The sequence below is a fragment of the Hordeum vulgare genome, chromosome 7H (assembly GCF_904849725.1).
Source record: "Hordeum vulgare subsp. vulgare chromosome 7H, MorexV3_pseudomolecules_assembly, whole genome shotgun sequence".
Lineage (NCBI taxonomy): Eukaryota > Viridiplantae > Streptophyta > Magnoliopsida > Poales > Poaceae > Hordeum > Hordeum vulgare.
Genome location: NC_058524.1, coordinates 132,159,616 through 132,303,794, shown reverse-complemented (window position 1 = coordinate 132,303,794; position 144,179 = coordinate 132,159,616). Strand labels below are relative to the sequence as shown.

At 43.9% G+C, this 144,179-nt stretch overlaps 1 protein-coding gene across 1 annotated transcript; it reads right to left on the bottom strand.

The window, feature by feature from the left end:
* Positions 1–34,873: 34,873 nt before the first annotated feature.
* Positions 34,874–129,671, bottom strand: LOC123408480. The gene is made up of 8 exons (XM_045101582.1): positions 128,636–129,671; positions 128,015–128,533; positions 127,117–127,882; positions 126,420–126,990; positions 125,372–125,752; positions 35,417–35,719; positions 35,076–35,255; positions 34,874–34,918 (listed from the first exon to the last, which is right to left on the bottom strand). Exons 1-8 carry the CDS (start codon positions 129,669–129,671, stop codon positions 34,874–34,876), a joined length of 3,801 nt encoding a protein of 1,266 aa, XP_044957517.1.
* Between the last annotated feature and the right edge of the window lie 14,508 nt (positions 129,672–144,179).

Sequence of the window (144,179 nt, the reverse complement as noted above, 5' to 3'; positions counted from 1 at the left end):
TCGAATAAAAAAAGCGCTACTGCTAAGCCAGCGCTACTGCTAATATTCCAGCTTCCAATATTTAATTCCCATCGTATTTATGCCCCCTCTACGTATTTTTTAATGCTATAAACAGTAGTTTCATTCTATCATAATAAACATGCACTATTCTCATCATATCATACACATAAAGTAGTCTTGTCATTTATACCATCATCATCATTATCCAACACAAATATATTGTTATCCAACACAAATATCATTAAATCTCAAAAATAGCAATACACGCAAGTAATGGCACACCCACAACTTTCATCATCCCTATCTAAACTATCATGTAGAATAGAAAAGCGATCTGCGTGAGCAAGAGCGCGACTATTCAATACTTCTTGAGGCACCGGTCTTGCTTCGTCTCATGCCGTAGCATCCATCTCAAGTAACTGATTCCCGCTTAGGCTCTCCTGTCAAACCCTCTATGGCTAGCCTCTGGGTACCTGTCCACATGGGCCTTAGCGTCTAGCCAATGGTCGTACACTCCTGGAACCCTCCCAATGAATACGACGTAGCAGTCCTTCGCCATCTCCGATCTATGTACCTCCATCGTAAGTTGATTAAGAACGATATATAATATGCAACATAATGTACTTGCGAAACACAAAGAGGCATGGTTAGTAGAATACAAGCAGTAAACATAAATAACAAAGCTCCTCATACACAAACTAATTAACTAGAGCGGTGTATACGCTAGTTCATAGAAAGCCGGTAGTACTAATTATAAACTCACATTGTCATTGTCAATCACTCCTCCATGTCGGCGCCCCAATCTTCATAGTCAGGGATGAATGACCCGAGATGGTTGAAAGGCTTTAGGTCCACAAGCTGAGCGCGTAGCAGTTCTCGGACATTCTCTTGCCTCATTGGCCCATGGAAGAACATCCTTCCTTGTTCGACGACCTGCTTCATGATCACTTGGGCAAGTTCACACTATATGTGATAAAACTTAGCTCGTATTCGATGATCCGGTGTTGTTACTATGCTTGTGGCTTGGTTGAGAATCTCGTCATAGTCGGAATTAGCTCACATGTGAAGGCGTTGTGTATCCTTTCTGTACTCAATCATGTCATGCATGGGGTATAATCCATCAGCCTTACTAGTGTTCGGTTGGTGGATGCAGTAGACGTCAGTCTTATGGCCGAAAGCCGGTGCTTGATTCCTGTACTTTTTCAACTTGATATATCCACGAGTAAGGTTGAAGGTTATTAAAGCACTCACTACAAGAAATATGCTCATACATGACATTTTTAAGATGTCGTTGATGAATTCGTCATAAATCTATGACGATTTCATCCGAGATCGTCGTAAACCGTTTGAGGGGATCAAATCTACATATAAATTACGACGATGTGAGTCAAAAACGTCGTAACCGCATAAGATGAGATCGTCATAACTTTTACGACGATTATAAAAATGTCGTAACATGTTCTAACTATGTTGACATGTCATTCGTGGGTCCATTCTATCCCACCTCATCATAGTTTGTGAAGCAACCTACTATTCCATCATTCCAAAAATTCTCGAAATATTCTCATAAATACTTTGGATCATATATTCCTCAAATATGTGAAAACCCTTCCTTCCATAGTTCAAAAAAATTCTGCAATATTCATTTTCCTATTCTGTTCAGAATAGCACTTTGTGAAGGAAGTGTTATTTCTATTTCTTTGATTACCCTCATATTTTTTGGGCACTCTTTCCTATCCAAATCATTGCCTCATGAAAAATTTTTTAACGATTTGCCTATTAAATCTTTCTCAGCAAATTTCAAAAATTTGTGTTCAGCTAACAGCTTTGTGAAGGAAGTACTAGATAGGAATATCCTGATGAGTTGAATTCTTTTCACATTTTCTATGTGCCCAAAACATAGCTCTCTACAAAATTTTAGCCCCATCTAAAAATCCATGTGAGCTCATCATCCAATCTTTGTTTCTGGTAATATTTTAATTTTGTGAAGCAACTACGTTTTATATTGCTTTATAGTTGATGAAAATTTACCGCGGGATGAAATTAACCATATAACCTCACTCCACCAAACCATTTGGTAAATTATACATTTAATAGGAATTAAATTTTAGAAAAATGATTTTGTCCAATTTTGAAATAAATATTTTGTAGGTCCTTCACAAAAAATCCCATTTGTGCCCTTTAAATGGCTTCAATATCATATCGTGTTCTGATTGGTCAATAAGTATGTCACACGGATCATGCATCAAAGACCGTCGGATGATCCCGGATCCAACGGCACGCCTCGCCTCCCCAGCTGAAACCCTAAGTTTGTCGTCTGGACATTTTTCCATCCCCTCTCCCGCAGCCACCCACTCCTCCCTCATCCCCAGTCCGCAGCCACCCCAAACCCACACCCCTTCCTCCCTGCCTCCCTCCCAGATCCGATCCCATGGCGCCGCCCAGCTCGCCACCCTCGGCCGCTGCGCCGTCGTGGGGCTCCTCTACTCTCTTATTCTACCACTCAACGTCGCCGCCGCCACCAATAGAAGAAGCAATGGTCGCCGTCGCGTCGAAGGCCGTGGTCGTCCTCGCCATCCTGTTGGTCACCGCCTTCTCCCTGGTCGTCGTGCAGGAGGCCCCGGCGTCGAGTCCCATGTCCGTCGCCGGCGTCGCGGCGCCGTCCCTCGCCGCCGCGCTCATCGCCTCCGGCACCGCCTTCCTTTTTGCCGTCGCGCGCCACTAAAGCAGCGGCCGCCTCCGTCCATCGATGGCCCGTCTACATCTACCTATATAGCAGTATTATTTTCACTAGCTATTTGTTGGTTGCTCCTGTCCTTTTGCCTAGATCTGCCTGCTACCGTACCGCCTGTCCGTCGCTTGATGACGACGACGATGATGATTGATTATCTCCCACCCTCTAGTAGTAGCAATTGTACCCATTTGCCTGTAGATACTTCTCGCCAGAGCTATTTATCCGGTTCGATCTGCTGATCGCTCCATTTATTCAGCCGTGATTCCTGGATTTTGATGCTCGTGAGTCAGCGTGATGGATGTGTTTCTCTTTCTCGTTTATCCATTACCTGTTGGCATAATTGCTTGATGTAGCAAGGTTCATATGCAGATATGCTTGTTATTCATGTTCGTTGACTTCCGGTACGTGAGCGTTTCTATTTTCTGCAGACAACCTGATCCATGTTTGATGGGACATTCTGTTTGCGAGACCCGCAGCGGACGGCGTGATGCTGAGACCGAAGACGATGGTAAAGACGGACCCGAGGTTGACGGCGCTGCTCAAGGACGGGACGGGCGCCAAGGCCAGCCATGCCAGCGACCTGTTCCTGGCTTTGGCGACCTGCAACACCATCGTGCCCATCGTCGAGGACACGGTGAACCCGGCGGCGAAGCTGGTTGAGTACCAGGGTGAGTCCCGCAACGAGCAGGCACTGGTGTACGCCGCCACGGCCTACGGGCACTAGCTCGTGGAGCGCACCTCCTGCCACATCATCGTCGTCGTGTTCGGCACCAGGCAAAGGTACGAGCACACCACCCCACCCATCAGACATGATGCACCGGCCCTAGCATCATGTCTTTGCGACAAACTGACAATGTGAGAAACTACCATGCACTGGTTGTATTTTGCCGAATAAAAGACAACAAAATTGCAGGTAGATAAACAACCATAGTTTCATACAGAAGCCCACACAGTTTCAGTCAACAATATATATCTCGAGTCACACACACACACACACACACACATTTCAGTCAACTATATATATCTCGAGTCACACACACACACACACATTTCTTATCTCTGTCTAGAATGAACATGCACTTGTACATCAATATGAACTCGGATGTACGTGCATGCATTGGTGCAGTTCATGGAAGACATGTCTACACCGGCTTAAAAGTTAGAAGAATGGATAAAAGGGGTAAAGAATGGTATAGTACAACAAACAAATCTACAACACAGGCAGTGAAATAGGTCTCTATATGTCCTAGAAAGCTACACTCTAGCTTCCAGATACTTCAATGAAAGCATGGCTTCCAGTTAGTAAAGCATATGTCATACGTAGATATTTCTATATATGCCTTTACCGATAAATTTTGTCTGAAAATCCCCTGCAAGTAGTACAGCTCTAGTATTTGAGTACCGAGTTTAATCAGGCAAATATGGAGAAGATGTGGATGTCAACATTGTAATCTAGCTATTCAGAATTTCAGAAATCTGTCTGACATGTTCACTACCAGATATGTAGAAATTTCTAAAGGACAATTTCTTACTATAAACAAACAATAATAATATGAGAAACCATTAAATTTTAGTAAGGACACTCTAACTAATCCATACACTTGCTGCAATGTATTTATTGTTAACTTCTCATTCCCAAACCCAATAAAAGGAAAACTGAAGTTAAAATTTATATATCTATACATACATGATGTTTGGTTGTCGCTGATCAATAAAAGAGGTGCTTTATTACTTAAAAGTTTTAAGTATTACATGGTTTTAGAGATTAATCTCTAGAGGGAGCACATATGGTGGTTGCCTGAACCGAGCCGTCTCTAGTTAGTTGAATGTGAGCGCCTACCAAATCTCCTAGTTGAATTGGAACACACAGAAATAACAGTAGTACTAGTATTTTGCTGTACGGAAAGGGGAAGGATAATAGAAATAAATGAACCTGGTTCTTGACACGAAGAATGGAAAAACTGACCTTATGTCTCGATTTTCCATCAATTATCTCGAACTGAAGACTAGTGGGACTTGAAGTCTCCCCAATAGTGGCTTTGTTGGTTTCTGGTTTGGTGTTTGATTCTATCCATTTTATAGGATGCCTACATAGCATACACTTGATGTCTCAGTAGTACTACCTCTGTACAAAAATATAATACAGATGTACGGTGGGAGTAGTTACTTATTTGTTACTATTATCATATAGTGATATTCAATCAATCGCTTTGTTATCCTCTCGCTGTCTACTTAACACTGTCTCTGTTTCCTTCTCAAGAAGCATAGGAAAACAATGTTTGCATTTTTAAAGGACAGGTAGAAGGCACTCAATACAAGTATTGCCAGTGACACAACGCTGTAATGACCCCATGGAGTATGGTGAGTAACAGATGATATCCTTTCTCCATCTAAAAGTTTTCCTTTTTCTTCTTCTTCTAGTTGAACAGAAGTAAGATATGCATACTCAACTTGTATCCGCCCTTCATTTATACAGGTATCCCATCATACAATGGCCCCTTGAACTCTTGGTGTATATGCCATGTTGTTATAGCTTTCTTTTAGATGAAAGGAAATTCACAAATATCTAGATTTGGCAAAGACATGATAAATGTGAGCCAATACATATGAAATTAGTTGTTCATTACGGTCTAATGTTTTTTGTTTTGTCTCTTTTTCTGTTGCTAGGAAAGTGGTGAGAAGATGTCGATGATGCCTACTTGGGACATTCAAATCAACACAACATAAAAATTTCTGAACCTATGTCTCATAGGAGAGTGGAATGAACTCCATCGTTAGCAGATGTGCCATTGTTCTGTTGTGCAATTATGTCCGTTCTTGCTATATTCCTGTGTAAGGAAATGTATTCACGAGATGAGTTATTGTGTTATGTAAACCTGGGAGATGTATTATGTGATGTTATATGATGGATGATTTTAATTCGACTTGGAGTTTTCTTGATTTGAATATGAAATAGTGTTGGATTTAATATTGGACAAATAATTGGGCTGAAAAGGCCCAACAAATAGAAATGAAACAAAAAATATAAAAAGGCCAAAACTGAACTGGACCAAACATATTTGGGCACTAAAAGGCTAGGGCCCAAATTATAATGACAAATTTTTTTGAAAAAAAATACTAAAGTGACTGTAAATAGGCTAAGGCCCAAAAAGAAGCCCAATAAGAAAAAGCCCAAAAAACTAAAACCAGCCCATGTGATCAATTGAAATGGGTTGGGCTGATTTCAACCATGACGTTTTGATTTCGTTGTAATTTTGCCACGTAGGACTGGATTTGATTCCCAACGACGATTTAGGATCGTCGTAAAGGTTACGACAATCCAGGAATCGTTGTAAAAGTTATGAGATTTTGATCAAAACCTCGCTGCTGTTCATTTGTGACGCTCCATTTTCGCCGCTTGGTTTTTTGTCGTGAGATCGTCGTAAATTAAAAACCATGACGATGTAGCAACGAAAAAATAGCGCCGTGTATTAGCATATTCCTTGTAGTGACTATCGAGAACACTCTTTATGTGTGTGTAATCCTTTTTCTCGATGTTCTTCAACGAGTCCAAGTATAGAGCATGCGAGTATTGTTGGTACAGACAGATGAGGACGCCCCCCACTATGCAAAATAGGTACACCTCAAATTAGCCTAAATGCTTGCAAAGGAACGATCAAAACTTACGAAAGGATATCCGGGATGACTTACGTGGGGTGATAAGGCAGGAGATTTGTTTCCTTGTCCTTATTAGCGATCATGAAATCACTTATGTACTTGCTCGCATCATCACGGTGCTCTTTGCAGACTGCCAAGAAGCTCTCGTGCATATAGTATAGGTCCGCGACGTAGATATTGTAGGGGAACGTTGCATGGGAAACAAAAAATTTCCTACGCACACGAAGACCTATCATGGTGATGTTCATCTATGAGAGGGAGATTGGATCCACATACCCTTGTAGCTCGCTAAGCGGAAGCGTTAATAAAGGCGGTTGATGTAGTGGTACGTCTTCACGTTTCGTCCCACGAACCGTCTCACGATCCGTCCCGATCAAGTGCCGAACGGACGGCACCTCCGCGTTCCACACACGTACAGCTCGATGACGATCTCCGCCTTCTTGATCCAGCAAGAGAGATGAGGATGTAGATGAGTTCCCCGACAGCGTGACGGCGCTCCAGTGGTGGTGGTGATCTATTACTGCAGGGCTCCACCCGAGCTCCGCAGAAAACCGATCTAGAGGAAGAACTACGAAGTAGAGGTTTAGGGTTGGACGTGGCAAAGTTGTGTCTCAAAAGCCCTAAACCTCTAGTATATATAGGAAAAGGGGGAGACAGCCTTGACGCGCCAAGGAAGGCCTCCTTGGGTCAGCCGAAGTGCGGAAGGGAGGAGTCCTCCTCCAATCCCACTTGGATTAGGACTCCTTCCTTATTTTCCCACCACTTTTGGATTTCCACTTTTTCCCCATGGGATTTCCTTGGATGACTTTGTCAGCCCATTACGCCTATTGCATATAATTTGTACCCCTTGGGTGTGGTGGGCCCACCCAATGGGCCCCCGAAACTCTTTCGTCACTTTCGGTACACTGCCAGCAGTGCCTGAAAACCTTCCGGAATCCAAATACCAACTTCCTATATATCAATCTTCGTTTCTGGACCATTCCGGAACTCCTCGTGACGTCCAGGATCTCATCCGGGACTCTGAGCAAAACTTCAGTCACCAACACATATAACTCAACTATACTGAAACGTCACCGAACTTTAAGTGTGCAGACCCTGTGGGTTCAAGAACTATGCAGACATGACCTGAGACACTCTCTAGTCAATAACCAACAGCGGGACCTGGATGTCCATATTGGCTCCTACATATTCCACGAAGATCTCTATGAGTTGAACCTCTATGTCAAGGATTCATATAATCACGTATACTATTCCCTTTGTCCTTCGGTGTGTTACTTGCCCGATACTCGATCGTCGGTATCGCTATACCTAGTTCAATCCCGTTGCCGGCAAGTCTCTTTACTCATTCCGTAATACAAGATCCCGTAACTAACTCCTTAGTCACGTTGCTTGCAAGTCTTGTTGTTATGTCGTATTACCGAGTGGGCCCCGAGATACCTCTCCGTCACACAGAGTGACAAATCCTAGTCTTGATCCATGCCAACCCAACAGACACCTTTGGAGATACCTGTAGAGAACCTTTATAGTCACCCAGTTACGTTGCGACGTTTGATACACACAAGGCATTACTCCAATGTCCAGGAGTTGCATGATCTCATGGTCGTAGGAACAGATACATTGACATGCAAAAAACAGTAGCAATAAAGTCACACGATCATATGCTACGTTTATAGTTTTGGGTCTTGTCCATCACATCATTCTCCTAATGATGTGATCCCGTTATCAAGTGACAACACTTGCCCATGCCCAGGAAACCTTGACCATCTTTGATCAACGAGCTAGTCAACTGGAGGCTCACTATGGATAATGTGTTGTCTATGTATCCACACATGTATTTGAGTGTCCAATCGATACAATTCAAGCATGGATAATGAACGATTGTCATGAATAAAGAAATATAATAATAACCAATTTATTATTGCCTCTTGGGCATATTTCCAATAGTCTCCCACTTGCACTAGAGTCGGTAATCTAGTTCACATCACTATGTGATTGCAATTAATCTAATACCCATACAGTTATGGGGTTTGATCATATCTTGCTTGTGAGAGAGGTTTTTATTCAATGGGTCTAAACCTTCCATATCCGTGTGTGTTTTACAAATCTCTATGTCATCCTATAGATGTTGCTACCACGCACCATTTGGAACTATTCCAAATGACTGCTCCACTATAAGAATCCGGTTTACTACTCATAGTTATTCGGATTAGTGTCAAAGCTTGCATCAACGTAACCCTCTACGACGAACTCTTTAATCACCTCCATAATTGAGAAAAATTCCTTAGTCCACTAGTTCCTAGGGATAACTTTGACCGTTGTCCAGTAATCCATTCTGGATCACTTTTTTATCCCTTGACAGACTCATGGCAAGGCACACATCAGGTGCGGTACACAGCATGGCATACTTTAGAGCCTACGGCTAAGGCATAGGGGACGACCTTCGTCCTTTCTCTTTCTTCTGCCGTAGTCGGGTTTTGAGTTTTACTCAAATTCACACCTGGCAACACAACCAAGAACTCCTTCCTTGCTGATCTATTTTGAACTCCTTCAAAAACTTGTCAAGGCATACATTTTGTTGAAAGTTCTTATTAAGCGTCTTGATCTATCGCCATAGATTTTGATGCACAATGTTCTAGTAGCATAATCCAGGTTTTCCTTTAAAAAACACCTTTCAAACAACCCTTTATGCTTTCCAAAAATTCTACATTATTTCCAATCAACAATATGTCAACCACATATACTTATCCGAAATTCTATAGTGCTCCCACTCACTTCTTTGGAAATACAAGTTTGTCATAAACCTAAAAGCTTTGATCATCTCATCAAAGCATATATTCCAACTCCGAGATGCTTGCACCAGTCCATAGAAGGATCGCTGGAGCTTGCATACTTGTTAGCATCCTTCTGGTTGTATCACATACAACCTTTCCTCAAGGAAACCGTCGAGGAAACAATGTTTTGACATTCTATGTGCAATATTTCATAAATAATGCAACAACTGCTAACATAATTCAAACAAACTTCTAGCATCGCTACGAGTGAGAAAGTCTCATTATATTCAACCGTTTGAACTTGTCGGAAACATGTTTGCGACAAGTCGAGCTTTTCTTAATGATGACTATTCACCATCATCATGTGTCTTCCTTTAAAAGATCCATCTGTACTTAACAGTCTTACGACCATCAAGTAGTTCTTCCAAAGTCTACATTTTTATTTCATACATGGATCCTCTCTCGGATTTCATGGCCTCCAGTCATTTGTCATAATCCGGGCCCACCATCGCTTCTCCATAGCTCGTAGGTTCATTGTTGTTCAACAACATGACCTCCAAGATAGGGTTACCATACCACTCTGTAGAAGTACGCGGCCTTGTCGACCTATGAGGTTTGTAGTAACTTGATCCGAAGCTTAATGATCACTATCATCAGTTTCCAGTTCAACTGGCATAGGCGCCATAGGAACAACTTCCTGCGCCCTGCTACACACTGGTTGAAGTGACGGTTCAACAACCTCATAAAGTTCCGCCACCCTCCCACTCAATTCTTTCGAGAGAAATCTTTCCTCGAGAAAGGACCCGTTTCCAGAAACAAACACTTTGCTTCCGGATCTGAGATAGGAGGTACACCCAACTATTTTGGGTGTCCTATGAAGATGCATTTATCCGCTTTTTGTTCGAGCTTATCATGCTGAAACTTTTCCTCATAAGCAGCGCAGCCCCAAACTTTTAAGAAATGACAACTTAGGTTTCTCCAAACCATAGTTCATACTCTGTCATCTCAACGGAAATACGCGATTCCCTATTCAAAGTGAATGTGGTTTTCTCTAATGCACAACCCATAAACGATAGTGGTCATTCAATAAGAGACATCATAGTATGCACCATATCAAATAGGGTGCGGCTATGACGTTCGGACACACCATCACACTATGGTGTTCTGGGTGGCATAAATTGCGAAACAATTTTCACATTTTCTTAACTGTGTACCAAAACTAGCAACTCAGATATTCATCTCTATGATCATATCGCATACAGTTTATCCTCTTGTCACGACGATCTTCACTGTGAAATAGATTTGAACTTTTCAATATTTCAGACTTGTGATTCATCAAGTAAATACTCCTATATCTACTGAAATCTTCAGGGAAGTAAGAGCATAACAATATCTACTGCATGCCTCGACACTCATTGGACTGCACACATCAAAATGTATTACTTCCAACAAGTTACTTTCCTGTTCCATCTCACTGGAAAATGAGGTCTTCAGTCATCTTGCCCATGTGGTATGATTTGCATGTCTCAAGTGATTCAAAATCAAGTGAGTCGAAACGATCCATCCGCATGGAGTTTCTTCATGTGTTAATAACAATAGGTATGGTTTGCATGTTTCAAACGTTTCAAAAATGAGTGAGTACAAAGATCCCTCACTATGGAGCTTCTTCATGCATCTTATACCGACATGACTCAAGCGGCAGTGCCACAAGTAAGTGGTACTATCATTACTACTTTGTATCTTTTGGCATCAATATTATGAACATGTGTATCACTATGATCGAGATTCAATAAACCATTGAAGGTAATTATTCAAGCAAATAGAATAACCATTATTCTCTTTAAATGAATAATCGTATTGCAACAAACATGATCCAATCATGTTCATGCTCAACGCAAACACCAAATAAAAATTATTTAGGTTTAACACCAATCCCGATGGTAGAGGGACCGTGCGATATTTGATCACATCAACATTAGAATTACTTCCAACACACATCGTCACCTCACCCTGGCCAGTATCCTTTTAGTCCGTAGCTATAACGTCGAGTTACTAACACTTAGCAACTGAACCGGTATCTAATACCCTGGTGCTACTAGGAATACTAGTAAGATTCACTATGAGGTATATCCAATATACTTTAGACGACTTTGCCAACCTTCTCATCTATCAAGTATCTAGGGTAGTTCCGCCTCAACGAACGTTCCCCTCAAAACAGAAGCACTTAGTCTCGGGTTTGGGTTCAACCTTGGGGTTCTTCATTAGAGTAGCAACTCGTTTGCCGTTTCATGACGTATCCCTTCTACCCCTTGCCCTTCTTGAAACTAGTGGTTTTATTAACCATCAACAATTGACGCTCCTACTTGATTTCTACTTTCGCAGTGTCAAACATTGTGAATCGCTCAAGGATCATCATATCTATCCTTGATATGTTATAGTTCATCACGAAGTGGTAGTGACTTTGGAGAACCATCACTATTTCATCTGGAAGATTAACTCCCACTTGATTCAAGCGACTGTTGTACTTAGACAATCTGAGCACATGCTCAACGATTGAGATTTTTTCCTTTTACTTTGTACACAAAGAATATTGTCAGAGGTGTCATAGCTTTCAACAAGGGCATGAGCATGAAATCCCAATTTCATCTCTTAGAACATCTCATATGTTCCATGACGTTAAAAACGTTTTCAGCGCCTCAATTCTAAGCCATTAAGTATTACGCACTAAACTATCACGTAGTCATCAAAAACGTGTATGTGAGATGTTCGCAACATCCACAAATGACGCTCGAGGTGCAGCACACCAAGCGGTGCATTATGGACATAAGACTTCAGTGCAGCAATGAGGACAATCCTCAGTTCCTGGAGTCAATCCACAAAGTTGCTACTATCATCTTTCAACTAAATTTTCTCTAGGAACATATAAAAACAGTAGAGCGCAAGCTACAACATAGTTTGCAAAGACCTTTTGACTATGTTCATGATAATTAGTTCAATTAATCATATTACGTAAGAACTCCCACTCAAATAGACATCCCTCTAGTCATTCGAGTGACGCATGATCCAAATCCACTAACTCAAGTCCTATCATCACGTGAGTTGAGTATAGTTTCAGTGGTACAAATCTCTATGTTAATCATATCAACCATACGATTCATGCTCGACCTTCGGTCTCTTGTGTTCCGAGGCCATGTCTGTACATGCTAGGCTCGTCAAGTTTAACCCGAGTGTTCCACATGTGCAACTGTTTTGCACCCGTTGTATGTGAATGTTGAGTCTATCACACCCGATCATCACATGGTGTCTCAAAACGACGAACTGTTGCAACGGTTCACAATCGGGGAGAACACAATTTTATCTTGAAATTTTAGTAAGGGATCACCTTATAATGCTACCGTCGTTCTAAGCAAGATACTGTGCATAAAAGGATTAGCATCACATGCAATTCATAAGTGACATGATATGGCCATGATCTTGTACTTCTTGATCTCCATCACCAAAGCACCGGCATGATCTTCATCGTCACCGGCGCCACACCATGATCTCCATCATCATGTTATCCATCATTGTGCCACCATCGAGGTTGACGTTCTATCTATGCTATTACTATTAAAGCTACAACCTAGCAACATAGTAAACGCATCTGCAAGCACAAACGTTAGTTAAAAGAGAACCCTATGGCTCCTACCGGTTGCCGTAGCATCGACGTGCAAGTCGATATTTAACTATTACAACATGATCATCTCATACATCCAATATATCACGTCATCTCTTTGGTCATATCACATAACATGCATACCACGCAAAAACAAGTTAGACGTCCTGTAATTTGTTGTTGCATGTTTTACGTGGCTGCTATGGGTATCTAGTATGATCGCATCTTACTTGTGCAAAACCACAACAGCGATGTGCAAATTGCTATTTAACCTCTCTCCAAGGACCGCCTAGGTCAAATCCAATTCAACTAAAGTTGAAGAAACAGACACCCGCCAGTCATCTTTATGCAACAAGTTGCATGTTAGTCGATTAAACCGGTCTCTCATAAGCGTACGAGTAAAGTTGGTCCCGGCCGCTTCAATCCAACAATACCGGCGAATCAAGAAAAGACTAAGGAGGGCAGAAAATTGAAAATCAATGCCCATGAACTCTTTTTTGTTCTACTCGAGATATCATCTATGCATGAACCTAGCTCTGATACCACTGTAGGGGAACGTTGCATGGGAAACAAAAAATTTCCTACGCACACGAAGACCTATCATGGTGATGCTCATCTACGAGAGGGAGATCAGATCCACATACCCTTGTAGATCACTAAGTGGAAGCGTTAATAAACGTGGTTGATGTAGTGGTACGTCTTCACGATCCGTCCCATGAACCGTCTCACCATCCGTCCCATGATCTGCCCCGATCAAGTGCCGAACAGACGACACCTCCGCGTTCCGCACACGTACAGCTTGATGACGATCTCCACCTTCTTGATCCAGCAAGAGAGATGGGTATGTAGATGAGTTCCCCGGCGGCGTGACAACGCTCCAGTGGTGGTTATGATCTATTCCTGGAGGGCTCCGCCCGAGCTCCACAGAAAACCGATCTAGAGGAAGAACTACGAAGTAGAGGTTTAGGGTTGCACGTGATGAAGTTGTGTCTCAAAATCCCTAAACCTCTAGTATATATAGGAGGATGGGGGAGGCAGCCTTCGCGCGCCAAGGAAGGCCTCCTTGGGTCGGCCTAAGTGGGGAAGGGAGGAGTCCTCCTCCAATCCCACTTGGATTAGGACTCCTTCCTTATTTTCCCACCTCTTTTGGATTTTCCACTTTTTCCTGATGGACTTTCCTTGGATTACTTAGTCAGCCCATTATGCCTTATTGTGCATCCAATAAACCCATGTGGACCCCTTGGGGCATGGTGGGCCCACCAAGTGGGCCCCCGAAACCCATTTGCCACTTCCAGTACACTGTCGACAATGCCCGAAAACCTTCCGGAATCCAAATACCAACTTCCTATATATCAATCTTCGTTTCCGGACCATTATGTAAATCCTCGTGACGTCTAGGATCTCATCCGAGACACCGAACAAAACTTCAGTCACCAACACATATAACTCAACTATACCGAAACGTCACTGAACCTTAAGTGTGCAGACCCTGCGGGTTCGAGAACTATGCAGACATGACCTGAAACACTCTCTGGTCAATAACCAACAGCGGGGCCTGGATGTACATATGGGATCCTAGATATCTCACGAAGATCTCTATCAGTTGAACCTCTATGTCAAGGATTCATATAATCCCATATACTATTCCCTTTGTCCTTCGATATGTTACTTGCCCGAGATTCGATCGTCAGTATCTCTATACCTAGTTCAATCTCGTTGTTAGCAAGTCTCTTTACTCGTTCCCTAATACAAGATCCCGTAACTAACTCCTTAGTCACATTTCTTGCAAGGCTTGTTGTGATGTTGTATTACCGAGTGGGCCCCGAGATACCTCTCCGTCACACGGAGTGACAAATCCCAGTCTTGATTCGTGCCAACCCAACAAACACCTTTGGAGATACCTGTAGAGCACCTTTATTGTCACCCAGTTACGTTGCGACATTTCATACACACAAGGCATTCCTCCGATGTCCAGGAGTTGCATGATCTCATGGTCATAGGAACAGATACATTGACATGTAGAAACAGTAGCAATAAACTAACATGATCATATGCTACGTTTATAGTTTTCGGTCGTGTCCATCACATCGTTCTCCTTATGATGTGATCCTGTTATCAAGTGACAACACTTGCCCATGGCTAAGAAACCTTGACCATCTTTGATCAACGAGCTAGTCAACTAGAGGCTCACTAGGGATAGTGTGTAGTCTATGTATCCACACATGTATTTGAGTTTCCAATCAATACAATTATAGCATGGATAATAAACAATTGTCATGAATAAATAAATATAATAATAAACAATTTATTATTGCTTCTAGGGCGTATTTCCAACAGATATATTCTATGTTCTCGCGCCTGATGATGTAGTTGAGAGCGCATACAGGCGGATGAACTGAAAATCTAGCTTGGTCATGTGGAACATGTCGTAGATGTAGTCAAATCGTAGGATGAACTTATCTACGGGCCATCTGTCGACGTATGACATCGCACCCGGAACCTAAGACGGGTAAAGCAGGTATCCTGGTTTTTCCCTGCTGAGAAGTCTTCTCTCTATGGACAACACATCATCATGAAGTATCCTTAGATCATTGTTATGTATGTTTTCTAGCGCTTTCTAAGATAGGATCGGGTTGTCGGCGACATGGAAACGATCTGCACCTACGAAAGGTATTCTGTCTACCTCCTGGGGCTTTAGAGGCGGCTCGCTGCTTGAAGCAGCTCTCACTACAAGAATTAGCTTCTTTGTCGTCTGCCATCATAGACGGCAAAGAGTAATCCACCGACGGCAAAGAGTAATAGACAGACAACAAAGAAAACTCATGTCGGCAAAAAATCTGCTTCAGCCTACGACGGCATTGTAGCTTCTTTGCCGTCGGCCTCACTGAAGCGGATGGCAAAGACCTTCGCCATCAGCTTTTCGTAAGAGCAGTCGGCAAAGAGGTCGAGACGGCAGCCCATAGGCGTTGCCTCCATTAGGGGCTAACGGAGGCTTTGTCGTCTGCCTCGCCCTCTTCTTTGCCGTCCGCCTCCACCTCCTCCCCCCTCCACTCTTTGCCGTCTGCCTGCACCTCCACTCTTTGCCGTCTGCCTCCACCTCCCCCCCACACTCCACTCTTTGTGGTCTGCCTACTCCTCCTTCCCCCTCCTCTGTGCCCTCTTCTTTGCCGTCTGCCCCCCCAGGAAGTGGACGACAAAGAGACTATATGGCCAGCTGCTGCTGCCCATGTTGCACAGCTGGGCACCACGTGGCACCTTTTCCGTCAGCTGCCTGATAGAAAAGGCCTTTGCCATCAGCTGGTAGACGGCAAAGAGCCTATATTGTCACAGTTTTGTTTTTTTGTTTATTTCACAGCACATATACATATACATAGCACATATATAGATCACAACACACACATATATATATATATATAGCACATATAATTCATAGCACATAGATAGGTCACAACACATATTCATAGCACAAAGTTTCATCCATATATATACATATACATATAGTTCCACATATATTGTTCATCCATATATACATATACATATAATTCCACATGGTTCATCAACTCAAATGAAAACTAGAACTAAAGCACTCCATCAATGCCACCTTCCATGCATGTAGTACATCCAATCTGCAAAATGGGAATAAGAAAGTCAAAAAAAGAAGAACAACAACATATATATGACAAATAAGCTAAATTTAAGAAGAAAGAGAAGAAGCAAGAAGAGAACAAGGATAAGAAAAACAAGAAGGAGGAGGAGGAGGGGGAGGAGGAGGAGGAGGGGAAGAAGAAGGAGAAGGAGGAGGAGAAGAAGAAAAAAGAAGAAGAGAAGAAGAAGGAGAAGAAGGAGGAGAAGAAGGAGGAGAGAAGAATAAGGAGAAGAAGGAGGGCTCCTTATCGTTCTTCTCCTCCTTCTCCTTCTTCTTCTCTTCTTCTCCTCCTCCTCCTTCTTCTTCTCCTTCTCCTTCTCTTCTTCTTATCTTATTCTTCTTCTTCCTTCTTTTCATTTCTCCTCTTCTTGGAGCTAAATTAACTAACTATATCTTTTTGCAGCTAAATGGGCTAATTATGTCATTCTAGAGGAAAACAAGCTAAGTATATAATATTAATGAGCTAAGCAAGGTTCTTATGCCATTTTGAGCTTATTATGTCTTTTAGGAGCTTAATTAGTCATTTTATTGAGCTAACCAAGGTTCTTATGATGTTTTTACCTAACTAAGCTATTTATGTCATTTTGGATGATAATTGGCTAAGTATGTCTTTGTTGGGGAAAATAAGCTAAATTGAAGAAGAAGAGGAGAAGAAGGAGGGAAGAAGAAGGAGAATAAGGAGGGCTCCTTCTCCTCCTTCTCCTTCTTCTCTTCTTCTTCTCCTCCTCCTTCTTCTCCTTCTCCTCTTCTCTTTCTCTTCTTATTTTTGTTCTTCCTTTTCATTTCTCCTCTTCTCCTATTCTTGGAGCTAAATTAGCTAACTATGTCTTTTTGGAGCTAAATGGGCTAATTATGTCATTATAGAGGAAAACAAGCTAAGTATATAATATTAATGAGCTAACCAAGGTTCTTATGCCATTTTGAGCTTATAATGTCTTTTTGGACCTAAATGGGATAATTATGTCATTGTTGGGGAAATTAAGGCAAGGAGAATATGAAAGAGGAGAAGAAAGAGGAGTAGGAGGAGAAGAAGAAGAAATAAAGAAGAAGGAAGAGAAGGAGGAGGAGGAGGAGGAGGAGAAGGACTAGAAGGTCCTTGGCCTTCTCCTCCTTCTCCTCCTCCTCCTTCTTCTCCTTCTCCTTCTCTTCTCTTTCTCTTCTTCTTTTTGTTCTTCCTTTTCATTTCTCCTCTTCTTCTCTTCTTGGAGCTAAATTAGCTAACTATGTCTTTTTGGAGCTAAATGGGCTAATTATCCCATTTTAGAGGAAAACAAGTTAAGTATATAATATTAATGAGCTAACCAAGGTTCTTATGCCATTTTGAGCTTATAATGTCTTTTTGGAGCTAAATGGGCTAATTATTTCATTGTTGGGGAAATTAAGGCAAGGATAATATGAAAGAGGAGAAGAAAGAGGAGGAGAAGAAGAAGAAGAAGAAATCAAGAAGAAGGAGGAGAAGGAGGAGGAGGAGGAGAAGGACTAGAAGGTCCTTGGCCTTCTCCTCCTTCTCCTCCTCCTCCTCCTCCTCCTTGTCCTTCTCTTCTCTTTCTCTTCTTCTTTTTGTTGTTCCTTTTCATTTCTCCTCTTCTCGTCTTCTTGGAGCTAAATTAGCTAACTATGTCTTTTTGGAGCTAAATGGGCTAATTATGTCATTACAGAGGAAAAGAAGCTAAGTATATAATATTAATGTGCTAACCAAGGTTCTTATGCCATTTTGAGCTTATAATGTCTTTTTGGAGCTAAATGGGCTAATTATGTCATTGTTGGGGAAATTAAGGCAAGGAGAATATGAAAGAGGAGAATAAAGAGGAGGAGGAGAAGAATAAGAAATAAAGAAGGAGGAGAAGGAGGAGGAGGAGGAGAAGGACTACAAGGTCCTTGGCCTTCTCCTCCTTCTCCTCCTCCTCCTCCTCCTTCTCCTTCTTCTCTTCTTCTTCTCCTCCTCCTTCTTCTCCTTCTCCTTCTCTTCTCTTTCTCTTCTTCTTTTTGTTCTTCCTTTTCATTTCTCCTCTTCTCCTCTTCTTGGAGATAAATTAGCTAACTATGTCTTTTTGGAGCTAAATGGGCTAATTATCCCATTTTAGAGGAAGACAAGCTAAGTATATAATATTAATGAGAAAACCAAGGTTCTTATGCCATTTTGAGCTTATAATGTCTTTTTGGAGCTAAATGGGCTAATTATGTCATTTTTGGGGAAATTAAGGCAAGGAGAATATGAAAGAGGAGAAGAAAGAGGAGGAGGAGAAGAAGAAGAAGAAATCAAGAAGAAGGAGGAGAAGGAGGAGAAGGACTAGAAGGTCCTTGGCCTTCTCCTCCTTCTCCTCCTCCTCCTCATCCTTCTCCTTCTTCTATTCTTCGTCTTCTTCTTTCTTTTCATTTTTCCTATTTCTTCTCCTCTTCTCCTCTTCTTGGAGCTCAATTAGCTAACTATGTCTTTTTGGACCTATATGGGCTAATTATCCCATTTAGAGGAAAACAAGCTAAGTATATAATATTAATGAGCTAACCAAGGTTCTGATGCCATTTTGAGGTTATTATGTCATTTTGGAGCTAAATGGTCTAATTATGTCATTGTTGGAGAAATTAAGGCAAGGACAATATGAAAGAGGAGAAGGGAAACTTACCGTAGTGGTCTTCAAGGAGGAGAAACACCTAGAGAAGGGTCGTGCGATGACGCTCGGGAGTTATTCTGCAGAAAAGATATTTTGCAATGTCTCAGTTAGCATGATGACACTCAATTATTAATACTAGTTTATAATGAAACTCACCGTGCCAATCAAAGAGAAGACGAGCATCGACAGAGGGACTTGACCTCTCTTCTCGCACAGACCCTGAAGAGTGGGTCATATTAGTTAGTAATGAAACAGACATTACACACATGATTTGGCTAATGTGAAAAAAAACTTACCACAAAAAGCTCGTACAGGGCCCATTGACCCGCCTCATTCCGGGCCCTCTCCTCCTTAATCAATCGTGCCGTGGTCTGGTCCCTCTCATCAAGAGCAGCCTGAAGAGCAGCCTGGCTTGCCAATCTCTCTTTCTCAAGAGCAGCCTGGTTTGCCGCTCTCTCTTTCTGAAGAGCAGCTTGAAACACCATTCCTCGTTACCATAGTAATGATCTATGGTGACACACATAATGAAATGGATGAAAGTTTTCTTAGTCCGTACAACTAACCTCGATGGCAAGATCGACTGGCCGTGGACGACGCGTTATCTCAGGATAGCTGCTCGACTGGCGCGCCTTGATCTCCGGGAGAGTGAGTGGATAACGTATTATCCCATCTCTAATGGATATTGAGCCATGGGGCCTCCCGCCACCAGATATCATCACCAGCTCTGGATCCAAAGGTTCCTGGCTCGGGTTAAAGTCATGCCCTTTCGTAGCCTTCCATGTGTCCCTGTATGTCACGAGCTTGTGGTGGATGATATGTTGGTGAAGTTATTTGGATCATCTAGGTCAGACTTAGAGAATGCCTTCGCCTTCTTGTACGAGGCAGTATGGGCCATGCCATAAAGGTCGTACAAGTGTGGCATCTCCGTCTTCTTGTGATGCGCGTAAAAGAGAGGAACAAAATATTAGCATGAAGAATGAATTGCATGAATCATGAAGCAAATCACATACCTAGTTTCGTCCGAACTGAAGTAAGTTGGAGCTGCCTTGATGGTGTGGCACACCAACCATTTGGCTACGCCGATCCTTCGCATTCTCGTGGATGACTCGCGAGCTGCTTGTGCACCACTCATCAACCAACGCCTCCCAACAATCCATCTTATCCGCACACCATCTCGGGGGCACCTGTAAGTTATTAGAAAGAATTTTGAGCGCTACGCCTATGAATGAAATCAAGAAAACTTCGTAGAAGGACTTAAGAATAGGTAATTACCTTCATTTATTGATCCTTCTTCAGAAACTTTCCGCGGCAATCCTTCTTCTGCTTCTTAATACCAAGCGTGGCGTAGTAGTCTCGAATAGCCTCCGGCCGAGCCTCGTGGCGTAAGTTCTGTAGTAACCGCCTACACTCGGCCTCGAGAACCTTGGCCGCCTCCTCCTCATATCCATCCTCACACCTATAGAAGGTCTGCAATGAAACGTGAAAACACAGATTAGTACAATAATTAGCTATATTGTTTATTTTAGATTGTGTAAAAGGATAATTTACCCAAAAGCTCTTGATCACCATCTCGGCCCTCGTGTGGCACAAGACACCATCTATAATCTCCTCCGGTGGGGCCTGTGCAGCCTCGTAGTGCTCCCAGGAATATCCTAGTGTAAGAACCTAACCCTCACCAGGCAACGTGACAAACCCCGGGAAATTTGTCTGGCAAAGCACACCAAGGACGGAGTTCGGCTTGCGGACTCCACGAGGGTCTGCCCATCCCATGCAGTATGATAAGGTCAATGCATTAGATATTTGAACAAACTTGAAGGCAAAAGCTAAAAAAAGAGTAAATGTACTTACCTATCTCCTTCAGGTTTAATCACCGGCCTCTGCTCGCGGGTAGCCGGCACGACTGGAGACGTGTACTACCATGCTTGTACACGGTGGCCCCATCCACCTGCACATCGCCCTCACTATCCGTAAACTCATCCCCGCCATCCGTACCCCCTGAGCCACCCAGACCCTCGGTCCAATCTGGCAACTCGGTCCGATCCAGCCAGGTATCCCATCCGGGCCTCTCCACGTCGGGTGAAGCCTCCGGAACCGTAGTCTCGTGGGCCGAATGCACCTCGACCCGAGGCTGATCCTGGACCGGAGTCTCATGGGACGAATGCTCGTCAACACCAGGCTCCTGGACCGGAGTCCCCGTAGCCTCATCCGCAAACGGGTCGACCATAGTAGTCCTATGCTCGGGTGAATGAGCTGGTGGTGGTGGCGAGGACGGCTCAATAGTCCTCCTGGATCTTCCGCGGCCACCACCTCTCCCTGTACCCTTCCCCTTCTTCCCTACCCGACCAGCACCTCTCCCAGTGGGCAATGCCGCCGACGAAGAAGAACCACGGGTGGTGTCGACAGACTGTCTGCCAAGGCTCTACGGAGAGATAGGTGTGGAAGGGAGTACCACCCCTCATGCGGGACGGCTGGGAAGAACCCGTCGAGCGCTTTGGACCAGCGCCCACCATCTTTCAACACCTGGTGACCTGCCATGATAAAGAATAAAAGACATTAGTGCAACATAAAAAAATTGAATAACTGACATGAATAATAATATGTACATGAATAATAAAGATTAAAATATATATAATTTAAGTTGTGAATCTTACAAACTAATAATCATCATCAATAAATGCATCATCATCATCACTATCACGCATGTCTTCATGAATGACGTGCTCGTCGGGTTCAACGGCGTGAAGTTGTGAAAGGCCTTTCTTTAATCGTTGAAGCATTGACATGTCATCTGCATCAGTAACCTCTACGAGTTCTAGGTCTTCTGGTTCCGGCTCAGGGGTGGAGTCGGATTCATTGTCGCTGTCTACTTCCATGTTCTTGGGTGAAGAACGGCGGTTCTTGAAATGTTTCTTGGAAAGACGTGTTTCTTGGATGAATTCTCCATCATATGTGTCTGGGTTAATGTGAGGTTCATAATCCTGTTCATTTGGGAGAGGTGGTCTGACATGTGGCGGCACTTCATAAACAACATACCAACCTTCCAGATTCCCCTGGATACTTGGGCCCTGGAATTATCAACGTCAGAAATATGTTCTATCTTTGCATAATCTGTCCCGGGGGGAGATTGAGTGGAATGACAAATACAGGCCAACAACTATATTTGGTTGCCGTCATGCCGAAGGGATTAAAACCATCCGTGGTGATGCAGACTCGAGGATTCCTTGGATCTGCCACTTTATCCTGATGCAATCCATCAAAATGTTTCCACGCTTCCCCATCCGATGTGTGTACCACCATCTTATTCCCATCCGCATCTAGTTCGGTTCTTTTGCCCAATTTGTGCCATGTCATCTGTCTGGCTGTCTCTTCGACCATGAAAAGACGTTGAAGTCTTGGTACGATTGGCATATACCGAAGAACACTAACTGCGATTTTGGTCTGCCTCTTCTCACCCATACCGTTGTCTACCACAAGATACGTGCAAGACTCGCAATTGGGACAATAGTCCAAGTGTGCATACTCCTTCCTAAATAAGACACATCCTTTCTCACATGCATCTATCTTCTGATAGGGCATCTTAAGTACACGAAGTATTTTGTCCGACTGGTACAGGTTTGCAGGCATGACATGGCCTTTGGGTAGGAAGCATCCAAATAGTGTCATCATCGCGTCGTAGCATTCTCTTCCCAAGTTGAACTTAGCCTTCAGAGCCATTACTTGTACAATTGCATCCAGCTGACAGAGCTCAGTGTGCTCATGGAGAGGACGTTTTGAAGACTCCAACATTTCAAAAAAGGCCTTTACAGATTCCTCCATCTCATCTTCTGAATCCCGAGCATCATCAAAGTCTCGCACCATGTCTTCGATCCCGGTACCATGCTCGTCCGTGCGACGACGGACCACCTCAGCTCTTGTGCGTTGTATAGACTCACCATGAAATGTCCACACCGTATAATTAGGCTTAAAAACCCTCCTCTGCAGGTGTTTAATCATTAGAGCCTCTGTCGTCTTTTTATAGTTGTCGCATCCAGCACAGGGGCAATAGTTTCTTTCCTGGCCATTTGCGAATGCGGCTTTCACAAATTCCTTTGTTTTTACAAACCATTCTTTCGTCATATTTTTCTGACTAGGGTGACCGGTATACATCCACGCACGATCACTCATCTTGCCTAGCTACTAAAGACAGAAGAAATATATTTATATATAATTTAGCATTTATATTCATCGGTTAATCAGGTTCGCCATTTTTATTACGTCCAGGCAACCTACACGCTAATAGGTAAAGATAGGTTCTAATCCCACCCGAGTATGTGTAGATTGGGTTCGTTTTCCCATGCTCTGCTCCGGATCCAACGCAAAATTTCGGCAACACCTCCCCGCTGTTCTCCTGATACATGTCTCCGCAATAAACAAAGAGGATGTGCATCGGAGAACAACAAGGAGGCACTGACGAAATTCCGCATCGGATCTAGAGCACATCATACGGGAAAACGAACCAAATCTACACATACTCGGGCTGTCCATGGATAATGTTGGACAATTCGAAAGGATGGCGGTTATAAATATGCAAAGACATGCATATTTATAGATGTCACCCTTTCGAACGGGAGACGCATACTGGTCACGCATACTGATAAATTAATATAATTACCTAAATCTAGAAAGTTTCATCCGGAAATCGAGCCACACTAAATGAAGGGGAGAGGAGGAGATGAAATTTGTACTGACCCACGAATGCACGGGTGGAGCTCGTACAACGCACGGGGAGGTCTTCGCACAGCAAACCTCACAGCGATGCGACAACTATCACATGTAAATCCACTCGATCAACAGAAATATTCTAATTATGTCTAATTTTGTCATTTTTTAGGAAACCAAGCTAAGAATATAATATTCATGAGCTAACCAAGGTTTTTAGCTTATTATGTCATTTTGGAGGATAATTAGCTAAACAAGCTAAAAAATAAGAAGGAGGAGAGAAGAAGGAGAAGAAGGAGAAGAAGGAGGGCTCCTTCTCCTCCTCCTCCTTCTCCTTCTTCTTCTCTTCTTCTTCGTTTCATTTTTCCTCATTCTTCTCCTCTTCTCCTCTTCTTCTTCTTCTTCTTCTTCCTCTTATTTCTATTTCTATTTTTTTATCCTCTTCTTCTACTTCTTCTTCTTTTTTCTCTTCTTCTCCTTCTTATTTTTTCTTCTTCTTCTCTTCTTCCCTTCTTCTCTTCTTATCTTCTTCCCTTCTTCTTCCTCTTCTTTCTATTAAGCTAGTTAACTAGTGGCAGATGGTCTTTATATGAAAAGCTAGGAATATAAGGCTCATCAACCGGTACACCGACTACTACAACAACTACAATAACAACAACAACAACTACAACCCGTCAAAAAAACAACACCGACTACTACAACAACTACAATAACAACAACAACTACAACAACTACAATAACAAGAACAACTACTACAACAACAATAAAAAATCAACTTTGTAGTTATAATCTAATTCCAAAAAACTAAATACCAAACAATAAAAAATCAACTTTCCCGTGCGGGGGGGGGGGGTGGTGGGGGTGTGGGGGCTCACTGGGAGGGGCGGTTGTGGCATCGTGGGTGGCGGGGCCGGGGGTGTAGGGGGTGGCGGGGCGGCGCGGGGGGCGCCAGGGCGGCGGTGCGACGGTGGTGGCTCAGGTGGGCGTCGGGGAGAGGTGGGGCAGCTGCGCCAGGGGGCTGTGGGGCACCGAGGCTGCGACGAGGGCGGTGGGGCGGCGGCGGCGGGGCTGTGAGGCACCAGGGTGGCGCCGGGGGCGACAGGGGCGGTGGCGCGACGGTGGTGGCGGCGGTGGGCGTCGGGGAGAGGAGTGGGAGAGAGAGAGAGGGGCGGGGTGTGGAGTCGTTACACAGTGGGTGAGAGAGAGGGGCGGCGTGGAGCCGTTACACACGGAGTTAGCTCTTTGCCATCTGCCGGCGGTTGACAAAGAGTCCAGACTCTTTGTCGTCTGCCTCCAGACTCTTTGCCATCCGCTAGCAGACGGCAAAGAAGGGACTCCAGTTTGACCTAACGTCCCCGCGGTCAGGTGGGCCCCATCTATATGTTTGCATCTGCTGTGCGACTCTTTGCCGTCTGCGGCTGACGGCAAAGATGTGACTGAGGGCAAAGACACTCTATGCCATCAGCCAGTTCTTTGCCGTCTACTTTGTGGCAGCTGACGGCAAAGACACTCTTTGCCATCAGCTAGCAGACGACAAAGATTTGGCAGACGGCAAAAAACTGATTTCGAGTACTGTCTGGCGCCTTTAGATCCTTTCTTCTCTGGTGTCCTCCGTCGCTTCTTGGTGGGTGGAGGTAGTGAGCCTGCCATACCTTCCCTAACCACCACCCCTAGCGTCGTCGGGCTAATTACCATCGGACGGCCACCATGTTGTTCTTGTTTGGTAGAGGCGGCATCTGGAGGTGTCTCCTGCGAGGATCGCATGAAGACAGACTTTTTGCAATCACCCGTAGGACGTTGCAGCTCCAGCAATTCAGACACCATCATGTCATCTCCACGCTCATAGCCTGAGTCATACTCCCGAGCATCGTCATAGCTGGTATTGATATACTGGTTAGGGTCATCAGCATCCTCCTTCATGACATCATCAACATTTGCTTCTTCGACGGGGGCAATGTCAGCTGGCACTAATGGAGGCTCTCCCTTACCGCATCGACCGCTAACACCCGCCGCGACAGGTGCATGTAATTGGTTAAGTGGGGTGGTGTTTATACTTTGTCGAGGAGTTGTCGTTGGTGTGCTACCGGGCGCCTCGACACAAAGGTGAGTCTTCGGCCAAGGCAAGATCCACCTGTTGCATGCGTCAATCTTTTTAGGGGTCTCGTCATCATCTACTGGTGTCGGAAGAGGCAAATCCTCGAAGCCCACTTTCACACTAGCCACGCAAACTTTGAAGAGGCCCATGGGGCAACTGTTGGTTGTGGAGCATGCGGTCCTCCGGCTTCATGATCGTCGTCTTTCCCACGTCCACCTTTTGGCCATCGACATCGTACAATAGGGTGAACGGGGTTTCATCGGTCTGCGAAGACATGATTACGACGTCAAACATCCGAAAGGCAACTGAAACTGAAGTCTATATAAACATGCTGGTGAAGAGTGTATCACACATAATTACCGTGATGGCGTCGAGCTCAGCCAAATACGAAGCCCTGCTGAGCACGCCAGAGATGGAAGACGTGCTGCTATGAACCGGAGCGATACCAGGTATGGGAGCATGTGCGGTTGCGTGAGCAAGTGCCGGTGGTGCGATGTTCGCCGAATTGCTCCCGACAAAGCTGAGAAGGGAAAAGTCATCTGGCCCTTTTTTGGATTCCTCCTCACACACTCAAAAACTGCCGGAACAAATTGGCCCAAGGGAGCTGCCATAGCTGCATTGACCTTATCGTCGATTACCTTGGCCAGCTCTTCTTTGGTCTCAACTTTGCTCTTATCGACTGCTTGCACGACCTTCTCGTCGATGGTTGATACGTCTCCAACGTATCTATAATTTTTGATGGTTTCATGCTATTATCTTGTCAAACTTTGGATGTTTTGCATGCCTTTTATATATTTTTTGGGACTAACTTATTAACTCAGTGCCAAGAGCCAGTTCCTATTTTTTCCATGTTATTGACCCCTTTCAGAGGAGGATTTTGAACGGAGTCCAAACGGAATGAAACTGCCAAAAAGATTTTTTCCGGAACAGAAAAAGATTGGAGAGCCGGAGAATCAGGGCAGGGGGCACCAGGCACCCCACAAGCCCTCATGGCACGCCTAGGGGGGGCCACGGCCCCCTGGCTTGTGGGCTCCCTGAGGCTCCTTTTCCCGAGGTTTTGCGCCTATATATTCCCTAAAATTCCATCTTAAATCAGGAGATCATCGAAAGTACTTTTCTGCCGCCGCAAGCTTCTGTCTCCGCAAGATCCCATCTAGGGCACGTTCTGGTGCCCTGCCGGAGGGGGGATTCGGACACGGAGGGCTTCTTCATAACCACCATGACCTCTCCGATGATGCGTCAGTACTTCACCATAGACCTACGGGTCCATAGCTAGTAGCTAGATGGCTTCTTCTCTCTCTTGGATCTTCAGTACAAAGTTCTCCATGATCTTCATGGAGATCTATCCGATGTAATCTTATTTTGCGGTGTGTTTGTCGAGATCCGATGAATTGTGGATTTATGATCAGATTATCTATGAATCTTATTTGAGTTTCTTCTGATCTCTCTGATGCATGATTTCATATCCTTGTAATTCTCTTTGAGTTGTGGGTTTTGTTTGGCCAACTAGATCTATGATTCTTGAAATGGGAGAAGTGCTTGGTTTTGGGTTCATACCGTGCGGTGACCTCACCCAGTGACAGTAGGGGTAGCGAGGGACGCATCGTGTTGTTTCCATCAAGGGTAAAAATATGGGGTTTTCATCATTGGTTTGAGATTATCCCTCTTCATCATGTCATCTTGCTTAAGGCGTTACTCTGTTTATCATGAACTCAATACACTAGATGCATGCTGGATAGCGGTCAATGTGTGGAGTAATAGTAGTAGATGCAGAAAGTATCGGTCTACTTGTCTCGGACATGATGCCTATATGTACGATCATTGCCTTAGATATCGTCATGACTTTGCGCGGTTCTATCAATTGCTCGACAGTAATTTGTTCACCCACCGTGATATTTGCTATTTTGAGAGAAGCCTGTAGTGAACACTATGGCCCCCGGGTCTACTCCACACCATATTTTCAGCCTTACTCTTTTTACTTCGTTGCACTTTCCGCCTTCAGATCTCACTTTGCAATCAATCTTGAAGGGATAAACAACCCGTTTATAGCGTTGGGTGCAAGCTCTTTTGTGTTTGCACAGGTACTCTGGAATTGACGAGATTCTCCTACTGAATTGATACCTTGGTTCTCAAACTGAGGGAAATACTTACTGCTCCTGTGCTACATTACCCTTTCCTCTTCAAGGGAAAAACTGACGCAAACAAGAGAAGTAGCAAGAAGAATTCCTGGCGTTGCCGTGGAAGGACTTTTGTTGCCGTAGGAGAAGAATTTCTGGCACCCTTGCCGGGGAGGATCAAGTCAAGAACTCATCCAAGTAGGTGTCGCAAACTCATCTCTTGCATTTACTTTGTTTGCTAGTTGCCTCTCGTATTCCTCTCCCCCACTTCACAAGTTGCCTTTTTCGTTTGCCTTTTTTGGTTGCCTTTTTCGTTTGCCTTTTCGTTCGCCCTTTTTCTCGCTTGCTCTTTGTTCGCTTGTGTGCTTGATTGCTTGCTTGCTAGACAAAGTCACCATGAATCAAAACACCAAACTTTGTGACTTCTCGAATACTAATAATAATGATTTTATTAGTACTCCGATTGCTCCCGCCACTAGTGCGGAGGCATAGGAAATCAATGCCGCTTTGCTAATCTTGTTATGAAAGAGCAATTCTCCGGCCTTCCTAATGAAGATGCCGCATCCCATCTTAATACCTTCATTGAGCTTTGCAATATGCAAAAGAAGAAATATGTGGATAATGATGTGATTAAATTGAAGCTTTTTCCTTTCTCGTTGCGAGATCGCGCAAAAACTTGGTTTTCTTCTTTGCCCAAAAATAGTATCGATTCTTGGGATAAGTGCAAAGATTCTTATATATCCAAGTATTTTCCGCCGGCTAAGATTATCCCTCTCCGTAATGATATCATGAATTTCAAGCAACTTTATCATGAACATGTTGCACAATCTGGGGAGAGAATGAAATTAATGATTAGAAATTGTCCCGCTCATGGTTTGATTCTTTGGATGATTATTCAAATCTTTTACGCTGGCTTGAATTTCGCTTCTAGATATATCTTGGACTCCGCCTTAGGTGGAACGTTCATGGAAATCACGTTAGGGGAAGCCACAAAACTCCTAGACAATATCATGACGAACTACTCTCAGTGGCACACTGAAAGATCACCTACTAGTAAGAAGGTACACGCTATAGAAGAAATTAACTCGTTGAGTTCTAAGATGGACGAGTTAATGAATTTGGTTGCTAGTAGAAGTTCTCCTTTAGATCCTAATGATATGCCTTTGTCTTCCTTGATTGAGAGTAGCAACGCTAGCTTGGACGTTAAGTTTGTTGGTAGGAATAATTTTGGCAACAACAATGCTTTTAGAGGAAACTATGTTCCTTGGCCTTTTCCTAGTAACTCCTCTAATAACTTATGCAACTCCTACAACAATACTCATGGAAATTACAATAGATTACCCTCTGATCTAGACAGTAATATCAAAGAGTTTATCAACTCGCAAAAGATTTTCAATGCGTCCATAGAGGAAAAACTACTCAAAATTGACGATTTGCCTAAGAGTGTTGATAGAATGTCTAGTGATGTTGATGCTTTGAAAGTTAGATGTGCTCCTCCAAAGATCAATGTGGATTAAACTTTGAAAGCTATGCGAGTTTCCATGATTGAGAGCAAAGAAAGAACCGCCCAAATTCGTGCTAGACATGAATGGCTTAAAAAGGCGCGTTCTTGTGATAAGAATAACGAAGATCTTAAAGTGCTTGGTGTGACTCCCATTGAATCTTAGTTTTCTTGTGTCAAACCTAATGATTATGGGGCTGGATATGAATCCACTTTGGTTGAAAAGTGCCCCAATGATTTGGAGTCCATCTATCTTGATGCTAAAAGCATTGAAAGTGGAGTAGAAGATATTAAAACTTTGACTAGTAATGAAATTACTACTATGGATTTCAAGGAACTCAATTATGATAGTTGCTCCTTGATTGAATGCATTTCCTTGATGCAATCCATGTTAAACTCTCCACACGCATATAGCCAAAACAAGACCTTTACCGATCATGTCGTCGAAGCTATGATAAAGTCTCTTGAAGAGAAACTTGAATTGGAAGTCTCTATCCCTAGAAAGCTTCATGATGAATGGGAAACTACCATCAAAATCAAAATCGAAAACTATGAATGCAATGCTTTGTGTGATTTGGGTGCTAGTGTTTGCGCGATTCCAAAGTCTTTATGTGATGTTCTGGGTTTTAATGAGATTGAAGAGTGTTCTCTTAATTTGCATCTTGCGGATTATACTATCAAGAAACCCATGGGAAGGATCAATGATGTTCTTATTATTGCAAATAGGAACTATGTACCCGTGGATTTCATTGTGCTTGACACTGATAGCAATCCTACATGCCCTATTATTCTTGGTAGACCTTTCCTAAGGACTATCGGTGCTATCATTGATATGAAGGAAGGGAATATTAGATTTCAATTTCCTTTAAGTAAGGGCATGGAAAACTTTCCTAGAAAGAAAATAAGATTGCCTTATGAATCCATGATGAGGGACACTTATGGTTTGAGCACCAAAGACGACGATACGTGATTCTATCGCTTTTATGCCTAGCTAAGGGCGTTAAACAATAGCGCTTGTTGGGAGGAAACCCAGTGAATTTATCTTTTTCTTTACGTTTTGTTGCATCCATAACATCATAATTATGTTGTGATTGTGTTTTTTGTGTTTCTTTTTGTGTTTGAGCCAAGCAAAACCTTTATGACTAGTCTTGGTAATGGTTGTTTGATCCTGCTGGAAAAAGATAGAAACTTATCGCTCACGAGATGATTTTTAATTTTTATTCAGAACGAGCTTTTGAGTTGATTCTTTTTGCTGCTGGTTTATATGCCTTTTTCCCAGGCAGTCGTAATTTTTTAGAATTTGTGAGGTACCAGAAGTATACGAAGTATACAAATTGCTACAAACTGGACTATTTTTGACAGATTCTGTTTTTGTTGAGTTGGTTGCTTGTTTTGATGAAACTATGGTTAGTATCGGGGGGTACTAGCCATGGAAAAGCGAGAATACAGTAGACCAACACCAATATAGACCGAATTCAAGTTTTCTACAGTACCAAAAGAGATGGTAGTTTGTTTTTTTGTGCTAATGTTATCATGAGTTTCTGTTTAAGTTTTGTGTTGTGAAGTTTTCAAGTTTTGGGTGATGTTCTCATGGAAAAAGAGATAAGGAGTGGAAAGAGCTCAAGCTTGGGGATGCCCAAGGCATCCCAAGCCAAATTCAAGGACACCAAAAAGCCTAAGCTTGGGGATGCCCCGGGAAGGCATCCCCTCTTTCGTCTTCAATCCATCGGTAACATTACTTGGAGCTATATTTTTATTCATCACATGAAATGTGTTTTGCTTGGAGCGTCTTGTATATTAAGAGTCTTTTCTTTTTCGTGTGTCACAATCATCCTTGCTGCACACCTTTCTGAGAGAGAGATACATGCACTCATCGTGATTTTGCTAGAGTGCTCATAGTGCTTCACTTATATCTTTTGAGCTAGATACTTTTGCTCTATGTGCTTCACTTATATCGTTTAGAGCACGGCGGTGCGTGACTTGGTAGTTGTCTTATGCTATGAAAGTAGTCCCAAAGGTGATAGGTACCCAGAGAGGATGCAAAAAACCTCCATCTTCATGTGCATTGAGTAGAAAGAGAAGTGTTGATTCCTCTCAATTAGTTCTGAGACGTGGATTCGGTAATATTAAGAGCTATGTTAGTAGGGTGTTGTGAATCTAGAAATACTTGTGTTGAAGTTAGTGACTCCCGTAGCATGCACGTATGGTGAACCGCTATGTTAGGAAGTCGGAGCATAATTGATTTATTGATTGTCATCCTTTGTGTTGAGGTCGGGATCACGTGATGGTTAACACCTACCAACCCTTCCCCTCGGAGTATGCGTTTAGCAATTTGCTTCGATTACTAATAAATACATTCGCAACAAGTATGTGAGTTCTTCATGACTAATGTGAGTCCATGGTATAGATGGACTTTCACCTTCCACCATTGCTAGCCTCTCCAGTGCCGCGCAATTCTCGCCGGTGCACAAACCCACCATATGCCTACCTCAAAATAGCTAGCATACCTACCTACTATGGCATTTTCATAGCCATTCCGAGATATATTGCCATGCAACTCCCACCGTTCCGTCTCATGACTTGTGCCGTCACTCTCATATTGCCATTGCATGATCGTAAGATAGCTAGCGTGATGTTTTCAACATCATACGCCATGCTAGATCGTTGCACATCCCGGTACACTGCCGGAGACATTTCCTGTAGAGTCATCATCGTTCTAAGCTTTGAGCTGTGAGTAAATAAAAGTGTGATTATCATCATTATTAGAGCATTGTCCCATGTGAGGAATAAAAAAATAGGCCAAAGAGCACATATAAAAAAAGAGGCCTAAGATCCCAAATAAAAAAATAAAAATAAATAAAAAAAGAGAGAAGGGACAATGCTCCTATCTTTTTCCACACTTGTGCTTCATAATAGCACCATGTTCTTCATGATTGAGAGCTTCTTGCTTTGTCACTACCATATACTAGTGGGAACCTTCTTTATATAACTTGGCTTGTATATTCCAATGATGGGCTTCCTCAAAATTGCCCTAGGACTTCGTGAGCAAGCAAGTTGGATGCAAACCCACTAGTTCTCCTTTTGAGATTTCACATATTTATAGCTCTAGTGCATCTCTTGTATGGCAATCCCTACTCATTCACATTGATATCTATTGATGGGCATCTCCATAGCCCTTTGATACACCGAGTCAATGTGACCATCTCCTCATTTTTGTCTCACACACCACCACACTCTATTCCACCTATAGTGCTATATCCATGGATCGCGCTCATGTATTGCGTGATAGTTATAAAAAGTTTGAGAAAGTAAGAGTGCGAAAGCAATTACTTGGCCAATACCGGGGTTGTGCATGATTTACATTAGTTGTGTGAGGATGATGGAGCATAGCCAGACTATATGCTTTTGTAGGGATAACTTTCCTTGGCCTTGTTATTTTGAAAGTTCATGATTACTTTGCTAGTTTGCTTGAAGTATTATTGTTTTCATGTCAATAGCAAACTATTGTTTCGAATCTTACGGATCTGAACATTCATGTCACGTGAAAGAAGTTGCAAAGGACAACTATGCTAGGTAGCATTCCACATCAAAAATTCAGTCTTTATCACTTCCCTACTCGAGGACGAGCAGGAGTTAAGCTTGGGGATGCTTGATACGTCTCCAACGTATCTATAATTTTTGATGGTTTCATGCTATTATCTTGTCAAACTGTGGATGTTTTGCATGCCTTTTTTATATTTTTTTGGACTAACTTATTAACTCGGTGCCAAGAGCCAGTTCCTGTTTTTTCCATGTTTTTGACCCCTTTCAGAGGAGGATTTTGAACGGAGTCCAAACGGAATGAAACTGCCAAAACACAATTCCGGAACAGAAAAATATCGGAGAGCCAGAGAATCAGGGCAGGGGCCACCACGGACCCCACAAGCCCTCCTGGCGCGGCTAGGGGGGCCCGCGCCCCACTGGCTTGTGGGCTCCGTGAGGCTCCTTTGCCCTAGGTTTTGCGCCTATATATTCCCTAAAATTCCATAAAAAATCAGGAGATCATCGAAAGTACTTTTCCGCCGCCACAAGCTTCTGTCTCCGCAAGATCCCATCTGGGGCACGTTCTGGTGCCCTGCCGGAGGGGGGATTCGGACACGGAGGGCTTCTTCATCAACACCATGACCTCTCCGATGATGCGTGCGTAGTTCACCATAGACCTACAGGTCCATAGCTAGTAGCTAGATGGCTTCTTCTCTCTCTTGGATCTTCAATACAAAGTTCTTCATGATCTTCATGGAGATCTATCCGATGTAATCTTCTTTTGCAGTGTGTTTGTCGAGATCCGATGAATTGTGGATTTATGATCAGATTATCTATGAATCTTATTTGAGTTTCTTCTGATCTCTCTTATGCATGATTTCATATCCTTGTAATTCTCTTCGAGTTGTGGGTTTTGTTTGGCCAACTAGATCTATGATTCTTGCAATGGGAGAAGTGCTTGGTTTTGGGTTCATACCATGCGATGACCTCACCCAGTGACAGAAGGGGTAGCAAGGCACACATCGTGTTGTTGCCATCAAGGGTAATGGGGTTTTCATCATTGGTTTGATATTATCCCTCTACATCATGTCATCTTGGTTAAGGCGTTACTCTATTCGTCATGAACTCAATAAACTAGATGCATGCTGGATAGCGGTCGATGTGTGGAGTAATAGTAGTAGATGTAGAAAGTATCGGTCTACTTGTCTCGGACGTGATGCCTATATGTATGATCATTGCCTTAGATATCGTCATGGCTTTGCGCGGTTCTGTCAATTGCTCGACAGTAATTTGTTCACCCACCGTGATATTTGCTATTTTGAGAGAAGCCTCTAGTGAACACTATGGACCCAGGGTCTACTCCACACCATATTTTCAGCCTTACTCTTTTTACTTCGTTGCACTTTCCGCCTTCAGATCTCACTTTGCAGTCAATCTTGAAGGGATTGACAACCCCTTTATAGCGTTGGGTGCAAGCTCTTTTGTGTTTGCGCAGGTACTCTGGACTTGACGAGATTCTCCTACTGGATTGATACCTTGGTTCTCAAACTGAGGGAAATACTTACTGCTCCTGTGCTGCATCACCCTTTCCTCTTCAAGGGAAAAACCGACGCAAACAAGAGAAGTAGCAAGAAGAATTCATGGCGTTGTCAGGGAAGGACTTTTGTTGCCGTAGCAATGGTTTGTTGAGAAAGCTGTCGTCTCTGGTTTTTTTCCTATAGCTTCTCGTGGTAGAACTTCATCCATGAGGCGCCATCTCCGATGCTATGCACATGTCCATAAGACGGAGGTTTGTCCATCAAGACATTTTTACATATATTCAGGGCCCGGTTGAACGGGTTGTCCCACTTGGGCCTCGCCGACCTCTAAGACGACTCGTTGCTTTCGTCTTCCTTTTGGTGCTGCTCTTTCTGCAAAAAGAACGTGGATGGTTTATAAATGTGACAAAACTTATTGTAGAATTGCCTGGCCATGATCCACTCACGCTCCTGCGGGTCGGTGAACTCCGCCAAGGGATTTGGGATTATGTGACTTTCACGTTCGGCGTCCTCCTTGGCCCATACATGCCTGTTCCACCTTGTAACCACGGCTTCCCAGGCGGTGGGCAGGCGTGTTCCTTGCCTGTAGCTCCTTCATTTTCTCTGACTTTTTCTGCGCTTCTTCTGTAGTGCAAGTCTCCTTGAATTTTTCAAAGTCCTCTTTCCTTAGTGACGGATTGTCAGCATGAATCTTGGACCACGTTTCATTCTTCAGAATCAATTTTTTCACCCTTACTTTCCAGGTGGACAAGGTGTTGGTGAACGTCACCATTGCCTTGCTGTTTATCTCTTTGTCATGGGTTTGTCATCCCACGGAAGTTCACTTGGAGTCCGCCCAGGGAACAAGAACCTATTGTGCAACTTTGTTACGAGTGTGTGCTCCATATGTGGTATCTTCTTTAAATTTTCATCGTTGGTGTTGGTGGTTTCCCTCGGGATGCATCCTAGTTGATTGCCATAGCACTTGCGCACTGACTCCGACATCATTGACTCTAATTTCGTGGGGTGCATCGCCATGACCACAATTTGTCCGGTGCCGAGCTCGTTTGGTTTTCTTGCCCTCTTCGGCTTCGGTCCTTCACTAGATACATCAACATCATCGCCGGTCTTGGTGCCGGTGCCACTATCACTACTCGTGGTAGTGTCGTTGTTGGGGTTGGTCTCATTGCCACCCTGCATCCGCATCTCCCGTTGGTCCAAGTAATCGAAATAATGATTTGCTTCCTAAAAATGGTCTTCTTCGTGGAGACCAGAACCCCCGGCTTCGTCGTGGCTAGACATATTAATTTCCTACGAGTATTTAAGTATAATAGTTTAATTCTAGGCTGAATAACATGAATAATAAAAGGGGGACTATATTTGGTCGGAATGTTGATTCATTCCCCTTTCCGACAATTCCCGGGCACTCGATATGTCCTAGTTTCTGGCACAAGTCATGTCGTAATTCACGGAAATTTTCGGCATGACCTTTGCTAAGAAGTGGACATATGGAGCTCCTAAAATTTGCCGAAACAGAAATGAATCAACATTCAAAAATCCTACAAAATCCAGTATGATAACAAAAAGTAAAATGATATATGTTAGGGGTATTTCACTCTATGTTTTGTAATCACAGCACTTATGTTAATATAGGAAAAAAACACCAACTTTTTACCATAGGTATAGGTATAGGATGATGTTGATCAGGTATTCGATTTGCTGATTCATCCATCAAAGCTTTCTTGTCAGCAAAGTGGCAACCTTGGCATGCTTCATCTTACTGCAACATAAAGCTACCTACACTACACATATCCATCGCATATTTGCATTTGTCCCTTCTGGTTGATGTCTGAAGAATCTAACTTTCGGCACTTATCTGCTAAGTTGTTCTTGGACATAAATTTTTGAAAATGATCTGCCTAGTATGATCACTTTGATGGAGGAGGAGTCACCCAAGGTCGTCGGTGGCGGTAGAGGTGGCGGTCATGTTCGACGGAGACGCGAGCGAGGCGACACGGGGTAGCGGGGGGAGGGGGTCAAACGACAGCGCCTAGAGGGGGCCCAACAGCTACGCCTAAAGGAGGGCGGCGGGGATGGCAGGGAGGTCTCCGGCGGGCGGCGTTAGGTCAAGGGCAATGCAGGGACGGGCGGGGAGGTCCCCGGGAAGTGGCGGTAGTGACATAGGAGCGCGCGGGGGAGAGGGGGAGAGGGAAGGAGTGGAGGGAGAGGGGGAGTTAGGGAATCTCGAGTCGGGTTAACTAAAAGTAGGAGTAGCGCTGGATTGGTTCCATCGCTACTGCTAAGCGTAGCGCTGGTTTTACCAATCCAGCGCTACTTCTAACATTATTTTCTTTATTATTTTCCTTTTTATTATTTTTCTTTATTATTTTTTGTTTTTATTATTTTTCTTTTCTTTTTATTATTTTCCTTTGCTTTTCTGTTTACTTTTCTTTCGTATTTCTTTCTCCCTTTTGTTTTTTTTTATTTTTTGTTTTTATCCCAACGGCCTCTCGCACGGATTCGACGACGAGAACGTATGTCTCCCCCCCACACACACACTGCGCGAATATTACTGGAACCATGTGTTGTTTCGTACACAAAATACATACATATATATAAATGATTTTTCTCAGCTGCGTCGAAGACGTTTCACATTGAGCGTCTTTCCTTTCTTGTTCGTTGTGTTGATTCTTCTTTTCCGGCACCATGGAGTACGATCTTTCTTAGATAATGTAGTCTTGATTCTTCTTTTCGCGTATGCTTCGTCATCATCGTCATCTTCCCCCATCGGGTTGCTGTATTGGTCGTAGTCTTCCTCGTTGGCGAGTCCATCCATTCCGACGATGTTCCTTTTGCCTATCCTCACGACAACACGGCTGTGATTGGTCAGATTAGTTATGAAGAAGCATTGTGTCACGTGCTTAGCGTGTATCCATGGCTCAGTTTTGGTAATGACGTTAACATTCACGGTAGCGCTCTTTGCATCGGGTATAGACATGGTAGTGAAATACTTTTTTTCTCTCACGACGGACTTAGCCCACCTGACACAGACCATCGTCGCATCATGCGTTCTAGCATAGTTAAGCTCCCAGATCTCTTCGACCCTTCCGTAGAATCTTTCAGTTACGTTGTTGGATTCGGTGAGACATTCAATCGTCACCCCCGAGTTCTGGTAATCACTATCCATGTCTTTGGCCTCCGTGTAGTACGTGTACCCGTTGATATCATATACCTCATAGGACACGAGTTTGGGTGCGGGCCATGTGCTAAGACGTGTATGGGAGACTTGTCCGCACTACCCTCTTCTCAGGGATTAGCACGAACCTGCTCTTTGAGCCAACGCAAGAAAGTGGCGATGTGCTCTATAGTAACTTTGTCGTCCATCTTGCGCATCCCGTGATCATGGTACTTATTTGCGATGATTTCTTTGTGCAGTGTCACATAATCGTCTACCACATCTAGGTATTGTAGCACTACTAAGTTAGCCCTGTCAAAGTCATCCCGTCGATCCGAGTAATTGTGCAATTCGCTCCGACCGTTGTTGTGACCTTCGCCTCCGAGCCTCCCATGGTGCTTGTTGACGGGCAAACCAACAACATGGTCTTCTTTGCCTATGTAATTCTCGCAAAAGGAGACGCGCTCTTGGGTCAGATACCCCTCGACGATGCTCCCATCGGGACATGAGATGTTACGAACGAATCGTTTGATGACCTCATTCATCCCCTCGAACGGCATCATGTTGTGAAGGAATGTCGGCCGGAGGTCGATGATGTCGTCCATGATGTGAACACACAGATGCACCATGACGTCAAAGAACGTGGGAAGGAAGTACATCTCAAGCTCACATTGTATGACAACGATCTCTTCCTGTAGCCTTGGGAGCTGCTTCACACTAATGGACTTTTGAGAGATAACATCGAAGAAGTTGCAGAGACCAGTAAGCGTCTCACGGATGTGCTTGTACATTATCCCTCTAATGGCGACCCAGACTATGTGCGTCATCATCACGTGATAGTCACAAGACTTTATCCCGCTAAATCTTTTCTTCTTGGTGTCTAGAAATATGCTTATCTTCCCATAGTAACCGGAACTAACTTTGATTCCCGTAAGGCACTTCATGAATTGATCGATCTCCTTCGAACTTAAGGTGACGCAAGAAGAGGGGCAACAATTCTCCTCCTTTTTGTTGACTTCTCTTTGCCTTGGCCCCACCGCCATCTCCGTCTCCGTCTCCTTCATCAACTTTTTACGGGGCATGTGGAGATCCCCCCTGATCTCCAAATCTTCCAAGTATTACCTTGCCTTTGGCCCATCCTTGGTCTTCTCTGGCATGTTCAACAGTGCACCAAGCAAGCTCTCGAGGACATTCTTCGTGATATGCATTTGATCAAGGCAATGAGGCGTGTCGTGACTGGGCCAGTACTCCAAGTCCGAGAAAACAGACCTTGTTTTCCATAACTTCAGCAGCGGCTCCTGTGTCTTTTCCTTCTTTCCCGGCGTGGGGCATTGTTGCCAGTTATTCAACAGCTCGTTGTTTTTGGCGCCTCTCCTCTTACGTGGAGGTCCTCGATGCTCAGCCAAACCATTGAATAGGTCTCCACGGGTCATCCTTTTCGAGCCATCTACAATGCCCCATGTACACGATTTTCCCAATCCCGCCATCTTTCGTTGATGTAAGCTGCTAAGACGTTGTATCATCCATGCAACCTCGTGCATCCGCGGTACCCATGGCACAACTGGCCCGAGGTGTACCCGTAACCGAGATAGTCGTGCACCGTCGTCATCACCACAACTCTCATATGGAAATATTCTCTTGTGTTGGCGTCCCATGTCTTGACCGGCGATTTCCATAATGTGTCTAGCTCCTCTTTGAGAATCCCCATATACAGGTTAATATTATTTCTCGGTTGTTTCGGCCCTTGAATCAGAATGCTCATGTGTATGTACTTTGTCTTCATGCACTTCCATGGGGGGAGGTTGTACATCCATACAAAGATGGGCCATGTGTTGTGGTTGGTGCTCTGGTTTCCAAACGGATTGATGCCATCGGTACACACACCAAGCACGATGTTCCTTGAATCTTCTTCGAAAAATCAATATTCGGCGTTGAATGATCTCCACTGGCTAGCATCTGCGAGGTGTCTCAGCTTTGGATCATCTCCATCATCGGGCTTCTTCTTCTTTGCGTGCCAGTGCATGAGCTTAGGATCTACGAAATACCGCTGCAGACGGGAGTGATTGGAAACTACCATACAACTTTCTGAGGAGCTTTCTTTCCAGCCTTCTTGTATCGAGAAGAATAACACTCTGGACACCTGGTTTTTTCGCGTGCTCCCCCAAAAAATTATGCGATCGTTGATGCATGCATGGTACCTACTGTGCGGCACATCAAGAGAGCAAACGATTTTCTTGCCCTCATCAACACTAGTAGGACATAGGTTCCCCGCGGAAAGAACATTATTATGTAGATACTTCAAATGCTCATGGAGGCTTTTGTTTTTCCATTTGTTTTTGGCCTTCGTATTTAGAAGTTCGAGCGTGAAACTCAAGCGGGTAACCTCGGATCACAACCGTGATATAATGGAGTCTTCGAGTCTACTTCAAGTTGCGCCAGCTTGGCCTCCTCTCTAGAAGCAACTCTGTCGCTAGTCGTACTCTGGTGAAGGAGGTCTCGAATATGAGGGTTCTGTATGACTGAACTTAGTAGCGTTGAAGTATCCAGCGTGTCCGCCTCCTCTTCTCTACCATGTCCGGACTCTGCTTCTTCGCCGTGTCTAGAATCCTCTCCTCCGTAGTGTCCGGACTCTTCCCTGCCACCGTGTTCGGACTCTTCACCGCCGCCGTGTTCGGCGCCACCGTCTTCGTGTCGATCGTTCATCTCTTCGTTTACTCCCAAGTCTTTATTCCCTGCCATGTGGACGTCCTCATCATCATCATCATCACTAATCCACTTAGTATAGCCATCCATAAAACCATTGATCAACAAGTGGGCATTCAAACGGCCACCATCAAAAGGGTTCAAAATTACTCCTTCTTTGCATTTTCTACATGGACATCTAATCCCAGTCCGTTTATTTGCATACATGTCCATCACTATGGATTGCAAGTATCGCTCCACCTTTTTTCCACTCACCTTCATGATTACACGATATAACAAGCAAAAGGGTTATAAACAAAATGCATGCATGCATCAAAGTCATATCAAAATTTGGCATGAGTTTGCCTAAAAATAGGACATATCAAGTTTGCTCAAAATTCGTCGAAACAGACATAAATTCACATTTCGAGAAAACATAAGCAACTCACGGGGCATGTCACTCACACCAATCCCTTCATATCGCAAACACACATATTCCCATTATTGAAATGCATAACATTTAACTCATCTATATCCCGAGAGAGATTGTGCACGGCTAAATAAATAAATCGATCTAGTTGTTGTGAGGAGAGATGACTCTAGCTAACTAATGGATAGGGAGAGAGATGACCTAGCTAGCTAGATCTATATGTATGGAAGGAGGGAGAGCCAATGGAAGGTAGAGTTAGAAGAGGCCATTTATGGAGGATAATTAGGGTGGAGGGGATCTTAATGGGGAGAGAAGAGAGGCAGAAAGAAGATAAAAGAAGGGCAACAATGGTGGGCAAGCAACTTAGAGAGAGGAGAGGAGAAAAGAGGGGAGAGGACAAATGGGGGAGGAAGGGGGAGAGTGGTGTGTGTGTGGGTGGGTGAAAGCTGGCCACAACCACGTGTAGCGGTAGCGCTTTTTCTAAACAACGCTTTTGCTAAGTGGGGCCCAGTACCAGTAGCACTGCTTCTAGACGAGCGCTACAACTATTAAACTTAGCAGTAGCGCTTTTTACATGCACGTGCTGCTACTACTGCTACCGTCGGTGGCCTCGTCGAGCTGCGTTTAGCAGTAGTGCTTTTTTGCATATCAAGCGCTACTGCTAAGGTCATTACAAGTAGCGTGTGGCAGAGCCGGCGCTACTGTTAAGTAGCAGCATCATGTGATATTTTCCAGCGCTACTACTAGGCTCCTACCTATAAGGTTTTTCCTACTAGTATAACTATCCATCTGAGCTCATCATCCAATCTTTCTTTCTGGTAATATTTTCAGTCTGTGAAGCTACTACATTTTATATTGCTTTATAGTTGATGAAAATTTACCACGACATGAAACTGACTATAGAACCTCCCTCCAACAAATTTAGCTCATTTAATTTAGCCAATTTCCCTTAATATTTTTCCTAGTGTTCTGTTCAGTGCACAACATTGTGAAGCAAGTACAATTTTTGTTTATCCAAATTTAATGAAATTTTTACAGTGCCTTAATGTGCCCAAATTATCATCCTCCTCCAAATTGCAGCTAAATCCAATCATCTATGTGAGACCCGTTTCAATTACCATTTTCTCTCCAGTCACTTTGGCATGTCCAAATGGTATAAAAAATTTACAGTGTTTTCCTATGTGCAAATGAACATCATCCACCAAATTTTAGCTCAATCCATTCTTTAATTTGAGCCCAGCTTCAACATCCATATTTATGCCTAGTCTGTTTCAAAATGAGGTCAAAATGGAGGACATAACCGTTCCTAGCTAGTGGTTGAATATGAGAAAACTTGTGGTGTTTCTCTGATTAAATAGGTAGTTACGTACCTATAAAACATTTCTGGAAAAAATAAAGAGCAAACTATGATGCAGCTGCACTTCAAATTTGACCAACTTCCAACTGAATCACTTAAAATTCGTCTTTTCACAAGAGGTGAATAAAAACTCATGACACTCAACCATTTGGTCAAATGTAAATTAAATATGTCCTAATATTTTAGAAAATTGATTTAGTCCAATTTTGCAAGAAATATTTGGTAGGTCCTTCACAAAAAAAACTTATTCTGGCCACTCGATAAATGGAAAATGAATTTTTCGTCCAAAGAAAATGAAGACTTCCTTAGGAAACATTGTTTTCCATTCCAATATGAACCCTTGTGCACAATATTATATCATTTGGACAAACTATGCCATGAATGTAGACATAAGTTTCCAAATTTAGTCATAATGTCTACATAGATGACCAAAAATAGTTTGTCCAAATGATATATGAATTTGGACAAACTTCGCATATAGTGACACAATGCGAAGGTGTTTCTATGATTAAATAGATAATTATGTACCTAGAAATGATTTTTGGAAAAAATAAAGAGAAAACTATGATGCAGCTCTTCTTCAAATTTGACCTACTTCCAACTGAATCGGCGTACATTTGTCTAAATGACCAAAAATAGCTAGAAAGATCAAAAATGCATACAACTAGGTGATCATCCATAAAATGTGGTCTAAGTTGAGTGAAAATTTTAGTGATGCCCTTTTGCACAATATTTGGTCTAAGTTGAGTGAAAATTTTAGTGATGCCCTTTTGCACAATATTTTTGATAGCTGGTTGACAAAATCTCCTTATTTTTAGCACTTGGAAACTAGTATTTTAAATCATAGATGTTCCCAACCAATGAGAATTCTTCCCACGGATCACTCTACTATATCAAATCTGAGCTGTCCATACTCGATGGATCCAACGTCTCTCACTCCACTCTCAGGAATCGAACCCAAACCCTAGCAGCCCGTGTCTCACTCTCCTTGCCCGACCCTCTTCCTCTAGAGAACACGCGCCGTCACTTAGCTCTCTCCCTCTCCCATCTCATCGCCAGATCCAACCCAACAGCAGCCGACCATCTCCGGCCATGCGCCGGCAGCCTACCATCTCCGGCGAGCCCATGTGATCCCCTCGCTGTGCAAATACATCTTCTCCTACCAGATCCGACGGGCGTGGCCTCCTTGGGCTACGCACGACCTTCCCCACGTGCTAGGATTTCGTCCGTCACACAGCCGACGTTGCTTCGGTGACTCGGGTGAGTACCTCCACTCCTCCTCGTCACCACGTCCCCTCTCCCTCTCCTCCTCACCACGTCCCCTCTCCCTCTCTGATCCAGCAAGCTTGAGCACGGGGACGTGATACGTCTCAAACGTATCTATAATTTTTGATGGTTTCACGTTGTTATCTTGTCTTCTTTGGTTGTTTTATGTACCTTTTATATCTTTTTTGGGACTAAATATTAATTCAGTGCGAGGTGCCAGTTCCTGTTTTTTCCGTGTTTTTGACTCTTTTTAGATCTGATTTTGGAACGGAGTCCAAACGGAATAAAAACCCCGAAATGATATTTTTCCCGAACGAAAGAAGACCAGGGAGCCTTTGGGCCAAGCGAGGTGGGGCCCAGGGAGGCCACAAGCTCCCACCATGCCACCAGGGAGGAGGCGGCAGTGGGCAAGCTTGTGGCCACCCTCGCCGCCCCTGACCTAGATCTTGCACCTATATATTCCCAAATATTCTGCGAAAAATCAGCGGAGCCTCGAAAATACTTTTCCGCCGCCACAAGCTTCCGTTTCCACGAGATCTCATCTGGAGACCCTTCCCGGCGCCCTGTCGGAGGGGACTTTGGAGCTGGAGGGCTTCTTCATCATCATCATCGCCCCTCAAATGACTCGTGAGTAGTTCACTTCAGACCTACGGGTCCGTAGTTAGTAGATAGATGGCTTCTTCTCTCTCTTGGATCTTCAATACAAAGTTCTCCATGATCTTCATGGAGATCTATCCGATGTAATATTCTTTGGCGGTGTGTTTGTCGAGCTCCGATGAATTGTGGACTTGTGATCAGATTATCTATTATATATATTTGAATCATTGCGTAGATATCGACACGACTCTGCACAGTTCTATCAATTGCTCGACAGTAATTTGTTCACCCACCATCTACTTGATGTCATGAGAGAAGCCACTAGTAAACACTACGGCCCCCGGGTCTATTCACATCCATCGTTTACATCTCCGCTTTTACTTTGCTTTGTTACTTTGTTGCTTTCAGTTCTCACTTGGCAAACAATCTATAAGGGATTGACAACCCCTTCATAGTGTTGGGTGCAAGCTTTGGTGTTTGTGCAGGATCTTGAGATACTCTTCCGCCGGATTGATACCTTGGTTCTCAAACTGAGGGAAATACTTACCGTCGCTGTGCTACATCACCCTTTCCGCTTCGAGGGAACACCAACGCAAGGCTCCAAGACCACGGGGGAAATCCTTTGCATACTTGCCTAGGAAGTCCCTTAAGGCATAGCCGTAGCTGAAGGATTCCTGGTGCCGTCGACACAACTACTTCCTAGCGCCGATGCAAGGGATACACAACAGAACAATCAAAAGTATTTCCGGCACCGTTGTCGGGGATCTTTTTGAGCTAGCGGAAGTATTTCTGGCGCCATTGCTGGGGAGGAGAAATCGAAATCTATCCAAGTAGGTCTCACAAACTCTTCTCTTGCATTTACTTTTGTTGACAGTTGCCTCTCGTTTTCCTCTCCCCCACTTCACATTTGTCGTTTTCATTTGCCTTTCTCCATTGCCTTTTTCCGTTCGCCCTTCTTCCGCTTGCTTTTTGTTTGCTTGTGTTACCATGTGCCTTCTTTTAGCTTGCATCTTTGCTTGCTAAAAATCCATTGAGATGGATCATCATCCACTAGCTAATCTCTTTAAGAGACCCACTCGTGTGGAACAAATTGCTTGTGAGTTGAGGGCAATTGACTATTTCTTTGGAGTTTTGCGTAAGATGCGTGAATCTGAAAATTGTGAGGAAAAAATTCATGAAGTGATTCACGAGGGCTCCTTGGATGAAAAGCATGATTGCAATGGTTTCACTATAAATTCTATTAGTGACAATCATGCTAAGAATATGCAAAACCCCAAGCTTGGGGATGCTAGTTTTGCTATGTCCACTACTTTTTGCAATAATCATGATTGGGGTGATGATCTTTCTTATGATCTTGAAAATTTGTTAAAACCTCATGATGAATATGATATTTGCAACAATACTGAAAGTGAGATTGGAGAAGTCATGACTTTATTTGATGATAATCCCACTATTTTTGAAGAGCGTCAACTTTGCATGCATGTGGATCATGACAAGAATATCCTACGGGATAGCTAAATTGTTGAATTTGAATATGATCCCACATGTAATTGCTATGAGAGAGGAAAATATTTTGGTAGACACTTTTATGTTACCAAATCACCTCTCGTGATGTTGAGATTGCTCTTATCTCTTTCTTCTTCCTTGCCTATGGCAACTATTGGTTGTCTTGACAATCTGTTTTCCTATAAAATGCCTATGCATAGGAAGTATGTTATACTTAGATGTGGTTTTCACATGCTTTAGGATGCTCTCGTTGTGCTTCAATTCTTGTCTTTTGAGAGAGCATCATTGAATGCCTAGCTAAGGGCGTTAAACAAAAGCACTTGTTGGGAGGAAACCCAACGAATCTATCCTTTTTCTTTCTATTTTGTGTTTTCCACACTTTCATAATTCTTTTATGATTGTGTTTTTTGTGTTTCTTTTTGCGTTTGTGCCAAGCAAAACCGTTATGATTAGTCTTGAGGATGGTCGTTTGGTCATGCTGGGAAAGACAGAAACTTTCTGCTCACAAAAAGAATTTTAATTTTGTTTCTGTAAGAGCTTTTGAGTTGATTCTTTTTGCTGCTGATTTCTACGCAAATTCTTCATACTTCCGTAATGTTTCAGAATTTTTTAAGCGCCAGAGGTATATGAAACCTACAGATTGCTACAGACTGGTCTGCTGTTAACAGATTTTGTTTTTTGTTGTGTTGGTTGCTTATTTTGATGAAACTATGGATAGTATCGGGGGGTATTAGCCATGGAATATTGAAATTACAGTAACCCAACATCAGCACAAGTAGAATTTGAGTTTTCTACAGTACCTAAGGAAGTGGTGGTTTGCTTTCTTTTACTAATGTTATCACGAGTTTCTGTTTAAGTTTCGTGTTGTGAAGTTTTCAAGTTTTGGGTGAAGTTCTTATGGACAAAAAGATAAAGAGTGGCAAGAGCTCAAGCTTGGGGATGCCCAAGGCACCCCAAGAGATTCAAGGATGCCCTAAAAGCCTAAGCTTGGGGATGCCCCGGGAAGGCATCCCCTCTCTCGTCTTCAATCCATCGGTAACGTTACTTGGGGCTATATTTTTATTCACCACATGTTATGTGTTTTTGCTTGCAGCGTCTTGTATGGTAGGAGTCTTTTATTTTTGTTGTGTCACAATCATCCTTGCTGCACAACTAGAGAGAGAGACATGCACACACCGTGATTTTGTCAAGCTTCACTTATATCTTTTGGTAGACAATTCAGCTCACATGTGCTTCACTTATATCTTTTGAGCTAGATACTTATGCTCTATGTGCTTCACTTATATCTTTTAGAGCACAGCGATGCGTGGCTTGGTTGTTGATCTATGCTTTGAAAGTAGTCTCAAAAGGGGTAGTTATCCAAAGGGATATGAAAACTTCCACCTTCATGTGCATTGAATAGTTCGAGAAGTTTGATTCATCTCAATTAGTTTTGAGTTGTGGTTATGGTAATATTAAAGTCATGCTAGTAAGGTGTTCTGGATCTAGAAATACTTGTGTTGAAGTTAGTGATTCCCGTAGCATGCAAGTATGGTGAACCACTATGTGATGAAATCTGAGCATGATTAGTATATTGATTGTCATCCTTTGCGTGGCGGTCGGGATCGCGTGATGGTTTATACCTACCAACCCTTCCCCTAGGAGTATGCGTTGAATGCTTTGTTTCGATTACTAATAAAACTTTTGCAACAAGTATATGAGTACTTCATGACTAATGTTGAGTCCATGGTTTAGATGCACTTTCACCTTCCACCATCACTATATTCTTAGTGTCGCGCAACTTTCGCCGGTGCACAAAAACCACCATTAGCCTCCCTCAAAATAGCCACCATACCTACCTACTATGGCTTTTTCAAAGTCATCCTGAGATATATTGCCATGCAACTACCACCCTCACATGTTCCACCACGTCTACATTGCCTTTGCACGATCGTAAGATAGCTAGCATGATGTTTCCATTGATGTCTATGCCATGATAGATCATTGCCACGGTACACTACCGAAGGCATTCCATACAGAGTCATAATTGCTCTAAGTTTTGAGTTGAAAGTGTGATGATCATCATTATTGGAGCATTGTCCCATGTGAGGAAATAAAAGAGGCCAAAGAATCCCATAAAAAAGAGGCCAAAGAGCCCACCAAAATAATAAAAAGAGAGAAAAAGAGAGAAGGGAAAATGCTACCACTTTTTCCACACTTGTGCATATTGAGCACCATGATCCTCATGATTGAGAGTCTCTCGTTTTTTTCACCACCATATAGCTAGTGGGAATTCTCATTATATAACTTGGCTTGTATATTCCAATGATAGGCTTCCTCAAAATTGCCTTAGGTCTTCGTGAGCAAGCAAGTTGGATGCACACCCACTAGTTTTCTTTAAGAGCTTTCACATAATTGTAGCTCTAGTGCATCATTTGTATGGCAATCCCTACTCATTCACATTGATATCTATTGATGAGCATCTCCACAGCTCATTGATATGCCTAGTTAATGTGACTATCTTCTCCTTTTTTGTCTTGCAACCCCCACCACATTCCACACCATCTATAGTGCTATAACCATGGCTCACGCTCATGTATTGCGTGAGAGTTGAAAATGTTTGCGGAAGTAAAGGTGTGAAACAATTACTTGGACAATGTCGGGGTTGTGCATGATTTAAATTCGTTCTGCAATGATGATAGAGCATAGCCAGACTATATGCTTTTGTAGGGATAACTTTCTTTTGGCCTTGTTATTTTGAAAGTTCATGATTACTTTGCTAGTTTGCTTGAATTATTATTGTTTCCACGTCAATAGCAAAGTATTGTTTTGAATCTAATGGATCTGAACATTCACGTCACATAAGAGGAATTACAAAGGACACCTATGCTAGGTAGCATGAAAGCATCAAAAATTCATTCTTATCACTTCCCTACTCGAGGACGAGCAGGAGTTAAGCTTGGGGATGCTTGATATGTCTCATACGTATCTATAATTTTTGATGGTTTCACGCTGTTATCTTGTCTTCTTTGGTTGTTTTATGTACCTTTTATATCTTTTTTGGGACTAACTTATTAATTCAGTGCCAAGTGCCAGTTCCTATTTTTTCTGTGTTTCTCACTCTTTTCAGATCTGATTTTGAAACGGAGTCCAAACGGAATAAAAACCCCGAAATGATTTTTTCCCAGACGAAAGAAGACCAGGGAGCCTTTGGGCCAAACCAGGTGGGCCCCCGGGAGCCCACAAGCTCCCACCACGCCACCAGGGGAGGCAGCGGTGGGCAAGCTTGTGGCCACCCTGGCCGCCCCCTCAGCTACCTCTTGTGCCTATATATTCCCAAATATTCCGCAAAAAATCAGGGGAGCCTCGAAAATACTTTTCCGCCGCCGCAAGCTTCCATTTCCGCGAGATCTCATCTGGAGACCCTTCCCGGCACCCTGCCGGAGGGGACTTTGGAGCTGGAGGGCTTCTTCATCATCATCATTGCCCCTCCAATGACTTGTGAGTAGTTTACTTCAGACCTACGGGTCTGTAGTTAGTAGCTAGATGGCTTCTTCTCTCTCTTGGATCTTCAATACAAAGTTCTGCATGATCTTCATGGAGATCTATCCGATGTAATCTTCTTTGGCGGTGTGTTTGTCGAGATCCGATGAATTGTGGACTTGTGATCAGATTATCTATGATATATATTTGAATCATTGCATAGGTATCGTCACGACTCTGCACAGTTCTATCAATTGCTCGACAGTAATTTGTTCACCCACCGTCTACTTGCTTTCATGAGAGAAGCCACTAGTAAACACTGCGGCCCCCGGGTCTATTCACATCCATCGTTTACATCTCCACTTTTACTTTGCCTTGTTACTTAGTTGCTTTTAGTTCTCACTTGGCAAACAATCTATAAGGGATTGACAACCCCTTCATAGCGTTGGGTGCAAGATTTTGGGTTTGTGGAGGATCTTGAGATTCTCTTCCGCCGGATTGATATCTTGGTTCTCAAACCGAGGGAAATACTTACCGTCGTTGTGCTACATCACCCTTTCCGCTCCGAGGGAACACCAATGCAAGGCTCCAAGGCCACGGGGGAATCCTTTGCATACTTGCCTAGGAAGTCCCTTAAGGCGTAGCCGTAGCTGAAGGATTCCTGGTGCCGTCGACACAACTACTTCCTGGCGCCGTTGCAAGGGATACACAGCAGAACAATCAAAAGTATTTCCGACACAGTTGCCGGGGATTTTCTTGAGGTAGCAGGACGCCATGGATGCAAAGGCTGCTTCCTCCCCTGCCCCGATGGCATGGATGGAAAGGAGCACGGAAAAAGGCACCCCCCACCCTTCACACCCCTCCACTGTGCTCATGCCACCCCATGTTACCGATCTGGAGCGGGAGGGACGAATGCGGCTACAAGCGCCAACACGGTGGTCCATGGTGTTGTGACCATCGTCCTCGGTAGTAGGAGCACGGGAGAAGGGTGGTCCCTCCTCCTCGACTCACTATCATCTTTGTCGGGTGAGATCCTTCATCCTCTCATAGCCCCCCTTCAATTTCGTGCTGATGGATGTGTATGCTGCGGAATTGGATCGACCAAGGAGGTGCGAGATCGAGGTAAGGGGGTGCGCTCTAGGATCTACTGGAGGCCAGCGCATGATTGGATCGGAGGCACGGGATGCGACTCACCCGAGGGGATCAAACCGCATGACGCGAGGGGAAAGGGGATCCATCGCCGCATGCGATTCTGCCTAACGCCATGGTTGTTCTTCCAGCGAAACTACTCTGGTGAAGGTGTGTCGCCGTTGGCACGACCACCACAACCACTACAGCTCAAGCTCAGCCCCTCCTTGCATCCCACCCCTCTCAATCTCTCTCCTCTGGTGACACATGTAAAGCATGCCCAAGCAATCGTGGCTTAAGGGGTAAGTTGCATGTGATCCCCATCCTGAATGCGCTCCTTTAGGTGACTAGATTCACACTAATATTTTAACTTGGGTTTGCGGTCATTTTAATTGATTAGGAAAAAGCTAATCTGATTCTGACCAGATGAAGTTTCAGGTCTTGGCTGGACATTTGTGAGAAGTCATAAGATTGTAGTCATCTTGTCATTGGTGGTTATCTCAAGCTTGTGTGTTAATCAGAAAATTAATTAATCCGCTGCCGGTAAGAAAATTAATTAATCCTGTGGAATGAGCGTGTGCTTGTTGTGCAAACCAGCCGCATTGGGTGGTGCGTGATACGTCTCCAACGTATCTATCATTTTTTATGGTTACATGCTATTATCATCTCAACTTTGGATGTTTTATATGCATGAATATGCTATTTTATATCTTTTTTGGGACTAACCTATTAACTCAGTGCCAAGTGCCAGTTTCTGTTTTTTCGTGTTTTTGACCTTTTTCAGAGAAGAATATCAAACGGAGTCCAAATGGAATAAAAAAATTGCGATGATTTTTTTGGACCAAAAGAGACCCCCGAAGCTTTGGAAGAAGGCCAGAAGAGCCACGAGGGAGTCACAAACCCAGGAGGCACCCCCCTAGGCCGCGCCTAGTAGGCTTGTGACCTCCTCGTGGGCCCAACCGACGTAATTCCACCGCCATAAATTTCTATAAATACAGAAACCCCCAAAAAGAAACCTGGATCGGGAGTTCCGCCGCCGCAAGCCTCTGTAGCCACCAAAAACCAATCTGGAGCCTGTTCTAGCACCCTGCCGGAGGGGGAATCCATCTCCGACGGCCATCTTCATCATCCCGACGGTCTCCATGACAAGGAGGGAGTAGTCCACCCTCGGGGCTGAGGGTATGTACCAGTAGTTATGTGTTTTATCTCTCTTGCTCGTGTTCTTGAGATGTCTTGATCTCGATGTACTGCGGGCTTTGCTACTATAGTTGCATCATATGATGTTCTTCCCCCTTTCCCTTCGTTTAATGAATCGAGTTTTCCCTTTGGAGTTATCTTATCGGATTGAGTCTTTAAGAACACTTGACGTATGTCTTGCATGTGTCTATCTGTGGTGACAATGGGATATTAATGTGAGTACTTGATGTATGTTTTGGTGATCAACTTGTGGGTTTCGTGACCTCGGGAACCTATGCATATGGGTTGGCACACGTTTTGACTCCCCGATAGAAACTTTAGGGCACTCTTTGAAGTTCTATGTGTTGGTTGAATAAGATGATTCTGAGATTTTGTAATGCATATCATATAATCATGCCCACGGATACTTGAGGTGACAATGGAGTATCTAGGTGACATTAGGGTCTTGGTTGATGTGTGTCTTAAGGTGTTATTCTAGTGCGAACTCTATGATGGATCGAACGGCAAGAATAGCCTCGTGTTATTTTACTACAGACTCTTGAATAGATCGATCAGAAAGAATAACTTTGTGGTGGTTTCGTACACGACAATAATCTCTTCGTTTGTTCTCCGCTATTAGTTACTTTGGAGTGACTCTATGTTGCATATTGAGGGCTAGTTATATGATCCAATTATGTTATCATTATTGAGAGAACTTCACTAGTGCAAGTATGAACCCTAGGCCTTGTTTCCATGCATTGCAATACCGTTCGTGCTCGCTTTTATTATCAGTTACCTTGCTGTTTTTCTAATTTCATATTACAAAAACCTATATCTACTATCCATATTGCACTTGTATCACCATCTCTTTCGCCGAACTAGTGCACCTATAAAATTTACCATTGTATTGAGTGTGTTGGGGACACAAGAAACTCTTTGTTATTTGGTTACAGGGTTGCTTGAGAGAGACCATCTTCATCCTACCCCTCCCATGGATTCATAAACCTTAGGTCACCCACTTCAGGGAAAATTGCTACTGTCCTACAAACATCTGCACTTGGAGGCCCAACAACGTCTACAAGGAGAAGGTTGCGTAGTAGACATCAGTGTGCATACTGAATATACTGAATTCACATGCTTGTTAACCGAATATAACATCCTGATTGTTCTTATATGTGTTTAGGACTGACAATGCTGGTGTGGAGTTTCTGAACTGATGAAAAACAGAGTTAAATGGTAATAAACTACTAATGGAAATTAGAAACTATCCTTAGAAGTAAACGTTGCTGATATCTAAAATTCAAATTTCCATTTATCAGTAGGAACTTGTTGTCTGTATGTCCAGAAATAGTTAAGGAGCTTATGCAAGTGTGCACCATTATATACTGAAAAAACTTATGTAACAGAAAAGATTGAGAATAAGTTTTGTTGTGCGTTACGTGTCACGTAGGAGTACTTCTCGCCATGTGCAGGGACTTTTAGTACTTTCATCATCTGATATGCTTCCGTTCATTCATGTCCATGCTTATCACATTGTTGTGTGATCTTCGAGGAGCGCTGACCTATGAGGTTCGCCCCTTGTTGTCTACCTCCCTACTCTCCGGGGAGATGACGTTTGTACTTGTTGTTTTAGAACGTTCTGTTAGTCTTGGTAGTCCGCACTTGTTTCATTAGACCATGGCACTCTCTTACCTTACGTTCTGCTCATGATTAGTGGTATGTATTAATGTACTAGTGTTTCTGGCCACCTTGATGTTAGTGTTAATTAATCTCCAAAGCCGTAAATTTAATGAAAATTTTTCCCTAGTATATGGAGTGCTTGTGTGGATTGTTTATGATGTAATGTATTAAATGTTCTTGATTAACCCTTCCATTATCTACCAGGGTTTGGTTCGACAATAGGAGATGGAGTATATGTTCTTGTCGGGACAGTTTCTCGGAGCATGTTGGTCCAACATTGGCAGTTTCATTCCTGATAGCTAGAATAGCCGCTACACTTTAGCATTCTATTATGTCGAGCTTTCAAGCCGTTTCCCCTCTACTCGAAGTGCCTATCATTATTCATATATCTGCATTAGTCAAGGTAAAAATTCTGTTATACCGAGCTTGCAAGCCGTTTCCCGATGGCATAGATTGCATCCTTCATAGATGAAATATTAGTTGTTTGATATTCTATACCATGGTGAATTATGTTACGTTGTTGCATTTAAGATCTTATAAGGCTTGAATGATCTAAAGTGGTTAACACGATGTACTTATTTAGTATATGTAGTGCAATTATATACATGAACATATTGTTATTTTTATGCATTATTTGAAAAAAAATATGATATTGTATAGTTTCTCACGCATGATCATTCTACTACCAGGTGAATGTGCTTTTCAAAATTTGGAGGAGAACAACAAGGACTTCTGTTATTTATTATAATCTAAATTTATGTTTTTAGTTTCTTTGTTGTAAAATAGTTTTGCTTGGCACTTGCTGGTTCTTGCAATGTAAAGATATGCACTCCTCGAATGAATGTTTGTAATGTTATATTTGGGCTCCTATAATTTTTCATGTTGCTTTGGAAATGTATCGAAGACGAAGATAGATTGTGGTGTGATATATAGTAATGTTAACGGCCTAAAAAATCACACTGGATCAATTATTTCAACGTAGCTCAAATTATATTGGACAATTATTTATGAGAAAAAAACATGAGAAGGCCCTGGCCCACCAAAGAAATCTACAGTTAAAAGTCCATTACACAGAATTTGAAAAGGCCAAATTGTTGGGCTAGGCCCATGTAGCTAGCGAAAATTAATAGGAAAAATATATATTAAAAAGGCTAATTAATGGGCTCGGCCCATCTAAAGTACCGAATTGGACCGGACTGATTCTTATCAACGATCAATCCAATTAGTCGTAATTTTGCCATTCAGCTTGCCACGTAGGATCCGACGTGGCCTGAGCAGGCAACCAATGACCAAAACAATTGGTCTTAGAACTAACGACCTTTTCGTTTGGTCGTAAATGTCTATGATCATTCCAGAAAAAAGGTCGTTATAGTTCATTAGAGACGGTCAGCTTTTGACCAACCCATTTTGGTCGTAAAAAGGTCACAAATGGAAATCAACGACCATTCGGTGACCAATATTGAAGGTCACAAGTTGACATATTTCTTGTAGTGAGTGAGGTGTGTAGATAATTCTACATAGTTGTAAATTGCAAAATAAATGGCAGCAACATATTGAAGGTTTTGTAAATATATTGTGAATAGACCTGAAGGCCATAGTTTTCCCTAGTGGCATCTCATGGAAAATAGCATACAATGGATAAACGAATTACTGTTGGGCAACAGACAAAAAAGGGGATAGTTATGTGGTATTCACGGCAATGATCATGTTTATATAGGCATCATGTCCATAAACAAATAGGTTGACTCCTGGCTGCACCTATTATTATTACTCCACTCATCGACCGCTATCAAGCATGCACCTAGACTATTATGTAAAACAGAGTAATGCATGGAGAACGATGACATGATGTAGACAAAGTAAACTCAAGCAATATTAATAAACCCCATCACGCTATCCTTAGTAGCAGCAACACAAAAACACATATTGTCCCCATATTTCACTAGGATATAGAAATTAGCCAGGTTGAACCTACTACAACGCACCTCTCTCACCTAAATATCAATCTAGTTCGCCAAACTATTTTAGTAGATTGGAGAGAATTACAAAGCTATCATAATCATGCACATAAGAATCATATTTGTATTCAAAGAAGACTCAAATATTTATCATGAATAATTTGAACATAAACCGACAATTCATCGGATCCCAACAAACGCACCGCACAAAAGGAATTACATCATGTGGATAAAAGCGAACATGCGATGATCATTGTATTGAAGATCAAGAGAGAGAGATAGATCGCCATCTAGGTACTAGCTACAGACCTATAGGTCTGTCGTGGACTACTCGCACATATTCATGAGGGCAGCAAGGTTGATGAAGGGCCCCTCCGTGATCGATCCCACCTCCGTCAGATCGATGTAACGGAGCTCTAGATGGCCTCCCATCAGAATAGAGACTTGTGAGGCGTAAAAAGTGTTTCGGGACTGACTCTATGGTTTTTAGCTTATCTGAGAATTTATAAGCCACAGAACGAAGTCAGGAGGGCCTCGAGGGACCCACAAGCCAACAAGGCCCCCCTCAGGCCGCGCAAGGTTTTGATTTCGGGCCCTCGTGTGGCCCCGAACCTTCCTCCAATGCTTGTTGGTCTTCTTTTGGTCCAGAAAAAATCTCCAAAAAGCTTCAGGTCAATTGGACTTTGTTTGGTATGGAAAACCTGAAAAGTGAAAACATGCAAAAAATAATAACTGGCACTGGGCACTGGGTCAATAGGTTAAAAATAATATAAATTGGCAAATAAATACCCAAAGTGTATTATAGAATGATAATATTTTAGCATGGAATAATAAAAAATTATAGATACGTTGGAGACGTATCAAATGGTAGAAGGTGCATTGCATAGACCAAAAGGCATACGCCTATAAGCATAAGTTCCAAAAGCGCAAGTAAAGGTAGTTTTAACTTGGTCCTTTTTTAACACACGTATTTGAGAGAATCCAGAATATCCATCAAGAAAACAAGAGTGTATATTCTTGGATAACCTTTCTAACATTTGATCAATAAAAGGCAAGGGGTAATGATCTTTTCTATTAGGTTTATTAAATTTCCAGAAATCAGTTACCATCCTATAACCAATTACTATTCTTGGTGGAATAAGTTCAATTTTACCATTAGGAACAACAATTATACCACCTTTCTTAGTTACACAATCAACACGACTTACGTGTCTACTATGAGCAATAGGATAAATTATACGTGCCTCTAGAAGTTTTAATATCTCAGTCCTTACCACTTCCTTCATCTTACGATTGAGACGGCATTGATGATCAATGGTAGGTTTAGCATCTAGTTCCATATTAATCTTATGTTGATAGAGAGTGGATCTTATGCCCACAAGAACATTAAGAGCATATCCAATAGAATCCATGTGCTTCTTTGGAGTTTTTAGTAATCTTCTTTTCTTCATGCTCTGAAAGATTAGCACTCATGATAACATGATATATCTTATTTTCATCAAGATAAGCATATTTCAAAGTATCACGTAATGTCTTTATCTCAAACATGGGATCTCCCTTGGGTGGAGGTGGATCCCCTAAAATATCAACTAATGGGTTGTGTTTAAGGATAGGTTGTTGATCAAAAAATATCTTACCTATTTCATTCATTTCATTCGTATGCATATCATTTTCATGGTTTAACAAATATTTTTCTAGCGGATCAGTAGGAGGTATAGCAATAGAACAAATACCAATTATTGCATCGTTATTAGACAATTCTTTTTCATGGGGCTATTTACTAAACTTGGAGAAATTAAAATCATGAGACATATAAACAAAGCTTATTTTGACCTTCTCGGTAGCACAATTAATCTCGGCATTAAAAGTATTCAAGAAAGGTCTGCCAAATATGATCGAACAAAAGTTATCTTGTTCCGAACCAAGTACTAGGAAATCTGTGGGGTACTTGAATTTTCCACATAATACTTCAACATCTCTAACAATCCCAAGTGGTGAAATAGTATCACGATTTGCAAGTCTAATAGTGATATTAGTATCTTCATTCTCAGAGGGTGTTATATCATGGATAATTTCTTGATATAAAGTAAAAGATATATCACTAACACTAGCACCAATATCACACAAATCATGATAGCAATGATCTCTAATTTCAACTGAGATGATAGGAATACCTACAACTGGTTTATTTTTATCAAGCTCATCTCTTTTGTTTCTAACAGGTTTGCAATTCTAGCAGCTTCATCAAGGAGGTAAATAACCTGCCCATTAATATTATATACTAGGATATCTTTAACTATAGCAACATTAAGCTCAACATTTATTTGTTTAGAAGGTTTAGGTGTCCTAACGAAACTTTTATAAACCATAGTTATAGCCTTTGCGTGTTCTCTAATCCTAATAGGAAAAGGAGGTTTCTCAATGTAAGCAGTAGGAACAATTGGATCAACATGGCTAGCAATTATTTCTTCATTCTTAATTTTAACAGGTTCCTCAAATATATTTTCAATAGGAGGATGATATTTAAACCACTTCTCCTTGGGAAGATCTACATAAGTAGCAAAAGATTCATAGAATGTAGCCACTATATCAGAGTCAAGACTATATTTATTGCTAAACTCATGGAAAGAAGGAATTTCCATAAAAGATTTAATGCAATCAAAATCAAGCTTTATACGTCACTCTTTACCTTCATCGAGTTCCCAATCTTCAGAGTTGGATTTAATATTTTCTAGAAGATCCCATTTGAATTCAAGAGTCTCCTTCATATAAGAACCCGCAACACAAGAATCAAGTGATGTTCTATCAGCATGAGAAATCCAAGCATAAGTTTTTTGTATAGTCAATTCTCTCAAGAGTTCATGGTTGGGGCAACTGTGCATCATAGATTTAAGCTTCCCCCAAGCTTGAGCAATACTTTGTACTTCACGAGGCCAGCAATTTTAAATAAAGTATCAACCACGATGAATTAGATGCATATGATAAAACTTTTGATAAAATTCTAGATTCAAGCGATTCCAGTCCCATGATCCAATATCATCCAATAGATTGTACCACATTAATGATTTTCCCTCCAAATATAAAGGGAAAACTTTCTTTTTAACTTTGTCTTCGGTTAGACCTTAAAGCTTAAACAATCCAAAAATCTCATAGACATATATCAAATGGTAATCAGGATGAGTTGAACTGTCATAAGGATTATCCAATAGTTTCCCTACCATACCAGAAGGAATCTCATAATAATTATTTTCAGCAAGATCAGTAGGTTGAGGACCAACTTCTTCAACATTCATTCGAGGCGAAGATGCCCTAAACAAGCCACTCAAAGGACGACCGTTCATGGTGGCAAGCAACATCAAATTTCAGCATGTACAGAAAATGTTTCCTTTCCAATTTCCACTAACCAAAAGTGCTTCACTCCCCAGCAATGGTGCCAGAAAAGAGTCTTGATGACCCAAAAGTATAGGGGGCAATCGTAGTCCTTTCGATAAGTAAGATTATCGAACCCAACGAGGAGCAGAAGGAAATGATAAGAGGTTTTTAGCAAGGTATTTTGTGCAAGTGCTAGTGTAACAGTGATAGATAGTTTAGTAGCAAGATAATCCATAACAAGTGACAAGTAACAATAGTAAAAAGTATGCAGCAAGGTAGCCCAATCCTTTTAATAGCAAAGGAAATTTTGGAAAGTGCTCTTATATAAAGCAAACGTTCCTGAGGACACATGGGAATTTCTATCTAGTCATGTTCACCATTTGAGTTGATTCACGTGTGCTACTTTGATAATTTCATATGTGGGTGGACCGGTCATAAGGTTATGTTCTTACTTGAACAAACAACCAACTTATGATTACCCTATATTGCAAGCATCCGCAATTACAAAAGAAGAATTAAGATAAATCTAACCATAGCATTAAACACGTGGATCCAAATGAGCCCCTCATGAAGCAACACATAAACTGGGTTTAAGCTTCTCTCACTCTCGCAACCCATCATCTACTTGTTACTCCACAATGACTTCCCTTAGGCCCATAACATGGTGAAGTGTCATGTAGTTTACGCTCACATGACACCACTAAAATAAGTAAAAACATACATATCATCAAAATATCGAACGCATGCCAACTTTACATAATTACTTATAACTAGAATTCTCCCATGTCCTCAGAAACAATAGTTACTACTCACACCTCTTCAACAATTTCAAGATCAGAGGTGTAATAATAATAATTAAGGATCTGGACATAATATCTTCCATCAAGTAATCCAACAAGCATCAACTACAAGATGTAATCAACACAACTAGTAACCCACAAGTACCAGTCTGAGGTTTTGAGACAAAGATTGAATCCAAGAGATGCACTAGGGTTTAGAGATGAGATGGTACTGGTGAAGATGTTGATGAAGATTGGTCCTCCGACGAAGGAGGAAGCCTTGGTGATGATGATGGCTTCGATTTGCCCCTCCCGGAGAGTAATTCCCCCGGCAGAATTTCTCTACTTGAGAGCAAAAGGGCCTTTTCCCAGGTTTCTGCCTCGAGATGACGGAGCTTTATCCCAAAAAGTTTATTATGATATTTCTAGGGTTAAACACACCATATAGGTGAAGAGGGGCGTTAGAGGGCCTGTAAAGGTCCCACAAGCCATTAGGGCGCGACGAGGGGTAGTCGCGCCCTGTTGGGTTCTGGCCTACACGTGGCCACCTATGGTATATTTTTGGACCAATAATTATTAAATATTCTAGAAAAATTATCTATGAAGTTTCAAGTCATTTGGAGTTTGTTGATTTTTCTGCCTTTTTCTTGGTTTCCCGTTCCAGAATTCCAATTTCAAGATATTGCCCTCTTTGTGATGTACCTTGCATATTCTAAGAGAAAGGGCATAAGAGTTGTATTATAATAGGGAATAATGGACAAGAATAACACAAATATCAATTATAATTCATGATGTCGAATGGACATATCAGTCAGCAGCAGCTGGCTATGACACGCATCATCGAGCTCGAAAATTTGGGCGGGCCGAGGTTGAGAACGAGCAACTATACAACAGTGCGAATGAGGGCGAAGGGGGCGAGGGACGAGGTTGAGCATATGAGTTGGAAACAGTTCATAAAATAGGAACTGTGTGTGATTAATGTCATTATGATATAGTATATATTTGATTGCAAGTTTTTGTTGGTAGCTTAATTTACTCCATGTATGAACTAAAATCCCAACTACATTATATGAGTATGATGGGAGAGGTGTTGATTATCATTCAATATCGGTGCATCCTATGGTGCGCATGCGCGATCCGTGTGGTTGGAGTTCTGTCCAATTAGCACACAACGCAAAATAGGGTGAATGCACACGGTTCGAGAAGGCACACGACCTTCACAAAGTAAACATTCACCCAAACAAATTAGAAAGTTTCAAGGGAAACCCATAGTTCCTTCGTTGTTTCTCCATGATTTATTTTCTACAACCAACATAGCAACTAGAATGCATCGTGTTCAAATTTGACATTTTTCGAGCTTGTTTTACTGTATTTAGGCTTTTATGTGCACTTTCTAGGCATTTAGTGCTTATAATTTAAGTTCGAACATTCTACAAATAAAAATCTATTCAAAAAGGGTTCAAAAAATCATAATTGTGTCATTGAATAACTTTTCATGTATTTTACAGGAAACTAATACAATTTTAAAGAATATGTGTGGGAAGAGGCAACCACATATGTGTCATTTATTGGCTTTGTAACTCCAGAAAAATGGAAAACATGCCTGAAAAACATGATACCTCATGTGGTCCCTTGGCAAGGCCTCAATATTATGTTGTAAACATTTGAGGATGTTTGGCTAGTGTCGTGTACACACTTTTCATACATCAAACCATCACCTATGAAGTTTCATGGTTCAGGGAGCGAAATGACCATGTTTTGAAATGGGAACCCACATTTCCTAGTCCTTTCAACTTGATTTGTTTTCTACGATCATCATACCCACTACACTGCATCGTGTCCACATTTTACATTTTTTCAAACTCGTTTACTATATTTAGGCTTTTATATGCATTTTTCTAGGCCTTTTGTACTTATAATTCAATTTCGGACACTCTATGCATGAAAAATGTAACAAATGGTTCTAAAAATCATAATTGTGTCATTGAATAAAATTTCATCTATTTTACAGGAACTTAATAGAAATTAAAATGATATGTGTGGGCACAGGTAACCATATATGTGTCATTAATTGGTTTTGTAACTCTAGACAAATGGAAACATGCCTGAAAAACATGATACCTTGTGTGGTGCCTTTGGCATGACCTCAATATGGTGTCTCAAACATTTGAGAAGGTTTGGCTAATGTCGGTCATACACACTCTTCATATATCGGATCATCACCTATGAAGTTTCATGTTTTTCAGTGGAAGTTCGACATGATTTCAAGAGGAACCTATATTTCCTTTATCCTTTCTCCTGAATTCATTTTCTACGATCAACATACCCACTACAATGCACCATGTTCAAATTTGACATTTTTTCGAGCCCGTTTAGTATATTTAGACTCTAATGTGCACTCTCTAGGCATTTACTCCTCATAATTCAAGTTCGGGACATTATGTATATGCAAATGTGAAAAAATGGTTCGAAAAGTCATAATTATGACATTGAATAACTTTTCATGTATTTCATGGGAAAATTAATATAAATTTAAAAGATATGTGTGGGAAGAGGAATACACATATATATGGTCCTTTATTGGGTTCTTAACTTGATACATTGTGTGGTGCCTTTCGCATGACCTCAATATGATGTGTCGAACAGTTGAGAATGTTTGTCTAATGTTTTTATACACACTCTTTATATATCGAACCATCACCTAGGTAGTTTCGTGGTTTTGGGAGAGAAATTGCCATGTTTTGAAGGAGAACCCATATTTCCTTGGTCGTTTCTCCTTGATTTATTTTCTACGACCAACATACCCACTACAATGCACCATGTTCAAATTTGACATTTGCCCGGGATCATTTACTACAGTTAGTCTTTTACATGCATTTTCTAGGCATTTACTACTTATAATTCAAGATAGAACATTCTGTACATCAAAAGGTGTTCAAAAAATGGTTTGAAAAATCACAATTGTGTCATTGAATAACCGTTCATGTATTATACAGGAAACTGATAGAAATTTAAAGAATATTTGTGGGAAGAGGCACCCACATATGTGTCGCTTATTGGTTTTTTAAATCTAGAAAAAGGAAAACATGCCTAAAAAACATGATATGGCATCGTTAATATTTGAACACCAAGAAAAGTATCATATACTATCTGATACTATTTGTTTTCCAAAAATACAGTTTTAACCACAAGAATATTCTTACAACGAACCGTTTGCAAAACCTTTGATGACATGAGAGAGAAGGCTTGTAATATGTGTGCGAGCTCACTTTTAATGCCGAGATATGCATCCTAGAGGTTTCCCACCTTGCAGTTATTTGAAGTGGCAGGTGCATGACCACTTAAGTGCCTTGGCAACGCTACCACACCTGGTCTATCAATGAGACCGCGTGTCTGGCAGCACGCAACAACGACGGCTCAGGTTCTCAATGATTGCGCATGTTCTCTATGATTGTGCATGCTCTGGAAACATGCATGCTTGCAAGCACATCCAGGGCGTGCCGTGGAAAATTAAGTAGCCAAAGCACAGACTGCGGCATAGTGTATATCGATATCGATTGCTATAAAAAACAACCATACTATACGGCTTTCCGACTAGGTCCCTATAGCTATCTCTACGCGTTGATCATTCCACCGAGCCGCACACTAACTGGTAAGTAAGCGATGGCATTCCTCTGTGTCGAGTTCATCGCAGCCCGCGACCACACACTAACTGGTAAGGAGGCGATGGCATCCCACTGTGTCAAGTTATTCGCTGCCCTCGACCGCACACCAACGTGGGCGGACTAGGAAGTTGTCTATGCCAAATGGGTGAAGGATGAAGTAGAGGATAAGGCCGGATAGGTTGAGCAGAAGAAGGAAACAAATTATGCAAGAAACGAGAGTCCACCCGCACCAAGAAATAAGCGGACGCACGCGGCGTTGAGGAGAGCTGGGCCGAGACCCGAGCATGGTGGGTTGCCGCCAGCATGGCCGAGAAAGAGAATGACGGCCTCTGGGTACCATGGCCCGATGCCTCTACGTGCCATCAGGATCACAACACTAACTATGAAAGCCATTGATGAGAGTTGGCCGAAGATCAAAGAACGGTGTGGGCTGCCGCCTATTAGGCCGATAGCGAGGACATTTCTCTAGCATCAGAGAAGTATTTTATGTGTTTGTCGCCTGAACGTTTGTTTAATTAATTATGAGCATCCAAGTAATAGAACTTACCCCTACTAGTAGTTCTAAGAGCAAATTATGATCTAAAAATTTAAGTACGTTCATCGAGTGTACAATTTTTTGACATGGAATCACCAATTTTCTCTTCTTTTGTACACGGGTATTCGATCTGCTTCGTGTGCGTTGTGTGTTTCCCCGTGTAAGGTTTGAGTTTCACACCCAAATTTTCAATAGGCGGGCGATTTTAGAAGTTACTAGATCACTGATGGCGCGCGTTGCCGCACCCTTCTATTTAGAATGTTGTTTGAGAGTGTTAGAATTTTATGTGAAAACATGGATTCCATATCTAGAAATAATGAAGTGAAAAGATTTTTGGAAGGACGAAGTTCAGACATACAGTCCCAATTTTTTAGAAAACTATGGTCTAACGCTATCTAGAAAATTCAGTGAAGAGCAGATGTAATGATATATATATATATATATATATATATATATATATATATATAATTTCTCAAAATGTACAATAAATAATAGTCCAAGAGGGAGAGCGAATCAATAGAGTCCATAGTTGAGATGTAATCCAAGGGAACATGAGAGAGAAAAAGACTCAGCAAAGAATAGGCCGAGGGATTTATAAACATCATAGTACACCAACGAATTCGTAAGTATTTCTCACGAAGAAAGTAACAGGTTGATACAAGGATCCATGTCTCAAATATATGATCAACCTCACTTCTACAAGAGTTAATTGAAATATGAATACTCATAGCTAATTGATAGAACACGTTGTTGCGTTCATTCATTTGTGCAATAGAATGATAGGAGTTTATATAAAAATATATACATAAATACAGAATATAAATTTGCATATGCGACCCTGTTAATAAAAAAAAAGTTTCTAATACATTGAGCCAAAAGAACTACTGTAGAGGCAGAGTGGGAGATGTCATGCTTAGTTTTCTACTGAATAATTCCAATGAGTTGCTAACAAAGGAGTACTGTAGTAGGTGAGGTGTTTTTTATCTTGGAAGAACAAAGAGGAAAGGAGAGTTAATCAGTAGTTGTGTAAGTGAATAATATGCACAGATCAAACATAGATCCTTACACTATATGGAAGTTACAGAATTTTAACATTGTTATTGAAGAGATACTCTGATGCAGCAAACAAGTGCCAAAAACAAGTCAATACAGATAAAACAAGTAAGCTCGAAAAAAATCATATGTTGAACAAATAAATTATGTTCAAGACAAGCATATAGCATAAGTGCTTCACATGGGTCACCACTGTACTAATTTCAAACTTTGATCAGAGTAATTAAGAGACTGATGTTTTAAGTGAAAGCAACAATTTAGTAATAACCCAGAGTTTTGTAGCATCATAACGAGACCAGAACCTTTTGGATTAAGGAATACTCCATCTTGCAATGTGTTGTTGAGAATGCTTGATCAACTAGGAAGCAAGGTTCAAGTGGGTACAGATTTGTTAAATGGGTAAAGCCAAAACAGACTTGGTTAGTGAAGTTAATTTTGTATGTGTCGAATAGTGGATACTATTTGGCAAAAATATATTAGACAGCGTGCTAAAATATCCAGTCAGAAATCCACAACCATTGAGTGATATTTCTTTGTTATAAATGATTACCTCATACACGAACTTTTTAATCTCTGGAGATTCACAAAGAAACCCATTAGTATAGTGTTCGACTTAATGTGCTCAAAAAGAAACATATAGTGAATCACATGAATATGATCAACAACAACAAAATGTTAAGAGAGATATTAATTGTATCTCAAACAATAAATGATTCATCTTGCTTGCCCATTGATACTTCCATTTCAACAAACGGGGGAGGAAGATGATTATTTGGGACCTCCGCATAGTAAAAAGTAAAGTAATAACTAAGTCCACTGCGCTCATACAACTATAGATGATTGCAGGGCTAAAAGGTAAATGGAGCATGCCATCAAAAAGCTCTATGAAGCAAAAAACTTACACTATGATAATTTCCAATAGGGACCCCAAAAGGGATTATATAAAACTTAACCATCAGAACCATACCTTTTGAAGCTATTTGACAATAATCAGAGGGCTAAATTGCTTTTTGTCTTTTAGATTGCCACGACTTCCATCAAGCAACTCAACTATAATAAACCAAAAATCGTGTTTGATATATCATAAGACTCTTTGGCTTATGCTTCGTAAAAAGAATTAAACCTAAGCAACCATTGATCTACATTAATATTGTCATCATGTCTAGAAATTTGTTGCGCCAAGAATGAATCATTATGCTCAATTGTGCACTATTTACTAAGATCATGTCAAGGAATTCCTTGCATCAAGAATGAATCGTTATGGTCAATTGTGCACTAATTACCAAGATCATGTCTACAAATTAACAGATCTCAATGACTCAACCATATTACAAAGAGAAGATTTTGTTTTATGGCTAAATGTTCTGAGTATTGCACTACTCACTAATCTGAACCTCTACATATGCATTAGGCAGCTCCTCCATCTTGCATGAGATACCAAGGCTACTAGTGTTTCTTTTCCCCATGCTTCAGACTTTTCGTTCTCTCTAACGCTAACACAAGAAAAATTCTTATTAACTCGACTTGAACCATAATAGTGCACATTCTACAATTTTAAAATTCTGTAATATTGGGTAGTCTAAAATTCTGTAGTGTTTGAATTCTACAATTTTAGGATACTTAGAATACAACAAGTGACGTATGTGCGAAGCAGGAGGACGGCACACCTATCTAGAAAGCGAAGAACTGCAGTGATTTGGTAGCACTAACTGAATCACCCATCGTTCTACTCATGCATGCCTCACTCCGCACGAATATCATGGAGGCCTCCACCGTCTAGGGTTCTACCTGTCCTGCATCACCCGTCGCCGCAACATTTGTTAGGTTCCTCTTTCCTTTTCTCACTTATTCATGCCCACCTGAGACACTACGGATTAAACATGTCCTTAATGAAGCATGAGGGAGTGAGAGGATATGAGACTGTCGAGCCATATCACATCCAGCCCATACTCACCTCCGCCTTCGTTCTTCCTCTTCGTCTTCATTCGTCTGCCACATGATGTTGAGCCGCTGAGGAGAGGGGACTCGTACAGCCCGTTGTCCAGGTCGTGGATCTGTGATGGCTGCAGCACACCTAGATCTCCCTGAATTCTTTTTCTTCTTTCTTTTGGGAAGGGAGTGAATCAGGATTGCATAGCCTCCGCGTCAAACAAAGAAAAATCTTACGGAAATTGAGAATGGGAGCTGCATCGGCACATCGCCATGCCTCGTCCACCGGCATGGGAGATTGAATAATATCCACTATTCGGGCTCCGACATGACGTTGGGACACTCCACGCTGCATCTCGCGCGAGGATCGGGCACCCGCACGCGTGCGTCCACTGGATTCCTCACGCTAGATCCCCACAGGGAAGATGGGAAGACGCAATAGGCATCACCAGAGTAGAATGGATGGCGGCGCCATGAGGGTAGGCGATCCAGAGGAAAGTTTGCCGATCGAGAGAGAGAGAGAGATAGAGGGGAAAGAGGTCATGTTGATTGTTGGATCGTGGGAGGTCTGTAGCTGGCCTTGCATAGCAGCCCGTGGAATCCCAATTAACCACGGGGCTTCAAAAAAGTCTCCAGAATAGCGGTCTATTAGGACAGCCAGCCCAGTTTGCCATAAACTATCGTTTAGAGGAAGATCTAACGGCGAGAAACTAATGATGCGAAATATGATGGCCAAAAACGCTGAGGGCATGAGAGAGCTTTCTTTAGGCTCGGTTTTACTGTCCTAAATTCCTACCACTCCATACCCACCAATCACATTCCCCTCTATCCCCCACCCCCTCTCACTGCAGCCCAAACCGCAGCTACCGCAACCAAATCTACGTCTGCCCCATCCTCGCTCGCTGATCTAATGAGGTAACCACCGATTTCCATCACCACCCGTCCCAATTGCTCAGATGGAGCCTCCGGACCACCCTCATGCCTCCACATCACCACCCCCTATCGCCCAGCATCCCGTGTAATCCCAACCACATATCACGCGGAGGTTGTGGAGCTCATGACTGTCGATGGCGCGGTGGCCGCTATGCGTGTCGACCCGGAGGAACACCTTGTTGCCGATGACGCCATCTTGGTGCCGACTCTGGTCGACATGAAATGCCCAAGCAACTACCCCTCAGAATTTATCAAGTATGAACTGACTAGTTCAATTGTACCAATACCAGTTGCAATATTTAACCGTGTCAATTTCAGTTTCCCTGGTATAAGTTTTAATCACCATGTTAGGTTGTGTGTACTTCGTAGTTAACACGTCCGACGTTTATTTCAGTTATGCGCATTGTTTTGTTCAAGTATGATTGTCCAGTTTAATTTCACCAATACCAGTTACAAACTTACAACGCCTATCGTAGGTTGCTGTTAAGCCTGCTGATGGGGATATAGTCCTAGGGTAGGGTCATAGGCCTGCCCTGTAGGTCCTAGCCAAGGACTACCCCTCATAAGGGACAAGGCCCTTAGTCAGCTCCGACTGAACTAAGGAGTTCCCATCATCCAGTCGGTAACAGATCCTCAACCATCCAATTGGAGACGAGCATTCGGAGCATATCAAACTAACCGACTGGATTCCACTCTGTGCATCGTAACCCCCCTGGAGGGAAACGATCATACGTTTCCATGTGCCTTTATTAGCATTTAAGACATACGTTACCTGTAACGTAGGCATTTATTCGCCACTACTCCACCCCTGTGCACCGAACCGTTGTGGAGGGCAGCGCACTCTATATAAGCCACCCTCCCCCACTGGTACAGGGGTTAGCAATTCATGGTATTCCATATTCCACTCGACAACAAGCTCCCAGAGCACTGAGACGTAGGGCTATTACCTCCACCACAGAGGGGCCTGAACTCATACAACCTCCCCGTAGCTAAGGCTCTGCCCATCCTTTCGTACCCTACATATCTATTGTCAGACTTATACCCATGACAGTTGGCGCCCACCGTGGGGCAGGCGTCTAAGTGAATTCCGGCGAGTTTGCGACTACATCGTTTCGTCATGTCGTCCGGTGGAGATTCGAGCATGGGTCACGAGATCCTCTTCGGCGCTCTCTCCTTCATCGTCGAAGATTCGGCATGGCTTCGGGATGCCCCTCTCGACGTCGAGGCGCTTCCCCGCCGCAGGGCTACGCACTTCCGTGCCGGCGCCCGCGGCATTCTTCTTCTTCAGCAGTCGGCTCTCGTGTCGACCTACACCGCCGTCACGCGCCGCAACAAGCGGTCCCGCCGTCCGCGGCTCCAGCGTTGGGTGCAACACGCCCAGGCGCACCAGAATGCGTCTTCACAAGTGGCGGTCCTAGAGTCGGTTGTGGTTGCCCCGCCGACCCAGCGCTCGGACTCGGTTCCGAGTGAGTTTCCTTCCGAGTACTTGGGTCGCGGGCCTGCAGCAGAAGTCCACATGGCCAACTCCCATGAAAGTCCCCGTCAAGCTGGCCGGAACGAGCACGAGATCGTCGAAACATCCGTCACTCGCCGTCCACCTCGCCGTTCTGCCAGTCGGCACACTCGACGGAGCAATGTGGAGTTGTTCCGCACACCCATCCTCAACTTGGCAGCGGCTGCCAAGATAGCCGATTCCATTCAGCAAGCTGATTCAGAGGCTGGCAGGGGGATCGAGCATATCCGCGCCCTGCTGCACACAGCGCAACAACAAAACTCGGCGGTCTCCCAGTCGCACAACAGGATCCACAATAGTTCTGTTCATGCGAACACGCATCGGTCAGTTCATAGCCCTGGTTCTCATCAGCGACACAGGGGAGGCAGCCATTCCATAAATCCCGAAGATCGTCGCCGTTCACGCACCCCTCCACGGGGTGGGCCCTACGGGCCCCAACATCATGATGATCGGCGTTCAGTCGGTGACACTTACGACCCAAGGTCCGATGCGAGAGGGCATATCGCCCAGCGGAGGGTCGACATGGGCCGAGCCCACCGCGATGGTTACGATATTGACCGTCCGAGTGGAAGCAGGACCATCGTTTCTGGTCCCGAGTGTTTCAGTCGAGCCATCCGTTCGGCTGACATCCCTCCCAACTTCCGATTGGCGACGGGGATCAGCAAGTTTACAGGAGAGTCCAAGCCAGAAACGTGGCTGGATGATTACCGAGTGGCAGTCCAGATCGGAGGAGGGGACGACCACGTCGCCATGAAGCACCTCCCTCTGATGCTCGACGGCTCGGCGCGAGCGTGGCTGAACCAATTGGCCCCCTCAAGCATCTACAGCTGGGCAGATCTGGCCCGAGTGTTCATCAGGACCTTCGAGGGGACGTGCAAGCGCTCTGCTGGCCTCGTGGAGCTCCAGCACTGTGTCCAGAAGCAGAATGAGCCCCTGCGCGATTTCATTCAGCGTTGGACGACCCTCTACCACACGGTGGAAAACGTCAAAGAGCATCAAGCAGTCTGCACCTTCAAGGCAGGTGTGCAGTACAGGGATCTGTACCTGAAGTTCGGCCAAACAGGCGACATCTCCATGAGCAAGATGATGGAGATAGCGGCACACTATGCAAATGGCGAAGAAGAGGACCGCATCCGAAGCGGCAAGCACAAAACAGTCGCTGATAGAGATGGGAGTAACACTCGGAAGCAGAAGCAGAAAACTCCGTCCACTCCGCAGGCAGAAGCTGCAGCTGTTACCAACGCCAAGTTCAAGGGCAAGGAGAAGGCTCAGTTCACCCCCAAGAAAAAGCAGTTCAATAATCCCATTCTGGACCAGCCATATCCGATTCATACGAAGATGGATGAAGAGGGCAACGCCATATATCCGAAGCATACCACTCGGCAATGTCGCCTCCTGATCCAGGGGTTCGGCGAAGGGCAACCGAGTGAAAAGGACAATGAACAGGATGAGGAGGATAAGGAGGATCCGTTCCCCCAAGTCCATGCAACACTGATGATTTTTGCTGACGTTGAGAGCAAGAGTCGACTGAAGCTGGTGAACAGGGAGGTGAACATGGCCACCCCTACCAACCCCAAGTTCCTCAAATGGTCTCAGACTGCGATCACCTTTGACCAGTCGGATCATCCAGCACATGTACCCACCCCAGGGAGACAGGCTTTGGTCGTCGACCCGGTGGTGGAAGGGGTCCGACTGCGCAAAGTCCTCATGGACGGCGGCAGTGGATTGAACATCATGTATGCCGACACTCTCAAGGGGATGGGCATTCCGATGTCCAAACTCAGCGAGAGCAGCATGCATTTCCATGGAGTCGTCCCTGGACGAAAGGCCAAGTCACTCGGCCAGATCGCGTTGGACGTCGTTTTCGGCTCCGACAAGAACTTCCGCAAGGAAAAGCTGACGTTCGAGGTGGTGGACTTCCAGAGCGCCTACCACGCAATTCTGGGCCGCCCGGCATATGCATGTTTCGTGGCCCGTCCATGTTACGTGTACCTGAAGCTAAAGATGCCAGGCCCAAAAGGTGTGATCACTATCACACGCAATCGACAGCGGGCCGAAGAGTGTCTGCAGCAGGGATCACGGATCGCCGATCAGCAGATGGCTGTCCTCGAGCTTGACGAGTATAAGAAAACAGTCGACCCCGCTGACTTGATGCGTGCGAAGAAGCCAGCTTCGGAGTCTGCATTCCAGTCGGCGGGAGAGACGAAGAAGGTCAGCATCCACCCGATGGACGACACCGCTGCCCCGACGAACATCTCCACCACCCTCGATCCTAAATAGGAAGCCGAGCTCACCCAATTCCTCCGTGAGAACTGGGACATCTTCGCATGGAAGCCCTCTGACATGGCAGGTGTACCCAGGGAGTTGGCTGAGCACCGACTCCATGTGGATCCCACCGCTCGGCCTGTCCAAGAACGCCTGCCTCGGTCCGCCGCGCACAAGAGGAAGGCAATCGGAGAAGAAGTGGCCAAGCTTTTGGCAACCAACTTCATTCGCGAGGTACACCACTCCGAGTGGCTCGCCAATGTTGTCATGGTGCCCAAGAAGGACAAGTCGCTCCGAATGTGCATCGACTTCAAGCATCTTAATAAGGTCTGCCCAAAAGACCATTTTCCGCTCCCCCGCATCGATCAAATTGTCGATTCGACTGCGGGTTGCGAGCGTTTGTCATTTCTTGATGCCTACTCGGGCTATCATCAGATCCGTCTGTATGGCCCTGATGAATTAAAAACAGCCTTCATCACCCCCATTCGGGTGCTTCTGCTACGTCACTATGGCATTCGGTTTGAAGAATGCAGGAGCTACCTTTATGCGCATGATCCAAAAATGCCTCCTCGACCAGATCGGTCGGAATGTGGAGGCGTATATGGATGATATCGTAGTCAAGTCACACAAAGGTTCCGACCTGCTGACTGACTTGGCAGAAACATTCGCCAACCTTCGTAGGTACGATATCAAGGTCAACCCCGCCAAGTGTTCATTCGGCGTTCCCAGCGGAAAGTTACTCGGTTTCTTCCTTTCCGAACGAGGGATCGATGTCAACCCCGAAAAGATCGGGACCATCGTCCGAATGGAGAGGCCGGTCAGAATACACGATGTTCAACGGCTCACAGGTTGCCTAGCGGCTTTGAGTAGGTTTATCAGTCGACTCGGCGAGAAAGCACTTCCTCTGTACCGACTCATGAAGAAATCAGATACTTTCGAGTGGACAGATGAAGCCCAAGTTGCATTCGACGACCTCAAAGTCCTACTTTCCACCCAGCCGGTTCTTACTGCTCGGCACAGTAAAGAGCCCCTTCTTCTGTATATCGCGGCTACAAATCAAGTCGTCAGCACTGTTCTTACAGTCGAACGGGAAGAAGAAGGCAAAGCATACAAAGTTCAGCGGCCAGTGTATTACGTCTCCGAAGTCCTGACTCCTTCCAAGCAGAGGTATCCCCACTATCAAAAACTTATCTACGGGATTTACATGACTGCGAAGAAGGTGGCTCATTATTTCCAAGACCACTCGGTGTATGTCGTTTCTGATGCTCCGTTGTCGGAAATCCTCCACAATCGGGACGCATCGGGCCAAGTGGCGAAGTGGGCAATGGAGATGTTGTACTGCGATATCAAGTTCGAGGCCAAGAAAGCTATAAAGTCTCAAGCTCTGGCTGACTCCATAGCAGAATGGGTAGAACAACAGCAACCGACCCACATCTACTCAGCTCATTGGACAATGTTCTTCGATGTGTCCAAGATGTTGAATGGCTCCGGCACTGGCGTGGTGATCGTGTCGCCAAAGGGCGACAAACTCAAGTATGTGCTGCAGATACACTTTGATTCCTCCAACAATGAGGCAGAGTATGAAGCTCTCCTTTATGGTCTGCGCATGGCCATCGCACTCGGCGTCCGTCGCCTGATGGTCTATGGCGATTCGGATTTGGTGGTTTATCAAGTGATGAAAGAGTGGGACGTCAGGAACCCCACCATGACCACATACTGCAATGCAGTGAGGAAGCTTGAAAAGAAGTTTGAAGGTCTAGAACTCCACCATATTCCGCGACTGAAGAACCAAGCAGCCGATGAGTTGGCAAAACTCGGATCCACTCGGAGACCAGTCCCGAGTGACGTCTGCCTCGAGCACCTCCACCTTCCCTCAGTTAAAGAAGACCCTTTCACGGAGGAACCAGTACAACCAAAGAGCTCGACAGATCTGACTGAAGTCGACGTTCCTGCTGTGGTTGATCTGATCATGGAGATTCTTGTTGTCATCCCCGATTGGACTGTGCCGATCATTGCATACATCCTGAGGCAGGAATTACCAGAAGACGAAGTCCAAGCCAGGCAGATCGTCCGCAGGTCAAAGTCGTTCACTGTCATTGATGGCCAATTGTATAAGGAAAGTGTTTCACGCATTCTTCAACGATGCATCTCCCCAGACGAGGGACAGTTAATCCTGGAAGAAATTCACTCGGGAACCTGCGGTCATCATGCCTCTTCGAGAGCAATCATCGCCAAAGCATTCAGAGCTGGCTTCTTCTGGCTACAGGCAAACGAAATGGCTAAAGATATGGTCGACCGATGTGAAGGTTGTCGGTTCTACTCCAACAAGTAACACAAGCCAACATCTGCGTTGAAGACAATCCCTCTTGTGTGGCCGTTTGTATTATGGGGATTAGATACGGTCGGTCCATTCAGGACAGGCCAAGGAGGATATAGACATCTGTTGGTGGCAGTCGGCAAGTTCACAAAATGGATTGAAGCCAAGCCCATGAAGAAGCTCGACGCCCTAACAGCCATCAAGTTTGTCAGGGACATCATCTCCAGATTCAGGGTACCTCATAGCATAATCACGGACAACGGGACAAACTTTGACTCGGACAGATTTTCTGTGCAAGCCAAGGTATCCGAGTGGATTTTGCATCAGTGGCGCATCCTCAAACAAACGGACAAGCAGAGCGGGCGAATGGACTTATTCTGCAAGGTTTGAAGCCCCGACTCCTGCGAGAGGTGGGACATGCCGCTGGCGCATGGGTCACCGAGCTACCTTCAGTGCTTTGGGGTCTCCGCACAACCCCGAACAGATCTACAGGGCGATCACTGTTCTTCCTCATTTACGGAGCAGAAGCAGTCCTTCCGAGTGACTTGCTCCACAATGCTCCACGAGTCGAACTCTTCTCCGAAGCTGAAGCGGAACAAGCAAGGAAAGACGGAGTGGACCTTCTAGAGGAGGAGCACGAGATGGCACTGACTCGCTCAACCATTTATCAAAAAGATCTGCGGCGCTTTCACGCGCGACACGTCAGGAGTCATACGTTCCAAGCAGGCGACCTGGTGCTCCGAGTGGATCAGCAAAGACCTCACAAGTTGGCTCCTACCTGGGAAGGACCCTTCATCATCTCCAAGGTGTTGAACAACGGAGCATACAGACTCTACAACATCGACAGGGAAACAGACGAGCCGCGAGCATGGAACGGAGATCTCCTGAAGCGTTTCTACACGTGACCGTCGACTGAAGCAATGTAAAGAACATGTATTGGTGAAATAATACAAAGCAGATTGAGTTTTTGCAGATTCAAAATTCTTCCGCGGTCCCACACTCCGGTCGCAAAAAAAAACTTAGCCGCGATCAAGAATCGCCTAAGTAATAACTTTCTCCGAGTGTGCACTAAACGTCGCACTCGAGGACTTAGCTACGATCAAGAATCGCCTAAGTACTAACTTTCTCCAAGTGTGCACTAAACGTCGCACTCGGGGACTTAGCCGCGATCAAGAATCGCCTAAGTAATAAATTTCTCCGAGTGTGCACTAAACGTCGCACTCACGGACTTAGCTGCGATCAAGAATCGCCTAAGTAATAACTTTCTCCGAGTGTGCACTAAACGTCGCACTCGGGGACTTAGCTGCGATCAAGAATCGCCTAAGTACTAACTTTCTCCGAGTGTGCACTAAACGTCGCACTCGAGGACTTAGCTGCGATCAAGAATCGCCGAAGTACTAACCTTCTCCGAGTGTGCACTAAACGTCGCACTCTGGGACGTAGCTGCGATCAAGAATCTGTTGGAAATATGCCCTAGAGGCAATAATAAATTAGTTATTATTATATTTCTTAGTTCATGATAATCGTTTATTATCCATGCTATAATTGTATTGATTGGAAACGCAATACTTGTGTGGATACATAGACAAAACACTGTCCCTAGTAAGCCTCTAGTTGACTAGCTCGTTGATCAAAGATGGTCAAGGTTTCCTGGCCATAGGCAAGTGTTGTCACTTGATAACGGGATCACATCATTAGGAGAATCATGTGATGGACTAGACCCAAACTAATAGACGTAGCATGTTGATCGTGTCATTTTGTTGCTACTGTTTTCTGCGTGTCAAGTATTTGTTCCTATGACCATGAGATCATATAACTCACGGACACCGGAGGAATGCTTTGTGTGTATCAAACGTCGCAACGTAACTGGGTGACTATAAAGATGCTCTACAAGTATCTCCAAAGGTGTTCGTTGAGTTAGTATAGATCGAGACTGGGATTTGTCACTCCGTGTGACGGAGAGGTATCTCGGGGCCCACTCGGTAATACAACATCACACACAAGCCTTGCAAGCAATGTAACTTAATGTAAGTTGCGGGATCTTGTATTACGGAACGAGTAAAGAGACTTGCCGGTAAACGAGATTGAAATAGGTATGCGGATACTAACGATCGAATCTCGGGCAAGTAACATACCGAAGGACAAAGGGAATGACATACGGGATTATATGAATCCTTGGCACTGAGGTTCAAACGATAAGATCTTCGTAGAATATGTAGGATCCAATATGGGCATCCAGGTCCCGCTATTGGATATTGACCGAGGAGTCTCTCGGGTCATGTCTACATAGTTCTCGAACCCGCAGGGTCTGCACACTTAAGGTTCGACGTTGTTTTATGCGTATTTGAGTTATATGGTTGGTTACCGAATGTTGTTCGGAGTCCCGGATGAGATCACGGACATCACGAGGGTTTCCGGAATGGTCCGGAAACGAAGATTGATATATAGGATGACCTCATTTGGTTACCGGAAGGTTTTCGTGCATTACCGGAAAAGTTTCGGGCTCATCGGTAGTGTACCGGGAGTGCCGGGAGGGGTGCCGGGGACCATCGAGAGGGGCGTCACGCCCCAAGGGGTCTCATGGGCTATGGGAAGAGATAAACCAGCCCCTAGTGGGCTGGAATAAGTTCCCACTAAGGCCCATAAGGTTTGAGAAGGAAAAACACAAGGTGGAAAGAGTTTCCAAGTGGGAAGGTGGAATCCTACTCCAAGTAGGATTGGAGTAGGACTCCTCCACCTCCAATTTCGGCCAAACCTTTAGGTTTTTAGGCTGCCTCCTCCCCTCCCTCCCACCTATATATACGGAGGTTTTAGGGCTGATTTGAGACGACTTTTCCACGGCAGCCCGACCACATACCTCCACGGTTTTTCCTCTAGATCGTGTTTCTGCGGAGCTCGGGCGGAGCCCTGCTGAGACAAGGTCATCACCAACCTCCGGAGCGCCGTCACGCTGCCGGAGAACTCTTCTACCTCTCCGTCTCTCTTGCTGGATCAAGAAGGCCGAGATCATCATCGAGCTGTACGTGTGCTGAACGCGGAGGTGCCGTCCGTTCGGTACTAGATCGTGGGACTGATCGCAGGATTGTTCGCGGGGCGGATCGAGGGACGTGAGGACGTTCCACTACATCAACCGCGTTCACTAACGCTTCTGCTGTACGATCTACAAGGGTACATAGATCACTCATCCCCTCTCGTAGATGGACATCACCATGATAGGTCTTCGTGCGCGTAGGAAAATTTTTCCTTCCCATGCGACGTTCCCCAACAGTGGCATCATGAGCTAGGTTCATGCGTAGATGTCATCTCGAGTAGAACACAAAAGTTTTTGTGGGCGGTGATGTGCGTTTTTCTGCCCTCCTTAGTCTTTTCTTGATTCCGCGGTATTGTTGGATTGAAGCGGCTTGGACCGACATTACTCGTACGCTTACGAGAGACTGGTTTCATCGTTACGAGTAACCCCCTTTGCTCAAAGATGACTGGCAAGTGACGGTTTCTCCAACTTTAGTTGAATCGGATTTGACCGAGGAGGTCCTTGGATGAGGTTAAATAGCAACTCATATATCTCCATTGTGGTGTTTGCGTAAGTAAGATGCGATCCTACTAGATACCCTTGGTCACCACGTAAAACATGCAACAACAAAATTAGAGGACGTCTAACTTGTTTTTGCAGGGTATGATTGTGATGTGATATGGCCAATGATGTGATGTGATATATTGGATGTATGAGATGATCATGTTGTAATAGAAATATCGACTTGCACGTCGATGGTACGGCAACGGGCAGGAGCCATAGGGTTGTCTTTATACTAACGTTTGTGCTTGCAGATGCGTTTACTATTTTGCTAGGATGTAGCTTTAGTAGTAATAGCATAAGTAGCACGACAACCCCAATGGCAAGACGTTAATGGATGATCATGGCGTGGCGCCGGTGACAAGAAGATCGTGCCGGTGCTTTGGTGATGGAGATCAAGAAGCGCGTGATGATGGCCATATCATGTCACTTATGAATTGCATGTGATGTTAATCCTTTTATGCACCTTATTTTGCTTAGAACGACGGTAGCATTATGAGGTGATCTCTCACTAAAAATTTCAAGACGAAATTGTGTTCTCCCCGACTGTGCACCGTTGCTACAGTTCGTCGTTTCGAGACACCACGTGATGATCGGGTGTGATAGACTCAACGTTCACATACAACGGGTGCAAAACAGTTGCGCACGCGGAACACTCGGGTTAAGCTTGACGAGCCTAGCATGTGCAGACATGGCCTCGGAACACATGAGACCGAAAGGTCGATCATGAATCATATAGTTGATATGATTAGCATAGAGATGCTTACCACTGAAACTATTCTCGACTGACGTGATGATCGGACTTGAGATAGTGGATTTGGATCATGTACCACTCAAATGACTAGAGAGATGTACTTTTTGAGTGGGAGTTCTTAAGTAATATGATTAATTGAACTGATTGTCATGAACATAGTCTAATGGTCTTTGCGAATTGCGATGTAGCTTGCGCTATAGCTCTACTGTTTTTATATGTTCCTAGAGAAAATTTAGTTGAAAATTGATAGTAGCAAACTTTGCAGACTGAGTCCGTAAAACCGAGGATTGCCCTCGTTGCTACGCAGAAGGCTTATGTCCTTAATGCACCACTCGGTGTGCTGCACCACGAGCATCGTCTATGGATGCTATGAACATCTGACATACACGTTTCTGATTACTGCACGATAGTTCAGTGCAAAATACTTAATGGCTTAGAAACAAGGCGCCGAAAACGTTGTAAAACGTCACGGAACATAAGTGATGTTTTAAAGAGATGAAATTGTGATTTCATGCTTGTGCCCTTGTTAAGAGGTGCGAGACCTCCAACAAGATTCTTAGTCCACAAAGTAAAGGAGAAAAGCTCAATCGTTGAGCGTGTGCTCAGATTGTCTGAGTGCGACAATCACTTGAATCAAGTGGGAGTTAATCTTCCAGATGAGATAGTGATGGTTCTCCAGAAGTCACTGCCACCAAGCTTTGAGAGCTTCTTGATGAACTATAACATATCAAGGATAGATACAATGATCCTTGAGCGATTCGCGATGTTTGACACTGCGAAAGTAGAAATCAAGAAGGAGCATCAATAGTTGATGGTTTGTAAAACCACTAAGTTTCAAGAAAGGCAAGGGCTAGAAGGGATACTTCGTGAAACGGCAAAACAGTTGCTGCACTAATGAAGAGACCCAAGATTAAACCCAAACCCGAGACTAAGTGCTTATGTAATGAGGGGAACAGTCACTGAGGCGGAGCAACTCTAGATACTTGGTAGATAAGAAGGCTGGCAAAAGTCGAAAGAAGTGTATTTGATATACATGATGTTGATGTGTACTTTACTAGTACTCCTAGTAGCATGAGGGTATTGGATACCGGTTCGGTTGCTAAGTGATTAGTAACACGAAATGAAAGCTACGGCATAAACGGAGACTAGCTAAAGGCGAGGTGACGATACGTGTTGAAAGTGTTTCCAAGGTTGATATGATCAAACGCCGCACGCTCCCTCTACCATTGGGATTGGTGTTAAACCTAAATAATTGTTATTTGGTGCTTGCGTTAAGCATGAACATGATTGGATCGTGTTTATTGCAATACGATTATTCATTTAAGGAGAATAATGGTTACTCTCTTTTCTTGAATATTCACCTTCAATGGTTTATTGAATCTCGATCGTAGTGTTACACATGTTCATGATATTGGTGCCAAAAGATACGAGTTAATGATGATAGTACCACTTACTTGTGGCACTGCCGCTTGAGTCATGTTAGTATAAATTGCATGAAGAGGCTCCATGCTGATGGATCTTTGTACTCACCTGATTTCGAATCACTAGTGACATGCAAATCATACCACATGAGCAAGGCCTTGTTTTCATTAAGATGAAGTAAGATAGTAACTTGTTGGAAGTGATACATTTTGATGTATGCGGTCCAATGGGTGCTGAGGCACGTAGTGGATATCATTATGTTCTTACTTCACTGATGATTTGAGTAGATACAGGAGTATTTACTTAATGAATCACAAGTCTGAAATGTTGAAAAGTTCAATTCCGTTTCAGAGTGAAGTTCGTCGTAACAAGAGGATAAACTGTCTACGATATGATCATGGAAATGAATATCTGAGTTACGAGTTTTGGTACGCAGTTAAGACAATGTGGAAATTGTTTCGCAGTTCATGCCACCTGGAACATCATAGTGTGATGATGTGTCTGAACGTCATAGCCACGCACTATTTGGTATGGTACATACTATGATGTCTCTTATTGAATTACCACTATCGTTTATGGGTTATGCATTAGAGACAACCGCACTCACTTTAAATAGGGCACCGCGTATTTCCGTTGAGATGACACAGTATAGACTGAGGTTTAGAGAAATCTAAACTATCGTTTCTTGAAAGTTTGGGGCTTCGACACTTATGTGAAAAAGTTTCAGTCTGATAAGCTCGAACCCAAAGCGGATAAATGCATCTTCATAGGATATCCAAAACAGTTGGGTACATCTCCTATCTCAGCTCCGAAAGCAAAGTGTTTGTTTCTAGAAACGGATCCTTTCTCGAGGAAAGGTTTCTCTCGAAAGAATTGAGTGGGAGGGTAGTAGAACTTGATGAGGTTATTGAACCATCACTTCAACCAGTGTGTAGCAGGGCGCAGGAAGTTGTTCATGTGGCGCCTACACCAATTGAAGTGGAAGCTGATGATGATGATCATTGAGCTTCGAATCAAGTTACTACAAACCTCGTAGGTCGACAAGGTCGCGTACTGCTGCAGAGTAGTACGGTAACCCTGTCTTGGAGGTCATGTTGTTGAGCAACAGTGAACCTACGAGTTATGGAGAAAGCGATGGTGGGCCCAGATTCCGACAAATGGCTGGAAGCCATGAAATCCGAGAGAGGATCCATGTGTGAAAACAAAGTGTAGACTTTGGTAGAACTACTTGATGGTCATAGGACTATTGAGTAAAAATGGATCTTTAAAAGAAGACAGACGATGATGGTGATAAGTCACTATTAAGAAAAGCTCGACTTGTCGCAAAGATGTTTTCGATAAGATCAAATACTTGACTATGATGAGACTTTCTCACTCGTAGCGATGCTAAAAGTCTGTTAGAATTATGTTAGTTGTTGATGCATTATTTATGAAATATTGCACGTAGGATGTCAAAACATTGTTTTCTCGACGGTTTCCTTGAGCAAACATTGTATGTGATACAACCAGAAGGTTTTGTCGATCCTAAAGATACTAGCAAGTATGCAAGCTCCAGTAATCCTTCAATGGACTGGTGCAAGCATCTCGGAGTTGGAATATACACTTTGATGAGATGATCAAAGATTTTGGGTTTGTACAAGGTTTATGAGAAACTTGTATTTCCAAAGAAGTGAGTGGGAGCACTATAGAATTTCTGATAGGTATATGTGGTTGACATATTGTGGATCAGAAGTATTGTAGAATTTCTGTAAAGCATACAAGGTTGTTTGAAAGAAGTTTTCAAAGGAGTACCTGGATTACGCTACTTGAATGTTGAGCATCAAAGATCTATGGAGATAGATCGAAAGCGCTTAATAGAAGTTTCAACAAGATGCATGCCTTGACAAGTTTTTGAAAGAGTTCAAAATAGACCAGCAAAGAAGGAGTTCTTGGTTGCGTTGTGAGGTGTGAATTTGAGTAAGACTCAAAACCCGACCACGGCAGAATAAAGAGAATAGACGAAGGTCGTCTTCTATACCTTAGCTGTAGAATCTAAAGTATGCCATGCTGTGTACCGCACCTGAAGTGTGCCTTGACTCAAAGTATGTTGAGAGGTACAGAGAGTGATCCATGATTGAATCACTAGCAGCGGTTGAAATTTATCCTTAGTAACTAATGGACTAAGGAATTTTTCTCGATTATGGAGGTGGTTAAAGAGTTTGTCGTAAAGGGTTACGTCAATGCAAGCTTTGACACTAATCTGGATAACTATGAGTAGTGAAACGGATTCGTATAGTAGAGTAGATATTTGGAGCATTTCCGAATTGCACGTAGTAGCAGCATCTATAAGATGACATAAAGATTTGTAAAGAACGCACGAATCTGAAAGTTTCAGAACCGTTGACTAAAACCTCTCTCACGAGCAAGACGTGATCAGACCCCATAACTATATGGGTGTTGGATTCGTTGGAATCACATGGTGATGTGAACTAGATTATTGACTCTAGTGCAAGTGGGAGACTATTGGAAATATGCCCTAGAGGCAATAATAAATTAGTTATTATTATATTTCTTAGTTCATCATAATCGTTTATTATCCATGCTACAATTGTATTTATTGGAAACGCAATACTTGTGTGGATACATAGACAAAACACTGTCCCTAGTAAGCCTCTAGTAGACTAGCTCGTTGATCAAAGATGGTCAAGGTTTCCTGGCCATAGGCAAGTGTTGTCACTTGATAACGGGATCACATCATTAGGAGAATCATGTGATGGACTAGACCCAAACTAATAGACGTAGCATGTTGATCGTGTCATTTTGTTGCTACTATTTTCTGCGTGTCAAGTATTTGTTCCGATGACCATGAGATCATATAACTCACGGACACCGGAGGAATGCTTTGTGTGTATCAAACGTCGCAACGTAACTGGGTGACTATAAAGATGCTCTACAGGTATCTCCGAAGGTGTTCGTTGAGTTAGTATAGATCGAGACTGGGATTTGTCACTCTGTGTGACGGAGAGGTATCTCGGGGCCCACTCGGTAATACAACATCACACACAAGCCTTGCAAGCAATGTAAATTAATGTAAGTTGCGGGATCTTGTATTACGGAGCGAGTAAAGAGACTTTCCGGTAAACGAGATTGAAATAGGTATGCGGATACTAACGATCGAATCTCGGGCAAGTAACATACCGAAGGACAAAGGGAATGACATACGGGATTATATGAATCCTTGGCACTGAGGTTCAAACGATAAGATCTTCGTAGAATATGTAGGATCCAATATGGGCATCCAGGTCACGCTATTGGATATTGACCGAGGAGTCTCTCGGGTCATGTCTACATAGTTCTCGAACCCGCAGGGTCTGCACACTTAAGGTTCGACGTTGTTTTATGCGTATTTTAGTTATATGGTTGGTTCCCGAATGTTGTTCGGAGTCCCGGATGAGATCACGGACGTCATGAGGGTTTCCGGAATGGTCCGGAAACGAAGATTGATATATAGGATGACCTCATTTGGTTACCGGAAGGTTTTCGTGCATTACCGGAAAAGTTTCGGGCTCATCGGTAGTGTACCGGGAGTGCCGGGAGGGGTGCCGGGGACCATCGGGAGGGGTGTCACGCCCCAAGGGGTCTCATGGGCTATGGGAAGAGATAAACCAGCCCCTAGTGGGCTGGAATAAGTTCCCACTAAGGCCCATAAGGTTTGAGAAGGAAAAACACAAGGTGGAAAGAGTTTCCAAGTGGGAAGGTGGAATCCTACTCCAAGTAGGATTGGAGTAGGACTCCTCCACCTCCAATTTCGGCCAAACCTTTAGGTTTTGAGGCTGCCTCCTCCCCTCCCTCCCACCTATATATACGGAGGTTTTAGGGCTGATTTGAGACGACTTTTCCACGGCAGCCCGACCACATACCTCCACGGTTTTTCCTCTAGATCGCGTTTCTGCGGAGCTCGGGCGGAGCCCTGCTGAGACAAGGTTATCACCAACCTCCGGAGCGCCGTCACGCCGCCGGAGAACTCTTCTACCTCTCCGTCTCTCTTGCTGGATCAAGAAGGCCGAGATCATCATCGAGCTGTACGTGTGCTGAACGCGGAGGTGCCGTCCGTTCGGTACTAGATCGTGGGACTGATCGCAGGATTGTTCGCGGGGCGGATCGAGGGACGTGAGGACGTTCCACTACATCAACCGCGTTCACTAACGCTTCTTCTGTACGATCTACAAGGGTACGTAGATCACTCATCCCCTCTCGTAGATGGACATGACCATGATAGGTCTTCGTGCGCGTAGGAAAATTTTTGTTTCCCATGCGACGTTCCCCAACAGAATCGCCTAAGTAATAACTTTCTCCGAGTGTGCACTAAACATCGCACTCGGGGACTTAGCTGCGATCAAGAATCGCCTAAGTAATAACTTTCTCCGAGTGTTCACTAAACGTCGCACTCGGGGACTTAGCTGCGATAAAGAATCGCCTAAGTACAAATTTTCCTCGAGCGTGCACTAACCGTCACACTCGAAGACTTAACTGCGATCAAGAATCGCTTAAATGAGAAAGCTTCCTTCGATTGTATCCTACAGATACACTCGGGGAATCAACAGTCCCTCAGTGAGACTCATGTCGATGTCAGGACCACTGACAATTACATGAGTAGCAGAACCTCATTGAGGCTCATGTAGATGTCAAGACCACTGACAATTACATGAGTAACAACCCGCTCCGGGTACGACCTGACAGTCGCACTCGAAGACTTAGCCGCGATCACGAATCACCTAAGTACTCTATTGCCTTTGAGTGTATCCTACAGATTCACTCGGGGACTCAGCAGACCCTCAGTGAGGCTCATGCAGATGTCAAGACAACTGACAATTACATGCTCCGCATGTTTGCCATTGGCTTCACCAAGAAACGCCAAACAAAAACTCGAGCCAAAATCATATCAGCAACTCTTTGGCATAAGAAGAGCAAAAGTTTTGATTCAAATTCAAAGTTCACCTAAGGATAGTTGGCTCGGTGTAGATCAAGCTTATCCAAACTGAACCAAGAATGTGACAGCCAACAGCAGTGGCCAAAGATTATTACAACCAACACTCGGCATACCGAGGTAAAAGTTTTCTCAAGCGTCGTCAGGACTGGCGCTGGGACTGGCAGGTTCTACGAATGTGTCGAGGTCGATCCCGTCGGCGATGCGGGTGGCGCTTTCCAGGAAGGTCTCCATGAAGTCTTCGAATCGAAGCTTTTTCGTGTTGGCGACCTGCAACGCCTTCAGCTTCTCTTCCCGCACCTCCTTGCAATGCACTCGGACCAGAGACAGAGCAACGTCCGCACCACAGCGAGCCGCAGACTTCTTCCATGACTGCACTCAGTTCGGGACCTCCTCCAGCCGAGTCATCAAGCCTTCCATCTCGTGCCGATACTCGTCTTCAGGCCAAAGTTCCTTGTCGATTCGGCCGACGACTTCTCTCAGTCGATCGATGAAAGGTCCAACTTTGCCCAGGCGAATGTGCGCTCGGAGCAGATCTCGATTGGCGTCCTCGCCGAGCAGAATGTTCTCAAGCATCGACCGCTCAACGTCAGCTCCTTCAACCTCAGCGTCCATGCAAAAACCTGCAAAGACAGGACGAGCAAACAGTCAGCGCAGAATGAAATGCACAGTCCACAAGCACTCGGAAAAACAAGACTTACCACCAAGAAGCGCTATCATCTTCCGGGCCCAATCACTGACGTAGTTTTCCTGTGCTATATACCGCCTGTTCAGCACTTTCATCTGCCCCATCAGCTCTGTCCTTCGTTTTCCCATTTTCTCCACCTCAGCAGTCAAAGCCTTGTTCGCCTCACGGGGCTGCTCCAAGGACTTTTCTCGTTCCGCCAGAACATCCTTCATACCAGCCATTGCAACCATTGCCGCATCCAGCTCACCAGCAAACTGAACCTTTTCAGCCCTAAGAGTCTCGTACACTATCCCCATCTCGCAAGCTTTCTGCCAGCCAGCGCCAAGAGACGGTCAGAAAAATTCAACAATAAAAAATCTAAGTTCTTCAGACCCCTGCCGACGCAAGAAGTCGACAGCGGTCTCGGGGACTACACCCAGTGGGTTCACTAAGAGTGACCCCACTGGCATGAAACTCAAACAGGTCCGCCCTATTGAGCTACATGACAACACCTAAGCCTATGAGGCTACTACTACCCGACCTGAGTAAAATAACTCTCGGGGACTCATCCAGTAGGCGCACTCCGAGTGCCCCAACTGTTAGCATTCGAACAGATTAATTTTTGATCTGCTCAAGTCAACAAAAAATGTGTATAAAGACAACTGCCGGTGCAAGCACTCGACAGAAGTCTCGGGGACTACACCCACTGGGTTCACTAAGAGTGAACCCATTGCAAACATAATACGATATCCGAGCACACCCAGTGGGTTACAAGAGAAAAGTAAATACTTACTAGCCCACTTACTCGGATATCGTCCCGCAGTTCCAAGCTTCGCTCGTACAGGGACGCGATGGAGTCATACGCCTTCTTGGCCTCTCCCGCCATCAGCTCCGCCTGCACCATGGCCCCCTTGGCAGCTCCCACCTGATCTTCTGGGAGGCGCTGGACGTTGTACTCGACAGTCGACGGGCCTGGCATCGTAGGAGGCTCCTTGGGCATCCCAAGGCCCGCTCCAGTCGGTCCAGCAGGGATCAGCGCCGTTTCAGTCGACAGCATCACCTCAGTCGACGGCGCGTCCATGGCGAGAGTGGTAACCGGCGGAACAGCCTCAAGGACAGGCACCACAGCTTGCTCAGACCTCCCCTGGTCGTCATCCTCCACAAAAATCACCCCTGATAGAAACCAGACCGAAGGGCGTGAGACCATAGGAAAAAGGCAAGACCAAAGACAGAATTGGTGACGCAATAACGTAGGCTCTCGGAGTCACTACGGCGCACCTGGCTGGGATGTGGCAACGTTGTCCATGTCCATGGGATCATCCCCCTGGCGTGTCGGAGAGGTGGCAGAGGTTGCAACTCTGTCGAGCAAAATACATTCGACCAATAAGCGGGAGTTCAATCAAGTACTAAAGGAAGATAGAAGGACAATGCACTTACGTTGAGGTGACGGGAACCGTGACCCTCATCCGCGGCAAGGCCTTCCGAGGCTTAGATCCACTCGGTTTTGCTGCTTTAGAGGGTTGGCCCGCGGGCTCAGCAGCAGAATCCCTGGTCCTCTTTGCGCTCCGGACGCTCAGAGCCACGAGAACGGATGGCGAAGCACTCGGTGCCACAGGAGCAGCTGCAGGAGCTGGCGGCGCACTCGAGGACGCTGGAGGAGCTGAAGGAGCCACCGGTTCATGACGGCGCTTTGTCCGAGGCTCTGGCTGCGGAGGCGGCGAGTTCTGCTCCTCATCTGCCTCTTCTTCTTCTGCGGACTCCTCTTCCGTCTCCCCGCTGTCAGAGACGTACTCGCCGCTCTCCACGCTGCCCTCCTGGCTGCCCTCCTCCTCCTCGGCCGGATTCCCATTCGAGACGGGAGAAAATGAGTTGGTCCACTCCTGCACAAGATACAGTCGACGACATCAGACGTCAGACAATGATTCAAGAACGCAATAAATCTAAGACAGTTGTGTGCACTCGGCAAGTTGTACTCACTGCGTTTGGAGGAGGATTGTCCGCCCGCCTTTGAAGAAGGGGTGTGGAGGCAGAGAAAAACCTCGGTACACGTGGCTGAGGAGCAAGGCGCACTCCACCTTCCGGGGCACCGGCTCGGTCTCGCCTTCCGCCGGCAACCTCCACGACTTGTGCGCGATCATCCCGTGGTCCACCAACTCCAGCAGATTCTCCTCCGTCACCGTGGAGGGGAGGAAATCCCCCTGGATCCACCCCGCCGGTAACGTTCGCTGCCGCCGCTGAGCAGGAGCCGCCGCCTTCCCCTTCTTCTTCCTCGCCTCCAGCTTCCTAGTCTGCCCCTTGGTCATGGCGGAAGCTGCGGATCCGCGGGGGAGAAGGAGAAGGAAGGAGCTTGGGGTGCGCAGGAGGTGCCGAGAGGAGCGGAGCAGGCAAGTGCAAGATATCCGGCGAGTGTAACGAAAAAACCCTCGCTGCTGAGGTTTAAGTAAGGTTCCGACTGGGTCACTGGCAAGTGGCCCCGAAATCTTATCCCCCGACCGGTCGCGGCGATATCAGTGGAGAAGATGAAGGCGCGGGAATCGAGGCATCAGGTACTACTCGAGCGAGATGTCGTCATCCCCGCTGAGCGCGCGGTAATCGAAATTTGAGGATCCCGGAAAATCCACCGCTGTCAGTTGACCAGTCACGTCAGAAGATACCACGGAAGCACTCGGTTTCCGAAAGTTTGTTTCACAAATACTTCCACTCGGAACGTTGGTCAGAAAAGAGAAAATGGATTGAGGCAAGCAACGCCAAAGTCACATCCGCACCAGTCGGATCCATACTTCAAGCATCGCTTCGTCTTTCCAACCCCAATCCATTCGGGGACTAATGATGGGGATATAGTCCTAGTGTAGGGTCATAGGCCTGCCCTGTAGGTCCTACCCAAGGACTACCCCTCATAAGGGACAAGGCCCTTAGTCAGTTCCGACTGAACTAAGGAGTTCCCATCATCCAGTCGGTAACAGATCCTCAACCATCCAGCCGGAGACGAGCATTCGGAGCATATCAAACTAACCGACTGGATTCCACTCTGTGCATCGTAACCCCCCTGGAGGGAAACGGTCATACGTTTCCATGTGCCTTTATTAGCATTTAAGACATACGTTACCTGTAACGTAGGCATTTATTCGCCACTACTCCACCCCTGTGCACCGAACCATTGTGGAGGGCAGCGCACTCTATATAAGCCACCCTCCCCACTGGTACAGGGGTTAGCAATTCATGGTATTCCATATTCCACTCGACAACAAGCTCCCAGAGCACTGAGACATAGGGCTATTACCTCCACCGCAGAGGGGCCTGAACTCATACAACCTCGCCGTAGCTAAGGCTCTGCCCATCCTTTCGTACCCTACATATCTACTGTCAGACTTATACCCACGACACCTGCTGTAGTGAACAGTTATATCCAATTATTACGATGTCCGTTCGGTACCATGCTACTCTTTGCAATGAAGATATCACTGAAGATGTTGTCCTTCAATTACTATAACATATTTTTGGTGGATGTTAACCCTGTTGTAGTTGGCATGCCTTTCCATGTACTTACGCAATGTCGCAGTCCACGATGATGTTGTTTACCGTCGAGGTTAGTCACATCCCAAAATCTTATAGTATATTATATCATTTTTGCAATCACAGTTTACCTTCTAACATTTAGCTGTTCTTGTAGGTACATATGTTAGCTATACTGATCCATGCTTCGACCGACAGGAACACCTGCCACTGACTTTGGGCGGGCTCTGGACGAGATGAAGTGCCCCAACTACCCCTTGGGATTTAACAAGTATGAACCATCCTGTTAAATTTCACCAATACATGTCCCTTTGCCACCATGCTACTCCTCGCAATGAAAATCTCACCGAAGATACTGTCATTTAATTAACATTTGCTATTTTTGGTGGATGTTAACCCTATTGCATTTAACACGCCTTTCTAAGTGCTTGTGTATGGCAACAGTGTGTGATACTCTTGTTTACCCTTGAGGTTAATCACATCCCATTGTAGTATTTTACATCATTTGTGCAGTTGCAGCTTAGGTTCTAGCATTTAGTTGTTGCTTGTGGGAACACATGTCAGCGGTACTGATCCACGCTTCGACCCCCTTTGCATATGGGGCAACGAGATAAACATGAACAAGCATCAAGTGAGTAAACTAAGAAAAATTGTTAGGCGGAAGAGACATATGATTGGAATTAAACTCTTTATTTACCCTTTATCCAGGACATCACTGAACTTTAAGATGGTAAATAATCTATTGCCTTCTTTTCCTATGCAGAACAAGTTACTTTATTAGACATGAATACCTGAAAGTTGTCTATTTTCAATGGTTTCCAAATGAATTTACTCAAGATTACCTTGCAAACTACCTGATCGGAGTGGAGGCAACGAAGTATATAGTATATAACTCATGCCACAATGATAATGGTCTAGAAGTCTTCCTAAAGGCGGTGAAGGATGGGCGGGTGATCATCACAAGGGGTTGGACAAAAGTTGTGCGCACTTTTGGCATAGAGGAGGGAACATTATGGGTATTCTTCTTCTTCAACACCATCAACGGCCGAAAGGACTTACAATTCTCTCTTCACCTTTACCACCTCTAGTACTATATATTGTGGTTCATCATAATTAATGTTCTGCCGAAGTATGTAACCATCGAACATGTACTAAGCTTTTGATTTATGCATTGGTTGTTGAACTATTTTAATTAGGGCATGTATTGATGGATGTGAAATCCACATTTCATAATTAAAATTTTGAAATTTCGAATTCTAATAAAAAATTAATGAAAATAAGCTATTAGGTAATAAATTATAGTACATATAGTTAGAACGAATAAACCGTGTATTATGGTGTCATACATTACACACGATTGTTGAAGAATAACATGTGTCATTATCTGCTTTACAACACACACTCGCATATTTTTTGCGCGTGAGATATGCACAATGTCACAAACGTGTTTGCAAGCCATAACCATTTGCGATTGGCGTCAATAGCATTAACGGTTCCAATCCTGAGTACATGTGTGATGTAGGACGATAAGAAGACGGTTGACATAGGAAGCGCATGTGCGATCACAATAACTATCGCAAATGATTATTAAATTTCCACGTTGGCGATAGTAGAGCCATCGCATACAATTAAATATTTTGGAATGTGTGTCATAATGTATCTATCGCAGACAGGTCATGGAATTAAATGTTTGTGATATCCATATTTCGCACACGAATATATCTACGTCATCGTCTCGAATGTGTGGTTGATCACAAACGTAATGTCAAAATGTGGCATCTAGGATAGGCTATGACTTTTCATACGCTTATGTTAGGTGAACCGTTAGTAGGTGGTCGCCCCATCACAGACGATGTTTCAGTGTCGTGTGGGATGGCCTCCTTATCGCCCACACATGCAACCGACGGTTTGGAACTGCATCACGAAAAGGGGTTAAAAACCGTTTGTATAGCACCTAATAGTACAAGCATATGTCAACCAAGGGTGAATGGGAGTATAAAATGTCTTTAAAAAATTAAACTCTCGGAACCCAGCAACAGAAGCAACAGAAACTACGCTACAATGAGTAACAACTACTGTGCAAAAAGATACTACAACTCAAGCATTGTAATAAATCACATTTTTGATATGCTTCAACAAACACCAAAGGGAATGATAGATGAAATAAGAATCATCGTGGGTGCACGATGGCAACAAAGCGTTTGACATGCCGGTTCACCCTTCTGCAAAAGGACTATGTCTGGTTGGAGGGTTTGTGATTTAACACCGAAGATAAACTCTCCTCACCCTGTTCTCCTCGAAATTTGGTTTGTCAACCAATGACGATTGTTCATGGTAGATACTTGAGGCGATCTCCGAACCTATACAGACTTCTTCGAGAACCACAATTACTATTGGTCTCTAAAGACTTTGACACCTAACTATCTAGAGAGTTGGCAGCTCTCGAGAGTAATAGGTGGAGCGTACTAGACTTAGATTCGAGCGATGCTAAACCACTATCTAGTTGTTCGGGTCTGCGCTTTTCTCTCGGTGGATTCTAAACTTGAATCGAGAGAGAGAAAGAGAGAGAGGGGGGAGAGGGAGAGGGAGAGGGAGAGGGAGAGAGAGAGAGAGAGCTGGTCACAAACATCTTGGAATCAAACGGAGCAGCCATCAAACATAGCGGATGATGTGTGGCTATTTATAGCCTACGCCTTCCCTGATGGAAAATGACTATTTTGTACATGTGGTCCAGCCCATGTCCAACCGACACGTTCTCAACGGTCCTATTTCAAGAGCAACGGTAACGTTAGTCTAGGAACGAGTAATGCTAACTCCTTGGTGTGAGACAAATCTCTCGGAATGAAGAAGAACACGGTCTCTTGCTGTCAAGTATTTCCTCGCAACACAAAGAGATTTCTCTCTCAACTCACATAAGATTCGATTTAGCATCAGCGAATCAAAGTTTTTGGACATTATACCTCTCTTAGTAGTATCGTGGTCCAATGACTCAATGAAAGAGAAAAAATGAAACAAATGCTATGTCTTCACTTCATATTCATCTTCTCGACTGCAGTCATATCCTTCAGACAGACACGGGATCAATTGCTTAGCATCGACAATTTTAGGGGTCACACTTGTGAGCATAATCTTCGGTGACAAGTCTCCCTACAATGCACGATCTTCGGTCATGAACTCCTCGAGACTTCAGGGACGTGTTACTCTCTGTACACTAGTAAATACAAGTCCCCAACTACTTATGTCAACAAACTCCAAAACATAAGGAGGTAAATTATTGCACCTACACAAACCTTCAAAAAGAACATCAAATAGATCGTGTAAGAATATGGTTCATGCTACAAATTGTTGTAGTTTTTTCATATAGTATATTGTTCATGCTACACTATACCATGTGTTTTATCATATGAGAGTATGTGTACCAATAATACATTTACACTCATCGCCTATATAAAATCTACCATCTTATTCTTTCGATCATTTTCTTATTTGAGATGTCCATGTTACTATGAAAATCCATGAAAACTTTCCGCAGCTACGCACGGGACATCAACTAGTAAAATATATGTTAATGTTGTACTAGAAGAAGGCTCAAATAGATCTCTCTCCTAATAATAGTCAATAACCTAAACTTGGTCCGGTGGTAATTGTGGGCGGTTGTTGTTGTCTATGAGTAAAGTTTGAGTGTTGGTTCTGCCAAAGAATAAGAAGGGTTTCTACTCAGTTTCTCTCTTAGCGTTTGCCTTCTTGGGCAGTTTGTTGGGTCGGCCCCCTGCAAGCTCCAGGGCCTCTAACCCACGATAGGATCTCCCATCTTAATTGGGGCTTCACACACGAGCTTTATAAAGTGGCGCACACACCCGCCTCCTCCTGGTCCAGTCCATGTAAGGCGAGCGGTCGCTTCACCGGTCCACCCCCTAGCCGCTTCGAGTGTTGTTTGACTAGTCCCGGCTGACATGACCGTTAACTTTAAAAAATGAAATAGAAAAAAGAATGAAACAAATCATGAATCCAAAATGCTCCCGGATTTTGAAAAAAATCCACCAAATTTGAAAGAAAATCAAAATTTAAAAATTTCATCGAATTTCAAAAAAGCTTATTGGTTTTTCAAAAAAGTTCAATGAATTTGTAAAACGTTCATTGAATTTTAAAAAGTTCATTGAATTTAGAAAATGCTTAATGAATTTGAAATAATGTCACATGCTTGAAAAAAGTTCATGATTTTGAAGAAAAAGCTCGATAATTGAAAAACAATCATTGCTTTTGAAAAATAACAAATTCAAAATACACTTCACATTTTTTTAAAGAAGAATGAAAATACGGAAAAGAAAAAATAGAACAATCAAATAAAAATGTCCATAAAATAAATTGCGAATCGGGAAAACTGATTTAGGAAGTTTCTCAAAACCGGGGCTTTTCGCCAATGTGACCCAAAGAAATTGAGAAGACCAACATAGTTAGTGTGCACCGACGACGGGATGGCCTAATGGTTACAGCGGATTCCTCCCAACGAACAGGGCTAGCAACTAGTTAAAGAGCGCTCCTTCGGGAAACTCCCAGAAAGCACTCCTTTGTGGCGCCATTTGGCGTGTTCTCATCCGCCACCACGTGTTGCGCTCTCAGCGCTTTCTTTGGAAAAAAAATCGCACGCATTTTTGGCTTTTTAAATTGTTTTTTCTCGATTTATTTGGTGTTTTAGTTTTCACCAGTCTTTCTTAGCTCTTTGACGAAACAAATAGAATTTTGTTTGCGCAAAAAAACACGTTTTCTGGTTTGTTTTTGGCAAGAGGCACGGTTTTGCTTCTGCAAGAGGCACGATTTGGCCTTCGCGAGCGGCACGTGTGTGCCTCTCGGAAACGAAAAAATGGGTCTTCTATTTTTTGCGAGAGGCACGGTTTTTTTTTCGAGAGGCACGGTTTTGCCATCGCGAGAGGCATGTTTTTGTTTTCATGAGAGGCACGCCCATGTCTCTCAGAAAGAAAAAACATGTTTTTTCCGTGAGAGGCACGATTTTGCTTCCACGAGAGGCATGTTTTTCCTTCGTGAGAGGCCTGGCCGTACCTTTCGAAAAGGAAAAAAACGCGAAAAAATGGTTTTTTTGTTTTTTCCTTAACGCGAGAGGTACGGTTTATTTGGTAAAAAGAATCGTGATTTATGTCAAAACCTCTAAACATGGGATTTAGTTTTGATAATCTTGACGAAAAAAAATCCAACGGTGAAAATGATTCAATATTTGGATGCACGATTTAGGAGATAAAACTTTTTAAAAATACAGATCTATAAAAAAAAGAAAAGACTCTCAGGTTGCGACAAATGGCATGCATGTAGTGCGCCACCTGTCGCACCCTGAGGTCGTGCGTTCGAAGGCTAGTAAACAGAAAAATAAAAGTAGAATGGGCCACTCAATAGCTGAGGCGAGGGTGTGCGCCGGTTTGCCCAAAACATCTACAACCAACAACTTAAGCGCTAAATAGGATACCTCATTTAGGAGGGGCAAATCCTCGCTCCACGCGCCGGTTAAAGTGTATTTATCTTAATTTGCGTGTCCAGCGTCCACTCATGGGCCGGCCGAGCGGGAGGGAGGTTTTTACAGATTTTTTTCATTTAGTTTTTTAGGACTTGATTTCCTTTGGTTTTTCTTTTTTCTGTTTCTTTTATTTACTCTTTTAATTTAACTTTTATATAATGTTTCATTGTTTGAAAAAGTGCATCCTTATTTTGATTATTTATTTTTCCAATTTCCTGAACTAATTTTCAAAATCCATGAACTTTTTTAAATATTGGTGAACTTTTTTCATATTTTGATGATTTTATTTCAAATTTGGTATTTATTTTTTGAAATGGATGAGCTTTTTTCATAAATTATGAACCTTTTTAAGATTTGTGGACTTTTTTTCTAGTTCAGTAAAAAAATTTAAAACATTTTTCAAATTCATGAACTAATTTTCAAAACCCGTGAACTTTTTTTTAGATCACAGTGAATTTTTTCAAATTGATGAACTTTTTTTTCAAAATTTCTGAACCATTTTCGCTTTTTTAGATCAGAGTGAATTTTTTGAAATTGATGAACTTTTCTTTCAAACTTTTATGAACTTTCTGTGTTCAGTTTTTTTTTTGGTTTTCCTTATAAAGAAATTAGTCCTGGAACTGGGCCGGTCCATTTTGCAAGGCCTGTGGGCGGTGGTTCTCCTAGCCGGCACTTAAGACGCCGACTAGGAGCTCCCATTAGGAGGTTCCAGCACCTAGAGCACCATATATGTGATGTGCAATTTGAAGTGTAATGGTACAGATAGAAGCAATACGAACGGATATGTGAGCCCAAAATAACCTTAGCGGGCACCCAACTTTCTGTGAAATTATTGGAGCTGGACCGGCACTAAAAATAGGCATTCCCTATTGGGCGCCGCAGCCGCCCGTTACAAGCTATTTTTGCTAACGGGCGCGTGTAAGGTGCAACCCCGCTCAGTGCTTGGGCCTTTCCAGTTTCGCATCTTTTTCCTGCTACAACTTGAGATCAAACTCACGACCTCACGTTTCGCAGTGAGTGCACTAACCGCTAGGCCGTCGCAATACATGTGATTAAGTTTTTCGTTTCCCCATTCTATTCTCCTTTTCCTGGCTTTTTTGGTTCGCTACCATTTTGGGCGTTTATTCGGTTTTTCTTGTCCTTTTTTGTTTTTGAAATGCGTGGATTATTTTTTCAAATTCTTGAAAGTTTTTTCAGTTTTATGAAATTTATTAAAAATTTGATGAATTGTTTTTGAAATTCGATGAACTTTTTTTCAAAACCAAAGAACTCTTTCCCAAATTCGATGAATTATCAGATATCTCGCTTGCCTATAATCCAGAATATGTAGCAAAATGTATTGTGGTATGACGTTCCAAGATTTCAGTTTAAATATTTGTGAGTATAAAATATATTCGGCAATACGCACATCAATTGGAATGGAGGATTCTCCAAAATGACTTTATGAGAGTTAAGAAAGTTGCAAAACATAAACCGGTAGGATTTGAACTTTCTGACTTGCCGGCATCTAATTCCGATGAGGTTTCCCATAAACTGTGAAAACCAAACTTGGCTAATTCTTTAGCTGATGAAGAATTACCAAAAGAACCTGCTGAAGAAAAGTTAACTTAGTCTTTACTACCATAGGAGTGCGAGCCAGGATCACTTCATTCAAATTTTCCGAGTGCCCTGAATCATCGACCATTGAATAATAATCCTAGAAATCTGCTCGGAATAATTGAAAGTGACAAGCAAAATCCGGCTATACTCGGTCTTTTAAACCATAGATGAAGTGACCAACTCATTTGAAAAACTTAGAAAACATTTTCAAAACTAGAAGCCACCGAGGTGCAGTACTTTCATCCAACCAAATGTTGTATCTTGAAACCACATGGAGTACCACCGATGTAGCATTGAAGAGCAACTCCAACCAAATCACTGGAGAGGGCAAAGGAGGCCGAAGAGAAAGAAACAACCAAGAAGAATTCCTTGGTTGATCCATAAGGGGGAAATGGGCCGTAGAACCAAAGCTTTGAGACCCATGTGGTGCGAGAACAATGTCAAGGTAGATATCCCACTGTAGGAGGCCCTCCATTGGCATATATCACAGGGCAGCATTGTTGTTAATCAAGCTTTGGAAATGTTAAATATGTATACAATATGTTGATCATATGCTTAAAAAATGTTAATATTTTTATTTGAAAACTTTTAGTCAAGTATTTTAAAAAGAGTTAAAAATGACTAGAAAAATGTTAACACTTTATTAAAATGTTAATCTTATATTTTAAAAATGATAATCAAACATTTGGAAAACATGTTAAATGTGTACAGAAAAAATATTGACCATGTATTTAATATGTTAAATTTGATTGGAAAAATATTAAAAATTTGTTAGAAAAATTATCTCAAACAATAAAACAAATGAAAAAAGAGACCAAATGAACCAAAGGAAAAGGAAAATGAAAAATAAAAAGCGAAGAAAGAAATGAAAAAAGGGAGAAGAAAATTGAAACAACAAAAAGGATAAAACCAGAAAAACAAAAACCCCGGAGAAAATCAGAGAAGAAGCAAATAACGATAGAGAAATGTGTTGAATGGTGGGGCAGTGAGCTGGTGCAGCAGCAAGCAAGAAGTCGTGGCAGCATCTACATGTGAAGCGGAGTACATAGCTGCTTCAGAAGCGGCTCATGAAGGAGTTTGGATGAAGGAGCTCATCACCGACCTTGGAGTGGTTCCAAGCGCGTCGAGTCCAATGACACTCTTCTGTGATAACACTAGGGCCATTGCCATAGCCAAGGAGCCCAGGTTTCACTGGAAGACGAAGCACATCAAACGCCGCTACAACTCCATCCAGGACCATGTCCAGAGTGGAGAGATAGATATTTGTAAAGTACACACGGATCTGAATATTGCAGACCCATTGACTAAACCTCTTCCACGAGCAAAACATGATCAACACCATAATGCTATGGCTGTTCGATACATCACAATGTAACTAGATTATTGACTCTAGTGCAAGTGGGAGACTGTTGGAAATATGCCCTAGAGGCAATAATAAAATGGTTATTATCATATTTCCTTGTTCATGATAATCGTCTATTGTTCATGCTATAATTGTATTAACAGGAAACAGTAATACATGTGTGAATAAATAGATCACAAAGTGTCCCTAGCAAGCCTCTAGTTGGCTAGCTCGTTAGTCAATAGATGATCATGGTTTCCTGATCATGGGCATTAGATGTCATTGATAACGGGATCACATCATTGGGAGAATGATGTGATGGACAAGACCCAATCCTAAGCATAGCACTAGATCGTATTGTTCGTATGCTAAAGCTTTTCTAACGTCAAGTATCTTTTCCTTCGACCGTGAGATTGTGCAACTCCCGGACACCGTAGGAGTGCTTTGGGTGTATCAAACTTCACAACGTAACTGGGTGACTATAAAGGTGCACTACGGGTACCTCTGAAAGTGTTTGTTGGGTTGGTACGAATCGAGATCGGGATTTGTCACTCCGTGTGACGGAGAGGTATCTCTGGGCCCACTCGGTAGAACATCATCATGAGCTCAATGTGACTAAGGAGTTAGTCACACAATGACGTGCTACGGAATGAGTAAAGAGACTTACCGGTAACGAGATTGAACAAGGTATAGGCATACCGACGATCGAATCTCGGGCAAGTTCTATACCGACAGACAAAGGGAATCGTATACGGGATTGATTGAATCCTTGACATCATCGTTCATACGATGAGATCATCGTGGAGCAAGTGGGAGCCACCATGGGTATCTAGACCCCGCTGATGGTTATTGGCCAGAGAGGTGTCTCGGTCATGTCTGCCTGTCTCCCGAACCCGTAGGGTCTACACACTTAAGGTTCGGTGACGCTAGGGTTATAGGGAATTGTTATATGAGGTTACCGAAAGTTGTTCGGAGTCCCGGATGACATCCCGGACGTCACGAGGAGCTCCGGAATGGTCCGGAGGTAAAGATTGATATATAGGACGGATGGTTTCGGACACCGGAAGTGTTTCGAGCATCACCGGTAACGTACCGGGACCACCGGGACCACCGGAGGTGGCCCCGGGGGTCCATCTGAAGGGGAACGTCGCATGGGAAACAAAAAATTTCCTACGCGCACGAAGACCTATCATGGTGATTTCCATCTATGAGAGGGGATGAGTGATCTACGTACCCTTGTAGACCGTACAGCAGAAGCGTTAGTGAACACGGTTGATGTAGTGGAACGTCCTCACGTCCCTCGATCCGCCCCGCGAACAATCCCGCGATCAGTCCCACGATCTAGTACCGAACGGACGGCACCTCCGCGTTCAGCACACGTACAGCTCGACGATGATCTCGGCCTTCTTGATCCAGCAAGAGAGACGGAGAGGTAGAAGAGTTCTCCGGCAGCGTGACGGCGCTCCGGAGGTTGGTGATAACCTTGTCTCAGCAGGGCTCTGCCCGAGCTCCCCAGAAACATGATCTAGAGGAAAAACCGTGGAGGTATGTGGTCGGGCTGCCGTGGAAAAGTCGTCTTAAATCAGCCCTAAAACCTCCGTATAAATAGGTGGGAGGGAGGGGACCTTGCCTTGGAAAAGTCGTCTCAAATCAGCCCTAAAACCTCTGTATATATAGGTGGGAGGGAGGGGACCTTGCCTTGGGGCTCAAGGAGCCCCAAGGGGGTCGGCCGAGTCCAAGGGGGGAGGCTCCCCCCCCAAACCGAGTTGGACTTGGTTTGGTGGGTGGGAGTCCTTCCTTCCCTTCCCACCTCCTCCTTTTTTTTCTTTCCTCTTTGATTTTCTTTCCTAGGCGCATAGGGCCCTTTTGGGTTGTCCCACCAGCCCACTAAGGGCTGGTGTGCCACCCTCAAGGCCTATGGGCTTCCCCGGGGTGGGTCCCCCCCCCCCCGTGAACTCCCGAAACCCATTCGTCATTCCCGGTACATTCCCGGTAACTCCAAAAACCTTCCGGTAATCAAATGAGGTCATCCTATATATCAATCTTCGTTTCCGGACCATTCCGGAAACCCTCGTGACGTCCGTGATCTCATCCGGGACTCCGAACAACATTTGGTAACCAACCATATAACTCAAATACGCATAAAACAACGTCGAACCTTAAGTGTGCAGACCCTGCGGGTTCGAGAACTATGTAGACATGACCCGAGAGACTCCTCGGTCAATATCCAATATCGGGACCTGGATGCCCATACTGGATCCTACATATTCTACGAAGATCTTATTGTTTGAGCCTCGGTGCCAAGGATTCATATAATCCGGTATGTCATTCCCTTTGTCCTTCGGTATGTTACTTGCCCGAGATTCGATCGTCAGTATCCGTATACCTATTTCAATCTTGTTTACTGGCAAGTCTCTTTACTCGTTCCGTAATACAAGATCCTGCAACTTACACTAAGTTACATTGCTTGCAAGGCTTGTGTGTGATGTTGTATTACCGAGTGGGCCCCGAGATACCTCTCCGTCACACGGAGTGACAAATCCCAGTCTTGATCCATACTAACTCAACTAACACCTTCGAAGATACCTGTAGAGCATCTTTATAGTCACCCAGTTACGTTGCGACGTTTGATACACAAAAAGCATTCCTCCGGTGTCAGTGAGTTATATGATCTCATGGTCATAGGAATAAATACTTGACACGCAGAAAACAGTAGCAACAAAATGACACGATCAACATGCTACGTCTATTAGTTTGGGTCTAGTCCATCACGTGATTCCCCTAATGACGTGATCCAGTTATCAAGTAACAACACCTTGTTCATAATCAGAAGACACTGACTATCTTTGATCAACTGGCTAGCCAACTAGAGGCTTGCTAGGGACAGTGTTTTGTCTATGTATCCACACATGCAAATGAGTCTTCATTCAATACAATTATAGCATGGATAATAAACGATTATCTTGATACAAGAATCATAATAATAACTATATTTATTATTGCCTCTAGGGCATAATTCCAACACCATCGAAGGGGGGCAACGACCCCGGGAGGTAAGGTGGGCCAAGTGGGGGAGTGAACCAACCCCTAGGTAGGCTGGTGCGCCTCCCCACTCAGCCCAATGCGCACGGGAGAGGGAAGGGGGGCAAACCCTAGGCACAGGTGGTCCTTAGGCCCACCAGGTGGTGCGCCACCCCCTCCCACCCTAGCCGCCGCCTCCTTTCCCATCTGGTGGCTGCCGCACCACCTAGGGAGGGAACCCTAGGGGTGGCGCAGCCCCTCCCCCTCCTCCTATAAATAGAGAGGGGTTTTGGCCCTTGGGAGACACACTTCTCCCTCTCCCTCGGCGCAGCCCTGCCCTTCTTTCTCCTCCTCTCTGCTGATGCTTGGCGAAGCCCTGCCGGGAGACCTCGTCTCTCCATCGACACCACGTCGTCGTGCTGCTGGAGTTCTTCCCCAACCTCTCCCTCCTCCTTGCTGGATCACGGTGCGGGAGACGTCACCGGGCTGCACGTGTGTTGAACGCGGAGGTGCCGTAGTTCGGCACTAGATCGGAATCGCTGCGAGTATGACTCCATCAACCGCGTTCTTGCAACGCTTCCGCTTAGCGATCTTCAAAGGTATGAAGATGCTCTTACCCCTCTCTCGTTGCTGGTCTCTCCATAGGAAGATCTGAATATGCGTAGGAAAATTTTAAATTTATGCCACGTTACCCAACATATAATGGAGGGGAAAATAAGAAGAGGGCAATCGCCCAGTATCAACAGTGGATCGTTGACAGGGCTAACAAGAAGAAGCCGAAAGAGATAGAGTTCCCAGTCACCCCCGTAGATCATGTCCCGTGCGTGAAAATGTTGAATACCCTTGCAGATCCCCCGCCACCATTGCCAGCAGACTATGAACGCTCTATTCTCAAGTCGGCTGAGGCAAAAAAGCAGCGGTTGAAGAGTAGTACGTTCAGCGGGAAATCAGTTGCCCAGCTCGGACAATAGAAAAACCAATCGTGCCCCCCGCTCAAATTGTATTCCGATACAAAGGTGTGCTCGAGCGGAGCTGCAGTCGAGCAGAGGAATGATGAAACAACTGCTATCGATCCGGAGTTTGTTCACTATATGGAGAAGCGGCCAAGTCTCATGGCATGTCTATTGATGAGTACTTAAACCATATGCAAGAATTTGCTGACTTAACATACGTGTACCAGCACGGGTGTCCTCTCATCAAACCTGAGTTAGTCAACGAGCTACCAACAAAAAATGCGAAGATTGCATGACTGGTACATGCAAGCATGTGCTGAACATCAAAGTTGGATCTACTGTGCATATAAAAACGAGCATTACGGGCATGGAGAAGGCGTGCTAATGATTGAATTCAACGAATTATTTTAGTTATACAAACAAGACGCCCTCGACAAGTCTATCATCACTTCCTATTGTTTGTAAGTATTATTAATTTTTGTCATTAAGTCTTACTCAACTCGTTCATTGCATGTATAATCTTACTCATCACTATATTAATTTTGCAGAATGAAGATTGTCGAATGCAAAAGAGGACGAATCTATGGCATTGGGTTCATTGACCCATATTTCATTGATGACAAAAGTCCCGCACTAGATCCCCGCGAGACAGAGAATAACTTGGTACAAGGGTTAAGGTTTTCGGCTAACAAAAGGGAAATACTATTTCCTTACAACTTCAAGTGAGTTTTACTACACACATTCTATTTTTGCTTACTTGAAGTTATTAAATGTATAATTGACTCGTTATGCGTGCGCAGGTTCCACTATATTCTGTTAATCATTGTACCTGACGAGGGACTAGTAAAAGTCATGGACCTGAAACGCACACCCCTCGATGATTGGGCGAACATGCAGGAATGCCTCCAGAGGTAATTTCAATCATTGTGGCACTATATCGGCAACTTTTCGTTCATTTCCTGATAGCAAGCAATTAATATAGAACTCCTTTATTCATTTCCTTTTCTTGGCAGGGCTTGGAAACGGTTCATCCCCAAGTGTCGGGGTGTTTCGAAGCCAGAGCTTACATTTAGACAAATGGTTGTAAGTAACTACTAGCTAGATCCGCACATCTCTTTATTCTAGTTTCAATACCATTATCATTCTTGATTATTTTTTGATTGAACTCTGTTCTCGTAAAGTGCTTGAGGCAGGAAGATGAGAACAATTTATGTGGATACTATGTTTGCGAGTTCATTCGCGAGAGGAGCCATGAGACGGGCAAAAACCGAGACATAAAAAAAATGAAGTACGATAAACAATACTCACAACTTGATTTTATTACCGTCAATTGTGTTCAGTTCCATTGATATATAATGACCCCTTCTTTAAATTAGATCGAATGGTTGCAGGACGGTCTTCTACCACAGGAAATTATACGAGCAATTCAAGAGGAAATTGCCTGATTTTTAGATGGAGAGGTCCTAGATGTGAAGGGAGAATACTATTGCCCGTCGATGCAATTCAGATGAAATGTTAAAGTGTAAAAAGATGCATATGTGCATGTAACTCATGTCTACATTTTGTAATGTGTTCGACAAAGCACAATGGATGAGATGGTGTAATATATTCGTGACGATGATGTGCAATATAGTTGTTCCCTTATTGTTGTGTATGTACCATCCAATTTAGTGCAAAACAAGAATTAAAAAGTGCCAAAAACAAATAAATGGGAATATAGGGGGCAGCAAAATAGCCCCATCCAATTTAGTGCAAAACCCGAAACCCTATAAAGTGCTAAAAAAACAGCGAAGCAATAGACCCGGTTTCTAATAAGAACCAGGACTAATACCCCTCCCCCCTCGCTCCCAGCCCCACCACGTGAAGGACCATTAGCCCCGATTCGGGGCCAAACCGGGGCTAGCATTAGTCCCGCTTTGTTAGTCCAGGTTCGTGAACCGGGGCTAATGACCAAAATAAACTGGGGCTATAGCCCTTTTTTCTACTAGTGACATACATGTATTTGCCTCGATATCATGAAGCTTAGCGGCCCTCATGGCAGACCCAACTGTATGTCGTCGGCATCCGGCTGTCCATACACGGTGAGTGAAAAGCCACTCCCAGGAAGTCGAATCCGGAATTCCCCCAAAACTGATAACATCCTTCATGGAAAAGTTCGACGGTTTACGGCCTCGTGCCTCATTCCCGACGTGGTTTGGTCCATTAACCTCATCTGTTGCAAGCTGCCTGGCTGAATCCTCTAGAAAGCACCCCACGCTGGCCCCTGATGGTGCTCAAGAAAAGACTTGTGGTCCATTTGCTATAGCCAAAGGAAGCGGGGCCCTCGAACCCCACCTCTCTAGTAGTGGATCGTCGAGGCAAAGAAGGAACTGCACCATGGCCCTACTGCTCATGGATGTCCGACCCCGTCCCTCGATCAGAATCACGTTGTGGCCGTGGCATGTGTTACACAAGAGACCTGCTTTCCTCTCTTAAATGAGCACACTCCATAGCAGTGTCAAACATCGCTTCTCTGTTTATATCCTCCAGCTCCACATGGTCCCCCCAAAGGCGACTCGGCACGGACACCGACTAAAACAAACCAAATGGAGAGAATCCATCGGCGTTAAAGAGGGTGCTTTACTTTAATGTCCAAGATGCAGTACTTTCTATATTTGGGGACGAGGCCTTAATATGGGAAGAGGCGCATCTTAGCATTTCGCAATTACAGAAATCATCGCAATACATACATGAAAAGATGAGTATATGGATTGGTTTACACTCGTCACAAGTTAAGTTACAAGTCACTCAAAAATTTATTTCAAATCATCCATAAGACAGGGTCCGGCTAAGGATGAGATAAATGATAAAATTGCAATGATCCGTCTCGCTAGCCTGAGAGACGACCAAGATCCTCTAATCGTCGGGGTACGTCACGTACATGCGGCCACTGCCTTCATCGAACTCCCACTGCAGCTGTGTAGCATCAAACATCTCTGGATCTGCGGTACCTGGACATGTGGTGTTGTAGTAATCTATGAGCCACAGGGACTCAACAATCTTGCGACCATGATAGCGGGACTAATCAAGTTATTGGGTGTGGAAAGGTTAAGTGTTGAGGTTGCAGCAACAGTAAGCATATATGGTGGCTAACTTACACTACTAGGAAAAGGCTTGCTAATGGCGCACCTATTTTGGCTACTAATGGCGCACTATAGGTGCGCCACTAGCATCACGCCATTAGATTTTTTTACTAATGGCGCACCACAAGTGCGCCATTAGTATCTGGTATACTAATGGCGCACCAGGCAGTGCGCCATTAGTATTGCTCACGGTGCGTCATTAGTATGCCTCCCAGGTGCACCATTAGTATGCCTCCCAGGTGCGCCATTAGTATGCCTCCCAGGTGCGCCATTAGTATGCCTCCGAGGTGCGCCATTAGTATGCCTCCGAGGTGCGTCATTAGTATGCCTCCCAGGTGTGCCATTAGTATAGCCCATGGTGCTCCATTAGTATCTGGTATTCTAGCATATATATGTTTTGTTTCAAAACCACAAATTCAACAACACATAACATATATATATAATACATAATATGTGCCTAATAGTTTTACTGATCCACAACACATAACATATATGCAAAGTTGCATAACAAATTTCATGATCCATATATCAAAATTACATAGCATCCATACATCCAAAATTCCATAGCATCCATATATACATATAGTTCCATAGCATCCATACATCCAAAATTCCATAGCATCCATATATGACATCCTAAAAATGGCCTTCTCCCTGTTACCCTGCTTTGACTCTACACTCTCAGCCCTACTTGACGAAGAGCAAAACGTATGTCCTGATACCAAGCTCATTCCCCGAATCAATGAGACACTTGCAGCACCAGGATACTATCAAGCTGCTAATGGAGAGGTCAGCATAGAGCAATTCGGCCAACCACGGCTTCCCCAGAGCATAGATGAACCCTTGCTGGCAATGCAAATGAGCAGCATTGCGCCTATCTCGATGCCTCTTGCTCCAGGGTGTGATGAAGAGTGCCTCACGACGGCCCTAACCAGAGGGTACATGAGCCTGGATAGTGCCATGTATCCACAAACAGGAGCAATGATCCCGAGTTACAACACAGAGGCATCAAAATTGGGATTCTTCAGTGGTAGTGGTGGTAATAGCAATGGTATGGTGGTGTTAGATATGAATGACATCGGCGAGTATCAGAGGATGATAGAAGGTGAAGGACTGACCAGAACATATAGCGACACAGATTCCATGCAAGGGGGCTATAGCAACACTGCAGAGATTCAGGTAACATTTGGAACCTAATATTTAAGTAATATCATGTTGCTTAATTACAGTAGTGCCAAACTTCCATGCAGCACTGGTAAAAGAAACATGCTCAACTATAAAATTAGCTTACAAATGTTACTTATTTGAAATCTCTTTGACTTAAACAACTATAGCTACAAGTATAATTATACCATTGAATCATGGATATGATCACCACAACTGCACAAACTAAAGTTTGCGTTCTGTTTTCAGTTGTGCAACCATAATCCATAGTTTTCCCTTGATCCTAGTAAAATAAGGCTACAGCTTTACAAGTTGTGTCACAGGAGAAGTGCTTTTAGTTCAAGTTATTGTAGACCTGGTGTATTGCATCAATCTGTTCTCACTTGATGACATTCTTACAGTGAGTGTGATAGTTAGAGTCTCCAGAGAAGTGATTTGTAAATAGAATTGTGTCCTTGTCAAAATAAACAGTATCAAGAATTACCCAAACTATTTGTCATTCTAAGGTCTCCCTACTTGGTGTACATAATAACAACTAGCAGGCAGTAGGCGCGGCGACACGCCGCGCCCGTGGTTGCGTCCATGCATATTTGTGTGTTGTTTTTTCTTTGAAGTAGGAGAAGGGGTGGCAGTGGTATTAAGGGCACGCGAGCAGGCCGCGTAGTAAATCCATTGTCCAATTAAAACTAAGTCATGTGCATACCTGACTGTACTATATAAATTAAGCTGGAAAATAAAACAGGTGTGACCCAAAGAATTATTCTTACGTCCAACAAATTGTGACTCTGTCTCGCCATGATGACCCAGAAGGTACCGACATTAGCTCATTGATGCATACAACATGAATCAGATTTATAAAAAGCACATTGTAATGTAAATATGTATGAATGATGAAAAGTATAACTTCATTGTACTCCTATATCTGTGATGAAGATTCTTAAAAGACAACAATGATCTATATATCATGAGTATTATAACATTAGATATTTATTTGGAGTGGCATACTAAGAGTTTACATTTCTCATTTGTTTAAGTTAGCTTTAAATAAAGGAATGCATTGCAAGAGCATACGTCGTTTTAATCTCTTTGGACGAAGATCAGTGCTAGTTGTGCTAAGTGCTAGTTGTGCTATCAACATATTTCTTCAGCGCTTGTTCGTTCAGTGTGCGGTTTATATTTTTGTCTAGTGCAAAGTACTGACAGTGCTATAAAACCAATTAAATAGAGTGTATACTACACGGGAACATAAAAATGTGAATTGGTGGAGAAAAATGATCTAAATGAAAAAGGAGGAATGAGAATAGCTCACATACCCGCATATCACAAACATGCTGAGTTGAACCAAGAAAACCAATTTTCAGCCTACTTTAAGCAAAAAAAACTCAATTGCCCTATGTGAGCATGACGAAGCAGAGAGGCAAAAGCAATCTATATGATATTGTTCTGTGATTGCTATCTTGGCATACATTACATATGGGTGTGTAACTTTTAGTATTAAATTGGTGCTGAAATGGTGCTATATAATGTTTGTGTAAGTGTTGCAAAAACTGATGATATTTTCTTTCTCTTCTACGAATACAACAATTTTCTGTATGCAGACAATGGGCACAGTTAATCCATCATAGAAAAGTTTTCTTCTGCTAAACTGAGATCGAAAATATGATTAATAAGTTATAGGCAAGAGCAGAGGAGCCAGAAAATCATTGATTTTGGTACTAAGATTCTAGAACAAAGTGAACTGATATGGCAAAAGTTTTTCCCCTGCTACACTTAAGAAAATACAGAAAAATAGCACATAGGTAGATGCATTGAGCATAGTGTATCTCCATCGCATATCGCTCGACCTTTTTAGAGCTAAATACAATAGTAGATTTAAATAATATAACTGATGGAGTGAGTGTAGCCACCAAAATGGCTGGTCTTCAGTTAGGATCTCCGTAGCAGCATTCTAAATACCAAGCAAAAGGTCAAGCCTTCTGACTTTTACCAAGTATATAGGTGCATTAATTTAAATAACAATAATAAGGTGATTTTCAAAAATGCCCATGTTATCACATGGACTACCTGCATCTGCAACTTGCAAAGCTATAAGATGGTTGAGCAAGCGCTAACTTAGCCAATCAATGTTTCGCTAGGATGTGGAGGGTTGGAGGTTTTCGTGGCAATGTTTGGAGTCTCGATATTCAGGTTGTAGGAAGCGGTAAAATAGCGATGGAATCGAGACATCTAAGCATAACAAAATTAGAAACTATATCAAGGTCACAATCATCTTGCATGTTGGTTCTTCTGACAGGTACATCTCTTGCTCGTGAGGAACGTACTCAAACTTATCCCCGCACTCGTTCTCACCTCCTGATGCTACTCAAATAAAATACAAATCCAATGAACACACGGAAATATGCAATGCTTCAAACAACATGATGCATGAGTTTGGGTATGAAAGGAGCATGGCAATGCTAAGTAGTCATCTTTCTCATGAATTTATTAAGTTTTTAGCATTCTCGACAGAACCTGAAATTTATTTATTTCGACATGCATGAACATGGAAGAAATGGATGCATCATGAGAAAACGGTGCAAAACATATAAAGAACGTCCCGAACCGAGTTACGGATCTCTGGGAACTCACAAAACAAGATACGGGAGGCAATCATTAACAAACGAGGAATTAAGAGAGGCTATGGGAAATTCCTTGGCATTCCAAGTATTAGACTGGATTGGGCACCAAATTCTAGGTCAAATATACATGCATAACAAAGAAATACAACTCACACAAAGCACAAAACAAAACAACAACCAATCTATCCACAACAGCAACATACAACTTTGATCATGTGTAAACTAGTAGCTACAACCACCCAATGGGTTCAACCCAGACATGAATATGAAACTATCAAAGAGCACAACAAACTCTAACTAATAGCAACATTGATAGGTTCACGAAACAATGGCAATCAAGCTCTCAACATGGCAAGAAATATTACACATTAGGATTTAGTGAAAATCTCAGTTTGCGCTTGCAGTTTATAATATGTTGACATGTTGACAGCAATAAAACACTATTCTACAGCAAGTTTCATGGCATGAAATTCAGCATGGTGATAGAGGTCAACAACTACTACAAATCACTAGCACTAAGCATGAGGTGAAACAACACATAATACATGGTATCATCCCCTATACATGCCATGAAAATAACTACAAATTCTCAGACTTGGTCAAATTTCACAAAGAGGAATTTGCAGCAATTTATAACATCATAGCATCTTTGAGAGGAAATATAGCTAAGATGCAAAACCTATTTGGCAAGGTGAAGGCACCAACTGAGAGAGGCCAACAAACACTACAATTCATGGCAATCGACCAACCACAAAGGAAAAATATATTCATGGGAATCATCAAGACAACATGGGAAGAAAATAACAGAATCTAGCACTTAGAAATACTTGAGCATGTGAAACAACAATATTTTCTTAGCATGTTTACACCAAGAAACCTACAAATCCACAATCTCATCATAGCAAACAAAAATACCAAGGCCTAGCACCCTTAAAACTCTACCACATTCATGTTGACAAGATTACCTAATAGTGCAAGGATTAAATAATGGAAAATAATCAAATGACATCTTAACACAAAATGACATTTTCACAAAGTTTCTCAATTGACAGAAACAATGTCACCAATGGATTCATGGGACTTTTCTACCCCAAATCCATATATCACACCCCTATGTTCCTATGAAAAATCCACACAAAACAAATGCACAAAATTCACTCCCAAACCTATGCCAAAACTTACCCTATTTGGCAACTCCCACAAATGGCATGTGTTGGATTCGCAACGTCGAAAAATAGACTTTCCCTATTTGACAGCAAACATAAATGGAAATGGCCACAAAAGGAAACCTTCCTTGAATGGAATAAACAAACAAAGACAAAAAATAAAAAGAAACAAAACATTAAAAAAGGGCCACTTGGCCGTGGCACAATGCCACGTGTAGATGACACGTGGGCCCTCGGGCCCACTATTAGTGGCTAGGGAATAAGTGGAAAAAAGGGGTGCTGGTTGGGTTCGAACCCGAGTCTCCCCGATAGAGGCACGAGGGCGCAACCACTCGGCTACAAGGGGGGCAATAACCAAATGGGGGCTTGCCCCCTAAACACAAACCCCGGCGCTGGTCTCCTTCTTTCCTCGAACAAAGAATAGGAGGTCGTCGCCGGCGGCAACGGCGGCGATCACCAGGGCAGCTGGACTGCGGCGGGGATGCGCAACCTCGAGGTAACTTCATTCCCGTGGCTATCACAGCAAGGGGCACATGGCAAGGTGGTGTGTGGGAACTCGCTCCTCTAGGCTCCGCTGGGTTTACGAGGCACAAGCAGAGGGGTTGCAGCACACGCGACGAGGTGCTAGGAGGATATGGGGGTGCGCGCGGGCAGGCAGGATGGGCTACGATGCGGAGGCCCGATCAGGTACTTCTCTAAATAAAATCTTCAGAGGTTCGCGCCCGAAGCACGGGGTGCACGGAAAAGGCACGGACACGGCGCAGCCTATGAGGATCCACTGATGGTGAGATGCGGCAAGGAGGAAGGCCGAGGTCACCTCTTTACCATAGACGTGGAGAAACGGTCGGGGACGTGGCGACAACGTGGCAAAGGTCCCGGTGCACCTCTGCCCGAGATGAGGACAAAGTTGATCTCGCAATTGAGGGGCTTTGGCTCGTCGGCGTCCCATGCAAAGGCGAAGGGGACGACAGGGCTGCTACCAGTCTTCGATCCATGGCAGCGGTGATGTCGGGGACGCGCGGGGAGGGTAGCTCGAGCACGAGCTTGCGCTCGGCCGGTGCATGGGGAGCATGGCGACGACACGGCTAGGGAGATGCCTTACGTGTGGCGGCGCGACGAGTAGAAGGAGGGAATTGGTCGAGGGGTCTCGGGTCTAGGGCTTGGACAACTCTTATAGGTCACTCGGGCACTCTCCGGCTGTCGAATCGGTCGGAAGGCGACATGGCACTGACCGGTCTGCTGCCGTACATAGGAGGAGGGCGATGCGGGCGAGCGCATGGCTGGCTAGGCTACGGCTCGCTGCTGCTGGGCCGGCTGGTGTAGTGCTGGACTGGGCCACCTGGGCTCCGTCTCTCTGTCACCCAGAAGCAAACCAAAGGGGGGGGGTCTTATTTAACTTAAAACAGCCCCAAGAGAAATAAATGCCAGGAGTTTGAAAGGGAATTTGAGAGAAAGGAGAGAAGTTTTGAACTCACAAAATCAAGCTCTAATTAATAAAAAAATGCTATGGCATTTTTTAGAGCTAACAATTAAATCACCCAAAACAATACTATAGGATCTGATTTTTGCAAAAGACTCAAAAGGAAAAATATCACACATGGGCCAGAGCTATTTTTAAAATAACCTACAAAATATTTGACAACTATAGGACATTTTTCATAAGTGATTAGAGCAAGTAACAAACCACACGTCTCTATTATTGAAATTAAGAGGGGTTTTGAAAAGTTTGCAAAAGGTTTTTTTAGGGGGGATCCACACACACTCTCACTTGCAAGAACACCATACAACATATCCCTTCAACCAAAGCATGATGCAACATATGAAATGATGGTATGATGCCATGATGAATGATATAAAGCAAAGATTATCTCTACTCAAAACACATGATGGCATACATTGAAGGTTCAAACATGGAATATATTACAAATAAGGCAAGTGGGTGTTGGAAATATGCCCTAGGGGCAATAATAAAGTAGTTATTATTATATTTCCTTGTTCATGATAATTGTCTATTGTTCATACTATAATTGTATTAACCGGAAGCAGTAATACATGTGTGAATATATAGATCACAATATGTCCCTAGTAAGCCTCTAGTTGGCTAGCTCATTGATCAACAGATGATCATGGTTTCCTCATCATGGACATTGGATGTTGTTCATAACGGGATCACATCATTAGGAGAATGATGTGATGGACAAGACCCAATCCTAAGCATAGCACTAGATCGTGTTGTTCGTCTGCTAAAGCTTTTCTAGTGTCAAGTATCATTTCCTTGGACCATGAGATTGTGCAACTCCCGGATACCGTAGAAGTGCTTTGGGTGTATCAAATGTCACAACGTAACTGGGTGACTAAAAAGATGCACTACGGTTATCTCCGAAAGTGTCTGTTGAGTTGGTACAAATCGAGACCGGGATTTGTCACTCCGTGTGACCGAGAGGTATCTCTGGGCCCACTCGGTAGAACATCATCATAATGAGCTCAATGTGACTAAGGAGTTAGTCACGGGATGATGTGCTATGGAACGAGTAAAGAGACTTGCCGTTAACGAGATTGAACAAGGTATAGGGATACCGATGATCGAATCTCGGGCAAGTATCATACCGATAGAAAAAGGGAATTGCATACGAGATTGATTGAATCCTTGACATCGTGGTTCATCCGATGATATCATCGTGGAACATGTGGGAACCAACATGGATATCCAGACACCGATGTTGGTTATTGGCCGGAGAGATGTCTCGGTCATGTTTGCACGTCTCCCGAACCCGTAGGGTCTACACACTTAAGGTTCGATGACGCTAGGGTTATAGGGAAACAGGGTACGTGGTTACCGAAGGTTGTTCGGAGTCCTAGATGAGATCTCGGACGTCACGAGGAGCTCCAGAATGGCCCGGAGGTAAAGATTTATATATAGGAAGTGAGATTTTGGACACCAGAAATGTTTCGGGCGTCATCGGTAACGTACCGGGACCACCAGAAGGGTTCCGGGGGTCCGCCAGGAGGGGCCACCATCCCCGGGAGGCTACATGGGCCAAGTGTGGAAGGGAACCAGCTCCTTGGTGGGTTGGTGCGTCCCCACCCGACCCAAGCACACGAGGGGGCCCAGGCCCACCTGGCGCGCCACCCCTCCTCTCTCTGCCCTGGCCGCCACCTGCTGGCGCCAGATGGGACTTCCGCCACCCCTAGGGTGGGAACCCTAGAGGTGGCGCACCCTCCTCCCTCTCCTCCTATATATACCCATGAGTTGGGGCTGTTTTGAGACAAGAACTCTCTCTCTCTATCGGCGCAGCCCTACCTCTCTCCTTCCTCGTCCTCCGCGGTGCTTGGCAAAGTCCTGTCGGAGTTCCATGTAGCTCCATCACCACCATGCCGTCGTGTGATACGTCTCCATCGTATCTATAATTTTTGATTGTTTCATGCCAATATTCTACAACTTTAATATACTTTTGGCAACTTTTTATACTATTTTTGGGACTAACATATTGATCGAGTGCCCAGTGCCAGTTCCTGTTTGTTGCATGTTTTTTGTTTCGCAGAATATCCATACCAAACGAAGTCTGATGACCCACAAGTATAGGGGATCTATCATAGTCCTTTCTATAAGTAAGAGTGTCGAATCCAACGAGGAGCAGAAGGATCTGACAAGTGGTTTTCAGCAAGGTAATATCTGCAAGCACTGAAATTATCGGTAACAAGTAGTTGTGCGGTGAGATGATTCGTAGCAAGTAGCAAGTAACAAAAGTACCAACGGTGCAGCAAAGTGGCCCAATCCCTTTTGTAGAAAGGGACAAGCCTGGACAAAGTCTTATAGGAGGTAAAACGCTCCTGAGGACACATGGGAATTTTTGTCAAGCTAGTTTTCATCACGTTCATATGATTTGCGTTCGCTACTTTGATAGTTTGATATGTGGGTGGACCAGCGCTTGGGTACTGTCCTTACTTGGACAAGCATCCCACTTATGATTAACCCCTCTCGCAAGCATCCGCAACTACGAAAGAAGAATTAAGACAAAGTCTAACCATAGCATTAAACTAGTGGATCCAAACCAGCCCCTTACGAAGCAACACATAAACTAGGGTTTAAGCTTCTGTCACTCTAGCAACCCATCATCTACTTACTACTTCCCAATGCCTTCATCTAGGCCCAAATGATGGTGAAGTGTTATGTAGTCCATGTTCACATAACACCACTAGAGGAAAAACAACATACAACACATCAAAATATCGAACGAATACCAAATTCATGTGACTACTTATAGCATGACTTATCCCATGTCCTCAGGAACAAAAGTAACTACTCACAAAGCATAATCATATTCATGACCAGAGAGGTAATGAGTAGCATCAAAGATCTGAACATAAACTCTTCCACCAAGTAATCCAACTAGCATCAACTACAAAGAGTAATTAACACTACTAGCAACCTTATAAGTACCAATCGGAGTCGCGAGACGGAGATTGGTTACAAAAGATGAACTAGGGTTTGGAGATGAGATGGTGTTGATGAATATGTTGATGGTGATGAGTCCCCTCCGATGAGAGGAGTGTTGGTGATGACGATGGCGACGATTTCCCCCTCCGGGAGGGAAGTTTCCCCGGCAGGATCGTTCTGCCGGAGCTCTAGATTGGTTCTGCTCAAATTCCGCCTCATGGCGGCGACGAATCCTCCGAAAAGCCTCCTCCTGATTTTTTTTGGAACGAAACCCTTCTTGTAGCAAAAGGGGGGAGCCAGAGGGCCAAGTGGGAGCCCACAAGCCCTAGGCGCGGCCAAGGGGGGGGCCGCGCCTAGCAGGCTTGTGGTCTCGTGCTGGCGCCCATCTGGTACTTCTTCGGCCCAGTATTTTTTATAAATCCCAAAAAAATCCTTGTTGATTTTCACGGCTTTTGGAGTTGCACAGAATAGGTATCTCAAACTTGCTCCTTTTTCAGGCCAGAATTCCAGCTGCCTGCATTCACCCTCTTCATTTAAGCCTTGCAACATAAGAGAGAAAAGGCATAAGTATTGTACCGTGAAGTGTAATAACAGCCCAAAAAGCGATAAATATCAACATGAAAGCATGATGCAAAATGGACGTATCAAAGTCCAAACGCAATAAAAAACCTACGGGGATTTTTTATGGAATATTTATGATTTTTGGGGAGAAGAATCAACGCGAAACGATGCCCGAGGGGGTCACAAGCCCAGGAGGCGGCAGGCTTGTGACCAATCCCTAAGGCGGTTGGGGCCCTTCTTTCGCCACAAGAAAGATAATATCCGGAATAAAATCGTGTTAAAAGTACACCTCAATCGTAGTTACGGATCTCCGGAAATTTAAGAAATGGTGAAAGCGAGAATCTGGCCCCTCCGCTGCCATGGAGACCATGGACCAGAGGGGAAACCCTTCTCCCATCTAGGGAGAAGGTCAAGGAAGAAGAATAAGAAGGGGGCTCTCTCCCCCTCTCTCCAGGCGGCGCCGGAACGCCGCCCGGTACTTCATCGTGTGACGGCGATCTACACCAACACCTCTGTCATCTTCACCAACACCTCCATCACCTTCCCCCATCTATTTTCAGCGGTCCACTATCCCGCAACCCGCTGTACCCTCTACTTGAACATGGTGCTTTATGCTTCATATTATTATCCAATGATGTGTTGCCATCCTATGTTGTGTGAGTAGATTTTCGTTGTCCTATCGGTGATTGATGAATTGCTATGATTGGTTTAATTTTCTTGTGTTTATGTTGCTGTACTTTGGTGCCCATCATATGAGCGCGTGCATGGATCACACCATAGGGTTAGTAGTATGTTGATAGGACTATGTATTGGAGGGGAAGGGTGACAGAAGCTTCAGCCTAGCATAGAAATTGATGCATACGGGATTGAAGGGGGGCCAATATATCTTATTACTATGGTTGGGTTTTACCTTATTGAATGTTAGTAGTTGCGGATGCTTGCTATTAGTTCCAATAATAAGTGCATAGAATTCCAAGTAAGGGATGACATGCTAGAAGTGGCCTCTCCCACATAAAACTTGTTATCGGTCTAGTAACATAGTCAATTGCTTAGGGACAATTCCGCAACTCCTACCACCAGTTTTCCACACTCGTTAAACTAACGTAATTGTTTATTTATCTAACAGCCCCTAGTTTTTATTTACGTGTTCTTTATTTTCTTGCAAACCTATCCTATTACACCTACAAAGTACTTCTAGTTTCATACTTGTTCTAGGTAAAGCGAACGTAAAGTGTGCGTAGAGTTGTATCCGTGGTCGATAGAACTTGAGAGAATACTTGTCCTACCTTTAGCTCCTCGTTGGGTTCGACACTCTTACCTATCAAGAAAGGCTGCAATTGATCCCCTATACTTGTGGGTTATCAAGACCTTTTTCTGGTGCCGTTGCCGGGGAGCAATAGAGTGGGGTGAATATTCTCGTGTGTGCTTGTTTGCTTTATCACTAAGTTGATTTATTTGCTGTTCCAAGTTGTTCTCTATCTTTAGTTATGGATATGGAACACGAAATACCAAAAAAATTAGGTGTACTTGCTACTCATGAAGATGGGAAACCTCCTAAAACCCTCGATGCTCGTTATGTGGAAAATATTATGCACTTCTTTAATGATCCTGAGAAAACCCCATTAAATTATATAATGGGATACACCTTGGATCAACGTGAATACTTTAGGGATTATCGCTTGACTCAAAAAGGGAAACTATTATGGGATAAAATTCATATGTTGAAATGGTATGCTTGGGAGCTATGCTCGAGATATGATACTACTTGTTGCTCTAGGATGAAGGCTAAACACCTTCCCTTTTCTTGTAAATTTAATGCTAATGAAACCTTGGCTTCTTATGCTAATGGTATATATGATTATTATGATGTGGAACAAATAGAAGAGTTTGTTGCTTTTATGGGTGCTTATGAAATTGAAGCTCTGTTCGAAAGGTGTGATGATAATGATGATGATGCTTACCGATCTGAAAATTTGGTTATGCTTCCTTATTGTTCTACTCCCTCCGTCCCAAAATTCTTGTCTTAGGTCTGTCTAAAAATGAATGTATCCAAATACTAAAATGTGACTAGATACATTCATATATAGACAAATGTAAGACAAGAATTTTGGGACGGAGGGAGTACTAATTGTGAATATAATGCCCATATTGATCGATTTATGGAGAAATTATACGCTGCCCAAGAAGAGACTAATATTTTGCAGGAAACTATGGAAGAAGAAAATGATAAAACTGTGAGCTCATTAGATGAAAAAGATGACAAGGAGAGCGAAGAACAAAAGGAGGAAGAGCGGACTAGCTACCTGTGCCCACCTTCTAATGAGAGTAACTCTTCAACTCATACATTGTTTAATTCCCCTTCGTTCTTACTCAAGGATGAATGCTATGTTGATTGCTATGATCCCTTGGATTCGTTTGAAATATCCCTTTTTGATGAACTTGATGCTTGCTGTGCTTGTGGCCATGATGCCAATATGAATGATGCTTATGAAGATGAACTTGCTATAGTTCCTTATGTTAAACATGAAATTGTTGCTATCGCACCCACTTATGATAGTCCTATTATCCTTTTGAACTCTCCCAACTACACTATATCGGAGAAGTTTGCTCTTATTAGGGATTACATAGATGGGTAGCCTTCTACTATTACACATGATGATTTAGATGAATATAATATGCATGTGCTTGCTGCTCCTACTTGCAATTATTATGAGAGAGGAACTACATCTCCACCTCTCTATGTTTCCAATACGATAAAATTGCAAGAAACTGCTTATGCTATGTATTGGCCTTTACTTGATGTGCATGAATTGTTCTTTTATGACATGCAAATGCATAGGAAGAGAATTAGACTTCGTCATTGCATGATATATGTTACCTTGTGCTCACTACTAAATTACAGATCATTGTTAATTAAAATTGGCTTTGATATACCTTGGGATCCGGGTGGATCCATTACTTGAGCACTTTATGCCTAGCTTAATGGCTTTAAAGAAAGCGCTGCCTGGGAGACAACCCGGAAGTTTTAGAGAGTCATTTATTTCTGTTGAGTGCTTTTATTTAGTTTAAAAACAAAAAAATATAGAGGGGAACTTAAAACCTTTTCAAAAAGAGAGGCGATTGAAAGGTGATGCATTGCGGAAGTGAGGGTCGACCTTGAACACTTGTGTTCATGCTCATGGAAACAATGTAGAATTTTTCACGGAAATTTCTCGCAAAAATAATTATACCCTTGTACAATTCCATTGTATTATAAAAAATAATGTGCCAAGTAAAGCCTTTATGATTAGTTTGGGTGATAGTTGTTTGATCATGCTGAAAAAGACAGAAACTTTGCACTCACAAAATCATTTCTTATTTCTATACAGAGAGTGCTATTGAGTTGATTCTTTTTTCTGCTGATTTATGTACAAATTTCCTTAATTATCATAATTTTTTCAGAATTGTTGGAGTATCATAAGTATGGTATAAGTTCAGATTACTACAGAATGTTCTGTTTTTGACAGATTCTGTTTTCTTTGCATTGTTCTCTTATGTTGATGCATCTATGGGTAGTATCGGGGGGTATGAACCATGGTGAAGTTGTATTACAGTAGATATAATGCTAATATAAATTTGGAATGAGTTCACAACAGTACTTAAAGTGGTGATTTACTTTATTATACTAACGGATCTCACGAAGGTTTTGTTGACTTTTGTGTGATTGAAGTTTTCAAGTTTTGGGTGAGACCACGATGGATGAAGGAATAAGGAGAGGCAAGAGCCTAAGCTTGGGGATGCACAAGGCACCCCAAGGTAATATTCAAGGAAGATCAAGCGTCTAAGCTTGGGGATGCCCCGGAAGGCATCCCCTCTTTTGTCTACAATCTATCGGTAATTTTACTCGGAGCTATATTTTTATTCGTCACATGATATGTGCAAATGCTTGGAGCGTCTTTTGTGTTTATTTTCCCTTTTTCTTTTATGCACCATGCTGGTATGAGATAGTCCTTGGTTGATTTATAGAATGCTCTTTGCACTTAACTTATATCTTTTGAGTATGGCCTTATAGAATGCTTCATGTGCTTCACTTATATCATTTGAAGTTTGGATTGCCTGTTTCCCTACACATAGAAAACCGCCATTTGTAGAATGCTCTTTTGCTTCACTTATATTTGTTAGAGCGGGGCATATCTTTTGTAGAAAGAGTTAAACTCTCATGCTTCACTTATACCTATTTAGAGAGTTAACAGGAGTTGGTCATTCACGTGGTTAGTCATAAAATCCTACATAAAACTTGTAGATCACTGAATATGATATGTTTGATTCCTTGCAATAGTTTTGCGACATGAAGATGTGATATTAGAGTCATGCTAGTGAGTAATTGTGTATTCGTAGAAATACTTGTGTTAAGGTTTGTGATTCCCGTAGCATGCACGTATGGTGAACCGTTATGTGACGAAGTCGGAGCATGATTTATTTATTGATTGTCATCCTTTGTGTGGAGGTCAGGATCGCGCGATGGTTAACTCCTACCAACCCTTCCCCTAGGAGCATGCGTGTAGTACCTTGTTTCGATGACTAATAGACTTTTGCAATAAGTATGTGAGTTCTTTATGACTAATGTTGAGTCCATGGATTATACGCACTCTCACCCTTCCACCATTGCTAGCCTCTCTAGTACCGTGCAACTTTCGCCGGTGCATTACACCCACCATATACCCTTCCTCAAAACAGCAACCATACCTACCTATTATGGCATTCCCATAGCCATTCCGAGATATATTTCCATGCAACTTCCATCATTCCGTTTATTATGACACGCACCATCATTGTCATATTGTTTTGCATGATCGTAAGATAGCTAGCATGATGTTTTCATGGCTTGTCCTTTTTAGATGTCATTGCTACGCTAGATCATTGCACATCCCAGTACACTGCCGCAGGCATTCATGTAGAGTCATATTTTGTTCTAAATATTGAGTTGTAAGTAAATAAAAGTGTGATGATCATCATTATTAGAGCATTGTCCCATGTGAGGAAGTAATAAAAGAGGCCAATGAAGCCCAAATAAAAAAAAGGCCAAAGAAGCCCACCAAAAAAGAAGAGAAAAAATAATTAAAAATGAGAGAAAAGAGAGAAGGGACAATGCTACTATCCTTTACCACACTTGTGCTTCAAATTAGCACTATGATCTTCATGATAGAGAGTCTCCTATGTTGTCACTTTCATATACTAGTGGGAAATTTTCATTATAGAACTTGGCTCGTATATTCCAATGATGGGCTTCCTCAAACTGCCCTAGGTCTTCGTGAGCAAGCGAGTTGGATGCACACCCACTAGTTTCATTTTGAACTCTCATACACTTATAGCTCTTGTGCATCTGTTGCATGGCAATCCCTGCTCACTCACATTGATATCTATTGATGGGCATCTCCATAGCCCGTTGATACGCCTAGTTGATGTGAGACTATCTCCTCCTTTTTGTCTTCTCCACAACCACCATATTCTATTCCACCTATAGTGCCATGTCCATGGCTCACGCTCATGTATTACGCGAAAGTTGAAAAGGTTTGAGAACACTAAAGTATGAAACAATTGCTTGGCTAAAACCGGGGTTGTGCATGATTTAATACTTGTGTGGGGAAGATGGAGCATAGCCAGAGTATATGATTTTGTAGGGATAACTTTCTTTGGCCATGATATTTTGAGAAGACATGATTGCTTTATTAGTATGCTTGAAATATTATTGTTTTTATGTCAAATGATAGACTTGTGCTTCGAATAACTCGTGTTTTAGTATTCATGTCATGATTAGATTATATGATCAAGATTATGCTAGGTAGCATTCCACATCAAAAATTATTTTTTTATCATTTAACTACTCGAGGACGAGCAGGAATTAAGCTTGGGGATGCTGATACGTCTCCGTCGTATCTATAATTTTTGATTGTTTCATGCCAATATTCTACAACTTTCATATACTTTTGGCAACTTTTTATACTATTTTTCGGGACTAACATATTGATCCAGTGCCCAGTGCCAGTTCCTGTTTGTTGCATGTTTTTTGTTTCACAAAATATCTATACCAAACGAAGTCCAAACGCAATAAAAAACCTACGGGGATTTTTTATGGAATATTTATGATTTTTGGGGAGAAGAATCAACGCGAAACGATGCCCGAGGGGGTCGCAAGCCCAGGAGGCGCGCCCTACCCCCCCCCCCCCCAGGCCCGCCTGGAAGGCTTGTGACCAATTCCTAAGGCGCTTGGGGCCCTTCTTTCCCCGCAAGAAAGAAAATATCCGGAATAAAACCTTGTTAAAAGGACACATCAATCGGAGTTACGGATCTCCGAGAATTTAAGAAACGGTGAAAGCCAGAATCTGGGAGCGCAGAAACAGGAGGACGCAGAGAGAGATCCAATCTCGGAGGGGCTCCCGCCCCTCCACCGCCATGGAGACCATGGACCACAGGGGAAACCCTTCTCCCATCTAGGGAGGAGTTCAAGGAAGGAGAAGAAGAAGGGGGTCTCTCTCCCCCTCTCTCCCGGCGGCGCCGGAACGCCGCCCGGGACATCATCGTGTGACGGCGATCTACACCAACACCTCCGTCATCTTCACCAACACCTCCATCACCTTCCTCCATCTATATTCACACTAGTGGAGAAAGGAGTATTAGAACCGGTTGGTAAGGGCCTTTGGACCCGGATACACATCCGGTGCTACGTATCCGGGACTAAAGGCCCCCCCTTTAGCACCGGTCTCTTACAAACCGGTGCTAAAGGCCTCCACGTGGGCGCCGAAGAGTGCGCGCAGGCGGAGGACCTTTAGAACCGGTTGGTAACACCAACCGGTCCTAATGCTTTTTTTTTCCTTTTCTTTTCAGGGTTTCCGATTCCGTATTTCGGTGTTTCCGTGTTCCGTATTTTCAGGGTTTCCGTTTACGTGTTTCCGGTTCCGTATTTCCGTTTACGTCTTTCCGATTCCGTATTTCCATTCCGTGTTTCCGATTCCGTGTGTCCGTGTTCTGTTTTTTACGAACACGTAATCGGAAACACGTAATCGGAAACACGTATCCGGAAACACCGATTCCGTGTTTGTGGTTAAGTGTTTCCGATTCCGTGTTTGCGGTTAAATGTTGATGCACCAAATAAAAGTACATATATACATGTAACATGAAGTACTCGACCGATTATCATTACATAATTTGAAGTTCGTTTCCTATAGCTGTATACTTGCATAGAGAAGGGAGCTGGCTATTGGTTCATAGGATGGAAAAATTCTCCGCCTTCATCTATGACTTGCGTGAGGAGAAATCCTGCCAATTCCTCTGCACCTGCCTTGCAACGTTGGATTGGTCTGAGCATCGCCCGCTTTCATTGCAGCTTTAAAAGAAGTAGATGAAAACAATTAAGTTATGAACAAAACTAAACATAATTGATGGCAACATAAATAAAGTTGTGAAGATCCGGTTACGTACCTCTAGATTTCTGGAAGTACGGGATTTCTCATTGATAATCCTGTGAATGTACTCGCAAACGTAGTATCCACAATAATCAGTGCCCGGTGGTTGTTGCGGGACGCCCTATATACGAGAACATAATTCAGTCAAATTAATAATAATCAAAATAATGGTAATGGTATTGAAACCAGGGTACGTAGTACTACTTACTCTGTTAATCTGAAAGTGGAGCTTGTCTGCCCATGTACCGGGTTCTTCCTTGATGAACATTTGCCAAACCCTGGCCGACAAAGAAAAATGAATACAAGAGTTAATTATTACTTACTTGATATCAGGAAATGAACGAAAAAGAGGCCGATGAACGAAAGAGGCCGATATATATATACCTTTGAAGCATCTGACGCGCGCTCTTCCATGTGTCAGCGTCCCAGGTTAACGGGTCCCACACTTCAACTTGTCCTTGATTGATTCTAATGATGAACAATATGAAGTGGGACCTGCGCACGTGTACACACGCAGTCATGCATACTCATCAATTACACTTAACATCAGGTAAGCAAAATGGAATATGTACAAGACAGTAACACTTACTTGAATCCATAGGGCCAAAGTATTTATTTTTTGGTACTTTGTCGCTTCAAAAACCTTGGCAAATCATCCGGTGTATCCTTGTTGAACTTTTCTATTGTCTCTTGATGAAACGAATACGGGTCAATGAACCCAAAGTCCCAGATTCCTGCCAGCCTGCATTCACGAATCTTCATTCTGCATAGTAGCGTACAAAAAGAATGTCTCGTGAGTGATAATTATACGGGCAATGAACGTGAGCTTAACTAAATAATTAAATTACACAAATAAATCACTTACAAACAGTAGCAGCTGACGATAGCTTTGTCGAGGGCACGTTGATTGTACATCTGGAAAAACTCATCGAACCCAACCTCCACACCGTACTCTCCGAAGTAGTGTTGATCCTGAACTGCCGCCATGATACAGTCTCTCTTTTGCCTTGCGGCCTCCAAGTACCAAACATGTAAATTCCATAGTTGGGTTGTTAGAGCACTAGGATTTTCGACCAGAGGGTGCTCGGGCTTATATTTATATACCACATCAGCAACAGCGTAACCTACGTCGCCCATGCATGGACCGGACACTGAAGCCTGGTTAGATAACACCTTGACCGGGCAATTGACTGTGCTTCTTGTTGTCCGAGCTGGGGAACTTGTTTCCCGCATTTCGTCTGCTCCGCCTGCTTCATCTGTGCGGTGTGCATCTTTTCAATGTACCGTTCATAGTCTGAAAGGGGCGGCGGTGGCGGCGGTTCAGGATAATATAAGTTGTCGATGGTGTGCTCAATTTTCCACTTTGGTATGTTCTTCAGAGTTTCCTTCCAGATGTCTGGAGGGGGCTTCAGGGGAAACCGTGCGAACCATGCTTTGTTTTTGGCTTTCACGGCCTCGTCTAGTTCCTCCGGAGTCATCAGGCCTGGTAACTTCGGGGGAGTCTTGACTTTCTTGGGTTTCCTTTCTCTCTTCTTGGGAGGAGTCCCGTTTCTTCTGAACTGCAGCTTCCGCTTTGACGTACCCGTAGTGGGCGCATCCGTCGGCTCACTGGAGTGCACGGGCGATGGACTCTCGGCCTCGGGCTCCCAATCTTCGTTGTGGGGTGGACTTGGAGGTGCGTTGGGGGGTGGACTTGGAGGTCGTGCATTCTCTGTACGAAAGTGAAAAAACTATTAAAAATAGGCTTACATGTGGTGCAACATTCAGTAATTGTTGGAGATGGTGCATTTGTACCTGGAGGAGTCGGTGGCCTTGGCGCCGCGTTAGGAAACACGATGTGTTTCTTCTTCCACAAGATGATACCAAGCTCCATTTCTCCCAGTGTCTTCTCGCCTTCACCTCCAGGAATATCAAGCTCAATTGACTGGCATCCCGGCATAATTGTTGACAACCCGACACGAGCATGGGATGCTGGAATCTGACCACCATGGTAGGTTGCTCCAGGTTGATTCGGTAAAGCATAGCCTGACGCCACCATGAAGGATATGTTCCCCATTGGCATATGTATCTCACAGTTTTTCTTCTCCGTGATATCATCCACGGGGTAGTGAGGCGCCGACGGTTCGACTGCAGGACCGTCTTCTAGCTGCAGCTACGTGGAACCCACGCTGCTTCTATGCTGAGATGGGACGGCATCTGCTACAGGATCGTCTTCTAATTGCTGCTGATCAGCGTCAGGTGCAGGATCTTCTTCCTCCTCTTCAGTGTCAGGTACAGGGTGTCCCCCTTTCTTCAAGAGAAACGCCACCTTTTCTTCTAATGTCGATATCCGTTCCAGCGCCTTCCTCTTGCTTCTACCACGGCTTCTGTAAGTGCCAAGGTCCGCCGGAAACCCTTGGTTCCACGGGGTAGTGGCTCCAAAGCCTCGTGTTCGTCCCCACTTTTCGGGGTTCCCGAGTGCCTTAGTCAGCTCGTCGTTCTCTCTATCGGGAACAAAAGTTCCTTTTCGAACAGCTTCTATTGCCTTCTCTAGATCTGATACGACTTGTGTTATTTTTTCCGACCATGGTCCCTCCGCAACAATCATCCCAGTCTCAGCGTCCAACGTTTCCCCATGCGCGAACAACCAGAACTTGGACCTATCGGGCCAGTCATGTGTCTGTGGAATGATATTTCTTTTCAGAAGCGCCTCTTCATAGCGTCGCCACCTAGGCAGGGCAGTCATGTAGCCACCTGACCCCAAAATATGGTGATATTTCTTCTTCTTCGCATTCTCCGTATTTGTGGCTGATCGGGATGTAAAGACACCCCATTTCTTGTACGCCTTAAAATCAGGCCAAGCGTCTCTTATCTTCACTAGGTGCCCAGTGAAAACTGGATCTTCGTCCTTATATTTCTTCCACAAGTCTTTCTTCCACCTCTGGAATTGTGTGGCCATCTTCTTCAAAGCCCACTCCTCGACTTTCTTCTTCTTATCTTCCGCTACGTTGAAATTTAGCCAGACCGTGTCGCAAAGCAATCTTTTCAATCTGTCATCGACATAAGTAGCTCCAACGTTGGCGCCGGTCTTCCGCTTATTCCATTCTATTAAGTTGATCGGGACTAGGTCTCTTACAACAACTCCGCACTCATTTACAAATTTGCGATAAGTTTCTGGGGGTTCCAGTGGTTTGCCATCAGCAGCAACTTTATCGATTGAGTACCTTGCAGTATCTTTCAACCTTGCGGCCGGGCCTCGTTTCGACTTTGTCTCAGTACTTGCGCTAGCTGTTCTGGAGGGCGCCTAAACGGGAAAATAATGATTCGTTAGTAAGTGCAATACAAATTAATTGTTGCGTCAACAGTGACTTGAGATATACATTGGGAGAGTTTGTTCCGGAGGGCACTTCTGCATCTATTACATCTTCTATATTCTCAGCTCCGTCACCGGAGCCGTTCAAAAATTGATTGCTAAACGCCTGTCCACCGTCGTCATCATGATATATGGACGTTGCATCTTCAAAAATCATCTGGCACATGTATCTTTCCTTCTCCGCCTCACCCATTTCCGTGAGCTGATCGGCGTGCGGATCATGTGGTTCTTGGGGATCCATAGCTCAACACCTGCTAGTAACAAGAATTTAACTTAGCAAAATTATTTACGGAAAAGTTTTACGGAACCGAAAAGTTTACGGAAAAGTTTTACGGAATCGTCGGAGTCGTAATCGTCGGAAAGTTTACGGAAAAGTTTTACGGAATCGTCGGAGTCGGAATCGTCGGAAAGTTTTACGGAATCGTCGGAAAGTTTCCGACGATTCCGTAAAACTTTCCGACGATTCCGACGATTCACTTTCCGACGATTCCGTAAAACTTTCCGACGATTCCGACGATTCACTTTCCGACGATTCCATAAAACTTTCCGACGATTCCGTAAAACTTTCCGGTTAACTTAGCAAAAAAATTCTAACTAATAATTTTTTCCAACTTAGCAAATATTTCAACACGCAATTATTGCTAACCCTAAACTAACAAGAATTTACCGGAGAGGTCGACGGCGGCGGCTAGGGGAGACGACGGCGCCGACGGCAGGGGAGGCCGGGGAGACGACGGCGCCGGAGCAGCGGAGGCAGACGGCGTCGTGGATGCGAGAAGGGCGGCGTGGAGGCGACGGCGGCGTGGAGGCGACGGCGGCGAGGAGGGCGGCGTGGAGGCGAGCACGGCGGCGTGGCGGCGTGGAGGCGAGCACGGCGTCGGGGCGGCGGACGACGGCGTGGGGGCGGCGGAGGCAGACGGCGTCGGGGCAGCGGACGGCGTGGGGCGGCGAGGCGGACGACGGCGAGGAGGGCGGCGTGGAGGCGGCGGACGGCGTGGGGCGTGCGGCGGCGTCGAGGTCGAGGCGGCGTCGGGGCGGCGGACGGCGTGGGGCGTGCGGCGGCGTCGGGGCGGCGGACGGCGTGGGGCGTGCGGCGACGTCGAGGTCGAGGCGGCGCGGAGGTCGAGCACGGCGGCGGCGGCGTGGAGGCGGACGTCGGACGTCGGGCAAAATCGGAGCAGGGCTTCGCCCGGGAAGGAGAGAAGACGCGCGAAATTTTTCGGCAAAGGGACTAGAAAACGCCGATGTACAAGCCTTTAGCACCGGTTGGTGTTGACAACCGGTCCTAAAGACCCTTTAGCACCGGTTGTTAACACAAACCGGTACTAAAGGTCCAAAAATTGGGCGAACCCACCTTTAGGACCGGTTGTTGTTAAAAACCGGTCCTAAAGGTTTTTTTTCCTTTTTCTTTTTTCCTTTTTTCTGTTTCCTGTTTTCTTTTTGTTTTTGTTTCCTTTTTGTTTTTCTTGTTTCTTCTTTTATTTTTCTTTTTTGTTTCCCTTTTCTGTTTTCTTTTACATTTATTTATAAAATCAAAGTAGACTCAAAAAATTGTAAAATCAAATATTTATAAAAACATATTTATATTTTCTCATATTTTGTGTAAAAATTGTCTAAATGTCATTTAATTGTCCAAAATAGACTCAAAAATTTTGTATAAACAAAAGCTTTTGTAAAATCAAATATTATAACAACATATTTATATTTTCTGATATTTTGTTTACAAATTGTCTAAATGTCATTTTAACACTTAAAAAATAAAAATGATATTTATCAAAATGGTCAAATTTAGTGGAAACTGGTCAAATTTTTGATATTTATCAAAATGGTCAACACAATTACATAAAAGGTTTAATACATTATTACACATCACCAACAACACCCCCTATCTATTTTTCTTCTTGCCTTTCTTCTGATTGCGCCGTAACCATGGAGTATCTTCATCATTTAACGGGATGCTTGGATCATCTTTGACTTTGAAGGGAGGAATTTCATCAAATTTATTGTAATCTTCTGACATGTCTGTCTTGTCCTCGACTCCCACGATGTTTCTTTTCCCTGAAAGAACTATGTGGCGCCTTGGCTCATCGTCTGATGTATTCGCTTCCTTATCTTTTCTTTTTCTCGGTCTGCTAGACATGTCCTTCACATAGAAAACCTGAGCCACATCATTGGCTAGGACAAATTGATCATTGCCGTACCCAAAATTCTTCTGATCCACTGTTGTCATTCCGTACTTTGGGTCTACCTTCACGCCTGACAGGTTGAACCATTTGCACCAGAACAAAGGGACCTTAAAGGAAGGTCCGTAGTCAAGTTCCCATATCTGCTCTATGTAACCATAGTATGTGACCCTTTGCCCGTTGTCGTCTTTTGCATCAAACCGGACGCCACTGTTTTGGTTGGTGCTCTTTTTATCTTGGTATGCCGTGTAAAATGTGTTACCATTTATCTCGTACCCTTTAAAGGTCAATACAGTCGAAGATGGTTGCTTGGCCAACAAGTATAGCTCATCTTCAACAATGTTGTCATTAATGAGACGTCTTTGCAACCAACCGCCGAAAGTCTTCGCGTGTTCTTTAGCAATGAAATCTTCAGGTTGCTCCGGGTATTCCGAGCGTAAAATATCCTTGTGTTCCTGGATATATGGAGCCGCCAAGCTGGAATTAACTAGAACTGTGTAGTGTGCTTGAGTGAAAGATTGCTCGTCCATACATGTTGTTGATTTCTTTCCTAGCGTGCCTTTTCCATGCAGTCTCCCCTCATGGCGCGACTGAGGAACACCGATCGGGTTCAGGTCAGGAATAAAGTCAACACAAAACTCAATGACCTCCTCTGTTTCATAGCCCTTGACCATGCTTCCTTCTGGCCTAGCACGGTTTTTAACATAATTCTTCAAGACTCCCATGAACCTCTCAAAGGGGAACATATTGTGTAAGAATACAGGACCGAGAACGGAAATCTCTTGGACTAGGTGAACTATGAGGTGCGTCATAATATTGAAGAAGGTTGGTGGGAACACCAACTCGAAGCTGACAAGACATTGGACCACGTCCTTCTGTAAACTTGGTAGAGTTGCTGGATCGATTGCCTTCTGAGAAATTGCGTTGAGGAATGCACATAGCTTCACAATGGGTACTCGCATGTTTTCTGGCAGAAGCCCCCTCAATGCAATCGGAAGTAACTGGGTCATGATCACGTGGCAGTCATGAGACTTTAGGTTTTGGAACTTTTTCTCTTCCAGGTTTAGTATTCCTTTTATGTTCGACGAGTAGCCAGACGGGACCTTGATACTGCTCAGGACTTGGAAAAAGATCTCCTTCTCTTCCTTCGTAAGAGCGTAGCTGGCAGGACCTTTGAAATTCCCTCGATTCATCAGGTCGTCTCGTTCGTGCATACGTTGGTGGTGCACCCGTGCTTTTGGTGTATCTCTCGACTTCTTCCCATGCACGCCCAATAAGTTTAGCAGGTTCACGCAAATATTTTTCGTCACGTGCATCACGTCGATCGCAGAGCGAACCTCTAGGAATTTCCAATAGGGTAGTTCCCAGAATATAGATTTCTTCTTCCACATGGCTATGTGGTTGTCGGCGTTATTCGGAACAGATTGTGTGCCAGGACCCTTACCAAAGATTACTTTTATATCTTTGACCATGTCATATATATCAGTACCTTTAGGGAGGGTTGGCTTCCTCCGTGTATCTACCTCGCCTTTGAAATGCTTTCCTTTCTTTCTTACGGGATGCCTGTCTGGAAGAAATCGACGATGCCCCGGGTACACATTCTTGCCTATATGTATACTTTCAGTCTCGCCTAAACAGTGTGTGCATGCGTTGTATCCCTTGTTTGATTGTCCTGAGATGTTACTAAGAGCGGGCCAATCATTGATGGTTACAAACAGCAACCCTCGTAGGTCAAATTCCTCCTGTTTGTACTCGTCCCACACACGTACACCTTCGTCAGCCCACAACTCTAAAATTTCATCAACCAGTGGCCTCAGGTACACATCAATGTTGTTGCCGGGTTGCGACGGGCCTGGGATAAGCACTGGAATCATAATGAACTTACGCTTCATGCATAACCAAGGAGGAAGGTTATAGATACATAGAGTCACGGGCCAGGTGCTATGACTGCTACTCTGCTCCCCAAACGGATTCAGTCCATCTGTACTTAGACCAAAGCTTAAGTTTCTTGCGTCACGTGCAAAGTCCTCGTACTTATCGTCGATGTTTCTCCACTGCGACCCATCAGCGGGTTGTCTCAGCATATCATCTTCCTTACGGTCTTCTTTGTGCCATCGCAGCAACTTGGCATGCTCTTTGTTTCGGAACAAACGTTTCAACCGTGGTATTATAGGAGCATGCCACATCACCTTGGCAGGAACCCTCTTCCTCGGGCGATCGTCGCCCTCAACATCACCAGGGTCATCTCGCCTGATCTTATACCGAAATGCACCGCATACCGGGCAGGCATTTAAATTCTCGTGTTGACCGCGGTAGAGGATGCAGTCATTGATGCATGCATGTATCTTATGCACTTCCAATCCTAGAGGGCAGACAACCTTCTTTGCTTCGTACGTACTGCAGGGCAGCACGTTATCTCTTGGAAGCATCTTCTTCATTATTTTCAGCAGCTTTTCAAATCCCTTGTCAGATATTCCATTCTCTGCCTTCCATTGCAGCAATTCCAGGGTGGTGCCCAGCTTTTTCTGGCCATCTTTGCAATTTGGGTACAACAATTTTTTGTGATCTTCTAACATGCGCTCCAACTTCAACCTCTCGTTTTCACTTGCGCAGTTTATCTGTTCTTCACGAATGACCTGACGAAGATCATCATCAGACTCATCAACAATGTCCTCAAGTTCAGGCTCGTCTTCCCCCATTTCAGTATCACCGTGTTCACCGAACATAGGATAGTTATCATTATCCTCTTCTTCTTCATTGTCTTCCATTACAACCCCTCTTTCTCCGTGCTTGGTCCAACAGAAATAACTGGGCATGAAGCCTTCTTGCAACAGGTGGGTGTGTATGGTTCTTGAGTTAGGGAAATTCCTCTTATTCTGGCATTTTTTACATGGACAAAAAATAAATCCATTCTGCCTGTTTTTCTCAGCCACATTGAGAAAACTATGCATGCCATTAAGGAATTCGGGACGACGTCGATCACTGTACATCCATTGCCGGTTCATCTGCATTATATAAATTTATCAAAAACCATTATGCTAAATCATCATGACTAAATTAATTAATTAATTAATACAAAAAGTTCATCACACGTTAAAACCAAAGTAGCATAGTGATACATATATAGTTCTCATAAAAATACACACTGAAACCAACCATAAAAACTCTCTCTAATTAATGCATTGAAAAACAACAACAAATGCGATCAAAATCGCAACAAAGGTAACAATTGACCCGACGGCATAATGATACCAAGCCTCTTTACTAATTGCATATTTTCTAATCTTTCTAATCTTCAGGCGCATTGCATCCATCTCGCTCTTGTGACCATCGACGACACCGGCAAGAACCTTTTCCAAGGTCATCTTCTCTCTTTCAGTTTTTTCCAACCTTTCTTCAGTTTTTTTCAATCTTTCTTTCAGGCCAACATTTTCTTGTTCAACTAAGTGTAACTTCTCAACAATAGGGTCGATTAGCATTTCCGGTTCCAGTACCTCCTAGATAAAAATATCTATGTCAAGTTGGTCGGCGTAATTAATTGTCATATAATCAGGAAATGAAAATATGTTGTTATAAAAGATAATATACCACATCCGAATCATAGACTGGACGAGGGCCAACGGGGACGGATATCAAAACCATGGCGCTATACATATAAAAAAATCTTACACAATAAGAAAATTATATATAAGTAAATATGTAAATCATACAAATCAAAATTTGTTTTGGTAAATAAAAACAATAGGCTCACCAAGGTTGTGTCGGTGACGGGGCGATCGACGGCGGTGAGGAAGGGGACAAGGCGCGCGACACTAAAAAAACCACAAATCATAATTAAATTTGAGCTCAAATTGCATATGTATACATAACAAATGATGAACTCTCTCTAGCTTAGGCATTTCATCAAACACCTAGCTAGCACAACAAAAATGAAATCAGCAAGAAAACGAGCAAAACTTGCAATGCCGGAAGAGGGAATGTTGATGCTAACCGTAGGACCGATGGGTGCCAACAATCTTGACAAATGGTGGAGAAAAATGGGGATGGATTAGAGCTCCCAAGAGGAAGGAGAGAGCAAAAATGGAGTTGAGCTCGAGCTGGAAAAAATGGAGCTGAGCTCGGGGTGGAATATAGGGGAGGGCTTTAGGACCGGTTTGTGTTAAAAACCGGTGCTAAAGGGTCTGACAGCGGGGCCCCGCAGTTGCTGCAAAAATGAGAAAACCTTTAACACCGGTTTGTGATATAAACCGGTTCTAAAGGGTCTGTCCACTGGGCCCCCCTCCCTGCAGCAAACGGTCCAAAAACCTTTAGGACCGGTTTGTGTTACAAACCGGTCCTAAAGGCCTTGCGGTCATTTGCTGCAGGGAGGGGGCCCAGCGGACAAACCCTTTAGAACCGGTTTATATCCAATCCGGGTCCAATGTGGTTGGCTCAATGCCCTGTTTTCTACTAGTGTCAGCGGTCCACTCTCCCGCAACCCGCTGTACCCTCTACTTGAACATGGTGCTTTATGCTTCATATTATTATCCAATGATGTGTTGCCATCCTATGATGTCTGAGTAGATTTTCGTTGTCCTATCGGTGATTGATGAATTGCTATGATTGGTTTAATTTGCTTGTGGTTATGTTGTTGTCCTTTGGTGCCCATCATATGAGCGCGCGCGTGGATCACACCATAGGGTTAGTAGTATGTTGATAGGACTACGTATTGGAGGGCATGGGTGACAGAAGCTTCAGCCTAGCATAGAAATTGATGCATACAGGATTGAAGGGGGACCAATATATCTTATTGATATGGTTGGGTTCTACCTTAATGAACGTTAGTAGTTGCGGAAGCTTGCTAATAGTTCCAATCATAAGTGCATAGAATTCCAAGTAAGGGATGACATGCTAGCAGTGGCCTCTCCCACATAAAACTTGCTATCGGTCTAGTAACATAGTCAATTGCTTAGGGACAATTCCGCAACTCCTACCACCACTTTTCCATACTCATTAAACTAACGTAATTGTTTATTTATCTAACAGCCCCTAGTTTTTATTTACGTGTTCCTTATTTTCTTGCAAACCTATCCTATCACACCTACAAAGTACTTCTAGTTTCATACTTGTTCTAGGTAAAGCGAACGTAAAGTATGCGTAGAGTTGTATCGGTGGTCGATAGAACTTGAGGGAATATTTGTCCTACCTTTAGCTCCTCGTTGGGTTCGACACTCTTACTTATCGAGAAAGTCTACAATTGATCCCCTATACTTGTGGGTTATCATCATGCTGTCGTAGCTCTCTCCATCAACCTCTCCTTCCTCCCTGCTGGTTCAAGGTGTTGGAGACGTCATCGGGGTGCACGTGTGTTGAATGTGGAGGTGTCGTGGTTCGGCACATAGATCGGAGTCCACCGCGATCTGAATCGCTACGAGTACGACTCCATAAACCACGTTCGTAGTAAGGCTTTCACTTAGCGATCTTCAAAGGTATGAAGATGCTCTTTCCCCTTGCTCGTTGCTGGTCTCTCCATAGATAGATCCTTGTATGGCGTAGGAAAATTTTGAGTTTACTACGTTACCCAACAGTGGCATCCGAGCCAAGGTTTTCTATGCGTTGATTCTATGGACGAGTAGAACACAAAAGTTGTGGGCGCTGATTTTGTCAATTGCTTGCCATTACTAGTCTTATCTTTTTCGACGGTATTGTGGGAGAAGCGGCCCGGACCGACTTTACACGTACGCTTACGTGAGACTAGTTCCACCGCCTGACATGCACATGGTGCATAAGGTGGCTAGCGGGTGTCTGCCTCTCCCACTCTAGTCGGATTGGATTCGATGAAAAGGGTCCTTATGAAGGGTAAATAGTTTTGGCATATCAACGTTGTGGCTGACACGTAGGTCAGAAGGCGTTCTTGCTACAAAACCAAATCAACCACGTAAAACTTGCAACAACAATTAAAGGACGTCTAACTTGTTTTTGTAGGGTTTGCTATGTGATGTGATATGGCCAAAGGATGTGATGTTCCATGTGTGATATATGAGATTGATCATGTTCTTGTAATAGGATTCACAACTTGCATGTGGATGAGTATGACAACTGGCAGGAGCCATAGGAGTTGTCTTAATTTATTGTATGAGATGCAACACCATATGTTTATTACGTTACTTCATTCCTCACTGTTAGTCATAGTAGTAGAACTAATAGTTGGCGTGACCACTTCACGGAGACACAATGATGGAGATCATGGTGTCACGCCGGTGACGATGATGATCATGCGATGCCCCGACGATGGAGATCAAAGGAGCAAAGATGATAATAGCCATATCATGTCACTATATGATTGCATGTGATGTTTATCATGTTTTTCATCTTATTGCTCAGAATGACAGTAGCTTAATAAGATGATCCCTCATAAAATTTCGAGAAAGTATTTCCCTAAGTGTGCACCGTTGTGAACGATCGTTGTCTCAAAGCACCACGTGATGATCGGGTGTGATAGATTCTAAAGTTCACATACAACGGGTGTAAGCCAGTTTACACACGCAAAACACTTAGGTTGACTCGACGAGCCTAGCATGTACAGACATGGCCTCGAATACGGGAGACCGAAAGGTCGAACATGAGTCATATGGTTGATACCATTGCTACCTCTTGAGCTTGCGTTGGTTCTTCCCTTGAAGAGGAAAGGGTGATGCAGCACAGTAGGAGTAAGTATTTTCCTCAGTTTTGAGAACCAAGGTATCAATCCAGTAGGAGAATCAAGCCAAGTGTCCAGAGTACCTGCGCAAACACAAACAAGCTTGCACCCAACAATATAAAGGGGTTTTCAATCCCTTCAAGATTGATTGCAAAGTGAGATCTGAAGGAGGAAAGTGCAACGAAGTAAAAGTGTAAGGCTGAAAATATGGTGTGAAGTAGACCCGGGGGCCATAGTGTTCACTAGAGGCTTCTCTCAAAATAGCAAATATCACGGTGGGTGAACAAATTACTGTCGAGCAATTTATAGAACCGCGCAAAGTCATGACGATATCTAAGGCAATGATCATACATATAGGCATCACGTCCGAGACAAGTAGACCGATACTGTCTGCATCTACTACTATTACTCCACACATCGACCGCTATCCAGCATGCATCTAGTGTATTGAGTTCATGACGAACAGAGTAACGCCTTAAGCAAGATGACATGATGTAGATGCATAAACTCAAACCAATGATGTAAACCCCATATTTTACCCTTGATGGCAACAACATGATGCGTGCCTCGCTACCCCTTCTGTCACTGGGTGAGGTCACCGCACGGTATGAACCCAAAACCAAGCACTTCTCCCATTGCAAGAATCATAGATCAAGTTGGCCAAACAAAACCCACAACTCGAAGAGAATTACAAGGATATGAAATCATGCATATAAGAGATCAGAAGAAACTCAAATAAGATTCATAGATAATCTGATCATAAATCCACGATTCATCGGATCTCGACAAACACACCGCAAAAGAAGATTACATCAGATAGATCTCCATGAAGATCATGGAGAACTTTCTATTGAAGATCCAAGAGAGAGAAGAAGCCATCTAACTACAAGCTATGGACCAGAAGGTCTATGGTGAACTACTCACGCATCATCGGAGAGGCCATGGTGTTGATGAAGAAGCCCTCCGTATCCAAATCCCCCCTCCGGCAGGGCACCAGAACGTGCCCCATATGGGATCTTGCGGAGACAGAAGCTTGCGGCGGCGGAAAAGTATTTTCGTGGATCTCTCACGCGGTTTTGGATTTTTGGGAATTTATAGGCGAAAGAGGTAGGGCTGACGAGCCACAGCGGGCCCACAAGCCTACTAGGCGCAGGCCCCCCTGGCCGCGCCTAGGGGTCTTGTGGCCTCCCCTGGTGGCCTCTGCCTTGGTTCTCACGTCCCGTGCGTATCTTCTGTTCCGAAAAAAATCTTTTCGGAAGTTTTATTCCGTTTGGACACGTTTAAAATTCTCCTCTGAAAAGGGTCAAAACACAGAAAAAATGGGAACTCGCACTTGGCACTGAGTTAATAAGTTAGTCCCAAAAAAGATATAAAAGGCATACAAAACATCCAAAGTTTGACAAGATAATAGCATGGAACCAACAAAAATTATAGATACGTTGGAGACGTATCAACGATCAGCATGGAGATTCTCACCGTTGATGACTAGTCCGTCTCACATGATGATCAGACACAGGCTAGTCGACATGGATCATGTAACACTTAGATGACTAGAGGCATGTCAATTTAAGTGGGAGTTTATTACATAATTTGATTAGATGAACTTGATTATCCTGAACTTAGTCTAAAAGTTGTCTTTACAAATATTGTAGATCCAATGGCCAACGCACGTGTCAACCTAAATTTCAACGCGTTCCTAGAGAAAACAAAGCTGAAAGATGATGGCAGCAACTATGCGGATTGGGTCTGTAACTTAAAGCTCATCCTTATTGCGGCCAAGAAGGCTTATGTCCTTGAGGCGGCGCTAGGTGATCCTCCTGCTGCCCCGGCAGCCCAGGACGTTTAGAACGTCTGGCAGTCACGGAGTGATGACTACTCTCTGGTTCAGTGCGGCATGCTATATAGTTTAGAACCGGCTCCAAAGGCATTTTGAGCAACACGGAGCATATGAGATATTCAAGGAGCTTAAACTAGTTTTTCAGCGTCATGCCCGGGTCGAGAGATGTGAAGTCTCGGACAAGTTCTTTAGCTATAAGATGGAGGAGAACAGTTCTATCAGTGAGCATATCCTCAGAATGTCTGGGTTGCACGGTCCTCTGACTAGGCTTGGAGTCAAACTTCCGGATGACGCTTTCATTGATAGAATCCTGCACTCGCTTCCACCTAGCTATAAAAGCTTTGTGATGAACTACAACATGCAAGGGATGGAGAAGATCATTCCCAAGTTGTACTCGATGCTGAAATCTGCAAAGGTAGAAATCAAGAAAGAGCATCAAGTGTTGATGGTCAATAAGACCACTAGTTTCAAGAAAGGCCAAGGGTAAGAAGAACTTCAAGAAAGACGACAAAGGTGTTTCCGCGCCCGGTAAGCCAGTTGCCGGGAAGAAGAAAAAGAATGGACCCAAGCCTGAGACTGAATGCTACAATTGCAAGGGAACCGGTCACTAGAAGCGGAACTATCCCAAATAGTTAGGGGATAAGAAGGCTGGCAACATCAAAGGTAAATATGATATACATGTTATTGATGTGTACCTTACCAGCGCTCGTAGTAGCTCCTAGGTATTTGATACCGGTGTTGTTGCTCACATTTACAACTCAAATCAGGAACTACGAAATAAATGAAGGCTGGCTAAGGACGAGGTGACGATGCGCGTCGGGAATGGTTCCAAGGTCAATGTGATCGTCATCGGCACGCTACCTCTACATCTACCTTCGGGATTAGTTTTAAACCTAATAATTGTTATTTAGTACCAGCTTTGAGCATCAACATTGTATCAGGATCTTGCTTAATGCGAGATGGCTAATCATTTAAATCAGAGAATAATGGTTGTTCTATTTATATGAGTGATATATTCTATGGTCATGCCCCGCTGGTCAATGGTTTATTCTTGATGAATATCGATTGTGATGTTACACATATTCATAGTGTGAGTACCAAAAGATGTAAGGTTGATAATGATAGTCCCACATACTTGTGGCACTGCCGCCTTAGCCATATCAGTGTCAAGCACATGAAGAAACTACATACTGATGAACTTTTGGAGTCTCTTGATTTTGAATCATTTAACACGTGCGAACCGTGCCTCATGGGCAAGATGACCAAGACTCCGTTCACTCGTATAATGGAGCAAGCAACCAACTTATTGGAAATAATACATACCGATGTATGCAGTCCAATGAACGTTGAAGCTCGCGGTGGCTATCGTTATGTTCTCACTCTCACCAATGATTTAAGTAGATATGGATATGTTTACTTGATGAAGCACAAGTCTGAAACATTTGAAAAGTTCAAAGAATTTCAGAGTGAGGTTGAGAATCAACGTAACAAGAAAATAAAGTGTCTACGATCTGATCGTGGAGGAGAATATTTGACTCATGAGTTTGGCACACGCCTGAGGAAATGTGGAATTGTTTCACAACTTATGCCGCCTGGCACACCACAACGTAACGGAGTGTATGAACGTCGTAATCACACTTTATTAGATATGGTGTGATCTATGATGTCTCTTACCGATTTACCGCTATCATTTTGGGGATATGCATTGGAAACCGCAACATTCACTTTAAATAGGGCACCGTCTAAATCCGTTGAGACGACACCGTATGAATTATGGTTTGGCAAGAAACCTAAGCTATAGTTTCTGAAAGTTGGGGGCTGCGATGCTTATGTGAAGAAACTTCAACCAGAAAAGCTCGAACCCAAAGCGGAGAAATGCGTCTTCATAGGATACCCTAAGGAAACTATTGGGTATACCTTCTACCTTAGATCCGAAGGCAAAGTCTTTGTTGCAAAGAACGAATCCTTTTTACAGAAAGAGTTTCTCTCAAAATAAGTAAGTGGGAGGAAAGTAGAACTTGATGAGGTAATTGTACCTCCTCTGGAACCGGAGAGTAGCACAGCGCGGGAAAATGTTCCCGTGGCGCCTACACCAACTCGGGAGGAAGTTGATGATGATCATCATGAAACTTTGAATCAAGTTTCTATTGAACCTCGAAGGTCCACGAGGGTACGTTCCGCACCAGAGTGGTACGGCAACCCTGTGATGGAGATCATGTTGTTAGACAACGGTGAACCTTTGAACAATGAAGAAGCGATGGCGGGCCCGGATTCCAACAAATGGCTTGAGGCCATGAAATCCGAGATAGGATCCATGTATGAGAACAAAGTATGGACTTTGGTGGACTTGCCCGATGATCGGCGAGCCATAGAAAATAAATGGATCTTCAAGAAGAAGACTGAGGCGGACGGAAATGTGACCGTCTATAAAGCTTGACTTGTGGCAAAGGATTTTTGACAAGTTCAATGAATTGACTACGATGAGACTTTCTCTCCCGTAGCGAAGGTGAAGTCAGTCTGAATCATGTTAGCAATTGCCGCATTTCATGGTTATGAAATTTGACAAATGGACGTCAAAACAACATTCCTTAATGGATATCTTAAGGAAGGGTTGTATATGATGCAACCAGAAGGTTTTGTCGATCCTAAGAGTGCTAACAAAGTATGAAAGCTCCAGCGCTCCATCTATGGGCTGGTGCAAGCATCTCAGAGTTGGAACATTCGCTTTAATGAGGTGATTAAAGTGTTTGGGTTTATACAGGTTTATGGAGAAGCCTGTATTTTCAAGAAAGTGAGTGGGAGCTCTGTAGCGTTTCTCGTACTATATGTGGATGACATATTGTTGATGGGAAATGATATAGAGTTATTGGAGAGCATAAAGGCCTACTTGAACAAAAAAAATTCAATGAAGGACCTTGGAGAAGCTGCATACATATTAGGCATCAAGATCTATAGAGATAGATCAAGACACCTCGTAGGTCTTTCACAAAGTATATACCTTGACAATATATTAAAGAAGTTCAATATGGATAAGTCAAAGAAGGGGTTCTTGCCTGTATTGCAAGGTATGAGATTGAGTAAGACTCAATGCCCGACCACGTCAGAAGAAATAGGGAAGATGAATACCATCCCTTCGCTTCAGCCGTAGGTTCTCTTATGTATGCCATGCTGTGTACCAGACCTGATGTGAACCTTGCCATAAGTTTGGTAGGGAGGTACCAAAGTGATCCCGGCATGGAACACTGGACAGCGGTCAAGAATTCTTGTGGAACCTTGCATGGGAAACAAAAAATTTCCTATGCACACGAAGACCTATCATGGTGATGTCCATATCTACAAGAGGAGATTAGATCTATGTACCCTTGTAGGTCTCTAAGCGGGAAGATTTAAGAAACGCGGTTGATGTAGTGGTACAGCTTCGTGATTCAAATCACCGTCGTCCCACGATCCGTTTCGATCTAGCACCGAACGGACGGCACCTCCGCGTTCAGCACACGTACAACTCGATGACGATCTCGGCCTTCTTGATCCAGAAAGAGAGAGGGAGAAGTAGATGAGTTATCCGGCAGCATGACGGTGCTCCGGTGGTGGTGATGATCTACTTCTGCAGGGCTCCGCCCGAGCTCCGCAGAAATCCGATCTAGAGGTAAAACTACGTGGTATAGGTTTGAGTTGCACGTGGCAAAGTTGTGTCTCAAAAGCCCTAAAACCACCAGTATATATAGGAGGAGGGGAGGGGCTAGCCTTGGGGCTCAAGGAGCCCCTTGGTGCACCGGCCGAAGGGAGGAGGTGGACTCCCACCCTAATTCGGTTTGGGGGAAGGAGTCCACTCCTTCCTTCCCACCTCCATCTTTCCCTTTTTTTCTTTCCTTTGGTGTTTTTCCACTTGTGGCGCCATGGCCCTATTGGGCTGGCCTCACCAGCCCACTAAGGGCCGGTGCGCCACCCTAGGGCCACTCGGCTCACTCCCGGGTGGGTGGGCCCCTCCCGGTGAATACCTGGAACCCATTCGTCACTCCTGGTACACTGCTCGTAATGCCCAAAACTTTCCGGTGACCAAATGAAACCATCCTATATATCAATCTTCATTTCCGGACCATTTCGCAAACCCTCGTGACATCCATGATCTCATTTGGGACTCCGAACAACATTCGGTAACCACACATATAACTCAACTATACTAAAACATCATCGAACCTTAAGTGTGCACACCCTGCGGGTTCAAGAACTAGGTAGACATGACCCGAGACACTCCTCAGTCAATATCCAATAGCGGGACCTGGATGCCCATATTGGATCCTATATATTCTCTGAATATCTTATCGGTTGATCCTCAGTGCCAAGGATTCATATAATCCCTTATGTCATTCCTTTTGTCCTTCGGTATGTTACTTGCCCGAGATTCGATCGTCGGTATACGTATACCTATTTCAATCTCGTTACCGGCAAGTCTCTTTACTCATTCCGTAATACAAGATCCCTTGACTTACACTTAGTCACATTGCTTGCAAGGCTTGTGTGTGATGTTGTATTACCGAGTGGGCCCCGATATACCTCTCCGTCACATGGAGTGACAAATCCCAGTCTTGATCCATACTAACTCAATGGACACCTTCGGAGATACCTGTAGAGCACCTTTATAGTCACCCAGTTACGTTGCGACGTTTGATACACACAAGGTATTCTTCCGTTGCCAGTGAGTTATATGATCGCATGGTCATAGGAATAAATACTTGACACGCAGAAAACAATAGCAACAAAATGACACGATCACATGCTACGTTCATAGTTTGGGTCTAGTCCATCACATGATTCTCCTAATAATGTGATCCAGGTATCAAGTGACAACACTTGCATATGGTCAGAAAACCTTGACCATCCTTGATCAACTGGCTAGCCAACTAGAGGCCTGCAAGGGACATTGTTTTGTCTATGTATCCACACATGTATCTATGTTTTCATTCAATACAATTATAGCATGGATAATAAACGGTTATCTTGAAACAGGAAATATAATAATAATTATTTTATCATTGCCTCTAGGGCATGTTTCCAACAAGAATGTCCTTAAGTACCTGAAGAGGACTAAGGAGATGTTTCTCGTTTATGGAGGTGACGAAGAGCTCGTCGTTAAGGGTTACACCGATGCTAGCTTCGACACAGATTCGGATGACTCCAAGTCACAAACCGGATCTACATGTGAAGCGGAGTACATAGCTGCTTCGGAAGCAGCTCAAGAAGGGATCTGGATGAAGGAGTTCATCACCGACCTTGGAGTGATTCCAAGTGCATCAGGCCCGATGACACTCTTCTGTGACAACACTCGAGCTATTGCCATAGCCAAGGAGCCCAGGTTTCACAGGAAGACCAAGCACATCAAACGCCGCTACAACTCCATCCAGGACTACATCCAGAAAGGAGAAATAGATATTTGTAAAGTATATACGGTTCTGAATATTGCAGACCCATTGACTAAACCTCTTCCACGAGCAAAACATGATCAACACCAGAATGCTATGGGTGTTCGATTCATCAGAATGTAACTAGATTATTGACTCTAGTGCAAGTGGGAGACTGTTGGAAATATGCCCAAGAGGCAATAATAAAGTAGTTATTATTATATTTCCTTGTTCATGATAATTGTCTATTGTACATGCTATAATTATATTAACCAGAAACAGTAATACATGTGTGAATATATAGATCACAATATGTCCCTCGTAAGCCTCTAGTTGGCTAGCTCGTTGATCAACAGATGATCATGGTTTCCTCATCATGGACATTGGATGTCGTTGATAACGGGATCACATCATTAGGAGAATGATGTGATGGACAAGACCCAATCCTAAGCATAGCACTAGATCGTGGTGTTCGTCTGCTAAAGCTTTTCTAATGTCAAGTATCATTTCCTTGGACCGTGAGATTGTGCAACTCCCGGATACCGTAGAAGTTCTTTGGGTGTATCAAACGTCATAACGTAACTGGGTGACTATAAAGATGCACTACGGGTATCTTCGAAAGTGTCTGTTGAGTTGGTACGAACCGAGACCGGGATTTGTCACTCCGTGTGACGGAGAGGTATCTCTGGGCCCATTCGGTAGAACATCATCATAATGAGCTCAATGTGACTAAGGAGTTAGTCACGGAATGATGTGCTACGGAACGAGTAAAGAGACTTGCCGTTAACGAGATTGAACAAGGTATAGGGATACCGACGATTGAATCTCGATCAACTATCATACCGATAGACAAAGGGAATTGCATACGGGATTGATTGAATCCTTGACATCGTGGTTCATCTGATGATATCATCGTGGAACGTGTGGGAACCAACATGGATATCCATACCCCATTGTTGGTTATTGGCCGAAGAGATGTCTCGGTCATGTCTGCACGTCTCCCGAGCCCGTAGGGTCTACACACTTAAGGTTCGATGACGCTAGGTTATAGGGAAATAGTGTACGTGGTTACCGAAGGTTGTTCGGAGTCCTGGATGAGATCCCGGACGTCACGAGGAGCTCCGGAATGGTCCGAAGGTAAATATTTATATATAGGAAGTGAGATTTTGGACACCGGAAATGTTTTTGGCGTCACCGTTAACGTACCGGGACCACCAGAAGGTTTCCGGGGGTCCACCGGGACAGGACACCAGCCCCGGGAGGCTACATGGGCCAAGTGTGGGAGGCAACCAGCCCCTTGGTGGGCTGGTGCGCCTCCCACCCAGCCCAAGGCGTGGCGAAGGGAGGAAGGGGGCAACCCTAGCGCGGGAGGGGGCCCAGGCCCACCTGGCGCGCCACCCCTCCTCTCCCTGCCCTGGCCGCCACCTCCTGGCGCCAGATGGGGCTGCCGCCACCCCTAGGGTGGGAACCCTAGAGGTGGCGCACCCTCCTCCCTCTCCTCCTATATATAACCATGAGTTGGGGCTGTTTTCAGATAAGAACTCTCTCTCTCTCTCTCTCTCTCTCTCTCTCTCTCTCTCTCTCTCTCTCTCTCTCTCTCTCTCTCTCTCTCTCTCTCTCTTGGCGCAGCCCTACCTCTCTCCTTCCTCGTCCTTCGCGGTGCTTGGCGAAGCTTTGTCGGAGTTCCACGTAGCTCCACCGCCACCACGACGTCGTGTTGCCGGAGCTCTCTCCCTCAACCTCTCCTTCCTCCTTGCTGCTTCAAGGTGTTGGAGACGTCACCGGCTGCACGTGTGTTGAACGCGGAGGTGTCGTTGTTCGGCACATAGATCGGAGTCCACTGCGATCTGAATCGCTACGAGTATGACTCCATCAACCGCGTTCATAGTAACGCTTCCGCTTAGCGATCTTCAAAGGTATGAAGATGCACTTTCCCCTTGCTCGTTGTTGGTCTCTTCATAGATAGATCCTTGTATGGCGTAGGAAAATTTTGAATTTACTACGTTACCCAACAGTGGACACTTGAGCTATTACATTTACCCTTATCAGATGGCGAAGCAGCAGATTTTGCAAATTGAGAATCCTCTCTTATCTGTAGACCCATTATCATGATTACCAGCATTCCCATTGGCCCCTTGGTCTCCGCTTCCATCACCATCCTCCATCATATCGACATCATTGTTCACATTATTATCGACCCGCTATGGTGTTTCCTCAACCTCCACATCAAGATCGTAATGTAAGCCATCATAAGACCATGGAACAAAATCTGGCAAAAACTTGGGATCCAACACAACAACAAGCAGCCTCGCAATCCCGTTTTTGCGCGTAAACGACATATCTACCTTATTTGTTTTTCCAAGAAGAGTATCGAGACTCCAGACAATAAGAAAATCGTTAAGTAGTGTCTTAGGTACACCAGAGAACCTGATCCAAACCTTCTCAAGAGGCGATCCTTTTGTCTCACGTTTTTTGCACTCATTAAATTCAAGCATACACTTATTTCCGGTCACTTTGCTGAACCCAAATTTCAAGAGGCGCTCAAGATCCTCTCTTCTTGGAAATTCCACTCGGAACACCTGATCGTCCAGTCTGACTGGTGCCCAGTGATATGACTGAGAAACTAGACTCCTAACCTGCTGAGAAATCTGATCTTCTGTCAATGTCCCATGTGTGACCTTTACCAAACCACTCCTCAAACTCTCTAGGCAAGGTGGCATAGCAACATAAGCAGTATATGGAGTCTCAAAAAACATAAGTTTGCTTTGACAAAGTCCATAAATGTTAACCACAGGTTTAGGAGCCGATAGCAACGGACATCCTGCTGGATCATGGCCTGGTTTGAGGCAATTATCGCACAACATCGCCGTACAATCCATCACAAAGTGCCCCGGAATCCCACATCTGTAACACCATAATTCTCTTTCGTACGCGCCGCCTTCCTTGACCGCGTGTTGTCAGTTTTGTCAGAGCCCTTGTCGTTGTTTTTCTCTTTGTCATCGTCCACTTTGCGAGATGGAATATTCACCGCTGCAAGCGCCTTGACCACCATCATCGCTGCCTCTGGTAGAGGAACGGACGCTGTGGAGGATGTAGGTGTATCCACCTTGGCCGCCCCTCCGTTACACTTCCCGGCGCCTCTAGGGCAGTGCGTCTTGGAACGTTATTAAGGTTGGCTTTTCGTCGGGGAGGAGGTTTGCGGCCGAACTACGACCACCACCTCCACGCAGGCCGTGCTACCGAAACGAGGAACTCGTAGCTCCCTCTGTGGAATCCCCCGTGGGAGGAGTGAAGTTCCGGTGCCATTGATTTGCACCGTAGCCCCGACTACCTCTATCGAACCACTGCCCACTTCCCGGTCCTCCTCTGTCATCACCCCAGTGCCAATTGGGTCCCTTTCCATGGTTTGCAAACTCACTGTCGCCGGGGCCAGTACCGAAGCCACCACGCCCGCCGGTATGAGCATCGGCTCGGTCGCCACGGCCTTGGACTTCACCGCGGCCGCCTCCGGCATTCGTACGCCCGGCGCCAGCATCTCCCCTCGCCGCCATGGGCGGGCTCTGCGGTTGGGTTGGTTTTGAGT

Excerpts from the sequence above, each read along its gene's own strand:
- LOC123408480 (XM_045101582.1), bottom strand. The coding sequence starts at position 129,671 with ATGTACAGTGATCGACGTCGTCCCGAATTCCTTAATGGCATGCATAGT. Across the intron at positions 128,534-128,635 it reads GAATCCGTTTGGGGAGCAGA|GCCCGTCGCAACCCGGCAAC; the intron begins GTAGCAGTCATA and ends TGCTTATCCCAG. Across the intron at positions 127,883-128,014 it reads TTGGAAATTCCTAGAGGTTC|ACGACCTGATGAATCGAGGG; the intron begins GCTCTGCGATCG and ends TGCACGAACGAG.